A 118,146-nucleotide genomic window follows, 5' to 3' on the forward strand; every position below is an offset into this window, starting at 1 on the left:
ATGTGTTTAGCTATCTGTCTATGCACACTCAAAGACACGTAGGCAGAGGGCAGAATACATACATTTTTGAAAATATTTCATATGAATTCAAAGTTACACTTATTTGAAAATATATTTAAGTAACTTGACAAGGTGCTGTTCTAATTGCAGGTCATGCTTTTTTATGGTCTTATAATGTTGGAGTGGCAGGATATGGTACTGATGACTGATCACATTTCCTTATGTTTTTGAAATGCATAAAATAATATTTAGTATTTTATAATCTGTCATAGTATATATTTTTTTTCAACAGAAGCAAACTTCCCCAAATATTCCAGAAGAAATGCTTTTAGGTATATTGCCAATTCTAAATTGCCCCTAGGTGTGAATGTGTGCGTGGGTGCGTGCCTGTGTGCGCGTTCAATGTTTTCTGGTATAGGTTCCAGCTCCACCATGACCCTTGTCCAGGATAAAGTGAAGATGAATAAATGAATCTCCTGAATAAGGCTTACTTAAGAACTGCATAGTTACGTATATGAGAACATAGTCTATGTATAAAGTCTTACCAACATAGTTTATTTTCTTTGTGATCAAATGGCAAGTCTGATAGTTTTACAGAATATTTATTATAATTATGCTACATACAAACAAGGGAATCATGCACAACTATCACAAATCAAAAAAACAGTCATGGATCATCCAGGTAATGACACACAGTATTAAGAATCAATGGTCTATAAATTTTGAACGGGGTAATTTTTTTAATATAAATTCAGCTATTATCTTGTCTTCTGGACTATATGTAAACATCTGTTATGTGAAGTAGCTTATTCAGGACAGTACTAAATTTAAAAAAAAAAAAAAAAAAACATGGGATTTTTATGACCCCAGTGGTGGAGTGGCAGCTTGATGGTTAAGGCTCTGGATTACTGATTGGAAGATCGGGGGTTCAAGCCCCAGCACTGCCAGCTGACACTGTTAGGCCCTTGAGCAAGGCCCTTAATCCTCTCTGCTCAAGGAGCGCTATATCATGGATGACCCTGTGCTCTGACCCTAACATGCTGGGATATGTGAATAAAAAAGCATTGCACTGTGCTGTAATGTGTATGTGACCAATAAAGACTCATTATCCCTTTTATTTTGTTAACAGTATTAAGATTTAGCAGATTCCGCAAGGGGTATGCAAACCTTTGGGCACAACTGTATTAGCTGTAATTAGCTACCAGAAAAATTCCATACATGCAATGAGATTTACAATGTCACTGCAACATAAAGAATTCACAAGAAAACACTGTGTACTGTTTTAACTTGCAAGGACCTGTTGCTTAAGTTTTGGTTTTGTAATCCCTTGTGCAAAAGAAAACCTGTCTTTGCAACTCACAGCTACAGTGACAAAAATAACAGTACATTACATTGTGCAAGATTTAAAATCCCTCCACTTTCTTAGTTAAAATGTGTCTCTACAGTAGCTAAGGTATCATTTAAAAAATTTTTTAGACTTAATCAATGAAGCCTTTGTATTTATAATGCAGACACAATTATCCAAAGTAAGTTACAAGTGAGGCAGTAATATAAAGTAGCTGAGCAGCTGAAGGTTAAGAGGGTCAAACAGTGACTCTGGAATTTAGTAGATAGATAGATAGATAGATTATAGATAGAGAGAGAGAGCGAGAGAGAGAGAGAGAGAGAGAGAGAGAGAGAGCGATAGATGGGCCTTCTGTAAAGGATTGAATAAAGTGTGATGAAGGTTTAAACTGAGTGATGCTTGATGAATTTAGGGCAGTCTAGGAAAGATAAGCTTTCCACTTCAGAATTCCAGAACGTGCTTCTGTGGCCATCACCATGTATTAATACTAACAAGAATTTTATATATATATATAAAAGCTTAATAAAAATTAACCAGGCCCAAGGTCCTAATATATTATGTCAGAATATATTGACAGAATATATATATCTGGGAATCTACTAATTTCCTGTTATTTTGTATACTCATAATCCTGAAGATATATTAACTTGCATTTTGAGACAAATGGATATGTATTTAAATCTGCTACTGACAATTACAGGTACGCTTACTCTATCCCATGCCTTTATATTACAATAATACTTCATTTATTTATTTGTTTGCTTGTTTGTTTGTTTATTTTATTTTTACATCTGTGAAAGTATTGAAATGTTCAGTAGCAAGGTCCAGGTCATTTAAATTAATGATTACATTTAAAAAAATAACTGTATTACATTATTATTTTGATATCATTAAATAAAAGCATGATTGAACTCGTTTTGATATCATTATACATATCGTATATAGTTAGTTAGTTGCACTTTATTGTTCAGCCTCGGCTAAAAATTGGTCTTTGGCCTTTCCATACAATCACAATACAGTTAACTATAAACAACATCCACTTTAACGTCAAAAGCTAAAAATATTCACATTTCCTACCCCTTATTCAGAAGACCTATTGCATTCGGTACAAAGGTTCGCTTATATATTGCTTTAATTACTTTTGATGTTCTGTAACGATGACAAGACGGTAATAAATCAAAAACATGGTTCAAAGGGTGTGTTGTATCTCTCGTTAAAGCTAAAGCTTTCCGCTGAACATCAATTTCATATAACTGATCGACTGAATTTTGCTTGGATCCTATGATTTTACCTGCCACTCTTGTCATTCTGTTTAATTTGACTATATTAACAAATATAATTCTTCTGAACCACACAGATATGTTATACCCTAAAACACTCTCCATCAAACTAGTATAGACTCTTTGTGATAATGAAAATATATTTCAAATACCATGATATAATATTGTGCCACATTGCCCATGCCTACTAGTAGTTAAAAGTCAAAATGACTGGACTGGTGTAATCAAGTGTCACGATTGGGAAGTTGAGACGGATGCAGGTGCAGAATTTCAAACATTTAATAAAGAAACAAACAACATACAAAAGACACTATGACTATGAGGCAAAAACACTGTGGCAGAGATTTAAACATAAACTAAAGAACACAACACGGCAACAGGGACAAAGGCCAAGAAAGACAAATGTGAGACAAGGAATGCAGTGCAAATAGTGACTGTATACATGAGTGCTTGTTAACAGATATGTGAGTCAGGTGCGGCTGGTCATATGACATTGATGCAGTGGTTGCTGGGAACTGTAGTCAGAGTTCTTTCTCTGATTCATGACATCTAGTAGCTGTTTGGCCACTTAATGTATTTGTGGAGCTTCAGCAGTTATTATATCAGGTCTCAGTTGGTGTCTTTGCTTGAATTCTTTTAAATAAGGACTTCTATAAGGGTTTACCAAGTATCAATAACTATGCCTATATTTTAAACATTTTCTTTCACTAATTTATACACTTACTTGTATTATTGTTGGTGTTTTTGTAAGTATATCTTGTTCAGTCATTAATTCTGAAAAATCTAATTAAGAAAGTAATTGTGTTTTATTTCAGGGCTTGTGCAAGTGGTTACTGCAAGTGAGTTGATCTGTCTGTGTCTTCCATTCTGTCTGTCTACTTACAAACCTGTGTGTCTGTCTACCTACTTATCTGTCTGCCTGCATGCCTTATGGTTATCTTTCTCTTCTGTAAAATAAAATTGTAATAGACTGTATACACATTTCCATATGAGACAATAAGAAATCCACTTAAACTTTAACTTTTAGCATTAAAGGACATTTCAGCAAGAAACAGAGGTGACGCTGAGTGTATATTCTTTGTTTATTAGGTTCTCAGTTCCAATACAATTTTTTCTTTTTCTAGGTAAGCCACAGTGGGTAAAGATCTCAGGCCCTGATGAGGTAGTAGCTGGAGTGAGTTCCCTCTATGAGTGTTCTGCAATCTGCAGTCGTACTTGTTATTATACCTGGAGCATGAAAGGCCAGTCATTTCCTGGAAGCAAATTTACTCTGACTGAAAATGGTGTACACAAATTGATCTCACTAGCATGCATCGTGACAGATGAAGACCATAAGTCATTGTCAGCGAGATCAGATCAGTCACAGTGATAAGTATGATCATTCTGCAGCAAAGAGAATTTGAAATTTCTCTGAAAACATTCATGTGTTTTAATTAAATTCAGCTGAATAACACTTAACCAACACATTTCATACACAAGTGACATCATTAAGCTAGTGATTGTCCTTTGAACTCTTACAGATCCAGTTTCTGGGAAGCCATTGACTAATCAATCAGTACTTAACCAGCAGCCTAAAGTGGGTTGGTCATTTCGTTTAACATGTTATGGGGCCTCCCCACCAGTCACTATAACCTGGCTTAAGGATGATGCAGCTCTTACATTAGACTCCAGGATGAGCCTATCCATGGACAATATGACTCTGTCTTTTAGCCTACTTGAAGAGTCAGATAGTGGCCAATATCAGTGAAATATCAGTGTAAGGAAATGTCAGTGTAATAACCAAGGCCTACTGGATTTATCGTAAGTAAGCCGTATTTATTTTATGTCATATTTCCTTATTGTTCCCATAATAGGCAGAGTTCTCCATGTGTCCTATCATCATAAATCAGATAATCAGATGAACTTATCTAACCTTTCCAGAATAATTGTTGAAAACTAATATGTAATGGATGCTACACATGACCTCCTCCTACAGTTGGATATGTTATCATGAGCCTAACTGGGCCAAACCGAGCTGAAGTAGACACACAAACCTAGTAACATTAATTTTAGTAACATTTACTTTTCCAGCCTTTTTTTGCCCCGTCCCAACTTTTTTGAGACGTTACCTTATTTTTTTCTTAAAATGGTACATTTCCTCTGTTTAAACTGAGGAAATGTTTACTATGTTCTACATGTTTACTATGTTCTATTGTGAATGACATATGGGTTTATGAGATTTGCAAATCATTGTATTCTGTTTTTATTTACATTTTTTTTTTTGGAATTGGGGTTGCATAATGAATTCAGAAATGACTCTGATACTCATTCTCATAAATTGCTCATATAAGCTCATAAGTTCCTGTTGACACAGATGCACTTTTCGACTATATAGTATACAGTTATAGGAAAGAATTATTTATAATCGCACTATCCGCTGTCACCAAGATAGAGATGGGTTCCTTTTGACTCTGGTTCCTCACAAGGTTTCTTCCTCATGTTCATCTCAAGGAGTTTTTTCTTGACACCATCACTTCTGGCTTGCTCATTACTGATAAATTTATAAGTGTAAAATTTATATTAAGAATTTATAGATTTCTGTAAAGCTTTGTGACAATGTCCATTATTAAAAGCACTATACAAATCAAATTAAACTTGAAATTATTCTGACATCTTGTAATTTTCTTTAGGTATACTCTAAAAGGAAAGGTTTCAAAACATTTACATTTTGCAAATCATTTGGTCAGTATGTTTTTGAGCAAGTGCAAATACTATCCATGTTGTATTAAGTACATACAGGTATATTTACACAAGGTAAGAAGAAATGTAAGGTATAATGCCCTTGAATAATTTGGCATCCTTTATAAAATGAGCATTATAATATAAAAATAATAACACAAAATAATAAGTGTTGGTGTTATATTAAACAAATCATGATACTGTATAGTTTTCTTTAAAAATATTTTTAAAAGAAAAAAATGTAAATAAAAGAATTTATGAGGCTGTGGTTTGATCCCAAAAAGCCGTCCTGGTAGGTGTGTGGTGCCCTTTGATGGACTGGCAGTTAAGCCAGAGTGTATTTCTACCTTGTCTCAGAAGTCAAAAGCCCCTACTTAGACCTAGACTCAGTGGCTATCATGGTTAGATATTACACAGTTAGAACAAAAGCAATACAGAGTAATACCCAAAGTCTCCTCTTGTGCAGCTACACAGTTGTCATATCATGTGATTTCTGTTTTCTCCTTAATTTTGTCATTCAGTGCAAGCCCAAATGCCTGAATTGTGATTTAGTTGGTGAATAATGATCAAGGACCAATTTACAGTAAAGCCGACACATCTTCCAGCTCCAAATGGTGTGTGTGTGCGCGTGCGCATGTTTATGTGCGAGCGTGTGTGTGTGTGTGTGTGTGTGTGTGTGTGTGTGTGTGTGTGTGTGTGCATAAGGTATTGCACAGTTCCTTTGTAACAAATATACAAATATTTGCTGATGTATTGTCTGTATACACACAGGGAGCAGTCATTTTTAACACCACAAAAACCTTGAACACATTCTCCGTCTGGACCATAAGAAAGCAAGTAAGGAACCTTTTCTAAATCAGAGTTCCACAATGGAGTCTAAATGTTTCTGTTGCTTTGCTTTTATCATCACTATCTACATAAGAGGTATTTCTAACATTAATATTCTAATGTGTATTAGTTCTATTCTAGTCATTATGTATTATTTCAAAATTATTGTTGCTTATATATTGGGGTTATTTTATCATATCCCTTCAGACCCATTTTTTTTTACTTATTTTATCTTTCTTATACTTAAACTCTTAACAAATAAGACTAAAAACTAAAATTTATGTAAAATGTTGTGGTTTTTTTGCTTGTTTGTTTTGCTTTAACAGAATTATAATACTCTTTGAATCACAGCAAGTTAAATATTTTGTTGTTTTTTATCCTATTAGTAATTTTGTGCAACTACAAATCTCATATGAGTGTGGACGGAATGGAAGATTATGAGTTTTTTGTGTGCATCTTGTAAACTTTAAAACTTTTTCATCCCCGAACCTAATGTGGCATATCAGTGACCTTATTAAACTGTAATTCTGGTAAAGGTCTTCTTTCCCTACCTTGTTTTATCAGTGGCTATTTTTCATCAGGTTTAAGAAGGTGGCTTGGGCTTCCTCTTTAACTTTTTTTTTTTTAGCATCTTACAGAAAGTAGGCACTAAATGTAAACGTAATAGGATAATTATTTCTCTCTCTTTTTTTTTTAGATGGAATGTTGTATTTGCCTATAGTTCTATAGTGCCATTTCTTAGTCCTGACAAGATATTCACCCTCATTACAAGCCAATGATTAGAAACAATACAGGGAACAAAAAAATTCACTGAACATAATAGGAAATGCAAATAATGTGAATTCATCACTTTCTGCACACCATTACAGAAACATTTGACATTACACAGCCGCTGTAGCGGCTGAAAAGTAGAATTATGCTTTGAAAATGATCTGAAATAAATACAGATTTTTCAACACTTTTCTTCAATACATTTACCTCTGGCTGTACTATACATTTTCCACATTACATGCATGTGAGGTACAGCATCTACTTTTTAATGTAGGACAAAAATACAACAACAACAACAACAAAATGAAGCTCAGAATATCATTATCGTTAGGAAAGCTTCCGGACAAAAAAGAAGAAAAACCCCAAATATTTGGATTTGATTCCACACACTAAATATGATTCGCCTCACACAAGAGAAATTAATTTTGCACTGGAGTTTTTCAGTTAGTGAGACAGGGTTCAGCTATTTATTTTGCCTTTATTTTGAATTTGTCTGATCAGAATTGAACAAATTGGAGCCTGAAATGCATGTAAAACATTTTGTTGGAAAAAAAAAAACTCATTAAAAAAATACTAGAATACCTTCCCTTTTTGTGAGTTTGGATGTCACACTTGGTTGAAAACACTTTCATGCTTTGTAAGATGTCAGTAAGCCCGCTTAAGAGTTCTGTACTAGTTTTAGTTGATCTGAAATGCTACGAAGATATCAGTATTTTTTTTTTAGTAATCAATAGACTAATCAATTATCAACTGATGTGGTTCATGCTGATAAAGTGGTAATCAGTATTTCCTACTGTAAACTTATAAAATAAAATTTTAAGCAGTAATGTTTGTTTTCTTTGGTCTTTGGCTTCCTCTTTGCTGGAGACACATGAGGACTTTCTAAACATTTGGTACTATTTATTTATGTCCTAATTGCTTAATGTTATTTTAACTGTTTTGTGCACTTTTAAGTGTATTTATGTGTAGAGGCATTAAGGTGTGTAAGCTTCTGTATCTTTAGTGACCTTTGGTCTTCTCTACTTCCTTGTCAGTCATGTTTACGGTCTCTTCAGAAAAGGCCACTTCCTCCTGCATTAGCATTCAGCTCTTCTAGTCTAGGCTGCATGCATGTGTGTGTTTTGTGGACACAGATTGAATTCTGAATATCAGAACACCTAGCTTCTTCAGCTATCTTCATATAAATGTTGTAGATAAAAAGCACTGTCTATACACTCCATAACCATTATGTGGTTATGTTTATATAAGCCCAGTTTAGGAACAAAGTAATTTCTGTGTGAATAATCAGTGAACTCACTATATTGCCGCTTTATGTCACTTCATATAGATTAAAGTTTTCCAGAGGACGGGCGTCACCCGCTCTGAGAAGAACATGGACTAAAGTGTAATGATTGGGGCACATGATAAGAAGAGTGTGCAAAATTCCATATTTCTGACTGACAGCTGTGAAGAAGCTGTAAAAAAAATATTTCTTAAATATTTCTGCATGAATGATTAAAGCATGAATAGGAGGTGTCAAAATCTGTGGATCTGATGCATCAGAATGCTTATATCATTTTCCCTGCACATGTCAGTTACCGATATATAAAATTGTTTATGTAGGGATTGGTGGCAACAATAATCAATTAATTGTATGTAACATGACTGATTTTTACTTTTCACCTTAAGTTTAGTGTTGTAAGTTATTCTATACTCTATAATGTTGTTGAACTGAAAGGCCTTCACACAGCTTCATATTTCTCTTCACAATGCAATATCCATTAGTCTGAAGAATATGGTTTGAAAGGCCACTGATCCGCTTTCACTTGCTTTCTGACAGATCTGATGCATCTGCATTTAATGCTTTGATTATTTGCCCTGTACTTCATATGGGATACAGATCAATAATTTTTTTAGATAATTTATAAATAACTTATATATATATATATATATATATATATATATATATATATATATATATATATATATATATATATATAGTATCTCACAAAAGTGAGTACACCCCTCACATTTTTGTAAATATTTGATTATATATTTTCATTTGACAACACTGAAGAAATGACACTTTGCTACAATGTAAAGTAGTGAGTGTACAGATTGTGTAACAGTGTACATTTGCTGTCCCCTCAAAATAACTCAACACACAGCCATTAATGTCTAAACCGCTGGCAACAAAAGTGAGTACACCCCTAAGTGAAAATGTCCAAATTGGGCCCAAAGTGTCAATATTTTGTGTGGCCACCATTATTTTCCAGCACTGCCTTAACCCTCATGGGCATGCAGTTCACCAGAGCTTCACAGGTTGCCACTGGAGTCCTCTTCCACTCCTCCATGATGACATCACGGAGCTGGTGGATGTTAGAGACTTTGTGCTGCTCCACCTTCCGTTTGAGGATGCCCCACAGATGCTCAATAGGATTTAGGTCTGGAGACATGCTTGGCCAGTCCATCACCTTCACCCTCAGCTTCTTTAGGAAGGCAGTGGTCGTCTTGGAGGTGTGTTTGGGGTTGTTAACATGCTGGAATACTGCATACTGATCATGCTCTGCTTCAGTATGTCACAGTACATGTTGGCATATATATATATATATATATATATATATATATATATATATATATATATATATATAGAGAGAGAGAGAGAGAGAGAGAGAGAGAGAGAGAGAGAGAGACTGTTCTATACTCTGTATAGTGCTATTGAACTGAAACTGCATACATGGCCCTCAGACAGATGATGAGCTATATCCATTAATGTGACTAATATTATTTAAAAAGATCATTTATCTGCTTTCTGCAGAGCCTTGCTGATGACATGCGTCCTTAAAAAAAAAAAATCCATATTCACGACTTATTAATGTGTGGGAGCAAGATACTAATTAGTGAGAATGAGAGCAATATGTTGAGGGAATGAGCAAATTAAGTGCAGCCACATATTAATAAGGTGTGATCATTGTGTCGTGCCTAATAAATGTATACATGAGTGCACAACATGGCACATTTGCCTCCCACTGGGTAGGTTTTTGACACCATCTTTTGCACAGTAGGTGAAAAATGGAGCCAGAGTCTGTGCAGTAGCTACAGCTTGCACACATTGGTTGTGGACATTCCTGTTCTTCATGTCGGAAGTGCACACATTAACAGGGATATTCCAAGTGCAAACACTTTATGTGAACAATGCTAGCTCATAGTTATAACTACATCATTATTAATTTATATGTAGAACATTTTGCTAAATAGTAGTTGTATAAATATTTAAGTATAAACATTTTACTGTTGTCAGGAAATTATTTTAGAGCTTTAATAACTACTAGATAATGTAGTGTACCAACTAAAATTATACTGATAAGCAACAGGCAAAATTTACACTCAACACAAAAGGCTATATTTTTTTAGGGGAAAAAATCTGCTCTCAGTGATTTTTATCTAAATCGGACACTTGCATCTAAATGATGTGCACTCTTTTATGCTTCACTTATTCTGTTGGTGGTGTATGTTTAAAAAGGAGTGACTGGATAACGTAAATGAACAGGATGTTCACAAAATTTATTTCAATATGACATGACTTGGGAAATTTTGATATCCAAACCTCATCTAGCTAGTGAGCTAATTTTGTTCTCTTCCCTTTAAGGTGCTTCAGTTTGCCAATGTTATCTAGCAGCTACAGTGGGGTCCAAAAGTCTGAGACCACATTGAAAATCTCTAAATGGGTTTGAATAATGCAGGCATACACATGTAGAAATAAAGCTTTTACTAACTTTATTGCCAGAGCTACATTTCCTCATGGATCACTGACATGAACTTTTTCGCACTCTCCCCTTGCGCATGTCCCCCGACCCCAACATGAATTCAGTATGTCATTCGCACAAGCGCAACCGCACTACTTAATACTTACATACTCAACACAATTATACTGAAATATAAATGTCTAATCTACTAGCAAATAACAAATTTGCCTAATTGCACATAAACATTTAAAATAAAATAAAGCATTTAAAACTCTTATACAAAATATAAAACAGAGAAATAAATCTCACACTACCCTTCTAAAGTTCATACACTAGATGGCAGACTGTATAAGTGTATAGTATGTCATTTGGGACACACTATAGGTCTCTGCGGAACATAAATGAGCAATTCCCAATCAGTGGGCATCTTCAGACTGGATAGGCATTGTTCAAGCATCAAATCAATTACGTTTAGGCTTAGGGCCTAGGGCTCAAGGGTTAGGGCTAATTCAAATGAATTAATCCATCCACAGGCTTTTTGATGGGTTTAAACTAGAGTTGCATCATTGTATTTGATTAAAGGCAATTTTTCACACTGAAATACTGTGGCCGATAGTTTAAAAACATCCGATGATCAGGGCCGATTATATCCTGTTAATCAAAAGAGGTCGGGAAAACACATACATTTTGTGCTGTATGTAAAGATGTCTCTTGTGTCGATAAAACTGCAGTTTGTAAACTCTGTAAGCTTTGCACTGCTAAAATTTTACAATGGAAGTGAGCAGCAGTGAAGCAGACGGCGTAGAGTCTAATATTTTTATTATTATTTTTGTGCTGAAAAATATATATTTGTAGAGTAGTATATTTCATATCCAGTTACTGTTAATATATAATATAAAAAAGTTTATATTATGTATTACCACTTCGATGTCCAATGATGAGGTAGAAATGCTTTGTTTGTAATGAGTGAATATGAGCCTGTCATGATTTCCCCTCACGCTGGAACACGCAGAGTAAGCACGTGCTTATGGGTCTTAGTGACACTGACTTTGTTTACTTCTGACAAGTGGGTTTTGTGATTTCTGACCTGTCTCCGCCCGTGTATTGTCATTGGTTGTTTTCTGTATGTGTCATTAGCCTAAGCTGTTTTGTGTTCACCTTCAATTACATTTGTCATTTAAATCCTGCGTGTCTCTTTGTACTTCGCGAAGTATTACGTGAGTTTTCAGTATACCAAGCGTTTGTTCCTTGTTTCATGCATTATAGTTTTGATCTTGTTCCCGGCCTTTGTTCTTCGATTCTGTTTTGCCTTGTTTATGCCCGTTTGCCGATTGCCTGACCCATTGCCTGTTTTTGACCACGCTATTGTCTCAGGCTTTGGATTTGTCTGCTACTCTAATAAAGCTCTTCTCTGCATTTGCATCCGTCCTAACCTCCATTACATTCCGTACGTGACAGGCAGAACCACAAAAATTTATATAGACACACATTGACCTTATTATATGTTCAATACAAAGCAAGTGCTAAGATTTTAAAATAACAAAATATATATAATAAACATAAATAACAATACAAAAATAATAAATACTAGTAATAATCATCTTCATTATCTAAATATATTAGGGGATATATTATAGGACTGGGGTGGGGTTTTTGTTGTTGGCGTAAAAGTTGGATGTGTGATCAACTGAACAGGTTTTAACTTTTTAGTAACACAAGTCAAACATTCAGATACTGCACATCTATAACAGCATCTTATTATTGAAGCAAAAATCAGTCTGTGGTGTGCTTAACCATTAGCTTTTTTAAGAGTTTGACAAAAGTCAGCCAATCCTGGTCTTCATTGTAAATCCATTATCTAAATAATTGATCACCACAAAAATGACAAATTATATAGAAATTGTAATAAGCATATTTTTTCATGCTTTGCCCCTTCTTCATTTTTCTTTTTTCGAAAATGAGCTCCAGATGGTTTTTGTTGCTTCATTTTGCATCTCAACTAACAATCTTGATTGCTACTGCCGGTAATACGTCAGCAGCATTAGCTTAAAAATTATGCCATGACCAATATTGTCCATAATGCCGTAAAACCACTGACACTCACACACACTTCACAATCACACACCAACGGTGATGACTGATAAGTATGATGTACTTTTCAATTTTTATTAAAAGATAAATAAAAAATAAATATTAAAAATAAATAAATAAAAAATAAATAAAAACATACCGGTGATGAGTGTCCTGTTGCACTTAATAGAGTAGTGCAGGGATGATGTCATTTTGTACCGGAACCTGAAAGTTATCATCACGCTGGTTCCCTCAACATAAGCATTTGGACTGTTGCAAAAAATAAGCTCTGTGATCAAGATAATTTTCACAAATGAACACAACTTTTATGAAGTTTGAAGCCTATAGTATTTATTTTGCAAACTGATTTTTAAGTATGCCTATTTACATTTTGGCATGCATACTTAAAATTCTAGTATGCATACTTATTTTGTAAGTAGGTATACTTAGAAAAACATTATGCATACTAAAATTTTAAGTATGCATATTTAAAATTCTAGCATGCATACTTATTTTTTAAGTATGCATTTAAACTGTGTGTCCATATTAATTTTTGTACAACTTTTTAAAAAAGCAAACAAATTTTGCATACATATTGTTTAGTATTCATACATATTTTTACTTAGTTATACTTTCATATTTCTTTGCTTAAAGAATTCTATGTATTAGTTAATTAGGTAAACATTGCTTAGTAAATTAATCCATAGGGTAAGCTAGTCAAACTTTAGCTTGTTCCTGCAAGTCTGACCAGGATGAATAAATTGGATGAATTAAGTGTTTCAGCATGATTCAGATGCTCAAACTGACATATAAGGAATAGTAAAAACCAAAGGCTTGATGAATGACTGCAGTGGTGAGTGGGTATAATGGGTAGTGTTAATACTTCATGTTCCAAGGGTTGTAGGTTCAATGCTGAATGGTGGTCACTTCTGTAGTATTTATATATATATATATATATATATATATATATATATATATATATATATATATATATATATATATATATATATATATATATATATATATTTTACTAATTTGTACTTTCAATTAAATCAAATCTTTTTAGATTTATATTTATAGAGCTTCCCCATGTCCTAAATATTACATTTACCCCTGAGACTTACAGACCAAATGACTTAGTAGAGCAAATGTTTTGAGCCTTGCAATGCTCTGCAGCGGTCTGACACAACAAACGCTCACGTTTTTAGCATCCTGGAGAGGGAGAAGAAGCAAGCATGTCAACACACACACACACACACACAGTGTGAAATTTACGATTTTTCTTGATTTTAATTTGATTCAGACACGAAGAAACTAGTAACTTGAGTAGTCTTCTCAACGTATACTTTATTATGCTTACTCAAGTAATTATTTTTACTTCTACTTTGCACCGCTATGTCTTTATCCCCACTGAACAGTTGCTCTATGACGGTTCAGCTCTACCTGACCAGCCGACCTACATGTTGGAGGTGTAAAAAGGAAGGTGTGAAAACTATAGCAGGAATGATCCACACCCAACCCCAAGTACAGGTGGAAATGACCCATAACCCTAAGCCCACATAAACCCAAAGTGTGGAGGCCATTATACTGAACTACCCAAAAGATATTTCAAATGAAACTGCACGGAAAGTTTACAAAAACAAGAGATTGACGGAAAATTCAGAGACTATTTGAAGACCTCCATAAGGATGGCAGCACCAGCCACCTGATTTTTTTACATTAATAAACCCCAGTGCATAGCACAGGGCCAGAATTTCAAACTTTCCCTTTGCTGAAAGAAAATGTTTCCGGCTAAACATAAAAAAATGAGGGAGACACAACAACTGTCAGCATCAACATATAAAAGATGTGTAAAATGTAAATAAAAACATAATGCAATGATTTGCAAATCTCATAAACCCACGTCGTTATTTCTGAGAGACTCTACCACACTCAGATATTCCTTTTATACCCAAACATTATACCATGTATAAGATAAGATAAGATAATGCTTTATTAATCCCCAGATGGAGAAATTAGGGATTTGCAAGTTGCGGGACACTCAGTGTGGGAAGAATGAAGGCTAAGAAAAATAATAATATTACCGCTTATTACCGCAATAATATGGCCGCTTGGGGCTTCCCTAGGATTTATCAATATATTCTATATTGTACATATATATATGTATTAAAAGTGATAACATTTAATGTCCCAGACAACGTATGTAGTACAATTTAGCATCTTGTTAGCAACCACCTTTTCTATACACGTAAAAGCTTTAAAAAATCACGAGCGGGGTTTTAATGTGTATTTTATGTCATAGAATAAAACGTGAAAATATTTTGAGCTTGTGTTCACCACAGACATTATTTCAGGCTTTTAACCAAAATCCCATTCAAAATACCATTGACTTCAGGAATGATGGAACCGGTAGGGCAAAAATGCTAACTTGTTTCTGGGTTTTGGTATGCAAAATGACGTCATCCCTGCAACAATTTATACCAGTCTTTCCCAACTGGGGTGCCACGTAAAAAATCCTTCAAACATTTCTAAAAAGCTAAAATGTGTATAAAACATTTAATATATATGATAAATATCTGATGTCTGAAATAATAAGAAGGTCAAACAAACACGCATAACAATAATGAATATACATATATATATATATATATATATATATATATATATAAATTCCCTCCCCCTCGACCCCCCTGGCTGACTTGTCAGCAGCACGTCAACATCAGTACGCGTAACGTATGCGTGTGATTTATCTTAATAATTAGCGTGTGACGATGCGTGTGTAGTGCAAAAGAATATGGATAGATTTCTTAAGAGCAACACTCCAGATGTTTCTGGACCATCAACTTCATCCTCATGTAGCTAACGCTTTGTTTATACTTTCCTCTGGCTCTGCAGCGCGGGGCTCCACTGACTGCGCGCGCACCTCCCCAAACGGACGAGGCGTTTATACTTCACGTGCTCGCCGTTGTAATAATCTTTGAAACGAAAGGGGGCGACTCTGAGTAATCGTCCTATAAACCAACAGGAAATAGCTGAGAGAAGTAGTTTGTCTGAGCTACCATAGCAACGCTTACAAACAAGGCGTCTCGCGTGTACAGTAGTTGCTGAACGCTGAGGAGGAATTGTGTTTGTTGTTGAGGATGTTTGTTTTCAGTAGCTAAACTTCACTAAAACCCACAGTATGAAAAAAGAGAAAAGAATAATATAAAACCCAGTAAACTTTGAGATTATCACTTGTCACATTGCAACAAAATATAGCTATAAATATGAGAACATATGTTGGGGGGGGGGGGGGGGTAAATTGTGTATCATGAAAAAAAAACACACAGACAGGGCATCATTTGGATTCTTGGTGTACATTATTTCTTTTCAAATAGAATGTGCATAAATGGAAAAACTCCACGTTCTCTCTCCCTCTGTATTTTCTTATTGCTGGGGACAATAGTAAGGAAATACATGTAAAATAGTACAAGCTATTACAGCCTAGTTCTCTTGTTCAAAGTAGTTCTAGTGTTCAGAAACATTTTACATCATTCATGTTCCATACCTGTCCGTTATATAGTTTTAGAAAAGTTATTTTAAAAAATCATAAAAGTTAAAAGTAATAAAAGTAATTTTAAAAAGTACATAAACACAAAAGCAAAATCTATCTATCTATCTATCTATCTATCTATCTATCTATCAAAAACAGAGTATAGATTAGGTTAGGTTTGATAGATAGATAGATAGATAGATAGATAGATATATTGTATATAGAATGTAGATAATCATTATACCTGGTCTCCTCCAATAAAGTGGGGAGGGGGTTGGGGGGCATGCCACATGATAGGGGAGGCTTGGGGGGGCTTTAGTTACAAAAGGTTAATATCATTTTGCTTGTATTTTTCTCATTTGTAAGTCGCTTTGGATAAAAGCGTCTGCTAAATGAATAAATGTAAATGTAAATGTAAAAGGTTGGGAACCTCTGTGTTAATAGGATTCGGTGGGCGGTGGCGCCCCAATATGCTGCCTATGACGCCTTCCCTGTAGGCTGTTCACTCTTGCATGTGTGCTTTAATGACACTGTTTACAGACCTGCTGTCTCGTCTGCTTACTTAGTTAACTTTTGCTTTTTCAGTCGTTTGCTTTCTAACTCGAGTCTAATCGGCACTATTCGGTTTCACATCGGGTGATTAATCAGCACAGATCTTTCTGTAGAGACGCTTATTGAGAAGCAGTGGTGGAGCTCCGGATCTCTCCTGATGGATTTACACGCTGTGTGCTGCTCTCTGCTTCTGCTGTCATGTACAGGTGAACACTATATTCTTCGCATATCTGTGAAGATGAATACAGTGAGTAACTGCAGCGTGGCTTCCTGCAGCATAATAGAAGAAATAAACATTACAGCGCAGTGCAGTTTACACAGTTTCCCTTCCTATAGCCACAAAGGGACTTGGTCTGAAACGTCCTTCTATCTGGAAACTTTGCGTTTTTTATGCTCTCTCTCTCTCTCTCTCTCTCTCTCTCTCTCTCTCTCTCTCTCATGTATACATGCTTTCTTACTTATTATTATTATTATTATTATTATTATTATTATTATTATTATTATTATTGAAGAGTGTTTTTATTACAGAGTGTTTTGTTTTATTTTGTTTTTGTGTTTGGTTTATTTATTTCTTCACACAGGAGCATGTTTTGGCCAAGAGCTGATATTACCTGAGATAATAAATACAGCAGTTGGGGAGAATGTGGTGATTACTCCAATCCGTCTTCCTGATCCCCCACATTATGTGATCATATGGAAGTTTAATGAGACTGCCATTCTTGCTGGACCTCCAAGTGGAATTATAATACAGCCACCTTACACTGACAGAGTCAGTCTGGACCCCACCACTTATACTCTGGAGCTCAGGAGCCTGACTGAGAACGATACTGGACTATATTCTCTGACTGTAGAAACTCTGACAAATCCTATCACAGGTGAAACCTCACTGCATGTGTTTGGTGAGTAAACAAAACTTTTTTTTTTAACATAACTGCAGGAAGTTTTTTTTTTTCTTTAATCTTGTACAGTCCTCAGTTTGTAAATGCAAGAAAGAGTCTTTAATGCTTATAGGTAACTATAATCAGTTTTTATACAGGTGTGTAAGGATTAAAAGTACACAGATTTGTACTACATTACATCTCCACAGCTCAATTTTTTACATTACATCTCCACAGCTCAATTTGAATACACATCTTTCAAATTTCAAACATTTTCTTTATCAGATTATTCTTGCGTTAGATGACTATGAACATGCATTGGATGTTATTGCTGAGGCAAAAACAGCAAAAAAAAAAAAAAATAGTTCAATTGTTTCATTTAATAGAACATGCATTTGAATTAGAGACAGAATATTGTCAAGTCTGACTCTAATATCTAAAATTCAGAACATTAGTAAAATTTTTAACTATAAAAATATACAGGAACTGTGGAGTTTAGAAACATTTTTGGTAACAGATTTCTGTAATGATCATCCTATAAATAATATGCTACACTACCACTGGGGTAGGACAGTTGTGTCATTGTCCACTGCACTTGTGCCATTTTGACTTCTGCTGCCTTTTTTCGGTAAAATATCCTCTTTTGAAAGCTCCATAACTGGTGACTGAAGATCGGTGACTGCCGCCCACATAAAAAAATCTGTAATTCTATAATAGCAGAATTATTGGACTGAAAATTAGTTGGCAAGGAGTACTTTACTCCTTTTTACTTATAGCTACTTTTTACTGTGCATTTTTGTTTCTTGAGTGTGGCTGAAACAATGAAAATTACTATCTAAGATCATGAGAGCTAATAGTGTTGGTACAGTGATTATGCTTATGTATTGATGATAAATGGACTTTCAAATCTTGTATATACTGATGTCCACCTGAGCCCTGTATTACCTTTTAACCCCCCAGTACCAGTCTCCAATCTTATCATAGTACCAAGTAAAACAGAGCTGGTTAAATTCAGCAGCACTATGAGTCTCGTCTATTCTGCATCTGGCTCCTCTCTTTCATTGATTTGGCTGAATGGCAGCGCTGAGGTAAGAGCAGGGGAGCGAGTTCAGCTAACAGACAACAACAGCAGTCTGACCATTACAATGTGATCAGAGGTGACATAGGCCCATACCAGTGTGAAGCATCCAACATCATCAGCAAAGTCCTCCATTGAAAATCCATTGAACCTCCATTGAACCTCCATTGAACCTCACCATTTACAGTTATATCATGCAACTTGTCGACAGTCACAAGGTTAATCTACCAAACATGCATAGTTTAGTTATTGAATGTGCAACAACAACAAAAAAACAGCAAGCCACTAAATTAAGCCAAAGCAGCTCTCCGAGAAATGTACAGATTTTTCACTGTTTATTTATTTATTTTTTTGCCTTTCACAAACCTTAGCCAACTTCAAAAGATGGGCACAAAGAATGGACAATGGCATACTGAGACATTTTAATTCAACACTGTAAAACATGATAACTCCATTAAGTTATATGAACTAATTTCTTCTCTTTAACTCCAATTGTCATAAAGAGTTTTGGATATTGAACTTTTGGATATTGAAGTTTATAATTGAAAAAAAAAAAAACATAAGCAATCCATTGTCTTGACTTGCAACACTTGTAAAACATAACTTGAAGATAACCTTTATTTCAACTCAAAAAGTTAAGTTTACTTACATTTTAAGGCACCAGGTGACCTTTTGTTTCGAAGTTTAACCACCTGAAATATCTTACAGTGAATTAAAATTGTATAACTGACAGATAAATTGAGGGAATTGTTTGTTGGTGTTTAAAAATATGCCACATTTTGGACTCATAAAATAGCAGAACTGCTGTATTTAACTAGCAGTTGAAAAATGTGCATATATGCTGTGTAAGGAATACAACATAAATCTAACAGGGCATGCTGTTATAGGGAAATAGTAAATTATGTACTCCAGCGTGAAGCAGAGTGTCCTGTGGTGATTGCTACACAAAGCACTAACACCTGAGAATCCTTTCATCAATGTTAAGTAAATGTCATCTTTCAGAAGATTTCACAGATTTCAAGACCTTTTTCATGATCAAATATCATCTTTTGTTTATTATTAGGCTTAGATTATGTTGAGTGTCCACCATACACGTCCCTGTGAATGAGATGTTACTATAAAAGCGCTAACGTTTTAGAACGAGAGCATTGATGTAAACCTGTTATTTGATTTGTATTCGGCACCACTGTCAGAGATGTTGTTATAGAAAATTAATCAACACCTAATGACAAATCAGATTTCAGAATTCAACAGTGCTGTGGTATAAATATAATTTATCTACAAGAGGTCTGAAAATAGGTAATTGGTTAGGAAATCAAGCTATATCTGGGGAATTCAAAACAGAAAAGTTTATTGGGATTTCTAAAACAGTAAGTGAAATGTTTAAAGTGCTGTTATAGCCCAAAAGCTAAAAGTCATAGATAGACAGAATCAAAATGCTGTTTGGTTCGATTAAAAATGAATTTGGTATGTGACAAATTGGAAGTAAGTTCTTAAATAAATAATTTGACAAATATGATACAATAAGCAGATTATGTTTAATGTTGTTATAACTTTAACAGTCCCAGGCCCTATAATTAATTCAAATTCTATATCAAACCACATTGTTATATGAATGTTTTGACTGTTTATTTGTTTCCTCTGTGGATTTTACAGAAATAATATCTGGAGCAGCACTTACTGGCCCAACAGATGATCTAATAGAAGATGATTCCTCTGCTACATTATCCTGTAAGGCAAGTGGAACCATCTACAGTGCTGAATGGATGAAAGATAATCAGAAACTGTCAGCTAGCGACAACATCACATTCTCGAATGATAACAGATCAGTGATGATCAGTCCAGTGAGGAGAAGAGACAGTGGTGAATATAAGTGTACACTCAGCAACCCCATCAGCTCTGACATTGCAACATACAGAATGACTGTTAATTGTAAGTACAAATATATTCCTGGTGCTGATTTGTTTTAAACTGAAGAAACATCTAAGTTTAATTTAACAGGCAATGATTCTGTACTGTGTGTTACAGTTGGACCAGATAATGTGATAATTGATGGACCATTTGCAGTGGAGGAAGGAAATAAATTGACACTGTCTTGCCGTACTGAATCTACACCAAATGCCTCGTACAAATGGATGTTTAATGGGACTTTACTTGAAGTGAATACAACCGTATTTACTGTGGAAGAGGTCACCTTTATGCACACTGGAAATTACACCTGCATGGCCTCCAATCCTGTAACCGGACGTGATGCCTCTGCATCCCATATTTTGGTAGTTAAAGGTGAGATTTTACACTGTATAAAAGAAATAAAATAGCCTTTACTTCTGTTTGAAATAAATCAGACGTAAGATATAAGATGTTTTGAAGTAACATGTAAATAGACCAAGAAAAGAATTATATCTTAATAATTCCTACATCACTCTAATTTACACAAAAATATAATTTATACAAAATATTTCGTCAGCTGGAAGAAGGTGTCACACTAAAGATCTATTTAGGATTTTAATATGTTGAGTCACAAAGATGTTATCTGTACCAATCATGCTGGCTCTTAACCTGTATTAATCACATGATTTTTACAGTATGGATGTTTAATGTAAAGTACAAAGTAAACTAGAAATGGTGTAATGAGAAATTCCTATTTCATATGATATATTTACATTTACATTTATTCATTTAGCAGACACTTTTATCCAAAGCGACTTACAAATGAGGAAATACAAGCATATATCAAGTGGAGAACAATACAAGTAGTGCTACCATACAAGATTTTTTATTGAGTTTGAGAGAAGCAAAGTGCACGTATAAGTGCTGAAGGTTTTTTTTTTATAGGGGTGGGGTGGGGTGGGGCAAGGTAGGGGTTAATTAACTGTTCATGGAAAAGGTGGGTCTTTAGCCATTTTTTGAAGAAAGTGACAGATTCTCAAGGCTCTATGGTAACAATTTTTTTTACAATTACATAAATTTAGGAGCACGGTTGAAGTTCCGTTTTTTTTTAGAGATGGTAACGTTAATGTGCCACGATAAAATGCAGAAGTAGGCATGAGGAAACTTGAGCTTGTCAATTATGACAGAATTTAGGAATATAATGCGAGCCCTGACAAATTAATTTTACCTTCTGATAAACTAAATTTAATATTTTCACTTAATTTTACAGACTGTATGGAAAAAAAACAACCATTAACCTGTTCCACCTTGTAAACAAATGCAAAAACCTCAATGTTCAGTCTTTGAAGTCTGCTCCTCTTAAATATATTTAAAGCTATACTATTAGACATTTTCCACTGTCATGGTTCTGGCCTGGAGTCAGTTTTCGAACCGCTCTGTGTATATTGTGTATATGTCTGAATAATCTCGTAGTATGTGTTTAGGTGAGTTCATTTACCCATCAGATGCAAAGTGCTTTAGTTTAATGGTGTTCATTAGGGATTCTCTGATCAGGATTTTTACAGCTGATACCGATTTCTTGTCATCCTGATAGACGGATACCGATCCAGATACCTATCTTTTTTTTGTTTAAACTTTAATCAGGTGGCCTATCATAAACAGTTCAAAGTAAGCTCTCTGCTCATGGTCACTGTTAATTGAATTAAAATAATAGCAATGAAATAGGCCTACTGTTGATTAATTGATTTAAAAAAAAACAAGCATAAAATATTTATTTTTAAATATCTTAAACAATAAAGAGTCTTAATTAAAAGTAGACTAACACAAAATAATTATCCATATTAGGAAAAAGAAGGCTAATAGCCTTCTAAGGAAATAGCCTACTAAGCTATTAATAGGCTTATTAATATGAAAATAATATTAAATGCAACCCATAGTAATTAAAAATGATTTAATTTGTCACTTTATTTATATTTTATGACTTTATTATAATATCTATTTGTTATACTCAATTATTTATATATAACTAAGCACATTTTCTGTCTTTACATTTTATTATTATTTTTTGTTTGTTTATCAGTTGTTCCTTTTAGATCGGTTCCCCCAGTACAGTGTTGCCATGTCTGGTGATAATATTGCATTTTTGGGGGGATTAACTCAAAACATGAAAACTGGAGTTGTGATATCTGGTGACCGTGAGATTAAATGAAGTGAATGCGCTGTCTATTAGAATTGGTGAAGAGAGTGAAGGATAGCAGCAGCATACGGAATGTTTGCAGACTGAACAGTTGCTACTCTTGATTATGATTGGTGAGGAATTATTTAATAAAGAAGTTTGAATTAAACCCACCTTGTAGCATAGGCATTATTATTAATCTACTCAACCCGAAGACGCTGTGTCTACACCAGCAGTTCACGGTCACATGTTCAGGTCATTTTGCATGATCAATAAAAGATGCGAGATCGGCAAGATGAAAGATTTCGGTTTGTGAGATCGGCAAGATGAAAGAAGCAGATGATGTACAGTGTTACTCTTGTCATCATAATGGCTTCTTTGCAGTATTTACACACTTGTTCGGTTGACTGAGATGATGAAAAGCAGTGTGGAAGTAAATGTTGCGTGGTGTAGATGCATTTTGGACTTGTAGTTTTTATTCCGATTGTATTATACAACTTCGAACAGGTCACTCGCACCGGTGCACCTACATATTTTTTCACAGTCACACAAAATACTTTTCAGTCGCAAGTTCTACTGAAATGGTTGCACTCTAGAGCCCTGATTCTGCTGTCTGGATTGAGGTTGGAAGTTCACTCCACCATTGAGGGACAGTAAGTTTGAAGGTTCTGGAAAGGGGTCTCATGCCTCGCTGAGTAGTCAGATCGCAGGTTGCGTGATTGAACGTAAACCTCAAGGAGAGTGTTGAAGTAGAGAGGTGTTGTTCCAGACAAGGTCTTGTAGGTGACCATCAAGGCCTTGAATTTGATGCGGGCAGCTACAGGAAGTCAGTGGAGGGAGATGAAGAGGGGTGTGACATGGGTTCTTTTGGGCTGGTTGAAAACAAGGCATGCTGCTGCATTCTGAATATTTATTTACAGCATTTTAGGTTATTGATATTTATCTTGCTTTTCATCTTCACATAAAAGCCTGCAATCACCAACATGTCTACAAAAAAACAAACAGACAAACAAAAAACCACCGCAATTATGTGTCCCTTTCTGTTCACTTCATATATTCTCTGCATAAAAAATATTTATTTAGACCTCTTTTCTGACAGTGGTGGGCTAAAGAAAATCGTGTGTTCTTAAGACTCCAAACATGTCATTTGTCTTTACTTAAAATACACAAGTCAAGTGGCTTTATTGTCATTTATTGTCACACCATATAAAGCTAGTACAGTACACTAAACTAAATAACTAAATAAGACCTACACATTTCGGCATAAAGTGCACGTGCAAATGTGTGTAAACAACAGAAGACAGTACAGTAACTACTAAAACAGGACAATAGGCACAGTAAGAGACAGTGTAGCACAGACCAGTACACAGTTCTAACATAAGTAATATAGAAGTTCATTCTGTCAAACCTAATTACAACTGCCTTGGAAACTGTAGTTACCTCTAGTTAAGGTAGTACAGTAATCCAACTGATGTCTCACACAAATAAGGAAGTACAACGTCCAGATCAATTCTACATTGTTAAATAATTTGGATGGGTTGTGTATAGCCCTATTGCTGAGGTTTCATTTCATTTCCAGTTGTGTGTCAGGATAAAATCTGGATTTCTTATGTAATCTCACAAAGCTCCAGTTTTTCTGATTAGTAGAAAATTTAAAAACAGTTTGCAATTAATTCCTGAGATGAGACGAACATGAGATGCCAAGCAGCTGGGTAAACATTGCCTTTAAAATTATTCTTTTGAGAGATACTTTTACCAACCTACAAGTTTCTTATAGAGCAACCTACATGTGAGGTCAATCCAGTTGAGTCCAATCCAACAACAGAGATGAGGGATCAGGGCCCTGCTTTTTTGTCCTGCAGGACAAAACTATGAATAATTTAATTAAATTAATCAAATAGTTAATGTTTAATTATGCATAAACATCATTTGCCCTATCATCAAGATATTGAGAGTTCAAATCTGATAATGATAATTCTATTACAGTAATCCATGAAGAGATTAAAACTCACTGGGTGGGAGGGATATAAATAAGTTCTCCCCTGTCAGTCACAGCGACAATAGCCAATCACAGATTTTTGAGAGCTCATGTATGCAGAAGAGGGAAATTACCCCTGTTCTCTGAGTGTGTTCAGTGTGTTCAGCTGTGTGTTCAGTAATTTAGCACAAACAGCAGTGGCAGGTTATTTATATAAATATTATTGATATGTAGTGATATTTATTTTTAAATTTTGCACACAGTGCAAGCAGTAGAATAGTTTAAATGCTATGTTTTCTAGATTTTTTTCCCCCTTAAGAATTGTGTTTTTCCTCAACAACCAATGTAATCAACAATGTAATCTTAAGGGAAGTGGCTTTAAGACTACGGCAGAATCTGAGTGATGTTACAAAGTACAGTGGAGCACTTTCATAAAAAGTGACATCAAGCATTTTTTTGTACTTCCAGACCAATCAGGTCTCAAGTTGGGGGGCGTTCTCTTGATTTTCTGCCTCTAAAGCCTCAGTGAAGACAAACAACCAGTCAATTAACAATTGTTATTTTAAAATATTATATATATTATTGTATTTTTCTTAATTGTTCTTATTGCATGTTTTCTCTTCCTTTATATTTTATTGTATTTTATTTCTTCTCTTGTAAAGCACTTTGAATGCAATTTTTAAAGGCGCTATAGAAAATAAAGTTTTATTATAATTATTATTATTGTGTAAGAATGTGCAGAGACCCTGTGTAAAATGTATATACAACTTTCTCTAAATTGTTCTCTAAATGATTTCTTTGTGTTCTCATAGAAAAAGGCTCTATGGGTGGAGGTGGGGAGTCACTGTCTGCAGGAGCCATAGCTGGGATTGTTATTGGAGTTTTATTGGGTGTTGCTGGAATTGCTGGTTTGATTTTCTACTTTGTTAAAGGCAGAAAATGTAAGTACATTAGACCAATAGCTTTGTAATTTTCCTTGTAATTTACTTTTTTCATAATTTCTGAAATGGATCTGGGTCACATTTGGGCACAAAATAACTTCAACTTAGGCCAGATGTAACAAAATTCTTTATTAACCTGAGCTGTCTAAATCTGTTTTGGTGAAGAACTGTAAATGGATTTAAATTATGTAAATCTACTATGTAAATCTGGAGCAGATTTTAGTGTGCATTTGTTGTCTGGTTATTTTAATCCTCTAGCATTTACTGGTTTGTTTACAGCTTAATAAAGCAGCGCAAACAGTTATTTTCTTAACAAAATGTTAGACTTTTGTTTAAAAAAAATTATGTTTCACTTTGCTTTGTTAGAGGTAATACAAGCTCCTGAAAGTGTGACCAGAAATTGTATGGGTGCCAATACATTTCAGCATAACTTTTTTCTATTTTATTGTTGTTCAAATATTACCAGCAGCCCTGTTTATTGAGGAATCATCATATAATAATTTTCAAAAATGTCATTAATATTCTGCCAGCGGTTTTACATAGACAAGTTTTAGTTTCAGTTGTATCTATAACCAAATCTCAGATCATGATTGGAGTAAAATTATTATTATTATTATTATTATTATTATTAGTAGTAGTAGTAGTAGTAGTAGTAGTAGTAGTAGTGTTAGCAGTTTTAGTTATTTATTTAATTGTTATTTATTTATTTTAAAACATAATTGTTTCAGTGATGTTTTAAACACTTGTCTCATGTGACTGCTAACTATTTTGTAAACAATTACTCTTAAATCTGATTTATTGTAATAAATTTTCTGTGCAGGATAGAAAGCTCCAGAGGAAACAAGCAAAATTGAGGTATGTGTAAAGAACTTCAGTCATTTATATATATATATATATATATATATATATATATATATATATATATATACAGTATCTCACAAAAGTGAGTACACCCCTCACATTTTTGTAAATATTTGATTATATCTTTTCATGTGACAACACTGAAGATATGACACTTTGCTACAATGTAAAGTAGTGAGTGTACAGCTTGTATAACAGTGTAAATTTGCTGTCCCCTCAAAATAACTCAAGACACAGCCATTAATGTCTAAACTGCTGGCAACAAAATGAGTACACCCCTAAGTGAAAATGTCCAAATTGGGCCCAATTAGCCATTTTCACTCCACGGTGTCATGTGACTTGTTAGTGTTACAAGGTCTCAAGTGTGAATGGGGAGCAGGTGTGTTAAATTTGGGTTCATCGCGCTCACACTCCCTCATACTGGTCACTGGATGTTCAACATGGCACCTCATGGCAAAGAACTCACTGAGGATCTGAAAAAAAGAATTGTTGCTCTACATGAAGATGGCCTAGGCTATTAGAAGATTGCCAAGACCCAGAAACTGAGCTGCAGCACGGTGGCCAAGACCATACAGCGGTTTAACAGGACAGGTTCCAATCAGAACAGGCCTCCCAATGGTCGACCAAAGAAGTTGAGTGCACATGCTCAATGTCATATCCAGAGGTTGTGTTTGGGAAATAGACGTATGAGTGCTGCCAGCATTGCTGCAGAGGTTGAAGGGGTGGGGGGTCAGCCTGTCAGTGCTCAGACCATACGCCACACACTGCATCAAATTGGTCTGCATGGCCGTCGTCCCAGAAGGAAGCCTCTTCTAAAGATGATGCTCAAGAAAGCTCGCAAACAGTTTGCTGAAGACAAGCAGACTAAGGACATGGATTACTGGAACCATGTCCTGTGGTCTGATGAGACCAAGATAAACTTATTTGGTTCAGATGGTGTCAAGCGTGTGTGGCAGCAACCAGGTGAGGAGTACAAAGACAAGTGTGTCTTGCCTACAGTCAAGCATGGTGGTGGGAGTGTCATGGTCTGGGGCTGCATGAGTGCTGCCGGCACTGGGGAGCTACAGTTCATTGAGGGAACCATGAATGCCAACATGTACTGTGACATACTGAAGCAGAGCATGGCCTCAGGGCAGTATTCCAGCATGATAATGACCCCAAACACACCTCCAAGATGACCACTGCCTTGCTAAAGAAGCTGAGGGTGAAGGTGATGGACTGGCCAAGCATGTCTCCAGACCTAAACCCTATTGAGCATCTGTGGGGCATCCTCAAACGGAAGGTGGAGGAGCACAAAGTCTCTAACATCCACCAGCTCTGTGATGTCGTCATGGAGGAGTGGTAGAAGACTCAAGTGGCAACCTGTGGAGCTCTGGTGAACTCCATGCCCAAGAGGGTTAAGGCAGTGCTGGAAAATAATGGTGGCCACACAAAATATTGACACTTTGGGCCCAATTTCTACATTTTCACTTAGGGGTGTACTCACTTTTGTTGCCAGCAGTTTAGACATTAATGGCTGTGTGTTGAGTTATTTTGAGGGGACTGCAAATTTACACTGTTACACAAGCTGTACACTCACTACTTTATATTGTAGAGAAGTATCATTTCTTTAGTGTTGTCACATGGAAAGATATAATTAAATATTTACAAAAATGTGAGGGGTGTACTCACTTGTGTGAGATACTGTGTGTGTGTGTGTGTGTGTGTGTGTGTATATATATATATATATATATATATATATATATATATATATATATATATATATATATATGTGTGTGTGTGTGTGTGTGTGTGTGTGTTCTGGATGAACTGACTTATACTTGATCGCAAATTAAAGTAATATCAGATTTATATATGGCACATATTTTATGTTGTACATACACTGATCAGCCATAACATTAAAAACCAGTGACAGGTGACATGAATAACACTGGTTCTTGTTACCATGTCAATGGGTAGGATATATTAGGCAGCACGTGAACAGCCATGTCTCACGTTGGAAGTTCATGTGTTGGAAGCAGGAATAATGGACAAGCGTAAGGATCTGAATGACTTTGACAAGGGCCAAATTGTGATGCTATATGACAGCGTCAAAGCATTTCCAAAATCAAATTCAAAGTCTTGTGGGGTGTTCCCGGTATTCAGTGGTTGGTACCCACCAAAAGATGTCCAAGGAAGGACAAGGAAGGCCAGTTTCAATGAACCCACTACAGGGTCATGGGCGCCCAAGGCTCACTGACACATGTGGGGAGTGAAAGCTAGCTCGTCTGGTCCGATCCCACAGAAGAGATACTGTAGTACAAATTGCTGAAAAACTTAATGCTGGCTATGAGAGAAAGGTGTCAGAACACACAGTGCATCACAGCTTGCCACTTATGGGACTGTTCACACATCGCTCACTTGGGAAGTGATGTCACCAGGATGCACTATGGGAAGAATGCAAGCTGGCAGAGGCAGTGTGGGCAATGTTATGCTGGGGTCCTGGCATTTATGTGGAAGTTACTTTGACATGTACCACCTACCTAAACACTGTTGCTGACCAAATACAGCTCTTCATGGCAACAGTACTCCCTAATGGCAGTGGCCTCTTGCAGCAGGATAATGTGACCTGCCACACTGCAAAAAATTGTTCAGGAATGATTTGAAGAACATGACAAAAAGTTCAAGGTGTTGACTTGGCCTCTGATTGAGCATCTGTTTGATGTGCTGGACAAACCAGTCCGATCCATGGAGGCCACACCTCGGAACCTACAGGAGTTAAAGGATCTGCTGCTAACGTCTCAGCACCAGACACCACAGCACACCTTCAGAGGTATTGAGTAGTCCATTCCTCGATGGGTCAAAGCTGTTTTGGTGGCACAAGTGTTTTACTGTTATGACTGAGAGGTCACAAATACAAAGTAATTCACTTTATTAGTGGCCTATGATAACCTAAACACCTAAACCTTATATTCTATTGCATAATGATAATGAAGCTTCTTTCCCACAGCAACACCAAGTGAAGGACAACATGTGAGCCTCTTTCTTAAATTTCCAGTTTTACAGTCCATACACCATGCAAAGAGAGTTTATTCAGATCATGTAGCTGACAGTTTCTTTGCTTTTATTACTTTACCATCAAATGACTCTTGATAGTGTTTATAATACAGAAGTAATTAAAGTGGCAAAGACTCTTCCATTTACTGCAGATAGATATCTCTTATTGTAAGCCACTGAGGACTTTGACCTCATACACCACATAGGCAGAGCAATTTCACTTCTCACTCTGGTAGTTATTGACACAGTAATATTTTCTAGTAAATAATATAATGCAATAAGCTAAGGACTGTTTCTCCAGATACAAACTGCATTTTCATGAGCAGAAATCCATACAGAGCCTTCAGTGCTCCAATGCAGTGCCATAGCTCTTTAACCAAACTATAACACCTTTATTTGATTTCAGTTACCTTATCGACTGAACCAAAGCAATCAGAGAAGAGTGGCTGTTACTTAATCTCATATAGTTTATGACTTAAAACTTTTAATATGCCTATATTTATACAGTTATGTTTATTTTCCAGTGCCACATACCATAAAATAGGAGCAAAAAATTCAGAGGGGGAAAAAAAAGTTTGCCAGTTGCAGTAGTACATTTTTTAATGTGCGTATATTCAGTGTGAGTAGTACATGTTTTAAGATGACTGAAAAGGGCACAACAGTAATCAACCATGCACAGCATACAGTGTTATTGCATTATTTATTCTGTTTGCTACAAGTGCCATGGCATTAGAAATATCTAAAAAGTAACAGCATGCAATATTTTGACTTATAATTTGTGTAAAAAGTATTTAATTAATAACCTATTTCCACCACTAATGTTGGGTTGTTTATATAACTGGGATGATGCCACTGCTAGTCATTATCACGCTGGCCCACATCGCTCTGATCCAGAAGAATACTGCCGTTTTAATAAACTGTAATTAAACTGTGGCTAGGCATATACAGTAGCTAGTTAATTTTAGCAAGTTAGCTAACATCTACTGGCTTTGCTTAGTCTAGCATAGTGAATCATTTGACTTAAGTAGGGCCAGAAGCACTCATCCTCAACTTCCGCACTGTAGTCCAGTGGCTTATCCGTATTCAAATGCAAACAGATAAATATAACGCTAACAACAGTGTATAGCATGAGAAGCTCATGACCAGTGATGAGTTGTCATGACTCTCGAGAGGTTTTTTTTTTTTTTTCCGCTTGACTGGATATTAAACTGAAATTATTTTCTTTCTAAACTGAGCCTATTCCACTAATATACTGTACAACATACAGACATTGGCTGAATGAGAAAAGAAGAGACCTTTGAAATTTGAAAAAGTACTTTGAATAATATATGTAATAATTAATAAGTAATAATGTACAATTACTCAAGTATTTTGCACCCTTGTGCAACAGCTTGTGTTTAAGATAAGATAAGAAAAGATGCACCTTTATTGATCCCCATAGGAGAAATTCAAATTGACACAGCAGCACAAGTAGGATGAGTAACATCAAAGAAAGAAAGAAAGAAAATAATTTCCATAAATACATATACAATAGAAATAATAGAAACAGTAAAACAGATCTGTGTGTATGTATACATGCTCTATTTGTTCTATTTGTATATGTACATGTGCAATATCCTCAGTTTTTATATACATGTGTAAGATCTGTGAAATGGCAATTAACTGAATGTGTGTTTCTGTGAGACTCAATCAGTGGGGTAGGAGGTACTGGGTATTGTTGCATTGTGGAGTCTGATCGCTGATGGCACAAAAGAGCCCCCCAGACGTTTTGAGGCACATGGCTGGATGAATCTGTGGTTGAATGTGCTCCTAAGCCTCCTCAGCTCAGCATAGAGAGGATGTGAAGGATTGTGATGATAGCTTCCCTCTCATCCTATTTTCAGTCACTTCCTCCACCCTGTCCAGTTCCATCCCTATACCCCAGAGCTGGCCTTCCTCACCAACTTGTTCATTTTGTTGGTACCACAAGTCCCAATGCCACTTCCCCAGCACACTACAGCAAATAAGATAACACTGGCCAATACAGACTGGTTAAACATCCGTAGCAGCCTAGTGCGCACATTCAAGGACCTGAGCCTCCTCAGAAAGAACATCCTGCTCTGTCCTTTCTTATAGAGGGCCTCAGTGTTTTCTGACCAGTCCAGTTTCTTATTGAGTTGCACACCTAGGAACTTGTAGGTGTCCACTATTTCCACTCCCTCCCCCTTTATGGGACACGGGTGGGGGGCCACTTGCTGCGCCAGAAGTCCACCACCAGCTCCTTGGTTTTCCTGATGTTGAGCTGGAGGTGGTTGTTGTCACAATATCTTTATTTTCACAATACTCCTCCTCCTTATTATCTCAGATACAGCTAACGACGGAGGAGTCATCCGAAAACTTCTGTTGGTGGCACGTTCCCGAAGTGAAGCAGAAGTTAGAGGTGTAGAGGGTGAACAAGAATGGAGACAGTACAGTTCCCTGGAGTTGCTCCAGTGTTGCTAGTCACCACATCTAACACCATGGCTTTTATGCTGCTAGTGTGAACTGAAAAATTAAATTATAAAAATGAAAGTGTAACTGTCATTGAGGAAACGGCTTCCAAAACAGAAATGGCCTGAATGAAGCCAAAAAATAGCAAAACACTGCCTTAACACATGTTGTCTAACCACACAAAAGTGGGGAGAGATCAGCTGCACTGATGGCTCATTAAATCAGAACTTATATTTTACTTTCACACTATCCGTTGTTACCCAGATGAGGACGGGTTCTCTTCTGAGTCTGGTTCCACTCAAGGTTTCTTCCTCATTTCATCTTAGGGAGTTTTTCCTTGCCATCGTTGCCACCTTGCTCAATAGGGATAAATTCACACACTTAAAATCTGTATCCTGTGTTTATATGTTTCTGTAAAGCTGCCTTGAGACAATGCCCTGTTAAAAGCACTATACAAATAAAATTGAATATTTTATACATTTTAGATAAGGCAGGCGAGCGAGCGGAAGGACAGATGGGCAAACTTGATATATCTTGAGCTATTTTCCGCGAGTGAATTGTCTTTGTTTTTAAAAAATAGTTAAAGTAGTAAAGTAACTCCAGCTTGTCCTGACTAGCCACCAGCTGCAACAAACCGGTAGACCATCTTTGCAAGTGCTGCTAGCAAGGAAATATGTTCTGAATTACTGAATTCTTAAGAAATAACACAACAGTAAGGCAATAAGAAAATCATAAACATTTATTCATCAGCTTAGTCAAGTAATAATGAAGCTGGAAAATAATTAACCAGCTGGCAGCAATGGTAGCTTGGTAAAACACGCCGAATTTTTCAGCAGGGAGAATGTTTCAAAGACTGTAATTATTAACTGAAGAGCTTCAAACTGTTTAATGGTTTTCTAAATCCAGTGATATTAATACATGCCAAAAACAAGAGTCCATGCACTTTTCACTTTCAGCACTGGCATTGGGAATACCCAAAAGCAGTTTGTCTTCAGCTAGATCATTAACATATTAGGAATGACATTTAAATGATTACAATGATGAAAGTAAAGATGGTATATATTGGAAAAGATATCTTTTGTAAACCATATTAAGGAACAAGCAAATGATTTGTGTGAAGATTAGTGTGGGATGATAACCTGCAGCATAACTGTTACTTCATCTTTTCCAGACAGCTACATCTTATCCTGCCACACAAATCATTTATTAGTTAGTTAATTTAGTGTGGACCACGCTGACCAAGCCTGCCAGTCACCTTCTAAAAAGTAAGCACACAATTCAGCAATTCTGCAAGAGACATTTGTGGATTTGATCGACCTGCCATTGTTGTGGAAGAAAAAATCACGAGTCCAAGCTCTTGAAGTAACTGAATGGTTTTGCTGCAGATTCTGATTGAATAGAAGTGGGTATTGTTGGCTATTTCACTGGAACCCTCAGTGTTTAAGGAATTTAGTCCTTAGATTTTCTTGCTTTTAATATTAGATACAAATGTATTAAAATGTACAATATCACTTACGAATACAAATTACAACAAAGTACAATGAGATTCAGCATGCATTTACCCCATCAAGCAACGAAGTATAAAGAAAATTTTATAAATATATACAGTACAAATGTAATAGTAGTAGTGCAAATATATTAGATGCAATAATATAAATAATATACATTCTGTTCACATTTTGTTGAGAAATCAAATTCTCCAAGCTGTAATAAATTAAATGTAATACATGACTTGAAATGGCATGTGTGGCCCCCAGATAACCTTTGATTAGAAATATATGTTCAATATAACAAAGGGCATGTTTAAAAAGTGCCATAAAACATGCTTGCTGTTTAGCTGTCTTGTAATCTAATAGATATAGACCCTGACTATGTTTTTTCACCTTTGGACCTGCTTAACTCTGTTACTCAGGGAACTAAAATGAGGAAGTAATAAAAGTTAGAAATTTACTGGATGTTCAAATGAAATAAGTGCAGTGGTTCCCAGCATGTAACAAAAAAAAAAACCAATAATCTGAATACTGTACTGTAACTTTCTTTACTAATAAAAAATGCTAATATTTTTGTTAACCTATTTTTGTGTTTCATCTAGGCCTATGTAATTTTATCCAATATGGGTGTATATAATTGTTTTATTTAAATTTTGACAATGCTTGGTAGGAAATCACATAAATCAGATTGTATGAATGGCAAAGTTTAGGGTCGCAGCTTTCTTTCAACATTTGTTTGAAATCCACAGAATCTCATGATAATTTTTTTTTTATTATTATTAAATAAATTCATACTCCCAGATCTCTAATTAGGGTTTAAGATTACACTTTGGTATACTTTCATCTATGACCTCTAGAATGACAAATGTATACAGTTTACATTTTTTTATGATTTATTTAGACATTTCTGCTTGCTTGTCTTAAAATAACATAACATTTTTGTCATTCATAATCGTCTGTTTGCAGTCATGCTGTCATATTATGTTTAATGTTCACCCTTTCTGTCACTGGGTGGCTCTCTTTGGCTCCGGTCTGATTATTAAATTTTCAAGGAAAAAAATTGTATTTGTTGGTGTATTAGAGTCATATGTCCGCCTTTTTCAGTCCTGCAGAGTGAAGAGCACAATGTATTATTTTGATCTTGCCCTAAAATATTTCTCTATCTGTTGTGTAAATCCTTGGAGAAACTTTGATTGTAAGTTTTAGTGTTCATCTTTGTAATTTTAAATGCTATGTGCATGTATTTATTTAATTTTGCTATTTTTAAGTTTCTTAAGCAGCATATACCCAGTCTCAGAGATCAGTTCTGTCTTCTGTAATAATTTAATCTATTTTCGTTACACTTTCATTTCAGTTTCACAAAAAATATAAGGAGATTAAGAGTAATGCACAATCGCACTCAAGAAACTAAAGTCAAAGATTTCAACTTTAATTCTTTGCCTCAGTGTTCATCGAAATCTTTTTGATCAACTAAAATGTGTTTAGCTATCTGTCTATGCACACTCAAAGACATGTAGGCAGAGGACAGAATGCATAAAATTTTGAAAATATTTCATATGAATTCAAAATTACACTTATTTGAAAATATATTTAAGTAACTTGCCAAGGTGCTGCTGTAATTGCAGGTCATGCTTATTTAAGGTCTTATCATGTTGGAGGTCTTAGCATGATATGGTACTGATGACTGATACATTTCCTTATGTTTATGAAATGCATAAAATAATATTTAGTATTTTATAATCTGCCATAGAAGATTATTCCATATATTCCAGAAGAAATGCTGGTAGGTACATTGCCAATTCTAAATTGCCCCTAGGGTGTGTGTGTGTATGCGTGCGTGGTCAGTGTGTTCTGGCATAGGCTCCAGATCCACCTTGACCAGGATAAAGTGAAGATGAATAAATGAATCTCCTGAATAAGGGTTACTTAAGAACTGGTTATTTGTTCCTGCTTATTTGTTGCATAGTTACCTCTATGAGAATATGGTCATGTATAAAGTCTTAGCAATATAGTTTGTTTTCTGAGTGAACAAATGGATTCTGAGTGATCAAATGGCAAGTCTGATAGCTTTACATAATATTTATTAATTATGCCTCATCTCATTTAAAGAATCCTCTGTCCTGTGTGCGTGGCGTTTCCATGTTCTCCCTGTGCTTCTGGGGTTTCCTCTGGGTACTCCAGTTTCCGCCCCAGACCAAAGACATGCGTTGTAGGCTGATTGGCATCTCTAAAATTGTCCGTAGTGTGTGACTATGCCCTGCAATGGGTTGGCCTGTGATGTGTCCCAAGTCCCCTGTGACCCTATGTAGGATAAGCAGTATAGAAAATGGATGGATGGATGGATGGATGTTTAGCATTCACTAAAACTTCAACTCTCCTTTATTTGTTTCATCTCAGTACTCAAAATTGAAACTTTTAGCAAACTCCATGACACATGACACAGAGCTGAGACAGTTCCAGGAAACCATTTCAGTATTTCTATGTTGAAGTATTTTATTTTTCCTGTTGTGTTCCCCCAACCACCTCCCCCCCGCCGTGGACTGGACTTTAAATGGGTTTTGTGACAGTTTCATCTTAACAGGAATACTCTTATAAATTAATAGTTTCCACATGTGGTGATGTTGGTGCAAACAGTGAATACATGGGGGTGAGTGATAATGGAGTGTTGCCAGGCAACACAATATGCAATCTCATATAGTTGGCTGTGGCACTCAAACCCAAACAAACTCCTAAACTTGCATGAACAGCACTCATGAGGTACTGTAACTGGGGTAACTATGGTTACCTAGTTACAGTGGTACTACTCTTTTTGCACAAGATACGTGTTATTTTGCTGATAATAAGAGCTAATGGTTTTGAGATATGATTTTAACATATCATTTTCTTTTTAGGGTTTGTCACACATATTAGCTGTAATGTTTTAGCTACCAGAAAAGTTCCATACTTGCAATGAGATTTACAACATCATTGCAACATAATGCGTTCACAAAAAAACACTGTGTACTGTTTTAACTTGCAAGGACCTGTTGTTTAAGTGTTGGTTTTGTAATCCCTTGTGCAAAAGGAAACCTTTCTCCATGGAGATAGTCTTTGCAACTCACAGCTACAGTGACGAAAATAACAGAACATTTAATTGTGCAAAATTTAAAATCTCTCCACTTTCCCTCTACACTAAGGTATGATTTAAAAAAGATTTTAGACTTAGCCAAGGAAGACTTTATATTTATAATGCAGATGCAATTATTAAAAATAATTTACAAGTGAGGCAGTAATATAAAGTAGCTGAGCAGCTGAGGGTTAAGAAGGTCAAACAGTGACTCTGGAATTTGATTAGATAGATAGATGGATAGATGGAGAGATAGATGGATAGATAGATAGATGGATAGATAGATAGATAGATAGATAGATAGATTGATGGATGCGCCTTCTGTGAAAGACTGAATAAAGTGTGATGAAGGTTTAAGCTGAGTGATGCCTGATGAATTTAGGGCAGACTAGTAAAGATAAACTTTCCACTTCGGATTTCCAGAATGTGCTTATGTGGCCATCACCATGTATTAATACTAACAAGTATTAATCTCAGATTTCCAAATATATAAATAAAAATTAACCAGGCCCAAAGTCCTAATATATTATGTCAGAATATATTGTGCAATCTGGGAATCTACTAACTTCCTGTTATTTTGTATACTTATAATCCTGAAGATATATTAACTTGCATTTTGAGAGAAAGAGAGAAGACATAAAGATGCAGCTGGATATGTATATAAATCTGCTACTGACAATTACAGGTAAGCTTACTCTATCCCATGCCTTTACATACAGTTGTCTCTATATTACAATAAATACATCCTTTATTTATTTACTTTGTTTATTTTTTTATTTTTACATCTGTGAACATATTGAAATGTTCAGTAGCAAGGTCCAGGTCATTTAAATTAATGATTACTTTTTCTTTTCTTTTTTTTTAATGAACTGTATTACATTTTTTATTTTGAAATCATTAAATAAAAGCATGATTGAACTTGTTTTGATATCATTATACATATTGTATATAGTGAAAATATTTTCAAATACCATGATATAATATTGTGCCACATTGCCCATGCCTACTAATAGTTAAAAGTCAAAATGACTGGACTGGTGTAATCTAGTAGCTGTTTGACCACTTACTGTATTTGTGGAGGTTCAGCAGAAATTATATAAGGTCTCAGTTGATGTCTTTGTTACTACAACTTGACACCTTTTAAATAAGGACTTCTGTAAGGGTTTACCAAGTATCAATAACCATGTCTATATTTTAAACAATTTCTTTCACTAATTTATACACTTACTTGTATTATTGTTGGTGTTTTTGTAAGTATATCTTGTTCAGTCATTAATTCTGGAAAATCTAAGAAAGTAATTGTGTTTTATTTCAGGGCTTGTGCAAGTGGTTACTGCAAGTGAGTTGATCTGTCTGTGTCTTCCATTCTGTCTGTCTACTTACAAACCTGTGTGTCTGTCTACCTACTTATCTGTCTGCCTGCATGCCTTATGGTTATCTTTCTCTTCTGTAAAATAAAATTGTAATAGACTGTATACACATTTCCATATGAGATAATGATAAATCCACTCAGGCTTTCACTTTTAGCATTAAAGGACATTTCAGCAAGAAGCAGAGGTGTTGCTGAGTGTATATTCTTTGTTTATTAGGTTCTCAGTTCCAAGACAATTTTTTATTTTTCTAGGTAAGCCACAGTGGGTAAAGATCTCAGGCCCTGATGAGGTAGTAGCTGGAGTGAGTGCCCTCTATGAGTGTTCTGCAATCTGCAGTCGTACCTGTTATTATACCTGGAACGTGAAAGGCCAGTCATTTCCTGGAAGCAAATTTACTCTGACTGAAAATGGCGTAGACACGTTCATCTCACTAGCATGCACTGTGACAGATGAAGACCATAAGCACTTTGTCAGCGAGATCAGATCAGTCACAGTGATAAGTATGCTCATTCTGCAGCAAAGAGAATTTGAACTTTCTCTGAAAACATTCATGTGTTTTAATTAAATTCAGCTAAATAACACTTGACCAACACATTTCATACACAAGTGGCATCATTAAGCTAGTGATTGTCCTTTGAACTCTTACAGATCCAGTTTCTGTGAAGCCATCGACTAATCAATCAGTACTTAACCAGCAGCCTAAAGTGGGTCGGTCATTTTGTTTAACATGTGATGCGGCCTCCCCACCAGTCACTATAACCTGGCTTAAGGATGGTGAACCTCTTACATTAGACTCCAGGATGAGCCTATCCACGGACAATGGGACTCTGTTTTTTAGCCTACTTGAAGAGTCAGATAGTGGCCAATATCAGTGCAAGGTCCTTAATGGAAATGTCAGTGTAATAAGCAAGGCCTACTGGATTTATCGTGAGTAAGCCGTATTTATTTTATATGTCATATTTCCTTATTGTCCCCATAAAATGCGGAGTTCTCCATGTGTCCTATCATCTATCACATAAATCAGATAATCAGATGAACTTACCTAACCTTTCCAGAATGATGACAGATAAGGTCAAATACTAATATATAACAGATGTTACATATGATCTCCTCCTGCAGTTGGATATGTTATTGTGAGCGTAACTGGGCCAAACCGAGCTGAAATAGGCATACAAAGCGAGTACACTTGTGATGCACAGTGCAGGATGGATTGCACTGTGCAGTGGGCCTTGCATGCAGGCTTTCCAAGGGGAAGATTTATTGCTGAGGGACCAAAGATTCTCTGGACCCCCTCTGACATTGGACAGACGCAGGTCTTCACTTGCATCACTTTGAACCCGGGAGCAGGCAATATTGGGCAGGTCTCCAAAATTGTGACTGTTGTAGGTGAGTACAAGCAACAAAATGCTGGGGCCACCTAGAGGTTAAGAGCAGGAATAGTGATCCACACTTTACAAGAGCTACATTATATCTATCTTCTTTTTTTTTTTTTAATGGTATGCAATGAATACTCTGTGTGCATCACTACCCCAGTCAGAGATATTAGTGGTTTTAAAAACCTGTGATAGTTGGAGATCATTAAGAAAATGATCATTAATGAAAAACACTGCCATCTTGTGGGGAGATGAAGAACAGCCTTACCAATCTCAAAACACCCTTACTAAGCTTGTCAATCATTATATCTTAAGTTCATTATGATTTCATTTTTTAAAAGTTATGTATAAAGAAATGGCTGGCCTTTTTGTGATTTTGTGATTTGGTAAACAGTGTGATTTGCTCTTTGCAGAGGCGCGGCCACGCCCCATGCCCAGTAATGCTGTGTTAGCCAAACCTAGTATAGCTGTGGTGAGCAGTGCAACTCTGCTGATCCTGGTTTCTACTTGTGTCTGATTGTCACCACAGAAGAATAAACTCTACATACAGTCCAGGCATTGTTATTTCTCTACTATAGTACTTCCTCTGGGTAGAGTCCATTGAATTAAGACTGAAGTCTCCTCAACATGTCTGTTTTGTCTTACTTTGTACTGACATATATATTTAAACATAAAACAGGTAACATATATTTTGTGTTGAGCAAGTAGCATCATTGAAACTTTCATTGAAACCTTGTTTCAGTTCAGTTCAATTGTATTTGCATGATGCTTTAAAAAATAGATATTGTCAGAGAACCTGTAACAGTAGAGTTCGATACCTAAGGAGTAAAGACATGACTGTTTTCCACTGTCACTGAGACAACATGAGGAAGCAACCTTGACAGAACCAAGTTTAAAATGGAACCTGCCATCTTCTGAGAGACAATGGAAAGTGGGATTATACTGCAAATCATTATTCTTCTAAAACTGTATATTATAAAATCAAATGCTACTACGTGGGGTGAAAGGGTGATGAAAGGAGTATATTGTGAATGAAAGTCCTGGGATGAGAACAGGACCGTCTTTATCATCACAGCAGCACTGGTTACGTTTAAGTCTACATTATACCGATGACATTATCATGACATTTAAGCATAAACTTGCTTGTGACCTAACCAATCTTTATGGACTGGTTAGTTCATCATATGTCTCCCATTAATAAAATCAGTCCATACTGAGAAAAAATTTACCCCCACCATCAGTCAAAATAGAAAGACAGTTGTACTGAGAAACTGCCACATTTTGCTAAACAAACTCCATACATCTAAACATAGGGGTAGAGATCCGGTAAATGCACATGAGTCTTACACCCCTATTATTTTTCTGTGTTAAGCATAAGAACCTATTCATTTTGGTGTGTCCATAAATAATCATTCATGTGCAGTGAGCCAAGATGGAAGATGGTTTTAATCCACAGTGTTTTACAAGTAAAGCAGGATCAAATCCAAGCACTAAGCTGTTAAAAAGGCTGACAATGATACGAGTGCTGCAAAAGCTAGACATTTCCACCAAAAGAACCAGACACAAGTAAGAAATAGTTGTAGGCAGAATAAAGTGAGCCACAACCAAATATACAAACACATATACTAATACACACAAAGCAACACAACAATCATGCAATAGGAAAAGTAAAATCCACATCCTTTAAACAAAAGGGCCATCAACACACCCAGATAGACAAACCTGTATGCACACCTGACACAGTGAGAGGTTTCAGTATCAATGTGCACTCGGCAGAACTGGGTCTTCCAACACTGTACCTTGATGGTTTTAAAAAATTAAAATAGAAAAAATCAATACAAATCTATCTTAACATAGCCTATCCTAGCATATCTTAACAGTAACAATCTAAATGTAAATAAAAGATCTAGAAAATTCTATACACCTGTACATATTTGGTCAAAAACAATATTAAAGCTGTGCTGATTACATCATACAGATTTTTTCTTTTTTTCTTTTCACAGAACAGGCTTTGACACTGTTTGCTCTGCATTGCAGGATAAGATTGTCTTTCTCTGGGTGCCCTTTATACACCGAGACTCTTTGATCCTATGTCAGAGATACACAGTCGTAACCCTGCTCACCAAACGTTAGGCTTGCCTATTATTAAATGTGTGCTGCCTAGGAACAAATGCATGTACACATACTGGTAAATACTGGTTAATAATTGACAGCTTTACTGCAATGTGTAGTTAGTTCCTTTTCAATTATATTATTTTAATATTTCTGCTATGTCAGTTCAGCCTATAACAAAGACAAACTACAGTACTGTCTCCGCTCAGCAGTGTATCTAATATATATATATTTTTAAATCATGTTGTTACTCAAGAGTGATTTACATATAATATACCACATTTAATAAACAAAGATAACTGTAAACATGGTAGAGTTTCCCCTTAAGAAACCATTTTGTAATAATGTAAAGGTGTACCATGATATTCTGCATAGAGAATTACTGGAAAGCAGCTTTAGTGTACAACTGTGTGACAGTGTCCCAATTTCTAAAGGAGACTGGGTAAGGTTTACTAGTTTATTACCTCTGAAAAGGCAAGATGTCAGTGATGTCAGTGAGGTTAGGATGAGTTTGATATGCACCAAACATTTGAGTGTCTTGAATGATGCATCTTTAAAACATCATGTGTCTGGAAAATGATTGCAGTTACTAGGGTAAATTCATTTCTTTTGACCTAATATGTCACACGATTTGTGTAATGGGGGTTAGGATGGATGCAAATGCAGATCAGAGCTTTTAATAAAGAGTGTCAGGCAGACAAATCCAAATCATGAGACAATAGCGTGGTCAAAAACAGGCAATGGGTCAGGCGATCTGCAAACAGGCATAAACGAGGCAAGGCAAGAATCGAGAACGAGAAACAAGATCAAAGAATATGAATCAAAACGAGGAACTGGATATCATCAACTGAGGTTGTGAGTGCTGTAAATTTGATGCAGGTGTGCGTGATTAGAATGAATGTGAGTGTTCTGGGAATTGCAGTCCATGGCGGCCATGTTTGTAGGCCACAGTGCAGGATGGGAAATGTAGTCACTGGTTTGCTGTGATATAACATAATTGTAAGTTTAAATCATATGTTTTAATTAAGTGATTGATATATTTATGGTGAACTGTGGGATTGGAGCATGTGTGGCTTTCAAAAGTCTAAACTGCATTACTGCAAACTTTTATTAACATCTTATTAATAAACAAATTTACTTTTTGTGAAATGTGGAAAAGTAAATTTAAAATTTAAGTGTACAGTATCTCACAAAAGTGAGTACACCCCTCACATTTTTGTAAATATTTGATTATATCTTTTCATGTGACAACACTGAAGAAATGACACTTTGCTACAATGTAAAGTAGTGAGTGTACAGCTTGTATAACAGTGTAAATTTGCTGTCCCCTCAAAATAACTCAACACACAGCCATTAATGTCTAAACCGCTGGCAACAAAAGTGAGTACACCCTTAAGTGAAAATGTCCAAATTGGGCCAAAAGTGTCAATATTTTGTGTGGCACCATTATTTTCCAGCACTGCCTTAATCCACTTGTGCATGGAGTTCACCAGTGCTTCACAGTGGAAGCTGGAGTCCTCTTCCACTCCTCCATGATGATATCATGGAGCTGGTGGATGTTAGCGACAGTGTGCTCCTCCACCTTCCATTTGAGGATGCCCCACAGATGCTCAACAGGGTTTAGGTCTGGAGACATGCTTGGCCGGTCCATCACCTTCACCCTCAGCTTCTTTAGCAAGGCAGTGGTTGTCTTGGAGGTGTGCTTGGGGTCGTTATCACGTTGGAATACTGCATACTGATCATGCTCTGCTTCAGTATGTCACAGTACATGTTGGCATTCATTCATTTATAAGTGTAAAATTTATATTAAGAATTTATAGATTTCTGTAAAGCTTTGTGACAATGTCCATTATTAAAAGCACTATACAAATAAAATTAAACTTGAAATTATTCTGACATCTTGTAATTTTCTTTAGGTATACTGTAAAAGGAAAGGTTTCAAAACATTTACATTTTGCAAGTCATTTCGTCAGTATGTTTTTAAGCAAGTGCAAATAGTGTCCATGTTGCATTAAGTACATACAGGTATATTTACACAAGGTAAGAAGAAATGTAAGGTTTACTGCCTTTGAATATTTTGGCATCCTTTATAAAATGAGCATTATAATATAAAAAGAATAACACAAAATAATAAATGATGGTGTTATATTAAACAAATCGTGATACTGTATAGTTTTCTTTAGAAAAAATTTTTAAAAGAAAAAAATTTAAATAAAAGAAGAAAGTTATGAGGTTGTGATTTGATCCCAAAAAGCCATGCTGGTACGTGTGTGGTGCCCTTTGATGGACTGGCGACTAAGCCGGAGTGTATTTCTACCTTGTCTCAGAAGTCAAAAGTACCTACTCAAAGGTCCCTACTTAGACTTAGACTCAGTGGCTATCATGGTTAGATATTACACAGTTAGAACAAAAGCAAAACAGAGCAATACCCAAATACCCTCTTGTGCAGCTACACAGTTGTCATATCATGTAATTTATGTTTTCTCCTTAATTTTGTCATTCAGTGCAAGCCCAAATGCCTGAATTGTGATTGGTGGAGAGTATTGGTGAATAATGATCAAGGACCAATTTACTGTAAAGCCAACACACCTTGCAGTCCCAAACTGGGTGTGTGCGTGTGCGTGCGTGCGTGCGTGCGTGTGTGTGTGTGTGTGTGTGTGTGTGCGTGTGTGTGGGTGCATAAGGTATTGCACAGTTCCTTTGTAACAACTATGCAAATATTTGCTGATGTATTGTCTGTATACACACAGGTAGCAGTCAATTTTAACACCACAAAAACCCTGAACACATTCTTCTTATGGATCGTAAGGAAGCAAGTAAGGAACCTTTCCTAAATCAGAGTTCCACAATGGAGTCTAAATGTTTCTGTTGCTTCGCCATTATCATCACTATCTACATAAGAGGTATTTCTAACGTTAATATTCTAATGTGTATTAGTTCTATATTAGTCATTATGTATCATTTCAAAATTATTGTTGCTTATATATTGAGGTTATTTTATCATATCCCTTCAGACCCATTTTTTTTACTTACTTTATCTTTCTTATACTTAAACTCTTAACAAATAATACTAAAAACAAATGTTTACTTAATTTATTTATTTATTTATTTATTTATTTTTTGCTGTAACAGAATTATAATGCTCTTTGTATCACAGCAAGTTAAATCTTTAAGTTGTTTCTTATCCTATTAGTAATTTTGTGCAGGTACAAATCCCATATATATGTGGACGGAATGGAAGAATATGAGTTTTTTGTGTGCATCTTGTGCACCTTGTAAACTTTTAAACTTTTTTTTCCACCAAACCTAATGTGGCATATCAGTAACCTTATTAAACTGTAATTCTGGTAATGGCCTACTTTCCCTACCTTATTTTATTAGTGGCTATTTTTCATCAGGTTTAAGAAGGTGGCTTGGGCTTCCTCTTTAACTTTTTTTTTTATCCCAGAAAGTAGGCACTAAATGTAAATATAATAATATTATTCTTTCCCTTTTTTTTATATTGGATGTTGTATTTGCCTATAGTTCTATAGTGTCATTTCTTAGTCCTGACAAGATATCACCCTCATTACAAGCCAATGATTAGAAACAATACAGGGAATGGAAAAAATAAAAACTGAACATAATTGGAAACACAAATAATATCACTCTAAACTGTTCCAAACAAAAATGTCTAAGTGTTTAACCAGTTATAAACATTATTTTAAATAATTTCAATAAGTATTGAGTTTGTCTAGAATTAGTCCAGAATTAATCACTTTCTGCACACCGCTACAGAAAGATTTGATGTTACATAGCCGCTATAGCAAGGTTTTCGAAGATGGGGCAACAGCAGGAAAAGCCATGTAGAAATTATTTTTCCTACTCTTCTGCAAGCAGGAAATCACACTGAAAAGTAGAAGGATGCTCTGAAAATTATATAATTATAAATAAATTTGAAATAAATACAGATTTTCAGTTAAATGCAGCGTTTGGTTTTATTTATATCCTAGCCGTCCTTTAAGCAGAATGATATCATATGTAGGCTATCATATGTAAAGACAATTATTAACCATTATTTTATTTCATTCTAACCGGTAAGTAAATGGGGGGCATGGATCGTTGGAGCAGAAAAATAAATCTGCTCCAAACCAATGATTAAGTTCAACTGCCCAAAGTTCTAGGCCCACTAAAACTGTATAAAGTAAATACCAACATTTTCATTTGAACATTTGTGTGTAATATCATAAAACATGTAATACTTGTATGAATACTACATAATGTAACTCAACATGCTAACATTGTATCTCTAGATATATGTAACATGAACATTTGTGTGTAATATCATAAAACATGTAATACTTGTATGAATACTTCATAATGTAACTCAACATGCTAACATTGTATCTCTAGATATATGTAAACAGTAACTGACATAATTTAAGTTTTGATGTCCACAGTGATGGATGCTTACTTATTTTTCATTTGTTTTTGCATTTATATTTTTTATTTTTAAATATACTGTACATGTGTTGAAATATATGTGTATTTTGAAATAAATGCAAAATAGTGCCTATGAAACCACAGATTCTACACAAATCTGTAGCCCTAATATTCTAATTACAATGCATTCTAAACGAATCTATTATAGATTATCCAAAAGAGAGAAATGTGACAGTATGAGAGTGTAAACAAAGCAAATGGGAGCGAAAGAGTCTGATATTATGCTATAAGAGAAAAAGCAAAGTTACACTCCCACCTTACAAAATCTTCTGTAGCAAGTAGCTTGTGATAGCAACAGTGTGTGAAATTCCAAAATCTTACATTTTGTAGTTTTAACAATCCACTGGAAGACATCATTGCAAACCTGGAAAAACAACCTTGCTAGTGTTATAGCTAATAATATACATAAAATGTCTTTTTTCAGGTGTTTCCTCTCTGAGTCTGACTTCATCTGCGAATCCTCTGGCTGTTGGAGAAAATGTCACTCTTACTCCAAATCCTCAGATGAGTATCTCTGCTGGCACTTGGATGTTAGATGGGAAAGTCCTGGTGTTCTGGTACCCAGATAAATTTATAGTCAGTGACAGTTACAAAGGGCAAATATCTTTCAACTTGTCCACAAGTCAGATCTCTGTGTATTCAGTACAAGTGAACAATTCTGGTCTCTATGTACTGCAAGGCATGACCCCACCTGTAAACGCAGAACTTAAACTTTCTGTTCAGGGTGAGTTTCCAAACATACACATCCAAAAACATTTCACTAATAGTTTCTATATGTTATACTTCGAAAATGTTTCAGAAAAAAAGGGGAAAAGGAAGAAAAATGTGTTGCCTTACTTATCAGACAAAACAACAGCCATGTCCAAGAAAAAGTTAGTCAAAGTTAACAGGGCTATAAAGAAAACTTTTAAAATAGCTGGTAGTGAAATCAGTTTTAAAATGTAGGGCCAACCTCCAAATGTATTATAATAATAAATTAGATGGGAAATGTGTGAATATATCAAGTGCCACAAAATCAATATGTAAAAGTTAAATTATGCTGGAATTATTGGTAATATTTTGTTGAAAAATAAAGACAAATTTATTTAGATAAATAAACCTCTCATGCTTCAGAAGATCATACATCATTCTGAAGTGTATCTAATACAAAAAAAAGAAAAAAAAAGAAAAAAACTTTGTTAGACTGTCCTGTTACAATGTTGCTCAACTCTGGCTAGAGTTAAGCACAATTTAATGATTCCCCTGGTATAATAAATTTAATTTATCTCAATAATTAATCATCAAGTTAATTGTATTTGAACACTGTTATCTGATTATATTGCACATGTGTTGAACAAACCTGTCAAACAGGGGAATAGTTAAGTGCAGGGTTAGGGTGGGGTTCTGTCATAGCTGTTTTTATAGCCTCTCTTACAGGAAATCCAACATAACCCTTAGTCACTTCCTGTGTGCACTTGGTGAGCCCTCTTTGCCCATTCCTGTCTTATTTATTTATCACTAACAGATATATCAGAGACCTAAACATGTGTAAATGCATACCTGGGAAGGTGGGGGAAAATAATATTATTTATTAATAAAAAATATTATTTTATTTATTTATTTTAATTTTAAGGTATTTTGAGGGGCAATTGATGAACAAATTCATGATCATAGGAAAGAATATATCAGTCGTACTGAGATATTCTCTAAATGTATGTACAGTGTGTTTTAGTTATTTTTTACTCTCCAGCACAGGTTGTAAATTGTAGTTTGAAACTGAAAATGTATTTTTAATAATATATTCTTACTTTCAGAGCCAATCAGGAATGTTTCTCTGACAGTAAGTAAAACAAATCTGGTGGAGTTTAATGACAGTGTCACGTTCACCTGCACTGCCCGTGGCACAGCATTAGTGTTCTCATGGTATAATGGCAGCTATGAGGTCACAACAGCCAAAGTTCAACTCATTAATGATGGAAGTGGTCTGATTATTAGCAATGCAACCAGATATGACAGTGGGCCTTTCAGGTGTTCCGTGGCGAACAGCATCAGTAATGGAACAAGCGGCTCAATTTCCCTCAATGTCAGCTGTGAGTATAGAATTATTCTAAAATGTTCTGTTCATGTCTATGATAAATCATTATTTAACACTACACGTGGACCTAACATTAGATGCTTTATTCTTTCTATATTCAGTGGATTCACTGTTGAATAGATGTAACTAATATTGTATTCCCTTAGATGGTCCCAGCAACCTGACAATGACATTTCTGCCAAACATGATTGGATACATTTCAGGATCAAACATCACTTTGTCCTGTTCTTGTGAATCCAAACCTGCAGCATTATTCCAATGGTCCTACAATGGCATTTCTTTTAATATAACCAGCCCAACCTTCCAGCTTACCAATGCTACTCAGAACCAGACAGGAGTTTATGTCTGCACTGCTCAAAACACAGTGACTCTCAGATATGCCACAGTCACCAGAACCATCAGCATCATTGGTGAGATGAAAAATTTGAAACATTAGTCTTTTTTGTACAACAGAGGTTAGAGTTAGCCTTGCAGGAAGGATTACACCTTTAATTTATATTACTATATCTCTTTCTTTTCTTTTTTTTTTTTATTTAGACCCAATATCCGCTGCTCCAGTGTTGTCTGCTGGTGAACCACCAATATTCAATAATTCATTTGCCCTGAATTGTGATGTCACGGGACCTGTGGACTCTGTTTATTGGATTAAGGACGGCGTGTACCTATTTCCTGACAGCCGACTTTCTCTCTCCAACCAAAACAAGACGCTCACATTTAATCAGCTCACTCTCTCTGATGATGGAAAATACCAGTGTGTAGCAAGCAACGCTGTGAGCAATGTGACCAGCATGGCCTACTATCTAATAGTTAATTGTGAGTAACATATTTCACATTTTATTTATATTCTCAATCATCATCTGAGGGGATGTATGGAAAAAGTCCTTCTGAATTGTAATGCATGTCCAGCTACATTAGATCATTAGTAGATTTAGTAGATTTACAGCTACTAGACATACACTCACTGGAAACATCTGTACACCTGCTCATTCATGCAATTATCCAATCAGCCTATCTTGTGGCAGCAGAGCAATGTATACAATCATGTAGATACAGGTCAAGATGTTCACATCAAACATCAGAATGAGGGAAAAATGTGATTTCATTTGTTTTGACAGTGGCATGGTTGTTGGTGTTAGATGGGCTGGTTTGAGCATTTCAGAAATGGCTGATCTCCTGGGATTTTCATGTACAACAGTCTCAAGAGTTTACTCAGAATGGTGTGGGGGGAAAAACCGAGTCCAGCAGGCAGAAGCACCTTTTTGATGAGAGTGTTCAGAGGAGAATGGGCAGGCTGGTTCAATCTGACAGGAAGGCTAGGGTATCTCAAATAACCACTCTTAACTGTGATGAGCAGAAAAGCATCTCAGATTGCACAACATGTAGAACCTTGGGGCAGATGAGCTACAGCAAAAGATTGAGGAAGTCTGAGGCTAAGTCACAGGCTCACCCAGACAGTTGAAGATTAAAAAACACAAGCTGTTGTTTTTCCACCCTTAAAGTGCCCAGTATTTTTCCCTATTCTGATGTTTGATGTGAACATCTGCTGCCACATGATTGGCACTTTAGTTAATTGCATGAATAAGCAGGTATACAGGTGTTACTAATAAAGTGTATGGTGAGTGTATGAGCTTGATGGCTTGTTGTAATGATATATAAAGCTGTGAAAACTCAAATGAACTAAATTGACTTATTATTATTGCTTGTTTATTGACAACAGATTTGCAGGTTTCATAAAACAGTTTAGGTTAAATATGTATTCAAGAAGACAAATATTGCTTAAATGTGACTTGTCTTTCTTCTTAATCATCTAGATGGTCCATGGTTCACTAGGATTTCTGGCCCAGACAATGCTGAAGTAGGTTCTAATGTGACACTAAATTGCTCTGCTTCCTCTCAACCTGCCAGTCAATACAGCTGGTTCTTCCAAGGTTCTAAAGTGGCGGAGGGCTCTGTGTATCAGGCTGACTCTCTTTCAATAAACAGCAGTGGGGAATACACTTGCCTAGCCCACAATAACTTCACAGGAATAAACAGCAGTGCTACATGGAATTTAACTGTCATTGGTAGGTCCTGACCTCATTTGGTCTACCTTGGTATTCTATTATAAGTTGTGACATCAGCAGCAGCAGGAAAACTGACACTACACTACTACATTTTTTGTGTGCAAATTGATTTTTTTTTTTTTTTTAATTAATATTTCTATGGTCTTTCTAATGACATTTCTATCAAAACTGTCCTGTGTTGTTTTGTCTTCAGTGGGCATTTCCTCAGTGGTGGTGACTCCCAGCACTCTCATCCCTCTGGCCTCCAAGGATATGCAGCTCTTTTGTAATGTGTCTGGCCTTTTTAAAAGCATCCAGTGGCTAAAAGACAACCAGATATTAAATACAACAGTCACAAACTCCATTTATATGAATGACACCACTGTAGAGTTCCACCCTCTACAGATCACTGATGATGGATCATATCAGTGTGTTGCCACAAATACTTTTCGACCACATGTTAGCCTGCCTTACCATCTAATAGTTAATTGTAAGTGACTTTTGCCTTTATCATTCTGCATCATGTATTATCAAGTTATCATGTTGTAGTATGAAGAAAGTTATTCCTGGACACTGTTCACTATTATTAACCTGGATAATGAATACATTGTACATGTGGCAAACTGGCAAAACCGGTCAAATCTTGCCATGACTAAATTCTGGCAAACAGACAAAATTGATGAAAAATAAGGTTTGGACCAAATGTTTATCTGCCAGTATTTATTTTGAAATTTCGTCTTTAAGAAAATACTGTAGCTATACTGTATTTTACCAAAACTATATGGAATGTTTTCATTTAGGCTACTTTATAACTTTACCTTGGCCATCTGCTTGCAAAGATGACACTGGATACAGAGACAGTTTAACAAACACAGTGGTAAATGCAGTTAGAATGCATAAAAATCTTTAAATAAATAAATAATAAATAAATAATAATAATTTTCCAAACTTTTTTTAATTATCTGTTGTAGCAAAACAGATATAAGCCTAATGAACTGAGTTTGTAATCAGACACGAGACTCAGGTTTAAATACCACAAGTGACTTTTATTTCAGGTAATGAGACAGAGTCTGATCATAGCAATTACCATCAATAATCATAAGCCGTTTCCTATTGTAAACATATAATTAATTATTTAATTTGCCAGTGATGTCGTTAGGTTACAAGTGTAGATGTAAGCATGCCATCTCTCAGTGCAATTGGCTTGGAATCTTTAAATGCATTTCTCCCTTTTCACTTTTTGAGGTAACCACACTTGGTTTAATTTAACTTCTGGGTGAGAGAACTTAATTCAGTTCAGAAAAGTCTATTTTTTTTCAGCACTGTATACAGTAGAAAAATGTTAAAATAATTCAAATTTGATGCTGTGACAAATTTGATGTGATACTATTTCAACCTCTATTCATGCCTGACTGCATGTTTTTTGTGTTAAACAGATGGGCCAGTAGACGTGACTATAACAGTTGACATCAAGGCCACCATTGTCTTAAAGTGTAATGCGAAGTCTCAGCCACCAAGTGTTTACCACTGGTTCTTTAACAACACTTTCATTAAAGAAGATGCCATGTTAGTTTTATCATTAATGTCTCCTCTCTGTAACAACTACACCTGTGTGGCCATAAACCCCCTGACCAATCACACATTGTCAACTTCCTATGTTATTTCAGGTGAGCAGAGTATTTCCACAAGTCAAATGGCTGATCTTTAGATTTTAGAGATAGTGGAAATGAAAATAGAAAACATTATTACAATATTTTAGTACCCTAATTTATTATGCTAATTTATTGGTAGCAAATTTGTAATTGCTAGTGATTACTTCACCATCATTGTTATGTTTCTCCTTAACAGAACCTAATGCAGCACCTCCTCTTCAGACTAGCGTGTTGCTGACTGCCTTGTGTGCTCTTGTTCTTCCTGTATTAATGTTGATGAAGCCCTTCTGAGCTGCTAATTGAGGCCTGCTAACTGACTTGCGAATCGACTGTATTGTGCATTCCTCTCTGCCTGAAGTCTAACATATTAATTTTATTATCCACGCTCCCTCTCTGAGGAACAGATTAAAGCCAGATATTTAAATTATTTCTTTTTTCCTGAAGTATCATAATCAATATTAAGAATATTAAACTTTGAATTCCTACACAAGTCATATGTTCTCTATGGATATACAGTGATCTCTGGGGTGTGATGGTTGTTTTGTCAGAGGCATAAATAATGACAGAGGACCGGATGACTTAGAGCTGTTTTCCAGAAAATTCTCTTTTACTCCACATACCTAAATGACATGCAGAGAACTGGGTGACAGCAGGGCAAGTCTTGGCATATTCAAGTCTTATGGGTTTTTTCTCTAAACCAATCAACCATCAAAATGTCCTACAAGTACCTCTATCAATAGTGCACATTAATTTCGCCAGGACAGGGGGAAAAAACTGTCAGACTGATCAATGCTTACACAAATGATAATTTTTCAGCAGGGCATTGTGTTTATTAAACATTTGTACTCGCTGCTATCCTTGCATAAATTATACTGGCTATACTTGCTTTTTTTCTACTTTTTTCCTTATATTTAATAGACAAAGGATTAAATCACTGCCATGTTATTCTTCACGGTTTAAAACCCCTCATTATATAGTCTTTGTACTAATACTTTATTTATTGTTACTTTTTTTTTTTTTACAAACATGAACCATGCACACTTTCATTCAAACTACTTTTATATTATTAGTTAATTGAACATCATAGACAATACACATTGAATGATAGTGATTTATACTTTTTAATGAGATTGGATTAAATTGTGATAAAATACAGCTAAATAATATTTTTCTAGCAAATATATCATCAGAAGGCACTTTGTGAAAATTGTATCTATATTCTACATGCAATCTGTATACTTGTACTTATGCATAATATTGTAGTGAAATAAATGATTTATGGTATCGCCCACATCTGCCTTTTGGAATACTTGATGAGCTTAATAAAAGGTAATACTCTATGTATGAAGCAGCAAATGCTGAATAGTTATGCTAGCCTTGCAAAGAAGTTAGAATGTGTATGATTACACTGGGATACTAATTTGTTTGGGATCCTCCTTGGTTTTCACAGTCTTGAGAATCACAGACTTGCATTTTTTGTAATTTCGAATGCCTTTCTTTAAGCACAGGACCCTCTCCTCTGGACTGAGTCCATCTGAGAAAAGATGAAGAACATTAATGATACAGTAATGATAACAGCAACACAATGCAAGAGGGAAAGTTTAAAAGATGGAAATACCCGTCACAAAGCTGTGTGTGTGTGTGTGAGAGAGAGAGAGACAGAGAGAGAGAGAGAGAGAGAGAGAGAGAGAGAGACAGAGAGAGAGACAGAGAGAGAGAGAGAGAGAGAGAGAGAGAGAGAGAGAGAGAGAGAGAGAGAGAGACTTACGTTTAAAATTATTCATTTTGCACTGACACCCTCTCTGTGCTTTACTTTTTCCTGAAGACACAAAAGAATAGTGGGCTCAGTTTGTGCAGAATTACTGCGTTACAACCATAACTGTAAACAAAAAAAAGCCTTTTAAGGCAAGGGTCCAGCTAAATTAATATCAATAGGTAAAATGTGAAGCGTGAGCATATGTTAGCTTATGCGTTACACTTGGCCACTGATCTCAGTCCCAACATTTTTTTTCCCCCCAAATGTGTGCTTGAATCCTTCCTAATTATTCAGTTTGCTCTCATTTAAATGTAAAAATGCTGTTCTTGCTGCTGCAAAAACTAGTGCCATCTCAGTTTATACTGACATAGAAGCAATTAATATAAGCTCATAAAAATAAAAATAATTTACTTTAATTATTTAAGTCATACAAGCTTCATTATAGTATTAATGGTCTTGGACTGAGAATGGTTAACTAGGAGTACTCTTCAAAAGAAAAAAGAAAAAAAAGGACAGTCACAGAATGGATTTTGTATTATAAATAAGGCTTTATTACACAAAATATTATTTATTTGTTTATTTAGTACACAAACAATTTTTTCCCCTCTGAGTCAGGTTTTTGCGGGCACTATATCCCACACTCCTGGTCCCGCTTCTTCTTTTTTTGCTTTGAAACTGTAACACTACTCACCTGCACAGGCACAGTTTGCACCTCTCTGCTTGGTGGATCTGGTGTGACTGGTAACATCAGCAGGTCCAACTGCATCTCCTGAACTGGCTGTCACTGAATTATTTACAGAGTAAAAGACTCCAGTAAACCCCCTATTTCCTGCAGCTACTGCTGTGAAAGCATGCTAATTGTAAATCAGATCATACATATCAGGTATAAATAAATCAGAAATACTGTTTTTTCCATTAAGGCAGAAAAGGTACTAACAAGCAAAAAAAAAAAAAGTACTCTAGCACTACTATTATGTCTACTATATGTCTATTATAAAGGATATATTTAAATATAAAAGAAGTTTCTTTTTCACCTTTTGGTTATTGTCAGAATTTTTCATTTCAACACAACCAGACCTTTAATGCAATGACAGAATACACCTAACTTACCGTTTTTGTCTGATACTTCGGAGTCAATAACTGCTGTGAGGACAACCAAGCAAAAAGCACAATGTGAGCAGGTGAGAGCAAATATGTTCGTGAATTGGTATGATATGGCCGCTTTCCTTCATAGGTTTCATAATAAGTTTCATTACAAGGTTTCATATGTGTGTTATTCTCAACAAAGTATAATATCCTATGTCATTTATAAATTATAGTTATAGTGTATATAGAGTATATAATGTGTGTAATGACAGTTATAAGAAACAGTACAGTACCTTGGCAAAGAGCACTGAAGCCCACCATGGCAGTGAAGACCAGCAGAAGCATCACAAATTTCATCTTCTTTCAAAAAAGTTCACTTTCTTATTTCAACTTGAATGTGTACCTTTGGCTAAGGATTGCAAATTACTGTGTGTTGAAGTTGAGCAGTTCAGCATTTATAAGCAGAAGCTCTTGGTATCTGATTTCATATACCATGCCTGAGCTTGCTGTAAGAGAAGCCAAATCAAAGCTGACAAGTGTACAATAGGTCCATATTGCATTTACATGAATGTTCCAAGTTCATTTCCCTTCTTCCTCTTTTTATTATCATTATTATTTTTTTTATGCTGGCTAGACATGAAAGTGACCATGTTTGTGTCTCTGGCCAAAAACGGCAATCATGCCAAGAATTGGAAACACTACACCATTCCAGACGTAGCTTACTCTTCCATAACCTAGAAAGGGCTTTACTTTATGCGTATTATTTACTTTGTTCAACTCCATTAAACAGAACATGATATCTCTGGAATCACATCTTTATTCACCTCACAGAAACGAAAAACAAAGCGTTGAACATCACTGGCCATGAACATTCTTTAATAGTTCAATGATGTACAAGAAAAAAAGACCACCTCTTCGCAGCTAGACATGCCCAAGACTTAGTAAAAGTTTATTTATTTATCCATTTATTTAGTTGAAGCTAGAGTGAACTGAGTAACTGAATACATATGCGAATCATTTGCTGTTTGTTTTGACATGTCGAGATGTACAGATATACTAGAATTTCAAGCTGTTCAGGCACATCAGTCTTCTTCCAGATAAGAATAGAATTTCCTGGATGTGATTTTACTATAAAGATGTCTTGTCCTATCATGGTTTTGGCTCTGGCAATAGGCCAGACATGGTCTTCTGCTGTTGTAACCCATCCACCTCAAGGTTCGACATGTTGTGCATTCTGAGATGCTTTTCTTCTCACCACAATTGTAGAGTTTGATTATCTGAATTACTGTAGTGTTTCTGTCAGCTCAAACAAGTCTGGCCTTTCTCCATTGACCTCTCTGACCAACAAGGCTTTTCCATCCACGGAATTGCTGCTCACTGGATGTTTTTTCTTTATTGCACCATTCTGAGTAAACTCTAGAGACTGTTGTGTGTAATCAGCAGTTAGAGATATACTCAAACCAGCCCATCTGGCAACAACAATCACTAAGATAAAATTTTTCCCCCAGTCTGATGGTTGATATGAACATTACCCGAAGCTGCTGACCTGTATTTGCATTATTTTATGCATTGCGCTACTCTCACACAATTGTCTGATTAGGTAACTGCATGAATGTGTAGGTGTACAGGTGTTCCTAATAAAGTGCTGAGTTGGTGTATATTTCCATTTCACACAATGGATTTCCATAGGGAATGGTGGCTTAGTGGCTTAGCATATTTGCCTTGCATCTCCAGGGTTGGGGGCTCGATTCCCACTTCCGCCCTGTGTGTGGGGTTTGCATGTTCTCCCTGTGCTTCAGGGGCATCCTCCCCCAGTCCAAAAACATGCATTGTAGGCTGATTGGCATTTCCTAATTGTCCATACTGTACGAATGGGTGTGTGAGTGTGCACGATCGTGCCCTGTGATGGGCTGACCCCACTTAAAATGTACTTAATATTGCTGTATAAGTGTGTATTTCTGTGAAATTTCAAGTAGATATAACTGAGTATTGCTATATTGTTATGTCTTTTACTTTCACTGGGAAGGAATAGTCTAGCTCCTCTCATACTGTGTATATCACTTAATTAAGACACCCAGTTGGTTGAGTCCATGGTTTTAATCCAGCATTTTAAAACAGAAGACATTTACATATCGCAGTGTTAAGTCACAGATTTGGCCCTCAGAATTATTGATGGAAGCTCTAGAGAATTTTATTTTATTATTTTTTTACAGGCCAACAGGCTTGAAAAGTGACCAAAGGCCTCTGTATTAACGACACAGGACAGGATGTTGAGAATAATAGGATCACACTACATTCTCATCAATTGGAATCACTCATAAAAGAGTTATTTACAGGTCACAGTATAGCGTTTAACATTTTCATTGTTCATATGCATTTGATCGATCTTATCAGCTGAATGTGACTTTTCTATAGTTGTAACAGGTCTGTTTGAGCAAGAAAAACACTAAACAGAGGTAAGGCAGTTATTCTTATAGACAGGATTTGGAAAACTGTACTGTCAGATGCCAAGGGGTTATGTATGCATGCCAATTTTATGTTTTACTTTAATGTTTAAGTTTGCAGTAAAGAAAAGATTATATTTACAGGTTCTAACATACAGTAGACATACAGCCAGGAGACAGATACTACCTAATGCTTTCTATGCATTTAAGACACACCAACATAAACATGGTACAAAAAATAAGAAATCAGAAGTGCTTTCAGGAAAAAAAAAATAATAAGTTCAATTTATATGCATTTCAACCATTTTGCAAACACTTCACCATGGTCATGTGTTTTCTAACCACTGTTATGTGGGTGGAGGCTCACTGTGAGTGCCGAAACAGAAAAGTTGTGTTTATTCATCGAGCTTTGACTTCAATCATGCTCGGCACAACGCACTGTTTCTTGTTACCTGTGCAGTGTTCATGAACTTTCCATATACTTAAGCTAACATTGTTTCCTGAAAAATTGTTTTGCTTGGGGTCAACAAATATAACATATAAAGTGGCAGTTTTTTGTTATGGTAGATTAAGCATCACTCTAGTGAAATCAATGATCAGATCAGCTGTGTAATGTATTAACTGATCAATAAATGAAATGGCCTGGAGTGGTCTGTGTATGTATAGGTGTTAATAGTGTACTATATCTAGTGTAAATTGTGACGTGTTGGTCCGTAACAGTATTAATGTAAGTGCATGTTTTTTTGTTGCTGTTGATAATGTCTGTATGTAGGATACATGTCTACAATAGTGTATGAAGACTTCTTTGTCTTCTCTGCACTCAGGGTGTGTGTGTTTCTAACAGAGCTTTAATGCGTGTGTATATCGGCTGGCACACTTTCTGATAGGCCTGTGCAGTGAGGTGGAGATAGTCGTATAGGTCCTGGTGGGAGATTGAGCCATCTGATTGGACGAATCCAGGATCCACGTCCAGAAGTGAGGCATAGGAGAGAGATGCCAACTCAGCCTGCACCAGGGTGTTCACCCGCGCATTGCGCTCTCGCAGCGGGTTCGGACTCTTGCCTCTTGGCAAAACACCCTAACGGAGAAGACAGACAGAAAGAAAAATATATCCATTCAGTTTTCAAATAACAAAATACCAACTTAGTAATGGCCTTTGTACCCCACTAACTGTGACAACTAGGTATCCTATTAAGGGTGCCATTGTGGTGCAGTGGTTAATGTTGGCAGGGTCCCCGGTTCTGTGTGCACACGTGTGTGCGCGTGCGTGTGTGTGTGTGTGTGTGTGTAGCTTCTTCCCGTGTCCATCTCCAGTTCCTTCCCACCTCCCAAAAACAGGAAGATTAGCTACACTACATTGCCCCTAGGTGTGAATGTGTGTGAATAAAAGTGTTTGTGCATGTGTGGGGGTGTGTGTAGTGTGTGTGCAATATGAATCAAAAAAGTTTTATTTACTGAAAGCAATAGAGATAATAAATTACACTGAGTACTGCACCAGTCAATAACAAAACATGTTCTAACACACTATCACATGAATGAAATGTATGGCAAATAAAATAAAAAAATAATGAAGTAAAGCAAAAAAAAAAAAAAAATTAAAAATACCCTCAGTTTTAAGTATTGTAAAATAAACATCAGCTTAAATGTATTTAGTTATTCAGAAATATCACTCTTTAGTGGACCTTGTTATATACTATATTACTAGAGCTGCAACAGCTAATCAATAAAATCGATAATTATCGATTAGTTGGTCTGCGCACGGCACAGGGTGTGTTTACTCAATACGTTACTTCTGTTCCGAAAACACGCTTCGGAGAGTAAATACTAAAGTTTTGTCAAAAAAAAACAGTATTGTATGCTTACACTATGCACTCTGCACTACCGTCTAGTGTGTGGATTTTAGAAAGTTAATAACATCTCAAATACATCACTAGCGGGGTTTTTTTTTTACAAACCGGAAGTATAAGCCGCTTCCTAGTTGACGGCGCATGACGTCATATGCATGCTAGCATTAGCAGACACCCAGAGTCACCTATAATGACTTTCTTCAGTTTACTTTTTATGTCAGCATTACCTTTTATTCCCAACATGACCTCAGTCACCATCAGACGGAGGAGAAATCATCACGTGACTGAGGAAGAAAGTCCTCTAAGGCAGGGGGGCATTTTATATTAAACACTGCTGCACGAGCACAAACTTGTGTTTATATCCAAAATGCTCCACTGTGTGCAAGGGGCAGGGGAAATTGCTACAAAAATGTTTTTTATATCGAATAAGTATTTATTCATTATTTTTTATGGATGCACAAAAAGCACCAAATTAAACTACAGTCCTAAATTAATAATATATATTCTGGTGTATGTGTGTGTGTGTGTGTGTGTGTGTGTGTGTGTGTGTGTGTGTGTATGTATTGGGTTCTTTTCTGTTTTGGACAAAGAGTTGTGTAAAGTTTTAGGCTGAATTTATATTTGTAACACTCAGTTTGTGGATTTTATTTTAAATAAACAAAAGAAAATGGTATTGAAAGTTTGCCCCGCCCCCATCCGATTAATCAAAAAAATAATCGGCCAACAAATTATGAAAATACAAGTCAGTTGCAGCCCTATATATTACAATGAAACAACTTCAGGTTTAGTTGGATTATGTTAAGAAGCAGAATGTGCTGTAGCTATAAAAAGATAAGGAGCAAAAAAACGAACTGACCAGTACAAGAACGTGAGTTTGAGGAAGGTGCTTGTTGATCACGTTAACGATGGCCATGATGCCTCCACAGATCTGCTCAGGGGTGTGGCCATGATTATTAGTGCCCACCCACAACACTACCACCTAGATGTAGAAGAGAAAAGACCATATTTCAATGATATCTGTGACAATTGTATCAAACACTTTAAATATGCATGTAAATATGATAAAGAGTATATTAATGTTAAACAATTGGGGTAAATAAATTTCAATACATGTATTAAATATGTACATTATATAAAATTTTACATAAAGACTTGTACATCAGAATTCACTTCTATAGCATAAAACTGCATACTGAATGTTCTGCAGATGTTCACTATGACTCAGTCAAAATGTCTGGTACACACAACGTCAGCAGTGTGGCAGCTGGAACATTGTACCTTGGGGCAGATATGGTCCAGTTCTCCATTAGTGAGTCTCCATAGGACATGCTGTGTTGCATCACCACCAATCCCAAAATTCAGAGAATGGAGTGGAGAGAACAGATTTCTCCACACCTGTCAACACCATACACATAGATGCAATTAAAACAATACAAGTATGATCAAATAATACTGATCATGGCTATATGGAAGCCCTAAGAGACCATGCATTTTTTTTCTTTCTTGTTTTCTCATGATTACGACTTAATTTTCCTGTGTATTCAACATAATGTTATTTTTATATTTCTGGAGGCAGCAAAAGCTTAGCACAATCCCGTAGCATCATGGATGAACAAATTCGTTTTTACTTTGATCAGGGACTCACCCAAGCTGTAACAGCTCTGTGTCTGTCAGTGATTGATAACTTCCACATTAGTGTAAGAAACCTGAGAAGGAGGCTATCATGCATGCAACACCAGTCCCATTCACAAGGTGCGAGATTTTCTCGTGATAAGACTATGTTGTGAGAAAACAACTTTTGTTACCTCAAGATCACGAGAAAATTAAGTCGAGAAACAAGAACACAAGAATGAAAAAGAAAATAATGCATGGTCTCTTAGGGCTTCCGTATGGCTAGTAAAAAACAAGTTAATTAATAAGTACATTTTAAAATGGGAGGAAATAGAAGAGCTCACTAGACACTAACCGGCTATGTATTTGTTTGTTTTCTGAATATTTGGTCCTACAAAGTATCCTTTATAACACTATAAGCATTTTAAACTGGTTGATAGTGTATGGTCTTTCATTAAACTGAACTATAATATGTAAAACAGCAGTCAGCTCATAAAATTATAAGCTACTATAGTTTTCTTCTGCAGGTTAAGTCTCTCAGGACATTTCCATGTGGAAGTTCCCCATTTTAATGTGAGTCATGAAAAACAGACTGCAGACCAAGCATCTGGATGCTCTTTGGCCTATTCATCTCCACATTTCTGATAAATTGCTTTAAGAAGCCATTACCAAATAGACTACCGTGATGGTTTCTGTGTTCATCCTCCTGCATTAATCACTATTCTTATGGGATCCACATCTTCACAAAATCCTCTCATATGGCACTAAGACCATTGTTCCTTCACATCACAGTAACACCAAATCAAGGTTCACATTTAACCATTCCATCTCAAAAAAATTAACAAGCAATACAATAAGATTAAGAGGTTAATCATCAAAAGAAAAGCCTTAAAAACTGCCTATATTTCAACACTTGTATGAATGCGTTAGAAAAATTATATATTTTTATGTTCAAGTGGCTAGGCAGAAGGAAGTTGGAAAGAAATTGTTACTCATATTCATTTAAAACATAATGACGTTAAACACAAAACAGTTTGCACAAATTTAACACTTTGGTTTTTTTTTTTTTATCATAGCATAATGACAAGATGAAGTTCACTTCTCTAAAGGGTTAACTACACAAAATGCATGACTTTATAATAAACACTAAATGTAATAGATTTAATACTGATTATTAAATGCATATCACTGCTTCAGTTTATGTGTGCATTGTTTTTGTGTATGTTTTGCATTTATTAACCAAATTCTGTTGAATGAAAGTTTGATTTTTGTTTGTATCCTTCATTTCTGCATTACTGCACCAGGACTGCTGTTGGTCTTGCACTTTTTCTTGCAGGTTTATACTTGTTGATGACACACTGTATTGAATGTCCAATTTTTCCCATTTACGCCTCTTGTTCGCACTCTTTGGTTAATCCTTTTGATTCCACTCTCTGGTTTGAGTCACATATTTGGATTGCTTACTAAATTGATGCTTTGTTGGAACTCCACAACACTGCCCGAGTTCAACCCTTAAAAGCGTAAAATTAGAGTCACCGAATCTTGACTCACCTTTCATACCTCATACTTAGATTAATGCAAGTTTATTTTCACTGGCATGATCGGTCAAACCTTAAATAAGCTGTCAGAGTTATCACACTAATCCCTCTGCAAACACACAATACATCCACACTTCAACAAACACTCTGGCTTCCTGCCTCAACCCAAGTAAAGAACCTCTTTAGAATTACATGCACAGCATGGTCTCAGATCCAATTACCTACACAGATTCCCCCATCTTCTTAAAGCCAGGACATCTGGCTTTTCTATGAAAAAAAAAGGCACCATGTATTCTTAAAATAGATAATATATTTATTGAGTTATAGACATTTGGATAACTGCAAAGGAAATACTGCAGATGATGTCAAATGGTTTTGCAATCTATTAAAGTATGCATACACTGATAACTTACTTGTTGCTCAGAGACTACAGGACTACTGCTGGCTAAATATTTTTTGGGTGATATATATATATATATATATATATATATATATATATATGTACTATTTCCTAAACCAGCACTGACAGTGAGGTGTTTAAAAACCCCTGCTACACTGCTGTACTAGACCACCAAATAATCATGACCCAGCACAAATATTCCACTAACACCTGATACAAATATTCATGGCAGGATAAAGCAACAACCAAATACCATATTTTTCACATTACACATAATCAAAAAGAACCACTATAGTGTAAACCACTACAGTATAATTTAATGTTAAATTTCAAAGTATGAATTTACTACTTATCATAGTAAACCACCATATCAGCATCACGCCACTATGTACACATAAGCAAAAATGAATAAGCAAATTGTGCATGTTCACATTCGTGATTACAAATGTCTGTCTGTGTAATTGAATCAAAAGAATGAATCATACCTCAAACTCATGCATTAGTTGGACAAGAGAGTCTCCAACAAAGAGCACGTCCGGTTCTTTCCCTTTACTGTCTGACACAAAACGATTGTGCTGGACAGAGAAACAGAAGTACATCATTGATAAAAGTAAACCATCGTTTAATAAAAACATGGGTTAAATGAAGCAGATACTGCTCCAGAACAGAAAGCACATAGTATGCTATTCAGCGAGCATGTATGCTTATATGTGGAACGTATTTTGAGCAAACTCACCAGTGATATCCATCGTCCATCACCGTGTATGTCATCACAGGGGGTGGGGGTGGCTGCAGGATTGCTATCTCCGCTGCTCATTACTGTTATTCTAAAAGCCAATACATTATAAAGGCATGCAATAAATGAGTGTTTTATTTTATATGTTATGTTATAGGTAGCTGCACAACAGGTTTATTTTTTGTCCATAAGGTCCACTGTGCATATACTGGCATGGAGTCTGATAACTTAAAAACCTTCCAAGCCCTCTCAGCAGTTTTCAGCTCTTTTCAGTTGTAATACAGGACAACATTTGGTTTGGGAAACTGCTTAAACATTGTTTGAAGTGGAACTGATTTAGCATTCAGATGTGTATCAAAATGCTGTTCTCTTATTTCTGGAAATTTTTAAAACAGGCTGCTTACTTTTTTTTTAAATCTCATCACACTTGGAAATCTGTTTTCATGTTATCCCTGCTGGGGAAAAAAACCAAAACAATAGAAACCCTCATAGAATTTGTAATGGTCTTAATGGTTACAATGGCAATTGTATTGGTTTTAATGGAAACTGTAATTGTCCCTGTGGGTCTCTACTGGTCATTTATTGCCTTCTTCTAGAGGCATGTTATGTCTAGTGGATACCATCCATCCATCCATCTATCTATATTCTATACCGCTTATCCTTTTCAAGGTCACAGGGAAACCTGGAGCCTATCCCAGGGAACATGGGGCACAAGGCGGGGTACACCCTGGACAGGGTTCTAGTGGATACCATTAAGGACCAATAATGGTAATGGTTTTAATGGTTAGCTGATGATTTGTAATAGAATTTCTAATTTAAAAAATGAGAATTTCTGTGATAGTTTCTATTGTTTTGTTTTTTCCCCAGCAGGGATCATTTATACCTCTATAGCATAATGTTTCCGATATAACAGTTACATTTTCCCTTATTGCGATACCGTAACAGCCTTAAATCTTTACCGTTTTCAGTATGAGATTATATCAGTTTGCTAACATATAAAAGAGGACATTCAGCTCTGGTTAGCTTTAGGCCTAATGCACTACTTTGTTAATAGCCCTTGTGTTACCGTATAGCCTAAGCTAAACGTGTTGTGGCTTTTTGCAGGGACATGTTGCCAGTTCGCTGCAGCTGATGGGCTGCTACTTCTAGTTAATTTGGAAGATGAGGATTGCGCTACAAATAATAACAAGCCAAGTAGTCTGTAATTAAAACAAATCATGCAATGTGGATGTTAATATAATAAGCTTTTTGGAGATTTCCAGATGTTTGTGGAAAGATACAGGCCTTTCATTCAGGAAATGTTATTCCTTTCAGTGCATTTATAATATCTTTTTAGCAGTTTGAGCAATGACACGACTGCAACACGTTTAGTCAGTATTTAGCATGAATGAATACAGCAATTAAATAAATAAACAGCAATTGTACTTACCTTTCGCTTGCTTCCGCAAACTAGCGACGCGCCAATAAAGGAAGTGACGTAGAACTAAGTTTATCAAGGCATGGGAAGCAGAGCCCTGAGAGTCTACAGTGAAACATATGTTACAATCTTGTTAGTAATCTGAACTGTGTGATTAAACAAGAAAATAAAGGTGGATCCCAATTCTAATATTTCCAAAGTACAAAATAACAAAATTACTTTGCAGTGTCAAGATCAGAACCCGATCCCGGATCAATGGAAATCTCCCTCACATGCGACTCTACCTCACCATATATTTTACATTTACATTTACATTTATTCATTTAGCAGACGCTTTTATCCGAAGCGAGTTACAAATGAGGGAATACAAGCAATTTTAACTGCACTTTTACTTAAACACACTTCGAGTCTAACTTTTCTTATGACATATCACACATATTTATAACCCATATGTGTGAAATTAACTATACATGTTCAGTAACTAAATTAGATTGATAGATAGTAAACAAACTCAGCAAATACTGCATTCAGATGTCGTGCAAATGTGCAAGTGTAAAGGTGCCAGTTAAAATGTGCCATGGGGTAGTTATAATAATAATAATAATAATAATAATAATAATAATAATAATAATAATAAACTACAACAGCAAATAGTAATACCAATATAATAATAATATAATCATCATCATCATCATCTGAAAAGTAGTTCACTGTGCTTTTATGTATATGTGATTAATAAAGACTCCTTATCATAGTGCAAATAAGCTCTAGTAAATTGCGTAGATTATATATCATTATACAGTATATGTGTGTATGATTTTTTTTATTTGACAAAGGCTACCATATACTCCCTTACAAATACCAATTCTCCATACTAAATTTATTTATAAACTACAAGCCTTAAAACTGTTTTAAACACACACACACACACACACACACACACATATATATATATATATATATATATATATATATGTGTGTGTGTGTGTGTGTGTGTGTGTGTGTGTGTGTGTGTGTGTGTATGTATATATATATAAAGTTTCTCAAAAGAAACTGAAACGCAAAATGTGAAATGACCTTTATTAAGTTACCACTTTTTATAATTATGCAATAACAGAAAAGATAATAACTAATAATAATAATGACATAGGAGGGTTTAAAGGCTAAACGTTAAAAAAAAAAATCTTAACTTTTATCTGGCTCTTTTATGGCTCTGCCCGGTGAAAAGGTCCCGACCTTTGTTCTAAACTGTAAATCTAACGACTTTTTTTTTTTTCTTTCATAATGTCAGTTTCTAACTGAAACTTTTCCACATGAAAGCGTTGCTATGGCAATATGTAACCAAAAGATGGCGCTGTGTGCTAAAAGAAGTAAGTAGTTAATGCAAAGCTTGTGATACATTTGCATTAAAATCACAGCTGTCTAATGGTTTGTTAAATTTGTCAGCAAATTATAGGAATACATTTTCCAGTTCATTTAAACAGCGGCATTATTATTTTTTGTACATAATTCAGACTACTTCTCAGGACTTGGTTTTGTTCCTTCGTCTGAATTTAACAAACTGTCCGTTAATCCTCAGAGAAAGTTGTAGAGTAATGGAGGGCGGGGTTTTTCCTCTTTTTGATGGACGTGTTGAATTTAACGAAGGTACCAATAAGAAGTCCTACAGGTTGAGAAAGGGCTAGCATTTCTTTACTAATTACTCCTTTGTCTATTTGAGATATAAATCTTGCGGATAATATATTGTGAAAGTGTATTGCACTTCAGTATGGTTCATTTTCAAATGGTCCTTGGGAATTATATAGGAAAACGGTTTCGCCCATTTTGACTACTGCGTTGCCAGGTAACCGAATGTTCAAGCTAACGGCGTGTAGAAGTTAACCCAAGATAGACAGCAGGTTGGGTGATTACATTAAATGAAGTGTTTGGTACGATTGGTTAGAGAAGAAACTTAACCACAGGTAAGTCCACAATTACTGACGACGAAAGGCATTATTATCAACAAATCAGTTACACCAATTTAACGTTTAACCATAACCATACGTTATCCAGACTGCAAGCTAGCTATATAACTTAGCTTAATGGCTACTATTGACCGAATATCAACGCTAGACGTTTTCCATGAGAGGTCGGTCACTGCTCATTAATATAGACTGGTGCTGTGTAAATGAGTACAAATGTTTTTGAATTTGGAAATGCACCTGGCTAACAAAATAGGGGGAAAATACAGTAAATAAAATCATTCTGGTCGAGTACAAGTGAAACAGGTGGGCTCAGAAACACCATAATTGGTCAGAAATGCTTTTTATTAAACAAATAATGAATTTATATGAAACATACACAATAAGTATATAGAAATACATGAGAATGTAATTAGTTATATAGAAATAGATGAGGAGTTAACTTTAGTACCAGTACCGCATACACAAATGCATACTATGGGCAAAAAGTGTTTGATTATGGTATGCATTATTATGCCATTGTGTCAGTCATCGAGTACCTAGCTAATTGTGTTCTCTGTTGGTCAAATAATCTCTTAGTTCAGCTAATTTCCTTTTATTTGTGTGTATTTAACTAGCATGTTCACTATGAGGCATCACAACAGAAGAGCATTGTCTGATAAACAAATTGCCTTGAATATGTTCAACAGCCATAAGAAGGCCAAGGTGAAATCCAGCAATACAGGTATTTCTGCTCCTTGCCACAGTTCAGTTTGTAGTAACAATAAAACTGAGGAGTGTTTCAGCGAGCCTCAAAAGACGAAGCGTCTTAAAACCATAAAACAAAGAAATCAAATTCGAGAACAGAGCAGTAACCGATCTAACCAGAGCCATCAACACTGTGAAAGGAGAAGCAAAGACAAAGGGCCATGTAGTGAGTGTCAGGATTGCCAATGCAGTCACTCACTAAACTTTTCCAGAAAAGAAAAGCCAGTTGTTAAGCCATTTCCTTCACAGAAGCCAAGCATTATCACTGAAGGTCGTCTTACATCTATCAGAGGCCTCTTCAGCCATGAGGTGAGGTCTGTGGACATTGAAAGACTGGTAAAGGAAAAGAAACATCAAAAGCACATAGAAATGCAGGAAAGACAAGCCACGGCAAGTCCTTCCCCTTCCTGTTTAATTCCCCATTCAACACCTCCTGCTGTGATTTCCGAAAGAAGCGAGGAAGGTATTTCTGCTTGTGCAAATAAAGACCAGAAGTCTTTTGAGAAAACAGATAATTTACAGACTAATTTAGAAGACACAGTCCCTGTGACTATATGCAGTGGGGATGGAAAGCACAGTTCTGCACAGACTCATAAAGCTACAGGTAATACTACCAGATCTGGAAGCCCATCAGATCAGGCAGGGATACAAGAAGCTGTGATTTTGTCTTCGTCAGAAAGTGAACCTGTTCATAAGTCCTTTCCAACATCTGTCAAAGTCACCTTGATTGACCATAATGTCATTCCAAAAAAGAAAAATACACAAAACCAAAGGCAAACAAATAAGGCCACTGCTGCCATGGATGTGCGACGTGATTTTGTAAATAATGAAAGACCTGACACCCCTGTGGGATCAGAAGTCTTAAATTCGGATGACCCACAATTTGACCCCAGTCCTGCAATCTTCGTGTTTTCTTCACCCACACTGGACAAAGAAAGAAGTGCATTGGGTGATGAATGTCAGCACGGGAAACCTGGGGTTTCATCCAAAGAGGAAGAAGTGAGAAGGCTGGCAGCTCGTCTTTGTCACAATCTAGGTTCATTTCCACTGCAGCGCTGCTGCCCTCTGCTGACAGAGTGCAGGAATGTGCTACTACACCACCTGCAGGAAAGGCATGGCTCTCAGCTCCAACACAGCCTGCACAGGCTACACTCACACCTCAGTGGGCCACATTCCCCACAAACTGGAGAGCAAGTCTGGTCCAGCACTGTGCACAAATGTTTAGACGACACGCAAAAGTATTTCAGCTATACAAAGAAGCATGAAGATGATCAACAGAGTGAGACAATGAAATTACAGACAGGTATGTCACCTTAGCAATAAGTGGTCATATTCCATGTACTGCGGAATTGTGAATTGTAAAAAAAAAAAAAAAGTGTAATTTATCAAAAAAAATTATCCACAAAAAAATGCAAGGTGTTAATGTGGATTTAGAGGTATGTTGGTGTGGATTTTGATATTTGCTGTCTTCTGATTCTGAACAGTTGTTATTTATTGTCTATGCTAGATAATGGCTCACAGAAACATTGTCAACAAGAGGACTTTTGTGAGAATGTGGAAAGAGGAACAGCCTCTAAGAGGCAGAGGAAGCAAACTTGGGGGATACACTCACCTCAGGATTTTGTCACAAAACTCCAGCGACCATGCCAAGATACGGTATGCCCTCTATGTTACAGACTTGCACAATGTGTACAGATAGACAACATCTGCTCTTTTACCACCAACACACAGAAACGAAAGCAGGTGCTACTGGCTAAAAATAAAATGTACACAATTATTCAAATTTTGCATTACTTAGCCATGTGATATCATTTAAGTTAAGTGTGTGCTGATCTCTTCATGAAATTTGCCGGTAAACCTGTAGCTATATTTGTTTGCTACATTATATTCTTAACACAAGAAGCAAACTTTGGACAGCAAACATGTTTTGGCTAATTTACTTTTGGGGTAGAGGAAAAATAATTTTTTGGCCAAACTATTCCTTCAGTAGTTAGTAAATCCTGCTGAAAGATGATTTTTGAGTGAAAGCCAGTGGTAGCTAGTCATGATATTAAATGGGAGGGTTAAAATCTAATGTCTAATCTAATCAGTAAGCTTGACAATGACACATGTAGGGTGGAGAAATGCATCATAACATATAAGCTCTCGATAGCATAATAAGAATGATGTGGGGCACACTGTTAGACACATACATACATACATACATACATTTAAAGGCAGCTGCATTCATGATTTCTAAGTGTTTCACGTCTGTGATTACATACCTATGAATACCAAACATGTTAAACTGAAAAGCTGTAGCTCTTTCATTCAAACCATAAAACTCTAAAATTACAGTTCTGTTTTCTGTCCTTTTGTGTAAGTTATACTTTGATTGGACAGTCACTGCTTAGTATGTCTACTTGAAGTTTAATCTCTCAAAAGCCATTTTTGCTGTGAAAAAGGAACGATAGAGTAAATAACGTAGCTCATGCGCCTTCTCAGTCGCTGCTTAAGGATGTGTCCTCAAAATTGACTGAAGAATATCAACCCAAATGGAGATCCAGTCTAGGGGCGTTTCAATCTGTGTAATCACCTGACACAAGTGATAGGCTGTGTGAATACTAACCCTGCTAGCACATTTATACCAGCATCTCCTGTTTTTAGCTTTGTAAACGTACACATTTCAAGTATAATAAAAGGGTCTAAAGTAAAATTGGTCTGAAAGGTAAGTACAGTTCTGCTTTCTTATTGCAAATTCATTTAATGTTATTGGGATGTGGTGGTTCATTAGCTTTGTTTCCTCTGTCTATAGTTAAGCCAATGGAGTTTAACAGCACAGACTCAGGAGTCTCCTAGAGCAAAGCAACATTCCAACTCCCAGACATTCTCCCAGACATTCTCCCTGCACCAGGCCTTCACTGGGCCTCAAACTCCATCACCAATGTCTTACAGCTGCACAAATCAGACTTTAGACCCCTTTTTCCTGGAGCCACAGAAGCAAGTAAAATTAAGCAGTGGTGAAAACAGGAGGAGACACAGCACTACACTTCCACTGCTAGAACAGTGGCGAAATGACCCTGATTTAAATTTTCTGTTCCAAGACGAGAATTTACAGAAAACCCATACATCATTAGGTCCTCTGACAGAGTTGAGGACTTGTTCTCCTCAGCACAACATTGAGAGTGTCAGTGAGAGACAGCTCTTTGGTGCTTCCTCTACTGTTTCAGCATTCTTTCCTCCCGAAGGGTTTTGTTATGAGCCTTACTATCGGTTTCCACATCCATCCAACTCCTTTAAAAGGTCAGAAAAATCTGGTATGACTCTTTACACTCAGACAGATGTAGAAAAGTGGGGTCTTGATCCATCCTTGCACTTGACCACTCCTTATTTCTAGCATTGGCCATAAGCTGTCCACTACATATAGCTACTTATTTAATGCATAGCTTTTATTGTGATCCAGTGACATTGAGTGTCATCACTAGATCTTAAAAAAGTTAAATATGTGGAATAGTGAAAATAATCCCTTTTCTTTTCAAATGTGTACTTCAACTCTATAATTTCAGCTTTGGCCAAACCAGAATTCTCCAGTATAAAATTGGAGAATTCTGTTACTAAATAGCAGACTGTAATTTCCTCATACAGAAGTATATTGCAATTTTAATTTGCTCAGATACATATCTATAAACCTGACATATGATTCTTGTTGAGAAGAAAAAAGTTATTTCAGATTGACTGACATGTCATTATTATGTATTGTTGTGATTTAGACAGCATAGCAGGATGGATAAACATGCCCAGTAACAGTGATGTAGAGAATGTGTTTTTTGTGGGTTTTCCCAACAGTAAATCAGCCTTCTGTGTGAGATTTTTGATTGTTGAGACCAAAGTACATGTGCAATAATAATGCATATGTACTTCATATTGAATATGTAGTCAAATTTAAACAAGAATACATATTGGTAATAAAATTGTCATTTTATTTACATCTTCATTTCTTACAAAATATATTTTTTTTCTTTCTATTCATTGTTAATAAGTCTCATGCCAGCACAAGTTAATCATCACTTAAGGAAAATGTAATTAATAAAAAAAATTGGTACCATCTATTTTCAGTCTTATAAGCTTAATTTCTTTCATGATTTGTCAGTAGGAACAAGACTAGATATGAAGCATAAATCTGTTGTTAGGGTGTTGGGTAATATGGCCCATCATCCATTTGTTCCTGGTTCATGAAATATTCTCTTTCCTCTACTCTTGCATCATCTGTCTGCTGCCCATTCTGAACATTCTCCAACGTCTGTTCTTCGTCTTGGCTTCTACTGTTACTGCTCCTTAAAGCTCTCTTAAGCTGTGTCCAGAACAGCTCCTGTGCCTTGATGGGATCTGTGCAGTCCAGCCCTGGCCACTGTAGATAAGTCTTTTTCAACATAAACTTTCTCATACGGTGATAGGCAGAGAGCTGTCGCTCATGGATGTCCTCCAAAAAGACAAGTAAGAGCACGTCCTGCATCTCATCAAAAAGACGGTAGCTGGCCAGTTGGATCTCCAGGGAGCACCACTCACTGCAGAGGAAGTTTCGGCTGATCACACACACCGTCTTGCGGCTGTTATAAACCGCTGCCACAATGTTGTCGATTATGTTGCGGCCTGGTTCAAAGTCCCGGTGGTGGAGGCAAAGTCGGAACCCACTCCCTTCAAGGTTTGGGAGAAGCTGTTCCATCACCCATTCTTCATCTGCCGAGTTGTAAGAAATGAAAGCGTCGTACGTGCATTTCTCTTCTTCTTCCCGAAGACGACGCCACTGCTCGCCAAACCAAGAGCGGAAGACGTAGTAGCCATATTTAAATTTCCAGTAGAGCTTGACATAAAGTAGTGGAAGTAATGTTACTAACAATGTTACAATATAAGTGGAGGCAAACCAATACACTCCAAAATCCGAACATACATGAGTGTCAAAGTTGTAAAAGTTTGACCCTTTGACATCCGGACAGGTCAGGTTGTAAAGGTATATAAGCTGTACTCTCTGGTTGTTTTTTGTCCAATTCTGGAGCTCACTGTTGGGACAGTTACAACTGAGAGGAGTATTTCTAACATCTAGATACTGTAGATTAGTTAGATTTTCCAGCAAGTCAACATCCAAGGTCTGCATGGCATTGCGGTTAAGATGCAAAACTTTCAGTCCTGTGAGATTACCAAACACCTCTTTTGAGAATGAACCGATGCCCATGTTCTCAACTGTTAATGTCTCCAGCTTGTGAAGGTTTTTGAAAATTCCTGGCTTGAGTTGGGTCACTCCAACACATGAATCATCTAATGTTAAAAACGTTAAATTTTTTAGGTCGTCAAATGTGTCCGTGCTGAAATAAGAGATATGATTGTTGCGGAGGTAAAGACTTTTAAGGGAAGTGAGACCACGAAAAAATGCATGAGGTAATAAGGTTATACCATATGGCATTTGTCCATCTAACTTTAAGTCAGTCAGCTTACTTAGCGTTATAAATGGGGAGTATACATATTCTGTGATGTAATGGATGAAATTGCCTTGTAAATCTAGCACTTGCAGTGTGCGATGCAGTTTTCCAATCAGGTGACCATCAATTTCTGCTAGATGATTGCGGTCTAAGTAAAGATTATTCAAGCTGTCCAGCCCTTCAAATGCTAGGGGCATTAAATGTGTTATCTTGTTCCCACCTAGATCTAAAATGCTCAGCTTACTGAGAGAGTAGAAGGTGTTGTTGAATATGACAGAAATTTGGTTATTGCGTAGGTTAAGTGTCTGAAGACTGTGAAGGTTCTCAAAGCTCTCTTTATAGAGATCAGACAGAAGGTTGTTGTCCAGGCGAAGTGTAACAAGTTGTTTAAGTCCATTCAGTGCTTTTCGATCCAAGTAGGCAATTATGTTTATATTGAGTTGAAGAGTTGTCAGATTTGGTGTATGACTAAAGGCAAAGGAATTCACTTCAAGAATGCGATTGTAGCGGTAGCTCAGTTCTTTCAAGTGGGGAAATTTTGTGTGATTTTTGCAACTTATTAGACGTGTAAGGTGGTTGTGTTCAACTCTGAGTTTCGCAAGATGATTTTGTCTTTCAAGGAATTGCAAACAGCTTATGCTCTTCAGCTGATTGTATGAAAGGTCCAAAACATTAGTGATCGGGGGACAGTGAGATAATGTCTTATTATTCAGACCATTTAGGTCATTGCTCTGAAGGAGCATTTTTTCAATATGTTTATTTGGATAGTATGACAGTTGTTTGCACAATGAAACTAGCATTTGGGGCTCTCTTAATCCCAAACCTGAGAAGTCTACATGCCAAGGCATCACATTAGTATGATTAAGGAACATTATGATTGAAATGTTGGTGGAATGCAGACGCAGGTATTCCAAATTGCTCAGGTTCAGACCAAAGAAAGCCTGGGCTGTCAGAACTTTATTATAAGAGAGATCCAGCACTTGGACACTACTTAGAAAGTCATTCTGGCATTCCAGTGTGGTCAGCAAGTTATTACCGAGATAAAGTTGGGAAAGTGACTGTGGCAGGCTGGCTGAGTGTAGCAAAGTGATAAGTCTGTTGAAGGAAATGTCCAGTTTCTTCAGCCCTTTCAGATTTGATATGGAGTGCACCACTGCAGAGAAGTTCATTAACTGGTTCATACGTAGATCCAGAATCTCTAATTTGGACAAATTAGAAAATAAGTCAGAAGATATATTTGTCAATCTATTGTCAGCCAGGATCAAAGTTCTGAGGTTCTGGAGGTCACGGAAAATGGAAGAATTGAGATGAACCATGTCATTGCTGGACAAGTTCAATGTATGAAGATATTGTAGATTAGCAAAGGCATCATTGTCGATGTTCCTCATGTGATTGTTGTTTAGTTGCAGATCACTAAGCTTTGGCAGGTGACTGAAGCTTTGAGGAGGAATTTTGACAAGTTTGCAGTAAGAGATTGAAATGTTTGTTGCAGAATGTGGTATATCACTCACAATGGCAGTAACTGTTTGAGCTTGGCGTTTAGTGCATTTGAAGGTTGTATGGTTTGAGCCAGGACTTTCAATGCAATTCCTGAAACTGTAGCTCATGCTGAATTGAAACATTGAAGCAATTATTGAGACTGAGATCAATGCTTGGTTCCTGTAGGAGGCCATATTTCGTAGAGCTGTGTTTGTCCCAGTATGTTTTCAAAAACAAAACTTCAGGTCTTCATTCTGAGCTGTACCATTTAAAATTTTATAATATAGAAGATCTGGACTCTCTCAGCATTTAGGGTCAGCCACAGAACAAAGAGCAACTTTTCTGTCTGGAAAGAAAGTAGAAAAGAGCAACTGTTAATCAGTTTTTACTTTCAAAAATGTCCTTGACTGTTTCCTAATGGCCATACTTGATTTAAAAAAAAAGGGGGGGGGGGGATTATTAAAGATACCAATAATTAAAAAAAAATGTATAAAAACATTTTATTTCAACAGAGTGGGAGCACTCCTCTGTTATCTCCAGGTATAAGAGAGCAAGATCATCCAAAAGCATTTTTACAGTATGTACAGTACTGTGCAAAAGTTATAGGCACATGCATAGAAATGCTGTAGAGCAAAGATGCCTTCAAAATAATTAATTCCTATATTTAAAAAAAAAAAAAAAATACCATAAAGAGCAGTAAACCGTAGTAAATGAAATAAAGTCAATATTTGGTGTAACACAAAAAAAATAAAACTAAAAATAGTAGTCTCCGGTACAATTTAGTGCAGTTTTATAAGGAAATGAGCTGTGAGTTATACTGAGCATCTTGCAGAACCAGCCACGGTTCTTCTGGAAACTGTCGCACTCGCTTCTTATTTTTGCAGCAAAAGCCAACAGCCTTCATTGTGTTTTTTGTCTGAAAAGTGGTCTCTTATGTAATATGCTGCTTTCTTTACTGACATGCAAAATTCTTCCGTAATGTTTAATTATAATTATAAAATAAAAAATCTATAAGAAAGTTTGTACAAAAATAATAGTGTGCCTAAAACTTGTAAAACTTCTTTTGGAACCATGTGTGCATTCAGAGCGTTCTGTGGATCATGACTGCAGCTGATTAGCAGCTTCCTGTTCTTGGCAGAAGTAAAACCTGATGTAGTCTTCTGCTTTTTAGCCTTTCCACTTCAAGGTTTGACATGACGTGCATTCGTTGGATGTCACTGGATGTAAAGAGTGGTTACTTGAGTTATTGCAGCTATCCTGTCAGCTCGAACCTAACCTCTCTTCTGACCTCTCTCACCAACAGAGATGGGTAGAGTAGCCAAAAACAAGTACAAGTAAAACTATTTATAAAAACAATTACTCAAGTAACAGTAAAAATAATAATGTTAATAATTACTTGGGTAAGAATAATAAATAGAGATGCACTGATGTACCGTCCAATAATCGGTATAATTTTTCATGCGTTTATAAACATCCGATAATCAGGGCTGATTTATCCTGTCGATCAAAAGAGAGCTGCTCGCACTGAATTAAAGCAATAGTACACTGTTGAAAGGTTTAAATGAAGATGAGTATATATTGCACAGAAAAATATATTTTAGAGTAGTATATTTCATATCCAGTATTTTATTTGCATTTCCTTCAGAATTGTGGAATTAATTATTAATTTAAAAGAAGGCATAAAAGGCTGAACTATCAGTGTTGTTCATTGCTATCGGCCGATATCACTCTGAATAATCGGTTATCGGCATCGGCTGAGAAATTTAGTATCGGTGCATCTCTAGTAATAAAGTATCCAAGTATGAGAAGACTACTCAAGTAGCAAGTTTCTAGTTAGTTCGGATCTGATTAAAATGAAGGGAAAATCCTGAATCTCAAACTACATGGAGAACATGGAGAAGTCTGTCTGTTCTGTTTATGATATTAAACCTGAGTTCGAGATGAAGCAGTATATTCCAGTCCTGTGATGGGCACAATAACACACAACCTGCCATTTTCAACACAAAATCTCACACACACCACAAAAATCAAATGTTTTCCAAACAGTTGTCTGTCTTTATTTTCACAACACAAACTTGTCAATATCTGCATTTAAACAAGACAACAAAGAACAAAAGATCAAATTATGGAACAGAACAGTAGAGAAAGTGCGTGTAGAGTGAGAGAGAGAGTGTTTGTGTGTTAGCATGTTTGTGTGGGGGAAGGGGAAGAAGCACGCTCGCTTTTTTACCCTCTTCGGCCATGATCTTCCAGGACTGAGCCGGTAAATAAGTGAGCAGTTGCATTATACCACTGCAGTATATTGCAAGACTCACAACCTCATTATACATGATATAAAATAATTATTAAAACTACATATATTCATTAACATTTAACAGTAAAGCAATGCCAAATGTAGCGAAGCAGAAGTACACTTCTGTGATTAAAAATGAACTTGAGTAAGAGTATAAGTATGGCCAGTTAAACCTACTCTTAAAAGTATTTTTTTTTTTCAAAACGTTACTCAAGTAATGCACGTTACTACCCACCTCTACTCATCAACAAGGCGTTTCTAGGTGCAGAATTACTGTTCACTTTGGGTTTTTGTTTTTCGCACCATTCTGTGTAAACTCTAGAGACTGTTGTGTGTGAAAGTCCCAGATCAGCAGTTTCTGAAATAGTCAAACTACCTGTCTGGCACCAACAACCATGCCACAGTCAAAGTCACTGACATTTTTTCAGTGATGAACTACACCATGTGGTTACTCTGCTAGGGGCACCAGTATGAAATTGAAGATAATTGATTACTAGCATCTGTTTGCACAAAGAAGGCCACTCCAGATCAGCAAAAAAAAATTCCTTCCTCCACAGTAGTGTAAAAGAGGCCAATGACATCATGAACGCAGAATTATACAGAGGCATTTTGGATGCAATCTTGCAAGATAATATTCCCAAGCACACCAGGCACCTTTGAAAAGAATACTTTGCCAAAAAAAATATAATAATTAAGTCTTAGCAGGCCCCTCCCAGATCCCTGACTTAAGAAATAAATTAGCAGAAAAAAGTACTGAAAGTTTTGTTAATTGAAACTTTGAGGAAGCTGGTTGATTTCATGCTCATACACTGGCAAAATAAACATTGTTGAAATTGAAATTGTGGCTTTAATGAAGCCACTATTAAGTGTCCACTATTTAGCAGCTTCAGCTAATGATCACATCAATCATAAGAATGGATCATCTAAGGGATTTTGATCATGGCATGATTGTTGGTGCTAGATGGGCTGTTTTGAGTATTCCTATAACTGCTGATCTCCTGGGATTTTCATGTACAACAGTCTCTAGAGTTTACACAGAATGATTCAATAAAGAAGCGGCAGTTCTGCAGATGGAAATGCCTTGTTGGTGAGAGAGCTTATTTGAGAATGGACAGACTAAAGGCTACAGTATCTCTGATAATCACTCTATACAATTGTGGTGAGCAAAAAAGCATCTCAGAATGCACAACACTTTTAACCCTGAGATGGATGAGCTACAATAACAGGAGACCATATTGAGTTCCACTTCTGTCAGCCAAGAACAGAAACCTGACGCTGCAGTGGGCACAGGCTCACCAACACTGGACAGAAAAAAAGAAAAATGTGGCCTGGTCTGATAAATCTGGATTTCTGATGAGACAGACAGATGGTAGGGCCAGAATTTGGCACCAACAGCATGAATCCATGGACCCAACCTTGTGTCAACAGTCCAGGCTGGTGGAGGTGATGTAATGGTGTGGGAAATGTTTTCTTGGCATACTCATCAATCATCGCTCAGACACCACAACCTATTTGAGTAATGTTGCTGGCCATGTGCATCCCTTCATGGCCACAAGTTACCTTTTTTTCTAAAGACATGAGTATACCTCTAATAGGTTGTTTTTAAAGTTTAATTAAAATGTGTGAACATACAATATTTGTGCATTCTCAACGCTGGATTTTTACTCCAGATACTTAATAATAAACAACATATTTATTTACAGAAAGCTGAAGTTTAAAAAATTGTTTCAGCGTAAAAACTATCAGGTACTTAAAAGTGAATTATGTTGACATGATTGCAGTGATAAAATGAAAAGCATTTAAAATGTCTCTCACTGCTTGAATACATTTACTGTCTAATTTAGTAAAAATATTCGCATATTATATTTGTACAACTTACCTTTTTCAGATGCTGCTGCATAAATCTTTGAGAAGTGAAAAGGGCTCTGTCTGTTTGTCTGTTTTAGCCTTACTGACTCTCTCTGTCCCTCACCTTCTCTTTTCTTCAGGAAAAGACCAAAATTCATTTCAGCAGAATAGAAAGAGGAAGTCAAATGAACGTAAAGATGTGAAACGTGGAAACTCAAAGTTTTTGCACTGTGATTGAAGCACACTCAAAGCACTGACAAAAAGACTCAAAAACAAATATTTTATTGAAATGGCTAGTCACCATTTATCTATAATAATAATAATAATAATAATAATAATATGATTATTATTATTGCATTGCCTAAAAATAATATTGTACAAGGCAGTCTACAATAAAGCACTTCTATTACTAGTTATTATTTATCCATAAATTAATATGCAGAAGAGGAAATTTTGTAATCAAGAAGCCACCAGGCCCTTTTGGATTCCTCAGCCCCTCATTTTCTGTTCCCGAGCCATCTGGCAGAGACCACATAACGTGCAGCAGGTCATAACCAACCAGTCATCACAGATAGACCCCTGCGTAAACATGTACAGCCATTCACATACTGGATATACTATTGTACTGCATATACTATTGTATTACTCTGTGTTAGATACCATTCAAAGTTGACTGTACCATAGCAATCACAAAATATTGTATGTGTGTCATGTTAAGTAAATTATAGAACATATTTAGTCATTTAATTTAATGTGCATAGGATTTAATTCAATATGTATGTACAAATATGCGCTTTCAAATATTCTACATCATAACCATTTTATTGTGAATTGAGATTTTTTGTCATTTGATAAAATTGAAGAAATTCTAACCCGTTACCTTTTGGATAAATTACTTGTCTTTTTTTATTATTCAATTACTTGTGCATTACTTGCACACAATGAAATATAAAATTATCATAACAATAGGAACAATACTCTAAAGGACAAAATAAAAGACGCATGTTTTTTTGGTTTTCTGCTCGATAACTTTTATAGTGTTAAAAGAAAGTGAGCCTGTCCTATTATAGACAAACTTACATTGATCTGGAATTTGTCACGAATGCTGGTTCTTAAAGCAATCATTGATCCAGGCAGAAAGGGTAGGCAGCAGCTCTCACCATGATCCTGTGCCACCTTACAACCCAGGATGCAGGGGATAAACGTGCCACAGAGGCCTGTGGAGAGCCAGACACACAGAGTGGCCATTCTTTTATAAAGAAGGACTATTCACCTTGAAATTCTGGTCTCCTTAAATTCTGATCATATACTGTATTACAGTAATAATAAACTCAGCACAGAAGAAGCATACTGAACAAACACTATGTTCCACTGTATACATTCTATTATATCTGAATTGGCCATTGGTTTTGGTTAAACAGAATTTGCTTGCAGCTGAAGGTCAACTCTCCCAAAAAAAAAAGCAAAGATTCCTGGTTACATCTGTTCTAAAATTTAAAAGCAGGCAAAAAATAAAACATAATGGTGTAAGAAAGTCTTTTACCAATTACCAATCACACATTCACCAGATATAAGTCAGGACAGAGTTTCCACAATTCCATAAAACAGGATTTGTGTTTAGAGATGTTGCCCAACATTACCCCTAGTACTACTACCACTAACATTCATAATAATTCATCTTCAGTAAGCTCTCTTTCCAAGTCAGGGTTGCGTTGGATCCAAAGTCTATCCCAGGAAAACTGGGTGTGAGGTGGGAATACACCCTGGCTGGGATGCCAGTGTAACACAGGGCACCATGCACAAACACATTCACTCCTATGGGCAATTTAGAATAGCCAGTCTACCAATTGTCATGTTTTTGGGAGGTGGGAGGAATCCAGACAACCTAGAGGAAACCCACACAGACACAACATGTGAAACTCTGTGCATCCACACAGTAACCTGAGCTGAGAATCAAACCAGGGACTACCCACTGAACCACCATGCTGCCTACTAATAATACTAATATGATTATGAATAAAAACACAGATATACATCCACTTACAGATGCCACAGTCATCACAGCAGTCACAGAGATTGGAGCTCCAGTCAGAGGAACCCGTGGAGACAGTATAACTGGTGACTGTCACCTGAGGCTGTGTGTTGATCACTTCAGTTTGATATGTCATCACTGCCACAAACACACATAACATATAAACATTCTAATGTCTAAAATGGTATGGTACCTACTAGGCTTCAATATTTAGACATGATAGTTGTATTTAAGAGATATACCATATGCATAACACTTAAACCAGTGCCTAAGTATCTGATAAATGTTAAAATCCCTTCTGGTGTACCTAAAACCTTCAAAATATCCTCTAAAATATTTTTGCTATATTAGAAAACTTACTCTTGGTCCGTGGCAGGTTGTAGATCTTGGCGAATGTGGGAGCTCACGGTCAGCAGCGCAAATGGGAGGACAAAAGAAATCCTTACCGTTTATACTTATTATGATGTCATAGCCTTCTCCTCAGTGCTAAGGCAACCTGCTGCCCTGATAAGAAGTATAGGGTGGGCAGCTCACCTGCCATGCTATACAAAATGGTGTTTGATTTTGGGGCGAGTTAGGTTTCTGTTTATTTTCCATTACACACCCTTATCTACTATTCATGAATATTGTATGCATGTGTAGAACTTTTTTTGTGTGTTTATGTGTGCATATGGAGGTGGTCTTCCCACAAAAGGGTGGAGGAACTCAAAATTCTTGATATTTTTTTGATTGATGCAGTTTCTGTAACCTATGCCACACTTTTACAAACAGTGCCTTCTCCAATTCTCTATATGAAATTAAACTGAATCTACATATAATGCTTACTTTTCTGTCCATAAAGACAAATGTTTCATAGTATATTATATATATGAAAACTGAATTTATGCGCTTGTATAATTTTAGGTCATTGTATATGTTTTTTTTTATGTTCCCAGGTGTTACTTGTCACTTTCTTTATTGAAACTGTATCATAACAAAATACAGTATTCATACAGTAGTTCTACAAAATTTGTCTTTATAAATATATTTTTTTTTTCACTGTATTTTTTGGTTAGAACTGGTATCACACTCAGCTAATGCTTTAACGTGCTAAGCTGTGTAAGGACTAACTCTTAATTTTTCTTTATCTTTTTGCCATTTTATTATGACAGTCTGCATGTTCACTACACGTTCCAACCTGTTAGACAGAATACACAAGATTTCTGTGGAATGTTTTAAAGTATGATCACTGTCAACCATTATTGCACCAAGTAGATTGGTAATATAGGGTCAGGTTAAGTGCATGCACAATAATGGCTAAACACATTTTCGAAATACCTCAAGGTCTAAAACAGAACATGAAAGGAATGACCCATATTGCGACAATACTGAACAATAGGGCTTTGTTTAAAGTACAAAATTAAAGTCCAATGTGATCCTTTTATGTTGGAGGTGCAAAAAAAGAGCACATGGACAAAATGAGAATGAGAGTAAGCTTTGTTTAAAAGAGTAATAAGAAAGGCTTATCAGAAAAATGAATCTGTGGATGTGTTTGACTTTACTATTTACTCACCAAGGCATGTCACTGAATGTTCACTCAGGATATCAGGCAGTAATGTTTTCTTTCCTACTCTGAATGCAGTAATGGCCCTGGGAAGTAACGTTCTATAGCATATCTCACCACACCATTTTATAACTATGAAATGCTTTTATTCTTATAAAAGGACTTAAGAGATGTTTAAATAGTGCACTGAGAGGAAGGTCTATTTTATTTTCATTGAGACCACACCAAAAACATAAGGCTATGTCCAGAGACAAAACACAACAGTTTCTGACTATTATACATAATAATGTCATTACCAGTTTCTGAGGAAATCAGGCTGAGGAATCTGTTCTGCTCTCACATCCCATATGCAGCAGATGCTCATTTCTTGATTTGAAAATACTTTCAACTGTATTAAAAAAAAGAGTTATTTTTCGACATGGTAAGCCTTTCCAACACTACTGCTAAATCCCCACACTCTGAATCACAGGTCTTATTATTTAGGTCTGCGTACATACGTATTTTGCTGGGGGTAATATGGTGGCTCAGTGGTTAGCATGGTTGCTTCGCACCTCCAGGGTTGGGGGTTTCGATTCCCACCTCTGCCCTGTGTGCGCAGAGTTTACGTGTTCTCTTCATTCTTCACCGGTCTCCTCCCCTAGTCCAAAGACATGCATTATAGGCACCTTTAAATTGTCTGTAGTGTGTCAGTGGGTGTGTGATTGTGCCCTGCAATGGGTTGGCACCCCATCCAGCATGTCCACCACCTTGTGACCCGAGTCCCCTGGGATAGGCTCCAGGCTCCCCGCGACCCTGTGTAGGATAAGTGGTACAGAAAATGGATGGATGATCATATTTAGCTTTTTCTTGAACTTCTTTTTTGCCCCTTCCTAAAGTTATAGTTATTAACCTGACAATTATACAACAAAAATTATAATAATTAATTTTTTTAACCACCAGTTAATTTTATATGATATCCCATAATATGATAATATCAACAAAATGGCATGTTTCAGGATTAGCTTGTCCATAACTAATAAACCAACCAGTCACTAGACCACAAATTTTGCATTAAGCACTTGTACAACGTGCTACTGGAACACCATGTGCTAATACAAGTATTACACACTTCTGACTGAACTAAATCTGCATCTAAAATACATATATTTTATATGAGTAAAGCAACAGTGCTACTCTGTGCTAAATGAGGTCACTACAGAAAAGAAACCTTAAAATTAAGAAATTGCATGGGCACATTACACTTGATTTTAAATAAATTTTAAATGATTTTGAGCATTTAAATTATACAACCATATAGTGATTAGGAAAGACTTATTCAAATACAGTGCTGTGAAAAAGTATTTGCCCTGATTTCTTCCGTTTTGTGTACAGTACTGTGCAAAAGTCTTAGGAACCCCATTTTTTTAGTACAAAAGTTGTTATAGATTTTTTTTTAATGACTTCTACATTACCGAGTCAGTGCAAAAACATTTTAGATTTCCAAACATTAGTTTTCCAGCACAAAATGAAATGTTACAGAAAAATGTGTGTATGTCTGTAAAGAAAGCAGCATATTATGTGGTAAGAGACACTTTTCAGAAAAAAAAAACACCATGAAGGCTGCTGGATTTTGCTGCAAAAATAAGAAGCAAGTGCGACAGCCAATGTCTCCAGAAGTCTCTGTGGCTGGTTCTGTAATATTTGGTATGACGACCCTTTGCTTTAAAAAAAAAAGAAAGAAAGAAAGAAAAAAGTAGTCCCAGGTAGAATTAGTGTAGTTTATTGTAACTGGGCCTGTGTGAAAATGCATTTGCCCCCATAGTTACTAATTCCATAAATCTATGAAACTGCATTCATAATGGGGTTCAGCTGGACTAGACACAACCAGGCCCGATTACTGCAAACCCTGTTCAATCAAATCAAGACTTAAATAGAATGTTTTCAACAGCATGAATTTGATTAAAAGGTCTTAGTCAGTAACGCTCTATGCCAAAATTGAAAGAAATTCCAGAAATGATGAGGAAGACGGTGATTGAAATACATCAGTCTATAGGAAGGGTTACAACATCATGCCTACAGTCAAGCATGGTGGTGGAAGTGTGATGGTGTGGGGATGCTTTTCGGCTTCAGGGCCTGGGCAACTTGCAATAATTAAGAGAAACATTAATTCTGCTCTCTACCAGAAAATACTAAAGGAGAATGTCCGGTCTTCAATCCGTAAATTGAAATTCAAGCGCAAGTGGATTATGCAGCAAGACAATGATCCAAAGTACAGGAGTAAGTCCACCTCTGAATGGTTCAATAAATGCAAAATTAAAGTTTTGGAGTGACCTAGTCAAAGTCCTGACTTGAACCAAATGAGAGCAGGACCTTAAACAGGCAGTTCATGCTCGAAAACCCTCCAGTGTGGCTGAAATAAAGCATTTCTGCAAAGAAGAGTGGACCAAAATTCTACCACAGTGCCACGAAAGACTGATCTCCAGCATTAAGTTTAAGGGGGCATTTAGTTTTTCACGTGGGTGATAGGTGTTGGATAACTTTTTTTGCTTGAGCAAAAAAAAATTATAATAAAAACTGTAATGTGTGTTTACTCAGATTGCCTGTGTTTTATGTTGTATTTAGTTTGAAGATCTTTAGTATGAGATATACACAAAAACAGAAGGATTCAGGATGGGGGCAACTACTTTCCACAGCACTGTGTCAACTGATAAGACATTTGTAATCTCCAAAGCAAATACAAATTAGGAGAAATGACAGTGCTATTACATAACAGCCTGAATATTAAATGGCTTACCAGACATGATGGTCAGACAGTTGTTGTAAACGTGCAGCTACGGTTGAGCAATTTATTAAACCATTCTTTTGCTGTCCACATCTTTTTCACTTCCTCTGTCCGTGGTTATTCCTAGCAATTCTGACGGCAATAGTCAGTGAAAAGGTCTCATACAACTTCTTTTTACAGTTTATAAATGCTTGTAATCATTTTCCCTTTCATTTGATTTAATGACTTTACCACATCAATATGTCAGTCATCCATCATTCATTTCTCTGCCACTTTCTAAAAGGTTTTATAAAGTAAAGAAAATCTATCTATCTGTCTTTCTGTCCATCCATTTTAGTCTTATTTTACCCTATTTTCTCACTATTTGGCAATTCAACAAGGTGAGGGAGGGTGAAGGCTGGTAGGTGCTTCCTCTGAAGCACATGAAGCTACTGCATCTTTTTTTGCCGTACATGCTACATTACAGGGCATCTGAGCACTGGCTGTCCCTTTCTACGTATATGATCTCACAGATGCCCACAACTGCATAGTGTTGCTGTGATTGATAGGTGAGAGAGAGAGCGTAATGTCATCCCTCCCACACAGCGCACAGGGCTAATACTGCTGCCCTTCTTTCTTTCTTACTTTCTTACTTTCTTTCTTTCTTTCTATCTGTTGTTGTTGTTTTTGTTGTTTTTGTTGTTTTGCCACAGCATTTCTCTTTGTGTTTTTGTAATTTTTTTCCTTACAAATGTGTGTGACAAAACCAGGGGCCACTTCCCTTTGTAATGTTTTTGCATTTCGTAAGGATTCTGCTACTGTAATCCCCACTTCCTTTTTCTCTCTCCATCACTCTTCATCTCACTGTGTAATATGTGCTGAACAGACAGAAAGACAGGAGAGACAGTGAGACCACAATTGGCACTGTTGAATGTCCAGTCTTCTTGGTGATAATGGCAGCTACTGCAGACTATGTAAGTTCGTTTGAGAAACCCTTACTTGTCAGTACTTGACATAAATGTATGCATTTTTATTAGGTTAAAGTGATAGTTTTCTATGATGCATGGTGACATTCATTGGTACTTGGATAGTCTATGAATTGTAAACCTCTTAAATCTCAAACACATGATCTTAAGCTATATTATTTTCTTATGTATGTTATGTATTTTGACCATTTCTGCATTGAAACAAAACTAAAGTTGCTTTACTAGAAACTTTACTGGGAGGGGGCACTTATTTCATTCACACAGGCTTATTTCATTCATATGCTGTCAAAACACAACTTGTGTGTCTCTGTTACACTAGGGACAAAACACCAAATCATCATGCCTAATCAATATATAGTTTTAGAGGCTAGGCAGTGGTGGGAGGTTTGGTGGTATAAATGAGGAACTGGAGAAAACAGTGGCTATTAAACCTTGGGTAAAGGCAACTGATGTATTTGTCTTAAGTTTACAAAACTGATGTTTCTGTCATTGACTGGAGTGTGAGGCTTTTCAGTATAAGTGACTGGTATACTTTTCCAGTATTGAAACTTATTTATTATAAACTTTATTATTATTATAAACCTGAGTTAGGAGTCATTGCGTAAATAACCTTTAATAGCCTGATGAAATCTGACTTAATCTGAATTCACACTGCTTCATCTGACTTCACACTGTTTGTTTGTTTTTAAACTTTGTTTCTGGGTTGTCCTATTTATTATTTCTGACCCATATGAAGAATTTGATTAGGTTTAAAGGTGAATTAAATTAGGATAATAAGTACTAGTAATCTCTTTTTTCTGGAATATGTGTATGGAATGATTGCCCTACATTTATATTACAGAATTTCTGCAAAGATTATATTTTAATATAATCTTTATATTTAAAAATGTGATTTTCTCGTAAGGTCAAAATATCTGTTGTACTGCTTGTGATGCAGACACAGAGTACAAATGCAGAGCAGTGAAATGAAAGTGAGCTGCATAGAGAGCTTATAAACACAGAGAAAGATACAGCTGAATGAGTACATACATGCATACAATCAGTGCAAACTGTACATATATAAATACCAACCAAGCATCTGGTGAGAAAGTGATTGGGTAATCAACAAAATTATGTAAGACATTCCCCTAGTATCAAATATGACAAAGAAAACCATCCCCCTTATACATCTGGAATTCCCTTTACACCCCCTTTGGATTCAGGTTGTTATTGTACTGTATATCATTAAAAATGTTTACTAGCAATAACGTTCAAGGAATGGCATCACAAACACTACATAAAATAGACTGTTCCTAGATTATTGTTTTAGTTGACTGGCTAGTTAGATACGTATCTAAGTAGTTAACAGGGTTTTTGGATTTTATTGTAGCAATGGTTTTAAAGCCTGCTAAGACAAGCATTATTTTTTAGATTTCTTTTTCTTGTGAAATTGGCATCAAAGCATTTCCAGAGCGGTTTGTGGAAAATAATTGTTGTTAATGCATTTTCAGTTTAGGTTTAGGAGTTTAGGTTATCTCCAGAGAACTTTGGGGGAAAACCCCTTGCCAAGATACTAAGATTTGTCCCGGGCAATAATAATAATAATAATAATAATAATAATAATAATAATAATAATAAATATAGCTATGCCTATATTTATTATATAGGCATAGCCTATAGTCTAGTTTTGTTTGAATCCACTATCCTGTGTTTTTTTAGCACTGTCTGTAAGAAACATATCTCACTATAAAGCAAATTGTTGTTGTTGTTTTACTGAAGCTACTGTCTTATCTTGTTCGAGTTGCCCTTCATTTAGCAGTGCAATTTAATAAAAGCCACAAAATATTAAATATTTAGGTTACCTGATCATTTAATGTAAACATTTAGTTTACAGTTAACAATGTTATTGTTATGGGGCACATTAATATATGACCTAGGCATGTGAACAGTATGTGGCCTACATTGTCAACTGTACTCTAGTTCATGATTCATCATTCACAAGGTTAACCTTCATGTGTTTGTCCCTTAGAATTACCCGATGAGTTCAGATTATGACTATAATGAAACACATGCACATGAATCAGTCTGCGATCTGGAAACGACATGGGAATTCTCTCGTCTGTTTGCCCCTATAGCCTACATTGTGGTCTTCATCCTGGCTGTACTGGGTAACGTGCTAGTGCTGCTTGTAATCCGCCGCTATCGTCAGTCCCACCACAGCCCCTGCGCCTTCTCACTGACTGACACGTTCCTGCTCCACCTGGCCATCTCCGACCTTCTGCTAGCCTTGACTCTGCCCTTCTTTGCAGCCCAGTGGATCAGTGGATGGGTGTTCACCATAGGCATATGTAAGGTGGCAGGTGCACTCTTTTCACTGAATGTCTACTGCGGCGTGCTCTTCCTTGCCTGCATCAGCTTTGATCGCTACTTGGCCATAGTCCACGCAGTCCACACCAGCTGGAGGCGCAATACATGTCTGGCTCAGTTAGCCTGTGCACTGATCTGGATCTGCTGCACCGGTCTTGCTGCCGTTGACATCCATTTCCGAAATGTGGTGGTGCTACCTGGCTTTGGTAAGCTAGTTTGCATTTTAGACTTCAACGTGGCAAGTTCTGAACAATGGCAGCTTAGTCTGCAGCTTGTCAGCCTGCTGCTAGGCTTTGGCCTCCCATTACTGGTAATGCTCTACTGCTACTTACGCATTTTCTATGCATTGTGCCACACAAGCACACGCAGGCAGAAGCGACGCTCCCTCAGGCTCATCATCTCTCTAGTGGTCGTGTTTGTGCTTTGCTGGGCACCATACAACATCTTGAAGATGGTTGACAGCCTGAGGTTAATGGAAATAGTGAACCCCAGCTGCACGCTGAACTACATGCTGGATATCAGCATCTTGGTGACAGAGAGCGTGGGACTGTCTCACAGTGCCCTCAACCCACTGCTATATGGCTTTGTGGGTGTCAAATTCCGCCATGAGCTTCTCCAGATGTTCAAGGCAGCTCTGAGGTTTGCTACATGCTTCAGGATGACCAAATGGGTGCAGGGTCAAGGAATGAGTCGCAGGACAACAGGTTCCTTCAGCTCTGTGGACAGCGAGAATACCTCCTACTTCTCAGTTGTGGCATAAGTAAAGTGATTACTGGAGATTTTCTGTTTGTTTGTTTGTTTGTTTTCATTTTATTTGAGAGAAATTTTTTTACATATTGTTTGTAACACAAAAAATATTTTTGTAATCCAAATATTATATTGTTATATAAACAAGTTTTGCATTTGCCACATTTTTTTATTAACTTTTCTTCCTTCTTTATCATTTTAATAAAGGAGATATAGTTCATGTTTTATTGATAGTTGAATTTGCATAAATGCAACTGCTAAAAGAAAATGACTGTCTTAAGAAGAAAGGGAAACTATTTTTAGACTCTCGTTTTGATTTACTCTCTTCCACACCATATTAACATTTTGTTTTGGATGATAGAATCCCAAATAACTTTAACTTTATTAATGCACCAGTTGAAATGAGTTTGAAATATGGGTGCTAATGGTATTTTCCTCTCAACTTTTTTGAAATTTGTAAAAACAGTCTAGTGTTAATTTCTTGTCATGATATACAGTAGTATACATCATATACTATACTCTACTGATTATGTTTCTGTGGCTTTCCTTCATATATATATTTTTTTTCCTGCATTGAAATAGATGTATTTTAGAGCTGTTGTCAACAATTTTCACTACAGGAAGTCAAGACATGTTGACCTGTAGATCTTAGATAATGTTTATTCAGAAGAACAAGTTAGATGTATTACTTTTGCAGGTAAAGCACAGCAATAAGCTTTAGGGTGTAGATATCTTTTTTATTTTGCATAAAATTAAAAAAAAACTTTTTTTTAAATGAAAAAAAAAACATTCTTAGCTCACATTTAATTAATCATGATTACATTCTAATTGGTTATTAGAGAAAGCTTTGTGATTTTATTAGCTCAGAAACCAGTTATTCTGCCCAATAAAGCAAATAAATCATATTTATTTGGGTTGCAAGTTATGTAGTGGACTGGCTGGGCACTGCTTGTGTGGAGTGTCTGTGCATGTTCTCCCCATCTCTCCCCGGGTTTTTTCTAGGTTCTCTGGTTTCCTCCAGCTGCCCAAAAACAGGTCGGTAGATGGATCAGCTATGCCCCTAAGTGCTGCCTCACATTCAGTGTTCCCAGGATAATCTCTGGATCCACTGCAACCCTGAACAGGATAAAGTGGTTACTGGAAACGAATTAATCACTGAATGGACAGGACAACAATCTGAAGCATATACTTCTAAGCTATGCAACAACTATTTGGTAAATAAACAATGAGCCAGAGTGCTGTCACTGATAGATTGGTTGGTACAACAGAGAGAGATAGTTTGTATATATTGTAACCTTAGTTTTGACAGGTATAGGTCAAAGGTCAAAAAGATACACATTCTAACTCTCTATATCTAGATCAAAGGTCATGATCATAAAAATATTTATAGTTATGTTAAATCTGGATCACATACATTCGTGACACAAACGTTACCATACATGGTACGGCCATGTGTTTTCCACCCCACACACGTTGCACACATGTTCTTTCTAACACTCTGTGGTAGGTCATAAAAAAATATATAGTTATGTTAAATCTGGATCACATCCATTCGTGACCATACCTGGTACGGCTATATGTTTTCCACCCCACACACGTTGCACACATGGTCTTTCTAACACTCTGTGGTAGGTCATAAAAATATATATAGTTATGTTAAATCTGGATCACATCCATTCGTTACCATACATGGTACGGCCATGTGTTTTCCACCCCACACACGTTGCACACATGTTCTTTCTAACACTCTGTGGTAGGTCATAAAAATATATATAGTTATGTTAAATCTGGATCACATCCATTCGTGACCATACCTGGTACGGCCATGTGTTTTCCACCCCACACACGTTGCACACATGTTCTTTCTAACACTCTGTGGTAGGTCATAAAAATATATATAGTTATGTTAAATCTGGATCACATACATTCGTGACACAAATGTTACCATACCTGGTACGGCCATGTGTATTCCACCCACACACGTTGCACACATGTTCTTTCTAACACTCTGAGGTAGGTCATAAAAATATATATAGTTATGTTAAATCGGGTTCCCATCTATTCCTGACACAAACGTTACTAGTTATGTTAAATCGGGATCCCATCCATTCCTGACACAAATGTTACTATACATGGAATGGCCATGTGTATTACACACAGACATCCAAACAAAAATATGACACACACAAACACACTTTATTTTCACATTATTTAAAAGGAATTTAAGTGTTATGTACTAAATTACCATAATTATGAACACAAGTTGTTAAGTTGACAATCATTTTTAAAATTACGTTTCTCCATTTAGATTGTCTGCAGTAGAATGCAGTCTTTTAAACCAGGAAAAATGACTGCCTTTAAGTTTTATAACAATAGTAAGTAAAATCCAGTGTGATTTACATTACAAATCTCATACGTAACATCTCTGCAGGATTTATAGACGTTAAAGCACTGAATGAAATGAGCAATATAGACAAAAAAGAAACACTCTGTGTCTACTACTTTTATCTCTCTCATAGAACTAGCCACAGTCCAAAGGCTGTGGAGCTAGAAGGCTACGTGTGCGAATGACAAAAGATTTTAAAAAATAAAATAAAAAATGTATCAATACATGAAATTAGATTACACAATGTAGTTGAGGTTTACATGAATAAGCAGAAATGTAATCATGCTTATCTTTCCTATAGCACAAATGAAAAGCCCTCTCTAGATGAGCAGATTTGTCAAATGAAACTTTTTCCTTCTTATCCACTGCTATGGTAAACTAAAGAGTAGATATTCTAATTACACTGCTAAATATGACTAGCATTAGCTACGTGTAGTAGTGCAAAATAGTCCATCAAATGTATTAGCAGGTGTAGCCAATACACGAGTCCACTATTGGTCATATCACTATTGAGAACATGCCCCAAATTCATTGCTTTAGTAGAATTTAATTGTAAGTGAAATGATACTCACATTGTAATGTCCTTAGTATTTGTTCAGTCTACAGGATCTCTAACACTCTGTTAAATGAATAAATGTAAATGTACTACAACGTAAATTTTGTTTTGAATCAATTAATGCAGAAATTACACACAATATTAAGTTGATGTAATTATCAACATTATTATGTCAACACAACTCATCAAAATAATGTGTACAACTTTAAATATTTAATTAATTCAATAAATTAGAATTTTTATCTTGCAACCACACATTAAATTTAGATTGTGGGGGTTTGTTTTGTATAGCTCCGCTGTTAGAAAATACATGATGGTTGAATGTGAACATAAATGAGCAGAATGTAAGCTTGTGAAATAAATTAAACTTTACTGATTGCACTTTTGAGAAAATGGCATGACTTTGAATAAAAATTTACTGAAATAAATACTCTAAAACATTGATATACCTGAAGAAATGTAAAAAAAAAAAAGTTTTTACATACCTTCTAAATAGGAGGTAAACGTTTTAAAGACGGTGTTTTATAAGAAACGCGCGTATTACGTGCCTTCTAAACCTAACCCTTTAGGATGTAAAATGTTTAAAGTGCTGCTTAAAAGAATCGAGAGTTTTGTTTAAACTAGAAGACACATTTTCCGGGCGATGTCTTGTAGGCGTATACACACTGTCCTACATGTGTTTTCCCGGGGTGACAGTTCTGTAGATAGTGTAAATTTTACATTTATGAGCTCTGGTGACAGTGTCTGAAGTGTGTGTGTATGTGGGTGTGTGGGTGTGCGTGCGTGTGTGTGGGTGTGTTAGAGAGAGGGAGAGAGAGAGAGAGAGAGTCATGTGTTTCTTGGGGGTTTGCTGACCAGAATGCTTACAGTGTGTTTATGTTAATGAATTAAGGGACGAGTCGTGTGTTTCAGGGTTTTACGATCCCTACCAATGTGTACATTTGTGGTTTAAGTGAATCTTTGTTTCTGAAATTACTTCTGTGGTAATTATCAGTTTGTGTAACTAATCTATCAGAAAATACTAGACCTGGTGACTGAATGTGGTAGATGTATTAGAATTGTGGACATGTTATGCATGTGTAGCTCCCTATGTGTATGATCTATGTGTAATCCTTCTGTCAAGAAATGAACAGACTGAGGTCTGTGAAATAATTGAACTATTTATTGGCTACGTTGTTGAGAAAAACATTGTGATGTGTAAAACATTTCTACAGTCCTTCAAGGCTGTATGATGTCGTTGTTCTCTTTTACTGAAAGAAAGGTCAAAACCATCGGTGTTATTCGTTGTGGAGACTGAAGTGACAATATGTCTGAAGAAAATGAAAATATGTATTACATATCCTACCTTCTAACCAGGTTATTTTAAGGGTGAAAAAACCTTTTTAAAGACGGTGTTTTAAAAGAGTCGTGCATTTTGTTTAAACTATAAACAAGATTTCAGAAAATGGTTCGCCAGTGAGGATACTTACACAGAACTATCGCTAAATACATAAGCTTTTGTCTATGCTTTGACATCCCATGTCCAGCAGTACATATATGACCTCTGATGACCATGTGGGTGTGCGGGGGTGTGTGTGTGTGTGAGAGAGAGAGACACAGGTGTTCTTTTGGGGGTTTTGCTGACCAGAATTCTTACAAATGTGTTTGTTAACGAATTAAAGGGAGTCGTGTGTCTCAGTGTTAAAATAATGGTTAAGATGTCGTAGTTAAAACACAGAAGAAACTCTGCAACTATCTGTTACAATGTCTGCTCCGAGAAATCCTAATACCCTTAGATGATTGCTGTGTATTCACCAACAAGAGGACCTGTTGAAATGAGAGAGGACCTGACTTTTGCTCCAAAAAAAAATAATTAAAAAACCAAGAGGTTAGTTTGACAATTTATTAATGAAGGTAATGTAAAGACGTTGTTGTTTAACCCTGAGCAGGGCGTCAACAACTCCAAAGATCGTGTCTTAAGTCCGAGGGTTTAGTTAGGAGGTAGAAAAACATTTAAAGATGATGTTTTAAAAGAAACAAGTGTTTCATCCTTAATGGTAAAAAAGAAAAATGGTTGTACTCCAATATAAAATAAAACGGCAGAGACACACTGAGTACATTTCTGTTCCACAGTCTATAAGGATCCCCAAACTTCATGTAGTGTGAAAAATATATACACCCTCCGTGACTACGTTACTTAAGGTTTAAACATTTTAATTTTGTGATGGCAGTAAGACAAAACGGTTGTGCATTTGATGTCTGGTGATTTTAGAATGAGGCCCCAAATGTCAAATATGTTTTGTGTATGGTTTCGTCAGGCAAAGATCACGATGGTATGAAAAGAGTATACAAGAGTAATTGGGGTGATCTAATGCTTAGGACTTGTACAGTACGTCAACTCGGGAACGTCCCACCATGGCGTTCAGAGAGGTATTATCTAAGGTACACGTATATATATATATATATATATATATATATATATATATATATATATATATATATATATATATATAATATAGATCAGATCACCAGTCTGTCTTTACCCACTCCTGATCTGCAGTCAAAATAATTAACGTTTATTTCCTTGTAGGGATTTATGACCGGGAGCAGTCATATACACTACAAGCCAAAGTTATAGAAGCAGTCGAGTTATTTTAAAAGGTTCTACTAGACATTTAGTGTAAACTAGTGTAAAAAAAAAAAAAAAAAATCTCTGAAATATTTCAGTGAAAATAGTGGTCCATATTTAATGCATTATATTAGAAATGATAGTACAATCTTTGTTGATCAGTTACCAACTCATACTTTATAATAATTTGTTTAGGAGCATCTGAATCTGGCAAATAACTTTTATTGCATTTAGGCATACAATAAAAGTTAATAAACAAATTAGGAAGAAATGACTTGTACACTACTGCTGCGGGTATTAAGTCAAACCATTTTGTTCAAACTTCAGCATGACCCATAGAGAAGCAGAAACTTATGGCACCTTATGAATACCATGTGAAGGATTAAGTTGACTCGTCACTTACGGTTACAAAGACATGTCCTTGTGCAGGATCACCTTCGCACCAGCATCGATCCCTCTTCTCCCATTTCAACGTATAAGAAAAGGCAAAAAGTAATATAAGATATATAAGAATATATTTATAAAATATAACACATTATGAGGAAGAAACATAAAATATTATTTAACAAGGTCTGCCATTCAGCCCTCTTAACTGTAAGAGCATTATCAGTATTGTACAGCAGTTTCAGATGTCAGATATAAAACAACTTTTTGAGTCACAGTGCCAAACTACTGGTATTATATTTGGATCCTTCTTTTTCAGCATGAAGGACTGGCATTTATTTAATAGACAGATGGTACAGCCATATACTTGGTCAGAGGATTTAGGAGTTTCTTTGAGAAAGGTTCATTGTTTTTGTTCTTTTATCATAGCTTCAGTTTGTATACTTACTTTGGTTAGTGACTTAAACTGTTTTATTAGGTATTGACAGATTTCATTAACAGGGAACGATGATAGGTGAAGATTAAGTTGGTATGCGTGTACAAAATAAAACTGTCTATATGTATATTTGTCTGCTATGTATCTGTTTAAACACTGCTGTAATGGCGATATAAAGAGAGAGAGAGATACCCATTTACTAATTCATAGAACCCCTTTCCACCTTTTCAAGTTCGTTATACATTTTTCTTTTCAAGCATCGTGTTCAGACATTGCAAATCATCAGTCTGAAGGTTAAGGGTTACTTAGATTTTTGCTTCTTCAGCATCAAAAAAAAAAAAAAGTCTAAACATTAATCTTATTATTAAACTCAGAAACAATATAACTGTCTGGCTGTGATCATAATAAAAGGCAACGTGAAAGGTGACTTAATTCCCAATGAGATTTCTCTATGTTCTATATGACCTTTCTACAGTATATGCCATTAAGTCCTAGTTTCCAGCCATCATTACAGCACGGGAGAGGAAATCTCGTTTAACAGATGTGTGATGTACGTCTAGACAATCTGATAACAAACTACACACAACATTTATGTTGAGAAAATTCAGCTTGATCTTTGTTCCCAAATAACATTGGATCAGATCCATAGTTTACAGCATCTGTCCCACACGTATTTAATCTGTATTACGAGTACTGAACAAGTTAGAGGAGGAGAAAATGTAGATTTACTGTTCATTGGAACTTTATTGTTTATTTAGATCTGTCTTGATTCATTTTCATATTCAAATTTAAAAAAAAAATACATTTTATTATTACATCATAAAAAGTCTGGCATCTAACATAACGTATGAATGTAGGAACATGGATTTTCACCATGCGACTCTTTTCAGAAAATGGTCTTTCTCTGTTTCTTATGCACACAGAACCTACTTTTATTTTCATAAAATCATACACCAATTTACTATTCCTGTATAGGGGTTTGAGTAAATATAGATAAACTCATTAATGTACTGTAGCTCTCAGAGTTACTACACTACCCCACTTGGTAATTCAGACCATAACCTCATCTTGTTAACAGTTCTTTCCTGCAGTTCAGTCTGTCCACAAGGAATAGGTACACTCAGTAACGATAGGGTTAGGCAATACATGTGCATCACTTTGTTTCAAAGGTAGTGGAGATAAAGACACGGTGTGGAAAGTAATAATACAGATATCAGAAGGAATGACCTGTTTGAGCTGAGTGAATGAAAATCAGTAAACTAAAACACTTTAGTAGTGGTTAATTAACACTCCCTATTGCATCCTATAAGAGATTAATCACATTCATAGACAACAAAACGCAATTCTACAACATGGATCTGCACAAAATTACATGAACACACAACTTTCTGTGATAGCCATAGTCAGGAGCTGGTAAGGAACACTTACTAGCACAGTAATCTTAATAAGTATTTAAATAGATATGTTAAATAGATATGATATTTAATAGATATTAGACTTTTTATGATGTAATAATAAAATGTATTTTTTTTAAAATTTGAATATGAAAATGAATCAAGACAGATCTAAATAAACAATAAAGTTCCAATGAACAGTAAATCTACATTTTCTCCTCCTCTAACTTGTTCAGTACTCGTAATACAGATTAAATACGTGTGGGACAGATGCTGTAAACTATGGATCTGATCCAATGTTATTTGGGAACAAAGATCAAGCTGAATTTTCTCAACATAAATGTTGTGTGTAGTTTGTTATCAGATTGTCTAGACGTACATCACACATCTGTTAAACGAGATTTCCTCTCCCGTGCTGTAATGATGGCTGGAAACTAGGACTTAATGGCATATACTGTAGAAAGGTCATATAGAACATAGAGAAATCTCATTGGGAATTAAGTCACCTTTCACGTTGCCTTTTATTATGATCACAGCCAGACAGTTATATTGTTTCTGAGTTTAATAATAAGATTAATGTTTAGACTTTTTTTTTTTTTTTGATGCTGAAGAAGCAAAAATCTAAGTAACCCTTAACCTTCAGACTGATGATTTGCAATGTCTGAACACGATGCTTGAAAAGAAAAATGTATAACGAACTTGAAAAGGTGGAAAGGGGTTCTATGAATTAGTAAATGGGTATCTCTCTCTCTTTATATCGCCATTACAGCAGTGTTTAAACAGATACATAGCAGACAAATATACATATAGACAGTTTTATTTTGTACACGCATACCAACTTAATCTTCACCTATCATCGTTCCCTGTTAATGAAATCTGTCAATACCTAATAAAACAGTTTAAGTCACTAACCAAAGTAAGTATACAAACTGAAGCTATGATAAAAGAACAAAAACAATGAACCTTTCTCAAAGAAATTCCTAAATCCTCTGACCAAGTATATGGCTGTACCATCTGTCTATTAAATAAATGCCAGTCCTTCATGCTGAAAAAGAAGGATCCAAATATAATACCAGTAGTTTGGCACTGTGACTCAAAAAGTTGTTTTATATCTGACATCTGAAACTGCTGTACAATACTGATAATGCTCTTACAGTTAAGAGGGCTGAATGGCAGACCTTGTTAAATAATATTTTATGTTTCTTCCTCATAATGTGTTATATTTTATAAATATATTCTTATATATCTTATATTACTTTTTGCCTTTTCTTATACGTTGAAATGGGAGAAGAGGGATCGATGCTGGTGCGAAGGTGATCCTGCACAAGGACATGTCTTTGTAACCGTAAGTGACGAGTCAACTTAATCCTTCACATGGTATTCATAAGGTGCCATAAGTTTCTGCTTCTCTATGGGTCATGCTGAAGTTTGAACAAAATGGTTTGACTTAATACCCGCAGCAGTAGTGTACAAGTCATTTCTTCCTAATTTGTTTATTAACTTTTATTGTATGCCTAAATGCAATAAAAGTTATTTGCCAGATTCAGATGCTCCTAAACAAATTATTATAAAGTATGAGTTGGTAACTGATCAACAAAGATTGTACTATCATTTCTAATATAATGCATTAAATATGGACCACTATTTTCACTGAAATATTTCAGAGATTTTTTTTTTTTTTTTTTTACACTAGTTTACACTAAATGTCTAGTAGAACCTTTTAAAATAACTCGACTGCTTCTATAACTTTGGCTTGTAGTGTATATGACTGCTCCCGGTCATAAATCCCTACAAGGAAATAAACGTTAATTATTTTGACTGCAGATCAGGAGTGGGTAAAGACAGACTGGTGATCTGATCTATATTATATATATATATATATATATATATATATATATATATATATATATATATATATATATATATATATATATATATACGTGTACCTTAGATAATACCTCTCTGAACGCCATGGTGGGACGTTCCCGAGTTGACGTACTGTACAAGTCCTAAGCATTAGATCACCCCAATTACTCTTGTATACTCTTTTCATACCATCGTGATCTTTGCCTGACGAAACCATACACAAAACATATTTGACATTTGGGGCCTCATTCTAAAATCACCAGACACCAAATGCACAACCGTTTTGTCTTACTGCCATCACAAAATTAAAATGTTTAAACCTTAAGTAACGTAGTCACGGAGGGTGTATATATTTTTCACACTACATGAAGTTTGGGGATCCTTATAGACTGTGGAACAGAAATGTACTCAGTGTGTCTCTGCCGTTTTATTTTATATTGGAGTACAACCATTTTTCTTTTTTACCATTAAGGATGAAACACTTGTTTCTTTTAAAACATCATCTTTAAATGTTTTTCTACCTCCTAACTAAACCCTCGGACTTAAGACACGATCTTTGGAGTTGTTGACGCCCTGCTCAGGGTTAAACAACAACGTCTTTACATTACCTTCATTAATAAATTGTCAAACTAACCTCTTGGTTTTTTAATTATTTTTTTTTGGAGCAAAAGTCAGGTCCTCTCTCATTTCAACAGGTCCTCTTGTTGGTGAATACACAGCAATCATCTAAGGGTATTAGGATTTCTCGGAGCAGACATTGTAACAGATAGTTGCAGAGTTTCTTCTGTGTTTTAACTACGACATCTTAACCATTATTTTAACACCGAGACACACGACTCCCTTTAATTCGTTAACAAACACATTTGTAAGAATTCTGGTCAGCAAAACCCCCAAAAGAACACCTGTGTCTCTCTCTCTCACACACACACACACCCCCGCACACCCACATGGTCATCAGAGGTCATATATGTACTGCTGGACATGGGATGTCAAAGCATAGACAAAAGCTTATGTATTTAGCGATAGTTCTGTGTAAGTATCCTCACTGGCGAACCATTTTCTGAAATCTTGTTTATAGTTTAAACAAAATGCACGACTCTTTTAAAACACCGTCTTTAAAAAGGTTTTTTCACCCTTAAAATAACCTGGTTAGAAGGTAGGATATGTAATACATATTTTCATTTTCTTCAGACATATTGTCACTTCAGTCTCCACAACGAATAACACCGATGGTTTTGACCTTTCTTTCAGTAAAAGAGAACAACGACATCATACAGCCTTGAAGGACTGTAGAAATGTTTTACACATCACAATGTTTTTCTCAACAACGTAGCCAATAAATAGTTCAATTATTTCACAGACCTCAGTCTGTTCATTTCTTGACAGAAGGATTACACATAGATCATACACATAGGGAGCTACACATGCATAACATGTCCACAATTCTAATACATCTACCACATTCAGTCACCAGGTCTAGTATTTTCTGATAGATTAGTTACACAAACTGATAATTACCACAGAAGTAATTTCAGAAACAAAGATTCACTTAAACCACAAATGTACACATTGGTAGGGATCGTAAAACCCTGAAACACACGACTCGTCCCTTAATTCATTAACATAAACACACTGTAAGCATTCTGGTCAGCAAACCCCCAAGAAACACATGACTCTCTCTCTCTCTCTCTCCCTCTCTCTAACACACCCACACACACGCACGCACACCCACACACCCACATACACACACACTTCAGACACTGTCACCAGAGCTCATAAATGTAAAATTTACACTATCTACAGAACTGTCACCCCGGGAAAACACATGTAGGACAGTGTGTATACGCCTACAAGACATCGCCCGGAAAATGTGTCTTCTAGTTTAAACAAAACTCTCGATTCTTTTAAGCAGCACTTTAAACATTTTACATCCTAAAGGGTTAGGTTTAGAAGGCACGTAATACGCGCGTTTCTTATAAAACACCGTCTTTAAAACGTTTACCTCCTATTTAGAAGGTATGTAAAAACTTTTTTTTTTTTTACATTTCTTCAGGTATATCAATGTTTTAGAGTATTTATTTCAGTAAATTTTTATTCAAAGTCATGCCATTTTCTCAAAAGTGCAATCAATAAAGTTTAATTTATTTCACAAGCTTACATTCTGCTCATTTATGTTCACATTCAACCATCATGTATTTTCTAACAGCGGAGCTATACAAAACAAACCCCCACAATCTAAATTTAATGTGTGGTTGCAAGATAAAAATTCTAATTTATTGAATTAATTAAATATTTAAAGTTGTACACATTATTTTGATGAGTTGTGTTGACATAATAATGTTGATAATTACATCAACTTAATATTGTGTGTAATTTCTGCATTAATTGATTCAAAACAAAATTTACGTTGTAGTACATTTACATTTATTCATTTAACAGAGTGTTAGAGATCCTGTAGACTGAACAAATACTAAGGACATTACAATGTGAGTATCATTTCACTTACAATTAAATTCTACTAAAGCAATGAATTTGGGGCATGTTCTCAATAGTGATATGACCAATAGTGGACTCGTGTATTGGCTACACCTGCTAATACATTTGATGGACTATTTTGCACTACTACACGTAGCTAATGCTAGTCATATTTAGCAGTGTAATTAGAATATCTACTCTTTAGTTCACCATAGCAGTGGATAAGAAGGAAAAAGTTTCATTTGACAAATCTGCTCATCTAGAGAGGGCTTTTCATTTGTGCTATAGGAAAGATAAGCATGATTACATTTCTGCTTATTCATGTAAACCTCAACTACATTGTGTAATCTAATTTCATGTATTGATACATTTTTTATTTTATTTTTTAAAATCTTTTGTCATTCGCACACGTAGCCTTCTAGCTCCACAGCCTTTGGACTGTGGCTAGTTCTATGAGAGAGATAAAAGTAGTAGACACAGAGTGTTTCTTTTTTGTCTATATTGCTCATTTCATTCAGTGCTTTAACGTCTATAAATCCTGCAGAGATGTTACGTATGAGATTTGTAATGTAAATCACACTGGATTTTACTTACTATTGTTATAAAACTTAAAGGCAGTCATTTTTCCTGGTTTAAAAGACTGCATTCTACTGCAGACAATCTAAATGGAGAAACGTAATTTTAAAAATGATTGTCAACTTAACAACTTGTGTTCATAATTATGGTAATTTAGTACATAACACTTAAATTCCTTTTAAATAATGTGAAAATAAAGTGTGTTTGTGTGTGTCATATTTTTGTTTGGATGTCTGTGTGTAATACACATGGCCATTCCATGTATAGTAACATTTGTGTCAGGAATGGATGGGATCCCGATTTAACATAACTAGTAACGTTTGTGTCAGGAATAGATGGGAACCCGATTTAACATAACTATATATATTTTTATGACCTACCTCAGAGTGTTAGAAAGAACATGTGTGCAACGTGTGTGGGTGGAATACACATGGCCGTACCAGGTATGGTAACATTTGTGTCACGAATGTATGTGATCCAGATTTAACATAACTATATATATTTTTATGACCTACCACAGAGTGTTAGAAAGAACATGTGTGCAACGTGTGTGGGGTGGAAAACACATGGCCGTACCAGGTATGGTCACGAATGGATGTGATCCAGATTTAACATAACTATATATATTTTTATGACCTACCACAGAGTGTTAGAAAGAACATGTGTGCAACGTGTGTGGGGTGGAAAACACATGGCCGTACCAGGTATGGTCACGAATGGATGTGATCCAGATTTAACATAACTATATATATTTTTATGACCTACCACAGAGTGTTAGAAAGAACATGTGTGCAACGTGTGTGGGGTGGAAAACACATGGCCGTACCATGTATGGTAACGAATGGATGTGATCCAGATTTAACATAACTATATATATTTTTATGACCTACCACAGAGTGTTAGAAAGACCATGTGTGCAACGTGTGTGGGGTGGAAAACATATAGCCGTACCAGGTATGGTCACGAATGGATGTGATCCAGATTTAACATAACTATATATATTTTTTATGACCTACCACAGAGTGTTAGAAAGAACATGTGTGCAACGTGTGTGGGGTGGAAAACACATGGCCGTACCATGTATGGTAACGTTTGTGTCACGAATGTATGTGATCCAGATTTAACATAACTATAAATATTTTTATGATCATGACCTTTGATCTAGATATAGAGAGTTAGAATGTGTATCTTTTTGACCTTTGACCTATACTTGTCAAAACTAAGGTTACAATATATACAAACTATCTCTCTCTTACAACTGCCAGATCTCAACCCTACTGAGCCCTTGTGGGATGAGCTTCACTGCAAAGTCAGAGGTAAACGGCTCTACAAGCCAGTCGACGTTCTTCGAAGATCAACAGAAGGCATGGGTTGAAATTTCTTGAATGCCTAATGTCTGCTTTAACTGTGAAAAATGTAGGATTATTTGATCGATGTAAAGTTTGATGATTTGAAGAGTTATATAAAATAAAAATAATTAGTTATGACATAATGTCTAATGTATTGACTATAATTATGATCAATGTATTGCTGAATTTGAAAAATTGTATTGAATCTTTCACACAAAAAAAACTTTCAAAACTTTTGCACAATGCACCCTAGTATATGTATATATGTGTATATATATATATATAGAGAGAGAGAGAGAGAGAGAGAGAGTGAGAGAGAGCGCACTATACCAGTGCAAAAGAACCTAAAATACTCCAAACTCAAATCCATCATATGTGCAAAAACATACAAAGTCAATCAGTAGATCACTGTTACCAAACAGACAGTACCCTTTAAAATTTTGCATAGACCTCACCTTTTGGATGTTCTTTTTAAAAGGAATCCTATATTGTTGCCTTAGAGGCACATAGGAAATATTCTGAAAGACAGCAACAATCTTAAAATTTAATGCATCATTACTCCTCGCTATGTTGATTATTGACTCAGTTAACTAAGTTGCTCATAAACTCATACATTCCTGTTTGTGCAGCTGCACATTATGACTCTATAATATACAGTTATTAACAGGAAATTATTTATATTATTTGTTACCCAGATGAGGGTCAAGTTCAAGGTTTCTTCCCCATACCGTCTCAGGGAGTTTCCCATTGTCACTGTTGCCTCTGGCTTGCCCATTAGGGACTTTATGGTCTAAATTTTAAATGTAAATCTGGAATTTATATATTTTTGTAAAGCTGCTTTGTCCATTGTTAAAAGCAGTACACAAATGAAACTGAATTGAATTGAATTGAACTATTGACACAACCTGTTCTGGTCTGAATACCAGAGTAGGGCTGTGTTACTCTATTGACAGATAATTTTACTTCTTTCTAGAAATAAATGCTTAAAATGGGCAAAATTATCTGACGATAGAACAAGACTATTTCAAGCTTGAAATCAGGTTTATAAAAAAAAAAGTCTAACAATAGGTTTAATAATCTGTTTGGTTTATTGTAATGGGTAATACTGGATACATGTGACTATATTCAAGATATTTTCACTTGCTGTCATTTTTATTGCAGTCAGTGCCCACATAGTACATTAGAGTGCAAATATTATAATGTTACAGCATGCTATGACCAAGTTTAAAGGGAATAAATGCAATACTTTGTATGCAATGTGGAGTACTCCTTGGAAATGAGTCTTACGAATACACCACTAGTGTATTTTTGTTTATCAGCACAAACAAATACTACTTGTACATAAACCATTCTCCAAAAACATAATTATTTATTGTTGTTGCAGGATTGTGTCTGAAAATGCTCTCTAAAAGTGATATCTCTCTGACATCTCAAAGTTTATAAAATGACGTTTTTACACTATGAAGGGTGTAGTAGACTCCCAGTAGGATAATACTGTAGTATGTTCTATTATATGGAAACAGGAATAATTTTAATAATAATATAATTCACTAAAAATCAACTACATGACATATTCATATTCTAAATGTTGTAGTAGACTCCTAATAGGATGACCTACATACTTCAGGTGAGTTTTTGTCTGTATGTTGTATTATATGGAATGGGACTGGGATGGCCATGGCAGGACCTTGATTTTGTGGTCAGTAAACCATTTTTGTGTTGATTTCAATGTATGTTTTGGCTCATTGTCCTGCTGGAAGATCCAACCACGGCCCATTTTAAGCTTTCTGGCAGAGGCAGTCAGGTTTTCATTTAATATCTATTGATATTTGATAGAGTCCATGATGCCATGTATCCTAACAAAATCTCCAGGTCCTCTGGGTGTAAAACAGCCCTGAAACATTAAAGAGCCATGACCATATTTAACCGTGGGCATGAGGTACATTTCCATATTGCTACCTCTCTGTGTGCGCCAAAACCACCTCCAGAGTTTATTGCCAAAAAGTTCTATTTTGGTTTCATCTGACCATAGAACCCGATCCCTTTTGAAGTTCCAATAGTGTCTGGCAAACTGAAGATGCTTGAGTTTGTTTTTGGATGAGAGTAGAGGCTTTTTTTTCTTGAAACCCTTCCAAAGAACTTGTGGTGATGTAGGTCGATTCGGATTGTAGTTTTGGAGACTGTCTGACCCCAGGACCCAACTAACTTCTGCAATTCTCCAACTGAGGTCATTGTAGATTTTTTAGACACTCGAACCATCCTCATCACAGTGTGTTGAGACAATATAGACACACGTCCTCTTTCAGGTTGATTCATAACATTTCCAGTTGGCTGGAACTTCATAATTATTGCCCTGATGGTGGAAATGGGCATTTTCAATGCTTGTGTTATTTTCTCATAGCCACTTCCCATTTTGTGAAGCTCAACAACCTTTTGCCTGACATCACAGCAAGATTCCTTGGTCTTATCCATTGCTATGAATGACTAATGGAATTTGGCACATGTGTTACTTTATATTTATACCCCTGTGAAACAGGAAGTCATGGTTGAACAATTTCCTGTTCCTAGTCATCCAGGTCTACTAAAAAAATGTAAAATATCAAATGGTAATATACTTCAGATATATTTTTCTCATATGAATTCATGAGTGGTAATAATTGTGGCACATCTACATTTAACAAAGATTTTTTTTTTTTGATTAACCAGTGTTTTGTTTGCAATTGTTTGATATCCATGAGAGCAGAATATTTTTGTGAATTTTTTTAACAAAAGATCACAAGATTAAACAATAAAGACAGTTTTTCATAGCCTTCTTTGCTCATATTTACCATGGGTACCAATATTAGTGGAGGACACTGTAAGTTAATTATCTTAGAAAATAATTCACTAAAAATCACCAAAATCTTATTTTCATTTTCTAAACTTTGTTGTAGGCTGAGTAGGCTGGCTGACTTAATACAGGTTTTAAGTTTTTATCAGTATGTTGTATTATATGGATATGTAAGTTAATTATTTCATAAAATATTTCACTAAACAGCAACTACATGACATTTTCATATTCTAAATGTTGTAGTAGACTCCTAGTAGGATGACTGACTTACTACAGGTGAGTTTTTGTCAGTATGTTGTATTATATGGATACGCAAGTTAATTATTATTGATAATAATTCACTAAAAATCAACTATATGACATAAATTTTGTAAATTAGGTTTGTGACAGTTGTGACAGCTGATTGTACCATGTGTTGTTTTTGTTTAGTTAATAGCTCTTTATGTTTTATGATGATGCGTATCTTTTTATTGATCACTGTTCACCTGAACTGGTAAGTCCAACAGTCCTGAAAACAGGGCGAAAGGAGGAATCGACATCCAACTAATGATTGAGAAACAAAACCTCTGACAACAAAACATTCTATACTTCAAAGCATGTCTTTAATTCTAAACTATTTAGTAAGCAATGTGAAATTTACCTTTCACCAATGACCAAAAAACAATACTATAACGATTCCATACTATAACTCATCAATTCTATTTTACAGATGTTTTTAAATTTCCCCCAATCTGCTTTCTCAAATTTCCATCTTTGTTGTTTTGTTACCACACTCATTTGATCTAGTATTTCCCATCGACATTTGACAGTTATTGTTGCTGAAACTATTGTTAGATCTATGCAAGACTTAGTTAGAGCTCTGATATTAAACCTTGTTCCATTGCCATCGTTTAAGACTACCAGTAAATTCTCCTCCATATATTCTCCCACCACTGTGCCATTTTTGTTTGTGCTTGAGCTTTCCCATGTAACACTATGTGCATTAAAATCACCACACCACATTACCACACCTTCTTCTTTACTCCAAATTTTGTTTAATTCTATCAAGGATAATTGTTCACACGGATTGTAATAGTTTATTATTGTTACTTTCCCTATTGATGTCCACACCTCTACTTTAGTGCCTTTATATCCTGTTTCTATATTCACTTCCCTATATGCCACCCCATTCTTTATAAACATTGCACACACCCCACCAGTTGTTTCTTTTCTATGTCATCGCACAGATAGATACCCTGGAATAACAAAATTTATCCTGAATGTCATGTTATTTTTTAACCTTTGTTTGTCTGGCATTTCCTGAGAAAATGCATTATTCTCAGATTGACCTAAGAGTATCTGAATTTTCTCAACTGATATTTCTGCTATACCCAGATAACATGTAGCTGCAGATATGATGATTTTCACTTTTTCCATCTGTTTGTTTGTTTGTGCTGTTCGGTTAATGGGTTCTGTGATTAATGCATAAGCATACTTGCATCAACATTTGTTTTACTGTTTGATATTTCATTTGCATTTCTGAGTGTTCCCATAACTCATCTTATTTCCTTACTCATTTTGAATCTTCTTCACTGCATATGATACATTATGAACTGTAGAGTACTTCATCAATTCCATTGCTTGTTTTTGTGCTGTACATTCTACATTCTCTCCAGCCTGGGCATCACTGGAACGGTTCTGCGCTGGGTGGAATCCTATCTCTCAGATAGATCCTTCAAGGTATCATGGAGGGGAGGTATTTCTGAAAAACAGCAACTCACAACTGGCGTTCCACAGGGGTCAGTTCTATGTCCACTGCTCTTTTCTATCTACACTACATTTCTGGGGCAAATAATTGGGTCTCATTGCTTCTCATATCATTGCTATGCTGATGACACCCAGCTCTATTTGTCCTTCCAGCCTGACGATCCATCCGTCTCTGCATGTATCTCTGCTTGTCTGTCGGACATCTCGGTCTGGATGAGGGAACACCACCTTAAGCTCAACCTGGCAAAATCTGAGCTTCTCGTCATCCCAGCCTGTCCCTCACTCAAGCACAACCTCACTGTACAGCTCGGCTCAACCACCCTCAAGCCAACCAGGACGACCAAGAACCTTGGGGTGATTCTCGATGACAGCTTGACCTTTACAGACCGCATCTCAACAACTGCACGGTCCTGTAGGTTCATCCTGTACAACATCAAGAAAATCAGACCCTACCTCACCAAACAGGCTACACAAAAACTAGTCCAGGCTCTTGTTATCTCAAAACTGGACTACTGCAACTCACTACTCTCGGGCCTCCAGGCCAGCTCCATCAAACCCCTCCAAATGATTCAGAATGCAGAAGCACGCCTCATCTTCAACCAGACCAAGAGAACCCATGTCACACCCCTCTTCATCTCCCTCCACTGGCTTCCTGTAGCTACCCGCATCAAATTCAAGGCCTTGATGCTCACCTACAAGACCTTGTTTGGAACAGCACCCTCCTACCTCAACTCTCTCCTGAAGGTTTACGTTCCCTCACGCAATCTGCGATCAATCAACGACTGACACTTAGTACTACCTACTCAGCGTGGTTCAAGGTCCCTTTCAAGAACCTTCAAACTATCTGTTCCTCAGTGGTAGAATGAACTTCGAACCTCAATCTGGACCACAGAATCTTCAAAAAACAGCTAAAGACCTACCTCTTCCGTGAACACCTAACCAACCCATAAAAAAAATTTAAAAATAAAAAATAAATTACTCTGGCACTTACACCTCTACTCTGCACACTTTGCTTCTTCTGGAACTCAATTAATGGATCTTGTATGGTAGCACTACTTGTATTGTTCTCTGTTTGATATATCGCTTTGCTTGTATTTTCTCATTTGTAAGTCGCTTTGGATAAAAGCATCTGCTAAATTAATAAATGTAAATGTAAATGTAATGTAACTGTAAATATGCTGCACTATGTAGACCTCCACAATTGCCACACTTGGGTCCAATTAATTCTCCACATTCCCCATAATCATGTTTCCTCCACATCTGCAGCACCTTTTCTTTCCTTTACATACTACTCCCACATGGCCTAATCTTTCGCAATTGAAACATCCCAATGCAGGGTTTATGTAAGGAAGTACAGTAGTAGCGCACATATCCAATTTTTACATTTTCTGGTAGAACATTACCATTCACTACTATCATCGCTGTTGTACTCGCTTCTCTTTTCCCATTCATTTCTATTTGATGCCAACCTTTTCACAGCTATTACCGTTTCACTTGTTATCTGATTTCAGTTTGTGTTACTGGAATCCCAGAAATCACCCCTTTAATACCATTCATCTCACCGGGCACTTGGCATTTCACAACTATTCCCCCTAATTCCTACACTTTAATAGCCATCTCTTGTTGTTTTTTGTTTTGTAAAAAAACAACCACAATATTAGTTAAATATCTTCCTGATTTAATGGTTCTTAATGCTTTTTGAGAATTTTGGTTAGTCGCATAGGATTACTTATTTCACCCTTTGTTGTGAATGTTACAATAACTTTGTAGTCATCCTCCATCCTCATCGTTTTACTCCTTCCTCCTTATAGCGACTCCGCAGCGAAAGGTATGTTTACATCTTAATGGAAGTTACCACTGAAATAGAAATACACTGGAATGGCCAATCATAGCACAGCTAGTGATAACGAAGCAAGATCACAGGCCGCCATCTTGCTCAGTCCTACATGGAGTCCATAGTTACTGGCAGCATGGTATCATATCACATGTGCCCAAGGAAAAATCCCAAACTGAGCCAAGGGGCACAGTGTTTTTCCGTGAATTGCTATAATTATCACAATCAGCACGCCAAAGGACACGGCATTACATTTTATATGTGAGTATTGTGTCATATCAGCTCATAAATCCTGTCCAAAAGGCAAAACAGTACCACAGACACAGTGTATCTGTATGGACATCAGACATGTCACATTGACATAGGCAGTTTCTATGATCTTCACTTTCTTTGGTTCAGTTTTTACTAAAGTACACAAATCTTTATTTTCAATGAAATTAGTTCTTAACTTAAGTAGTTTCCATTTTTTCAGTTTCCCAAACAAAGACAAGGAATGAATAGCGAATAGATCACCTCCAAAAAGACCTGAAAAACACAACAGCAAAGGAAAAACAAGTCCTGCATCAGCAAACTTAAAGAGAGTAACCTGCTGACAGCTGAGCTGGAAGCAAAACTGGAAGCTTTTAAGGGTATGTCTTATTGTTATTTTAATGGCCATCTCATTATTTATTTTTTTATTAAAATTACATTTAATTTTCATTATTATAGGTGTTTTATGAACCTATTAAATTATAGAATGGTACACTATTATGTTAAGCTTGAGATCAAAAGCCAAAGGCCATTGTAAACTGTCTGTGATTTGCTAAATTCCTTATGACGAAAGAGAATATATATTCGCTTTATTATATTTTCCACATATGTGATCTCTCAGGTGACATTCACATACAATGTTACAATAGTCATGTAACTGTAGTTTATTAAATGTTTCAAATGTGTACGATTATGAAGATATTGCTAACAATTTAAACTAAGTGATACAATATCGATTAATACTGGTTGGCTTTTAAGGGTATGTCTTATTATGGTCTGTAACTGTTTATGAAGAGCAGATTACAAAAATAGTCCCTTGATCAATTTTCGATGTATCTGCCACTTGACCAATACAAAAAAACATAGTGCATGGAAAATCTCGGGAGATCGCATACATGGTCAACATCAGAGTCAACTAATCCTTTTCTATAAGTATGGTGACTGATGGCACATGCGGCATTATTCCGCTTGCATAGCCTGTCAAAAATGTGTGTCTTCCATATGTAAACAATGTACACAGCTGTCTCCATTAAGCACTGAGCAAGATGGCGGCCAGGAAACAAGCGTGGCGACCCCTACGGCCATTCCAGTGTACTTCTATTTCAGTGGAAATTACTACCATAATTCGTCATTGGGGCGTAGGAAAAAGGTATACATGTATGGAGCCCCCACGAAGTGACGTGCTAAAAAAAAAAAAAAAAAAAAAGAAGAAGAAGACAGACGCGTTGTAGTTTCCGGTGGGTGTATCACTCTCTTTCGGTCGGGAAGCAAGAACAGAAGTAATGTCTTGAAGGACTTGTGTGGAGGGCCAAGTTTAAAATATACCTCTATAAATTCATGCGCAACCATGCTCTCGATTTCTTTATGTGTAAATGAACGGTGGCAATGACGCAAACGGAAGAGAGCTATGCACACACCGGAAACTGTAGCGTGTGCCCACACGAAAAGTTTCAGGTGCTCTCGTGAAAAGTACCTCCTGCGCCCGCAAAAGTCTCTTTGATTTTTTTCTGTTAGCTAAATATCACATTTTAAAATGTAAATTTCCTAAAACCAAACCACTTTATTGAGATTCAAATCTGAACTGAAAATGTATATAGAATTTATTGAATTCTCTAAAAACATGAAAGCAATAAGAACAATGGCTTTGTTTGAGGACTTGGCACTCAATCTGGTCTGAAGGATGGTTGTTATTGTTTTCTAAGCATTTAATAATAATTGTAAAAATAAATAAATAAATAAATAAATAATAATACGCCATGATTTCGCGCATGCGCACTGACGCGACACTGAATTCTCCTGCTATCAGTGGACAACGGAGAAACGCGTTGGATGATCATTTCGTTTCCTTGGCGAATATTTGAAGCGAAAGCGAAGCCGAATGGATGTAGGAACATGGATGGTGCGGTAAGTTTCTCTGCTTCTATCTACACTTGGTCAGACTTGTAGCTGTTCCGTTTCTTTAGAGACGCGGTTGAGACTACAGGGCGACACTTTAATTATACAGTATGGGAAAAGTATAATAAAAAGTGCCAAACATACACGGGAAGGTGTGAAAAGTTGGAAGGTAAGCGGAACACAGTATTGACATAGCAGCACAGATCTGGTGGAAATAATAAATAACACATTACCAGAACAGCAATAGCAGCAGATGAATGCAAGTAATAAGGCAAAAAGGTGATAGCAGGGATGTTTCCGTATCTTGTGTAGTAAGCAAGACATTTTGTAAATATGTACAAATGTTTGCATTTACGTTGGGCTCTTCCGAAAGTGTTTTCCCACTTTAAATGTAACGATTTAAAAGGGGAAAATTCACCCTGAACGACGTGCATACTAATATTTATACTTAATACGTCATATTCAGGTGTGTCCAGTAGTTGTTAATTCTGAGTTTCAATTCCTGAATTCTACTTTCGCTTTGAATTAAACATCTTGTTGACACTTTGGTTAATGATTGTGTTAACAGTAATGTCATCTGACTGCCTGCCGGTGGTGCTAGTGGGAATTAGTCATCTCTACGTGAAGAGAGTGATGCAGCAGCGTTTTAGTTCTGTAGTCTGTCCAGCTCTCTCACCTCCTCATCTGTACTCTCTGCTCAGATAGATAAAAGTTACAGAGTTCCAATTTTGATGTTAATACTGCTGTCATTTTATTTATTTATTTTTTTTGTCATCTTGAAATTCAGTAAGCTCTGTCGTAACTCTGCCACGTAGCTACACTGCATTCTGAAACTCACTCCAAACATTTGCTGTCTCAGTTTGTGGATGATTAAAATACTTCAGCTTCACCAGAAGTAAGATGTTTGGAGAATCAGGAGACCAAAAACCAGGGTATAGTCAAAGAGATGGTTTATTATGCACACCCTGGGCACTACAGCATTTCGTAGTCTCAATCTTAGTCTAAACATTAGTTGGATACAGTTGGCTTTTATACTCTGCTGTACATGCAAGCAACGAACCCGAGGCTAGTTAAGGAAAAATGAGAGAAAAACAAAAGACAAAACACCTTTACAAAAACATACTGAAGGACAGAAACACAAAAACTTCATGAGACTATGAGTAAGCATAAATCACATTGAACTGATCTTAAATGATTGAATCATAATCATGGAAAATAAGGGAAAATATTTCACAATCCCCCCTTTGGATGACCCTAAAATCATCCATTAAAGCAGGCTTAAACCTTTTATACTTTTCTATGTACTATAATCACTGGCCTGGTGATTATCCTAAAAGAAGGATAGGTCACACCCATTTATCCACCTACCAAGCATATTAGATTAAACGTAAAATCAGATTAAATGTAGGCATTAGGCCTATCAGCGGGAGTTAGGAACATTGTGGCTTCTGCTACTTGGGCCTGGGTCATGCTCTTAGCGACACACAGGCAGCAACAGCGAAACATGACATAAATTAACATTAGGGTGACAAAGAACATCCGGAAACCCAGTAGAATTTCCCAGCCAAACTCTACGTATGTATTTGGCATTGGACATCGAATAAAAATAGTGAATGAGGAAAGATCATGATCGAAAAATTTTCTCCTATTGAACAGTTTTGTAACAGTTCAGCAACCAACAGTTCAGCAGCAGAATGACTAAGCACAACACACATATTTCACTACAAACATATTTAATGTGTTTCATGGTGGGGATTTCCTTGAATGTGCTTGTTTATTCAACAGTTCAAGGTCACCAGTCACTGTTTGAATAGGATTGGCATTCTTAAGTCTCCTCAGAAAGTATTTCAGATGTGTGTTTCTTAGAGGTGAAGTAGTGCCAGCAGCTGCGAATGACCCTGTGACATGGACGCTTCTCAGCTGTCAGTCTGGTGCACAAAACGTGAAGGTTATATGAGGACACTTGTGTTCGTGCATGTGTGTATCTCAGAGAGGAAGCTCTCTTTCACACTGTTGACTCAGAGTGGGAAACTCAACCATGTGACATGTGACTGGTGCCTTAAAAAAGCATGAATACTCTCTCACGAATCCACTCACATCACGTTCACTTTTCAATCAGGGCACTTGTCTGAATAAATATTTTTGTCCTTTTTCTTGTTAAATATGCAGCTTGATCTACACGGGCTGTTTGAACACAACAGCACCTTCGACTATGACAACTATGAATATAAAGGGGACTGCAACACGGGGAGATCCTTTGAGCCCATAATATTTGTCACCATTCTGTACCTTGTGGCACTCTTGCTGGGGCTGGTGGGTAACAGCTTGGTGCTGTTTGTGCTGTGGCAGAAAAGGCACAGCTGGTGCGTGACGCATGTCTTCGTGCTTCACCTGAGCATAGCCGACATACTGCTTCTCCTCACCATACCACTATGGGCAGTGGATGCTGTGAAAGGGTGGAACTTCAGCACTGGATTTTGCAAGCTGGCTGGAGCACTGTTTAAGGTAGGGAAGTAATCTAGTTTGCAGGAGTTGAAATTGTGGTTTAGAATGTTGCACACTTTTTTCTTTTTTTTTTTTTCTTTTTTTTTGGACGGGATTTGTGTTTGGCAATTGCTAAGAAGTCATTTTGCAATTTCACCACTTTTCTTTTCAGTCCAAGACACTGACAACGATACTAATAATCTTTTTGTGAATAAAAATTTGCAACCATAGATATCTAAAATTAAGCCTATGAAATAAATAACTCAATACTGTTTGAAATTGGGCCCTGTTTAGTTCCAGAAATAAGCCATGTGTAGTATATCACTTACAATACATGTTCTCGCTGCCCCCCCCCCCCCCCCAATGGGTGTGGCAGAAAAGCACAGGCAGTAAGATGGTAGAAGGAGCACATAAATTTTACGACTTATGCCATTTTATATTTCACATTACATATTAACTCAGTATTGCTACGCTTATATTAGGAGTGATGTTTGAAATTAAACATTCGGATTGAAACAGTATCAATCCACCCATCTCTAGTAAATGTAGTATGTCATGTTATATGCTCTTTGGTGCAAGAAAAAGTACTATTAGGAAGCAAGTTATATTTTAATTTAAGCTGAGAGGCTACTAAGAATTTTAAGCAATGTCTTGTCAACATAACCACTGACAAATTGTTGTTGACTACACTTCTAACACTTTTAATTTTCATTACTGAAGATGATATGGCAAAATATATGCACCATTTTAGAATTTCATTTCAGTCCATGAGTGGTTAAAATCTGAAGAGTTAATATGTAAGCTGTGTTCGCATAACAAGGAGATACATAGTTGATCATTAATCTTATATGGGCTTGTGAAGTCTTGTACTGTTCTCACTTATGATAGTGAGAACAGTGATGACACAATAATAAATTATTGTGTGACACAATAATAAATTTAATTCTGCTAAGAAATGATAGTAGCCAAATTGTAAGTTGCTATAGAATTTATACGTATTACAATGTTATTTTCTGAAAATATACTTTTTCCAGTTCTGTTTCTTTAAAAAGTATTACTGCACAAAAATCATGAACATGTCTATCCAATCATTAAATCTGGTTATTGCTGTGTTTTATCTTTGCTCAACCAGGATTATAAGATTTTTTTTTGCCACATTTTACATGAAACAGCATGGCTGCTTTATATACAGTACTGTGCAAAAGTTTTAGGCACATGCAAAGAAATGTTATGAGCAAAGATGCCTTCAAAATAATGAAATTAGATGTTCTGGAGTGGCTGTGGCTCAGGTGATAGAGCAGATTGTCCACTAATCGTAGGGTTGGCGGTTCAATTCCCGGTCCACATGCCTCCACATGCCGAAGTGTCCTTGGGCAAGACACTGAACCCCAAGCTGCTCCCGAAGGCAAGGTAGCACCTTGCGTGGCAGCTCTCTGTGTGTGTGTGTGTGTGTGTGTGTGTGCGCGTGCGTGTGTGTGAGAGTGTGAGTAAATGGGAACCAGTGTAAAGCGCTTTTTAACCACTAAGGTTACCATTCAAAATAATTAAATTAAATGTTTCTGCATTTAAAAAAAATACTGTGAAGAGCGGTAAACAGTAGTAAAATGAAACAAAGTCAATATTTGGTGTGACAAAATTTTTTTAATTAAAATAGTATTCTCAGGTACAATTAGTGCAGTTTTATAAGGAAATGAGCTGTAAGTGTTACTGAGCATTTTGCAGAACCAGACACGGTTCTTCTGATCACTTTGACTGTCGCACTCACGTCTTATTTTTGCAGCAAACCCAGCAGCCTTCATTATGTTTTTTGTCTAAAAAGTGGTCTCTTACGTAATATACTGCTTTCTTTACTGACATACAAACATTTTTCGTAACATTTAATTTTGTGCTATAAAAGTAATGTTTGGGAATCTAAAATGTTTTTCGATAATGTAGAAGTCATAAAATAAAAAATCTATAACCAAGTGTGAACAAAAAAAAAATATAAGCTGCCTAAGATTTTTTCATAGTACTGTATCTGGCACAAAAAAACCCACAGAGAAAACATCTTTGTTTTCTATTGGCATACTACTTAAGGCTAAGAGCAGACTTTTTTCTAGTCAGATATTCTAATCAGATATTTGCACCACTACTGCAAAATGCCTTAGACTGGTCCTCTGAATATAAGATTTAAGCAGGTAGCATCATATATTGATAGCCATGTCAAGGTGTATACCCCAGAGGAAATAACTGGTTTGCTGTTATTGTGAACATTTAGACTGAACTTTTTCTCCTCCATAGATCAACTTCTACTGCGGTATCTTCCTGCTGGCCTGCATGAGCCTGGAGCTATACCTTTCTGTGGTTCACACAGTGCATATGTGTTCACGCTCAAGGCCCTGGTCGGTGCAGCTCATCTGCCTGGCTGTTTGGTTCTTCTGTCTTCTCCTCTCCATCCCTGACTGGATGTACCTGAAGGCTGCAAGTAATCCTGAACAAGGGGATAATATTGAGTGTGTGTATGAGTATCCATCTGAAGCATCACGTCTTGCTTCACGTTGGTTCTACCATGTATTAGGCTTTTTGCTTCCCGTCATAGTGCTGTTCTACTGTTACGCTCGTGTCCTGCTACAGTGCAGATCTGACCAGCATGTGCAGAAGCAGAGAGCCGTGCAAATCATTCTCGCCCTCGTGTTGGCCTTTTGCGTCAGCTGGACACCCTACAACATTGCCCTGCTAGTAGACTCTTTCGATTTTTCTTCCATCAAATCCACAGAACATTGTGTTGATCACAGGTGGACTGCAGTGAAAAGCACAGCTGTTCTAGGTTTCCTTCACTCCTGCTTCAACCCTCTGATTTATTTAGGTTTTTCAGAAAAATTCAGACACTGGGTGTTAACTATTGTGAGGTGTGGTAGTTGTGCAGTGGGCAATGGTGAGTTTTTCCCATGGGATTGTAGGGCTACTCCTGTCCCACAGGCGGAGAACGGATCACCACACCCAGTGAATGATAATACATGGCAAAGCAATGGTGAAATACTTTGATCATGATACAGACTGAAGAGTTTTGCCACTTAAAATTATGCTATTTTTTATCCTAATATTTTATCAATTAAGAAAATAATGGACTTAGGGTGGATGTCAGAAACCGAAATGCTGTTTTGTAAAAGGAGATAACTTTCACAGAACCATATGACCTGACTAACCACCTTGGTGGGCAAGTCTTCAATAGCCGGTTATAATCACCTGGGGTCTCATTTATCAAAGCGTGTATAGAAAGATTTAAATTTGTGTGTAAGATCCTCCAGTGCACACATTGGTATTCCTAGCATGTGCGTACACACAGTTGAACCAAGTGGATGTAAATAAGTCCAACGCGTCTAAATTTCTCTGCTCGTGCACAGCCACACGCATTTGCATAAAGAAACGCCATAGATGGTTAAAAATGTTGCTTTAAAAAGCATAGCAGCCTGCTTGTGGTACTGCTTGTTGCAGTATGATGTAAATATACTGTTACACTAAGTAGAGTGATGCCAAAATGGCTTAGTTTTCACTTTTGTGAGTAGTTTTTCAAATAATATTTCATGGGTACATGTGTACATTCTTTTGCCCCAATTGCATTTAGAAAACCTGCCATGGTATGAAAAGACCTTATTGTATCCACTGCAATATTTGATATTGTAATGTATTGTAACATGAGCTATATGGGTCATTATTTGGTTTAGAAATGTCAGACCTGTCTGTAGATTCCTTTTTAAAATTTGCCCATGGCTACAAAACCTAGTGTAGAAATCAACTAAAGTTTCACTGGACAAATGAAATCATCATTCTCAGCAATGAGTTTCCTGCACTTTCCTCCTGCTCTAAAATATATTCCTTCCTTCTGTAAAGCTGTGTGCCCAGTCTTACAGCAAGTCTTCATCCTATTCAATAATTAGATGTACTTTTTTACGATTTTACCTTACATGTCATCTGTGTCGCCTGTCTGCACCATGTGAGCACCAAAATCAATAATTACTCCATCAGGTATACTGATATAATTGACAATAAGTGGGACTGAACATACTCCTTTCACCAGCTATTACACCTTTCTAACACTAAAGTTCTCTACATATACATGGTCAGGAGTGTGCATTAATATAGGCATATCCTCATGCGCAAGAAAAACTTGATAAATCACATTCAGTACATAGAAACACACATATGACATGTACAGAGTTTGCACAAAACTATGCGTATGCAGGGTTGATAAATGA

At 36.2% G+C, this 118,146-nt stretch overlaps 10 protein-coding genes across 17 annotated transcripts in view; 6 read left to right on the plus strand and 4 right to left on the minus strand.

Annotated features, from left to right (window-relative positions):
• Positions 1 to 16,737: 16,737 nt before the first annotated feature.
• Positions 16,738 to 35,038, plus strand: LOC128607906 (carcinoembryonic antigen-related cell adhesion molecule 20-like). 3 transcript variants are annotated; one of them, XR_008385978.1, is made up of 8 exons: positions 16,738 to 17,027; positions 17,403 to 17,720; positions 20,434 to 20,709; positions 20,806 to 21,060; positions 25,634 to 25,762; positions 26,129 to 26,164; positions 26,588 to 26,617; positions 33,300 to 35,038. XR_008385978.1 is itself a non-coding variant. In XM_053625179.1 (7 exons), coding segments are annotated over exons 1-6 (1,029 nt in total). In that variant the 5' UTR covers positions 16,738 to 16,978; the 3' UTR covers positions 26,590 to 26,617; positions 33,300 to 35,038. The 3 variants fall into 3 exon arrangements, 2 of the variants coding, with proteins under 2 accessions (XP_053481154.1, XP_053481144.1); XM_053625179.1 differs by lacking the exon at positions 26,129 to 26,164; XM_053625169.1 differs by lacking the exon at positions 26,129 to 26,164 and having other exon boundaries at positions 26,583 to 26,617; positions 33,300 to 35,037.
• Positions 35,039 to 36,832: 1,794 nt separating this feature from the next.
• On the plus strand, positions 36,833 to 43,846 carry LOC128607923 (hemicentin-2). 2 transcript variants are annotated; one of them, XM_053625215.1, is made up of 6 exons: positions 36,833 to 37,409; positions 38,040 to 38,063; positions 38,349 to 38,597; positions 38,746 to 39,024; positions 39,217 to 39,483; positions 43,040 to 43,846. In XM_053625215.1, the coding sequence occupies exons 1-6, from the start codon at positions 37,367 to 37,369 to the stop codon at positions 43,048 to 43,050; spliced, it is 873 nt and encodes a 290-aa protein (XP_053481190.1). In that variant the 5' UTR covers positions 36,833 to 37,366; the 3' UTR covers positions 43,051 to 43,846. The 2 variants fall into 2 exon arrangements, with proteins under 2 accessions (XP_053481190.1, XP_053481182.1); XM_053625207.1 differs by lacking the exon at positions 43,040 to 43,846 and adding an exon at positions 39,884 to 40,022 and having other exon boundaries at positions 36,858 to 37,409.
• A 2,722-nt stretch (positions 43,847 to 46,568) lies between these two features.
• LOC128613589 (carcinoembryonic antigen-related cell adhesion molecule 20) lies at positions 46,569 to 53,123 on the plus strand. Its single transcript, XM_053634897.1, has 8 exons — positions 46,569 to 46,788; positions 47,858 to 48,133; positions 48,285 to 48,548; positions 48,676 to 48,951; positions 49,950 to 50,201; positions 50,395 to 50,670; positions 51,617 to 51,847; positions 52,029 to 53,123. Exons 1-8 carry the CDS (start codon positions 46,569 to 46,571, stop codon positions 52,121 to 52,123), a joined length of 1,890 nt encoding a protein of 629 aa, XP_053490872.1. The 3' UTR covers positions 52,124 to 53,123.
• Positions 52,930 to 55,745, minus strand: zgc:158701 (uncharacterized protein LOC100151367 homolog). Of its 2 annotated transcripts, none has more exons than XM_053625239.1 (5): positions 54,968 to 55,269; positions 54,699 to 54,731; positions 54,280 to 54,372; positions 53,601 to 53,651; positions 52,930 to 53,366 (listed from the first exon to the last, which is right to left on the minus strand). In XM_053625239.1, exons 1-5 carry the CDS (start codon positions 55,029 to 55,031, stop codon positions 53,236 to 53,238), a joined length of 372 nt encoding a protein of 123 aa, XP_053481214.1. In that variant the 5' UTR covers positions 55,032 to 55,269; the 3' UTR covers positions 52,930 to 53,235. The 2 variants fall into 2 exon arrangements, with proteins under 2 accessions (XP_053481214.1, XP_053481223.1); XM_053625248.1 differs by having other exon boundaries at positions 53,236 to 53,366; positions 54,699 to 54,728; positions 54,968 to 55,745.
• A 2,077-nt stretch (positions 55,746 to 57,822) lies between these two features.
• pafah1b3 (platelet-activating factor acetylhydrolase, isoform Ib, gamma subunit) lies at positions 57,823 to 64,727 on the minus strand. The gene is made up of 6 exons (XM_053625227.1): positions 64,680 to 64,727; positions 63,251 to 63,341; positions 63,000 to 63,089; positions 60,244 to 60,360; positions 59,822 to 59,944; positions 57,823 to 58,196 (listed from the first exon to the last, which is right to left on the minus strand). The coding sequence occupies exons 2-6, from the start codon at positions 63,329 to 63,331 to the stop codon at positions 57,939 to 57,941; spliced, it is 669 nt and encodes a 222-aa protein (XP_053481202.1). The 5' UTR covers positions 63,332 to 63,341; positions 64,680 to 64,727; the 3' UTR covers positions 57,823 to 57,938.
• A 1,285-nt stretch (positions 64,728 to 66,012) lies between these two features.
• On the plus strand, positions 66,013 to 71,261 carry LOC128607965 (uncharacterized). Of its 3 annotated transcripts, none has more exons than XM_053625292.1 (4): positions 66,013 to 66,037; positions 67,246 to 68,678; positions 68,883 to 69,031; positions 70,170 to 71,261. In XM_053625292.1, exons 2-4 carry the CDS (start codon positions 67,247 to 67,249, stop codon positions 70,749 to 70,751), a joined length of 2,163 nt encoding a protein of 720 aa, XP_053481267.1. In that variant the 5' UTR covers positions 66,013 to 66,037; position 67,246; the 3' UTR covers positions 70,752 to 71,261. The 3 variants fall into 3 exon arrangements, with proteins under 3 accessions (XP_053481267.1, XP_053481247.1, XP_053481257.1); XM_053625272.1 differs by lacking the exon at positions 66,013 to 66,037 and adding an exon at positions 66,215 to 66,628; XM_053625282.1 differs by lacking the exon at positions 66,013 to 66,037 and having other exon boundaries at positions 66,215 to 68,678.
• A 183-nt stretch (positions 71,262 to 71,444) lies between these two features.
• tlr21 (toll-like receptor 21) lies at positions 71,445 to 78,692 on the minus strand. Its single transcript, XM_053625260.1, has 2 exons — positions 78,480 to 78,692; positions 71,445 to 74,653 (listed from the first exon to the last, which is right to left on the minus strand). Exon 2 carries the CDS (start codon positions 74,499 to 74,501, stop codon positions 71,541 to 71,543), a length of 2,961 nt encoding a protein of 986 aa, XP_053481235.1. The 5' UTR covers positions 74,502 to 74,653; positions 78,480 to 78,692; the 3' UTR covers positions 71,445 to 71,540.
• Positions 78,693 to 78,714: 22 nt separating this feature from the next.
• On the minus strand, positions 78,715 to 81,158 carry cnfn (cornifelin). 2 transcript variants are annotated; one of them, XM_053625314.1, is made up of 4 exons: positions 80,841 to 81,158; positions 80,493 to 80,618; positions 79,529 to 79,665; positions 78,715 to 79,027 (listed from the first exon to the last, which is right to left on the minus strand). In XM_053625314.1, coding segments are annotated over exons 1-4 (354 nt in total). In that variant the 5' UTR covers positions 80,842 to 81,158; the 3' UTR covers positions 78,715 to 78,937. The 2 variants fall into 2 exon arrangements, with proteins under 2 accessions (XP_053481289.1, XP_053481280.1); XM_053625305.1 differs by having other exon boundaries at positions 80,493 to 81,158.
• Positions 81,159 to 85,174: 4,016 nt separating this feature from the next.
• On the plus strand, positions 85,175 to 90,294 carry cxcr3.2 (chemokine (C-X-C motif) receptor 3, tandem duplicate 2). The gene is made up of 2 exons (XM_053625327.1): positions 85,175 to 85,737; positions 87,758 to 90,294. Exons 1-2 carry the CDS (start codon positions 85,717 to 85,719, stop codon positions 88,853 to 88,855), a joined length of 1,119 nt encoding a protein of 372 aa, XP_053481302.1. The 5' UTR covers positions 85,175 to 85,716; the 3' UTR covers positions 88,856 to 90,294.
• A 21,051-nt stretch (positions 90,295 to 111,345) lies between these two features.
• cxcr3.3 (chemokine (C-X-C motif) receptor 3, tandem duplicate 3) overlaps positions 111,346 to 118,146 on the plus strand; it is a 7,200-nt gene continuing 399 nt past the window's right edge. Inside the window, exons 1-3 of the mRNA XM_053625358.1 lie at positions 111,346 to 111,436; positions 113,597 to 113,932; positions 116,192 to 118,146. The exon at positions 116,192 to 118,146 is cut by the window's right edge and continues 399 nt beyond it. Of these exons, the coding sequence (XP_053481333.1) occupies positions 111,362 to 111,436; positions 113,597 to 113,932; positions 116,192 to 116,935 (1,155 nt within the window). The 5' untranslated portion in view covers positions 111,346 to 111,361 and the 3' untranslated portion in view covers positions 116,936 to 118,146. The remainder of the gene's footprint in view (positions 111,437 to 113,596; positions 113,933 to 116,191) is intronic.

Source organism: Ictalurus furcatus, chromosome 1, assembly GCF_023375685.1.
Source record: "Ictalurus furcatus strain D&B chromosome 1, Billie_1.0, whole genome shotgun sequence".
NCBI lineage: Eukaryota > Metazoa > Chordata > Actinopteri > Siluriformes > Ictaluridae > Ictalurus > Ictalurus furcatus.

Coding starts and splice junctions, on each gene's coding strand:
- LOC128607906 (XM_053625179.1), top strand. CDS start 16,979: ATGGATTTACACGCTGTGTGCTGCTCTCTGCTTCTGCTGTCATGTACA. Junction 17,721..20,433: donor AACCTCACTGCATGTGTTTG/GTGAGTAAACAA, acceptor TGGATTTTACAG/AAATAATATCTGGAGCAGCA. Junction 21,061..25,633: donor CCATATTTTGGTAGTTAAAG/GTGAGATTTTAC, acceptor GTGTTCTCATAG/AAAAAGGCTCTATGGGTGGA.
- LOC128607923 (XM_053625207.1), top strand. CDS start 37,367: ATGCAGCTGGATATGTATATAAATCTGCTACTGACAATTACAG. Junction 38,598..38,745: donor CAGATCAGTCACAGTGATAA/GTATGCTCATTC, acceptor GAACTCTTACAG/ATCCAGTTTCTGTGAAGCCA. Junction 39,484..39,883: donor CAAAATTGTGACTGTTGTAG/GTGAGTACAAGC, acceptor TGCTCTTTGCAG/AGGCGCGGCCACGCCCCATG.
- LOC128613589 (XM_053634897.1), top strand. CDS start 46,569: ATGAGTATCTCTGCTGGCACTTGGATGTTAGATGGGAAAGTCCTGGTG. Junction 48,134..48,284: donor AATTTCCCTCAATGTCAGCT/GTGAGTATAGAA, acceptor GTATTCCCTTAG/ATGGTCCCAGCAACCTGACA. Junction 50,202..50,394: donor ATGGAATTTAACTGTCATTG/GTAGGTCCTGAC, acceptor TTTTGTCTTCAG/TGGGCATTTCCTCAGTGGTG.
- zgc:158701 (XM_053625239.1), bottom strand. CDS start 55,031: ATGAAATTTGTGATGCTTCTGCTGGTCTTCACTGCCATGGTGGGCTTC. Junction 53,652..54,279: donor TGCAAACTGTGCCTGTGCAG/GTGAGTAGTGTT, acceptor TTGTGTCTTCAG/GAAAAAGTAAAGCACAGAGA. Junction 53,367..53,600: donor CAAAATGAATAATTTTAAAC/GTAAGTCTCTCT, acceptor ATCTTTTCTCAG/ATGGACTCAGTCCAGAGGAG.
- pafah1b3 (XM_053625227.1), bottom strand. CDS start 63,331: ATGAGCAGCGGAGATAGCAATCCTGCAGCCACCCCCACCCCCTGTGAT. Junction 60,361..62,999: donor AACTAATGCATGAGTTTGAG/GTATGATTCATT, acceptor TGGTGTTGACAG/GTGTGGAGAAATCTGTTCTC. Junction 58,197..59,821: donor AAACTCACGTTCTTGTACTG/GTCAGTTCGTTT, acceptor CTTCTCCGTTAG/GGTGTTTTGCCAAGAGGCAA.
- LOC128607965 (XM_053625292.1), top strand. CDS start 67,247: ATGTTCACTATGAGGCATCACAACAGAAGAGCATTGTCTGATAAACAA. Junction 68,679..68,882: donor GACAATGAAATTACAGACAG/GTATGTCACCTT, acceptor TGTCTATGCTAG/ATAATGGCTCACAGAAACAT. Junction 69,032..70,169: donor AGCGACCATGCCAAGATACG/GTATGCCCTCTA, acceptor CTCTGTCTATAG/TTAAGCCAATGGAGTTTAAC.
- tlr21 (XM_053625260.1), bottom strand. CDS start 74,501: ATGGCCTCCTACAGGAACCAAGCATTGATCTCAGTCTCAATAATTGCT.
- cnfn (XM_053625305.1), bottom strand. CDS start 80,640: ATGTTATGTGTGTTTGTGGCAGTGATGACATATCAAACTGAAGTGATC. Junction 79,666..80,492: donor CTGTGATGACTGTGGCATCT/GTAAGTGGATGT, acceptor GGCTCTCCACAG/GCCTCTGTGGCACGTTTATC. Junction 79,028..79,528: donor GTGACAAATTCCAGATCAAT/GTAAGTTTGTCT, acceptor ATGTTTACGCAG/GGGTCTATCTGTGATGACTG.
- cxcr3.2 (XM_053625327.1), top strand. CDS start 85,717: ATGGCAGCTACTGCAGACTAT. Junction 85,738..87,757: donor TGGCAGCTACTGCAGACTAT/GTAAGTTCGTTT, acceptor TTTGTCCCTTAG/AATTACCCGATGAGTTCAGA.